This window comes from Akebia trifoliata, chromosome 13 (assembly GCF_017979445.1).
Source record: "Akebia trifoliata isolate Shusen 1 chromosome 13, ASM1797944v1, whole genome shotgun sequence".
Lineage (NCBI taxonomy): Eukaryota > Viridiplantae > Streptophyta > Magnoliopsida > Ranunculales > Lardizabalaceae > Akebia > Akebia trifoliata.
The window spans coordinates 7,769,415-7,913,593 of NC_141387.1; the positions used below are offsets into that span (position 1 = coordinate 7,769,415).

Genomic DNA, 144,179 nt, shown 5'->3' on the forward strand with positions numbered 1-144,179 from the left:
AACATGATTGTTCACATTTTAGTAATTAAAATGAAAAGCGGTTGAAATCATAAACATCTCATTTTTCAACTCACAAAATAGTAATTCACCCTATATTTTTCTTTTGCTTTGGCAAGCCACACATACCAACCACCTTAGCACGTGTTAGCAGTTAAATATAGCCACTTTTTAAGTGGAGGGACCTATAGAGATTCAAAGATGTGATCCAGGACCATACCCAATCGCCTTTACCATCTCTAGATGGTATAATTCACCCTACATGAATAGCTTAGTTAGTTGACAATGAATGTGATACTTAACTAGGTGATAAGGCTTGAGGAGAGTTGATCCCATGACCTAAGGTTCAAATCCCCATTAACCAATAATCCCTTGCTTGCTTAGCATTACATATCAGCCCACTAACATGGATTATGTTAAATATAAGCTCATTTGCTCATGTTAAAAGTCTTTGTATTTGGTTTCTACTAATGACAATCATAGGTTTGAGATTTATTTTATTTTATTTTATTTATCAATTTTGCTTTTTGATTGGTTCAAATTGGAAGATCTTTCAAATGGTAGTTCAAATGTTAATCCCTTGTGGAAATGAATATTAGTTTGTAGTTTTTCAATTTGTTCAAAAATGATGGAGCCAAATGTCAATTTCTTTAAGTTTTAAATTAGATTTTATAAGAAAAATAAGATTTTTCAAAGAAATCATAAATTGCATTTTTTTTTTTTTTAAATAACCAAGCAAGCACAAAATTCTGCATTCGACACAACTAAGCAATCTAATTGTAAAATTCAGTAAACACAAAATTTTGTAACCACAAAATTTTGCGTTTACAGTAGTTTGCAATGCAAATAAGCCTGGCCTAATATAGAAAGATTTTACAATTAAAGATATTAATAGAGAAAATTTTGACAAGTTGAAAAATCTTGGGGAAATTACCAAACCATTAGAGAAAAAATTTACTATTTTATAGTTGAATTTTTTAACTATTTACTAAAATTAAAGGAGAAAAAATATTTAATATTTTACAAAACAGAAAAAAATTTCCCCACTTACATAAAATGTTCTAATTCTAGAAACAGTAATTTTCGAAATTAAGTTTTCGGAGCTTTTCAATTTACATCACATATTTTGGTAAATTAGACTAGAATCTTTCAATATTTGAACATCCTTGTTACAATGCATGTTACAAATAAAATGGATTATAAATGACTAATGTTGGAATGACACAAACGGGGATACAAGAGTGACGTAAATGATGTCGTGGCGCGTACATAACCGTAGATGCTTTTTACTTGTATCTCGCGGAAAAGCATCTATGGTTATGTGCGCGTCACCATGTCATTGTGCCACCCCTGTGTCCCCTTTTGTGTCATCCCAGCACGACTCATTATTAATACATCATTATACAAGTTGTGAAATCTTTCCAAAATATTTTGAAATTAATTTACCATATCTGGATATAAATTCCATGTAAACTTTCCTATATAAACGCCACCCCACCCCTATGATATAGCATGATGAAGCACTTTGATACACTATGCTTATCAATCTCGAGTTCAATCGGTGTTCTTGGCATTTCCGGCAATGTAACATATTGCATCCGTCTAATGCCCTCTAAAGCCAAAGGGGGTGTTTGAAAAAGCCGTGCGAGGACCATGTCCAATCAAACATCAATGAAGGCAGGAGGGGCATTTCCATCAATGAAAGAATCTTATTTTGTATTTTTGCTTAATTGAGTTTCTTCTTTTGTAAAATTTATATTTATTTATTTGTAATTTTATTTTCTAAATTTCTTTCATGTATTTTCTGTAAAATCTAATGATTTGCAGGGTTTTTGAAAGTGAATTTGTTTTGGGTTTGTCTTTTAACTGTTCAATAGTGCTACAGAGGGCTACAGAACCATATCGCACTTGTTGACGTGAAAGTGGATAGGAACCATCAAGGCTTTCTAACTCATATCAAGATGAAAAACATCTATGGTTCTCATACACTTTCACTTCAAGAAGTGCGATATGATGTTCCAGCTGAGGTCACTTCAACATTATTCTTTCAAATTATAACGTAACTACTTTGATCTTGATCTTCTCTTCTAAATTAATTTCTTTTTAAAAATGATCTTAATGCCCTCATCATTGTCATCTCCATCAGATGTTAAAGATGATTAGGTAAGGAAAATTTAGGATTTTGAAGTTAATTTTCATTGGTATAATAGAGAAGACCGAAGTCAGGGAGCATATTACCAGTTTAAAAGATCGAAGGAGGCATCTAAAAATTTGAGACAAACAAAGCCCAAGAAACGGTCAGATGATATTGGGAACAACTGCTCCAAGTTTGGGTGTTAAATGATGCATGGAAGAGAGCCTAGATTACACATAGATACCCAATGAATAATATAACCTGTAAGCTTATATAGTTATAGTTCTTTAGATTTCATTTACAAAGTCAAGTTCTTGGATTATATGTACAATCTGATAAATTATTCGAGACGAGTTAATGTCCAAAGTTCGATTTGAAGAGCCGGTGAAAATGACCAAAGCAACAATGGAAGCATCCTTTTCCAATGCCATCTTCTCCATTAATTTCACCTTCTCTGTTATTGAGAGAAGTGGGAGCTCAGTCCAATCCAACACTGGTAGTAGTTGTGATCAATGTAGGGAGACTCGAGGGCCCATGGGCAGATTCGAGGTATCAGACTTGATTCAAACATGAAAGCCAAGGAATCAGTTATTCTAAATGGTCGTGCATTCTCTCCATTCGCAATTGTGGCCTGTCGACAATAAAGTGAACATTAAGGATCCAAAGTGAAGCAGAGTTAATTACACATTTATTTGATTAGAACAAGTTCTATACCTCAAATGTATTGGTATCGGGACCGTGGGGCGTCATGCAACTGTGAAGGCTTGCCCCTCCTGGGAGAAATCCATCAGTTTTGGCCTACAACGAGGTCAATAAGGTTATCTGTGTGAATACAGAAACTGAACAAAGAAGAATCCCTTAATATTCCCATTTATGGGCTGTTTAAGAACATGCAAGGATTCTAAAAATTGAAAAAAAAAAAATTGTTTCAGAGATATTACTTGTAAAAATATTTAGAAATTTTCATGGTAAAAATATTTGTTTCACATGAAAACCTGTTAGAAAAAGATTTCAAAATAAATTCTGGAAAAACAACTTACAATTGAAAAAATGGTATATTAGTTTCAGTTTTTAGGTCTTTGTCATATAAATTTCCCATGAATTTAGCGTTTATTCAACGATACAAAAACATGGGTTTCTTATGTTTGGAAAATTCACATTTCAAAATGTTAATTTTCCACAAAAATATAACAAGCATATCATTGAATGAAACAATACCCTGTTAGATGATCTTAATCAATGATGTACAGAGTTTTGTTGGAGTCATCATGGTTTTAAATCTCATCCGATAGTGAGACGACTCGTCCAATATGCTCGGTATCATCCATGAACGAGACGGATAGACATGTCAAGCGAATCGGACAAGACTTAAAACCACAGTTCATTTTTTCTCATTCTTGAACGAGATGACTCAAACGTATCGGAAAACTCATCTGAGATGACTGGGTCTCGTTCATGGACTAGACGAGACATGAAAACGAGTTCTAAAACCATGGGAGCCATCACTATATTTTTTTCCTGGCCATTTAAAATGACAACAAAGATTGGATGGCAGGAGCCAATGAGGGATTATATCCATCTTCACAAACTAATGAGTGAGTCATCTTCTTTCATTAAAAACTAGCTTAATAATAAAATTATATACAAAGTCATGAACTGTAGTTTTTTTTTTTTTACCTCGTATCTGCCGTAAATTAGACCCATAAATTCACTCATACAATTGCGATGGTAATATGGAGGGCGAAACGTATGCTCAGCAACCAACCATCGAGGTGGGAAAATGACAAAATCAAGCAATGCAACACCAGGCTTCTCAGATGGTGCCGTCAATACTGCCATTCAGTAAGGAAAAAAAAACAATACAACTTAAACAAGAAGTGTATATGAACACAAATTATTTGCTTTTATGTTGTCTAATAAAAATATGTTAAGTTGGAACACACACCTACCAGTATTTATTGAAGGGTCACCATGATCCATCAGAACAGTATTGAATGGGCAGAACTTACTTAGATCATACTGCAAGGTACATAACCCAAGGTCATTTCAAAATTTCAAAATTTTAGTAACAGTCACTTGTTAACAATTTCATTCAAGAAGAGCCAACAATTCCAAGAAAATTGTATTTATCTCTACAAAATCAGGATGGAGGAATTAATATAAGTTCCCACCTTATATGGCACGTAATTACCATGCCAAGCAACCACATTGAATGGAGAAAAATCTTGCATCGCAGTGAATAGTTCACCACCAAACTTTTGTACAATAGTGTACCCTGGTCGTTGATCCTTCTCAAACCATGCAGTGGGGACAAGAAAATCCCTTGAGGCAGCAAGACCATTAGCTCCTACAAAATATTCAGAGTACATCTTTGTCACGATAGCAACTTAAAGTTCGTTAGATCACATATGTTGTGATAGAACCTCAAAAGCAAGAAAATAATTCAAATCCAGTACCAATTGGGCCAAGATCAGGTAGCTGATAATGGGTACCAAAAACCTCTGCAATATAACCACGTGAGGGACCATCAGGAATGTCCACGGCAAAGCGGAATCCTTGAGGCAGAACAATTATTTCACCAGGAGACACTTGAAACCTCCCACACTCAGTTGTAATCCACAACCCTGTATAAATGAGAGACACGAACAAGAAAAAAAAAAGTGTAGCATTACAATACGGCTTCCAAAGTGAGAGTCAATGAGGCAAACTCACCAGCACACACTTGTAGGGTAAACAATCAGAATTAAGCTTATCCACAAAGAAATGGGAAGTTGGCAGAGGAAAATATGTTGGAAGCTTCAAGTTGGTTAAATGATTTATGGGTTGGTATAGAAAGTCATGAGTCATGTCCCTATAAATGTTTTGGATTATTTTGGTTCTATGCTTGTATTAGCCTTGATAAGAATTTGGTATAAATGGGTTTGTTTTGAATGGTAAAAGAAAAAACTTGAAATATTAAAACCGCGGTTTTTATGCCATAACATAAATTAACTACAGACAAAAGTGAAATTCACCAAAAAGATCCAAACAAGGTGATTTTATAACGGAAGGTGTGTCAGCTTGCTAAGTTGGTAAGGTCTGTAAATGTTGATACGATGACCTGGGTTCAAAACCCGCACGCCTTCAACCCACATTACAAACATGACATTAAAACCAGAAGCCTCGAATGGATTCAGTCAAGAATTGAAAAGGTTTTCCAAAATTTTCTTTTTAACCAGAAAAAGTAGTTTGAAAGACTCAAGTTATCAACTAGATGAGTTCTTTAACAAGTCAATTGAAATTTCACAAACCAGTCGGTAAAAAAAAATGTTTAACTCACCAAAATTTCCTCTGTTTTGCTTAGAGAACTTTGAGTTTCATTCATATGTAACACAGTATACTCCCAACGACTCTTTACTCGCTTTTATGAAATTCTAATTGCCATGCAATACCAAGGTTTATATCAAAAGGCAAAATGTGCTTTCTAGATTAAAACTTGCACAATATTTCAAGCCAAAGAAGATAATGGAACACAAAGCATTCAGAATTCCAGAATCAACTTAGAAAATTTGTAAAGAGTCCCTTACTTCCTTTCTGGGGAACTATCAGGAAGTCGCCATCGGCATTGCAAAAGGCAGAATTTTCCATTGATTTGTTAGCAGTGTACCTACAAGCAAAACAGTATATCCATGTGTGAAAATGAATTGTGCTTTTTATAGTTTCAACTCAACTAATAATCGATTTCTAATTTGCCGATTGTAATAATTATAACTAAGAGCAAAGTATAATGTTATGGCACCTAAGGCAGCTAAATTATCTTCACAAATAATCATTGAGTCAAGGATGTTAGCCCAATTTCTTTGAAGGTTCACTGTATTGAGTCAAGAAATTTGTCCATCTGATTGTCAGATCACCATCAATCTCAAAATGGCCTCATAAACTTCTACGATTGATCTTTGAAATAAATCCACAATACCTTGCCTCTAAGACCTGCTTGACTAACTTGAGGGGATGTCTTGAACATCATGAAGGAAAGCCCAAGAAATATCAAACAATGACATATAGAATTAGGTACTTCAAAGTTGTAGAACATTATTACTTATCAAAAAAAAATATATATTCACTTATATGTAGCTCAAAGTTGCTATTTTGGAATATCTAATGAAAAGAACTAATTATAATAGCACAAACGAGTGATATAAAAGAAGATATATGCAAGCACAAACGTGCATGGTCTATGGGGTTGGTCATTCTATGGAAAGTTAAAATTACTTGCCAAAAGAACCCCATAACTTAATATAAAAAAACGCATTGATAATTCTACTACGTGAGTTGCAATGAAAACAAATTACATGTGAATTGCGTATCCATGTCGAAGGAAAGAGCTTCCAGCCCCACACATAGTGTACAACCCATCAATAAAATCAGTAGGCGAATCAGAATCCTCTGGAGGCTTCCAGCGCAGTTGAGTCGGTGTAGCAGAACTGTTGAATTGGTTAAATTCACTCACAAGCTTCTTATGGGCTGGGACACGAGATTTAAATGGTTCATGTGTAACCGATGGCTTGATACGATACAACCAGCTGCCCAAAAATTAAAAATTAATACATGAAATTATTCACACAAATCTTAGAGCAAAACATATTATGGTACATTTAAAACAGAACATGAATAACATAGATTTTAAAAAAATTATTAATGTATATAAGATTAAAAAATTATGATTACAATATCGAAGAGTGCTTGATCTCAAAGTCGGAAAAGGGTCCTTCGGAACTAATCATTTTTAAAGAAAGTAAAGCATGAACCGGAACATTTTGGGATCCGTTATTGAACTAACAATGGAAATGCACTTGTACAATCATAAAGTCACATGAACCGGAACATTTTGGGATCCGTTATTGAACTAAGAATGGAAAAGCACTTGTACAATCATAAAGTCAAGAGACTTTATGATTGTAAAAGTGCAAAAACATGAAGTGCAACTAGTAGGATAAGATAGAGATTAATTCCTTTCTTTAATCTATATATATATATATATATGGGAAAATTTTGCATGGACCGAGGGACCATGTAGACCGAGAGACACATTTGGCCCACATGGACTGTCATGTTGGTCCAATTGACAACTCAGCCCTCTTGCTTGTGGTCTAGATTAGGTTTGAAAAAAATTTATTTAGCCAGATCTTGACTTTGAAAATGGACGGCCACTGAACTCCTAGATTTAAGATTGAAATCCAACAGTGAAAAGAACTCCTTTTTCAATTCTAGTTTTGGGGGAGTTCATAAAATTTTATGCTCTACATACATGCGGCACCCGGTGGTGTATTTGGGGGCCACGTTGACTCATGGTCTATAGAGATAGATGATCCTTCACTCTATAGACCACATGTCAACGTGGCATCCAAATAGACCAAAGTTTTATCCTCTATGGGCAAAAAGTTTCGTAATGGGCCGGTTTTTTGTGAGGATGATCTCTATTGAAAAATGTTTCTCTCTTTAGGGCCTCCAAAAGCTCCCCTATATATACATATTGTTTTAAGGTTAGGGTGCAACCAAGAACTAGTGGTGTGCAACGAGTCCATCCCAAAATTAAATATTCCTTTTAAATACAATAAATGGAAGTTAAATCCATAATAAATGTCCAAACAAAAGGAAAATACATGGAATCCATCAATTGAAGATGGAACTCATAGAAGCCTTAAGGCTGTGCTTGTCTCTCAAGATAGCGAATCTAAGCGGGCGTGTAAGATATCCTATCCATTAAAATTGTGTTTGTTTCACACATATAGAAAATAAAAAAGGATTAACATAAAAAATTGATAGATTAATGGAACTAAAAAACGGGGAAAGAGGAATCCCATCAAAACAACAGGATTCCTCTTTCCCACGTTTACTAAACTTCTATTTTAACAACAAAGAAAAAGGATTTTATTTTTATTTTCTCATATTTATTCTCTCTCTTCATTAAAAACACGATTTCTAGCCTTTAGTTTTTAGTCTCAACACGTCTGCATGTGTTAAATGGTTGGCAAAAAAAAAATAAGAATCAGACTAGCATAGCTATCTTAGCGAGATTTTAAATCTTACTATAGATCGTGAGCTTACATTGTGGCATCCAAAAACATGATCCAATGCCAAAAGGATGTAGAGCAGAAATTTTCAAGAAGCTTTGAAAAAATTAAAAAAAAAATAGTTTTTTTTCTCCATTGAATAAATTTGAGAGTTGGGTAGCAGTTCATTTCCAACACCTTGGATGAAGGCCAAAACATATTTTTTTATATGAGTTTTTCCATGAAATCTATAAGACTGTTGTGGTGTTGGATTGCCAATGTGGTGATCCATGTTGAATTAGTCACGGAAGTGTTTTTCTTTTTTATATTGAAGTTGCTTTATGTCATTGTATAGAAAATCACTTTCTTAACTAACCTACTAAGATTTCAAATCTTACTAAGGTTCTGTGAGCTCAATAGATTATCCACCTTGGCAATTCAACGCCACAGTCCTCTACGTTTCATGGAAAAATTCTGATTAAAAATATATTCATAAAGTTTTTAAAATGGATTGTTAACTGAATTTAAAATTAAAATTTAACAGTGAAAATAATATTTTTTAAGTATTTTATTTAAAAGTTCATAAAAATTTGTCCTCTACATTTGTGTGGCCTCATTGGATCATGTTTATCGATGCCACATGATGAAATATATTTTTTACTTTTAATTAGAATATAAATTTTTGTTTAAAGATTTTATTTTGTGATACTTATTTTGGAGTTATAATTTCATATCAAATTTGAATTTAAAATATTTATTATATCAGAATAGACTCGCACCAATGTCGAACAAACAATATGCAGAGTAAACCCGAATTAGGATCAATGTCAAACAAACAATACTAAAGCTAATCAGGCTAAACGTTTCCACCACAGGTTCAAGGAAAATCCTATTCAGGATATGTAATTATGTAAAGAATTTTTGTTGCAGCCAAACAGACCCTAAATAAGTAAAAGATAGATTCAGGATCCAAAAAAGGTTTCTATGTAAAAAAGGATAAAATTGGCTATAAAATAAAAAATCACATTTCTTATCTTAGAGTACTACCCATCGAAGAATCCTAGAATTACCCATCAATTCCAACAAAATCCAAATCCCAAATCAACATTTGGATAAATGTTGAGAAATAGACCCAAAACAGGACTTCAAGTTCCAACTCAAAACGATAAGTACGCTAAAATCTGTTTTGAAAAAATCGATTTTTAGGAACTCCATCTCCAAAAGAATTTATACTTACCAACTCCTAAATTCAATCGAAACCCAGAATTCAAATCACTTAAAATATGGGTAGAATCAAACCGAAACAAACCTTCTCTGGTTTAGTTTTCGAGGGGCAGTGAAGGAGGTTCCTGAGATTTGCTCTGCGTAGAGACCGTACGGACAGAGTAAAGGACTGTTCTGTTCTTGTGGCAAAGCTCCTGGAAGCGCTTCTGACGAGAAGTGATTCCCGAAGCCGGACTGGTAATCCAGATTCTCCAAAAAATCAGAACTTTCGATCGTACAGGTGGGTTGTTGTTTCTCCATTGGATGATCAGTTGGTACGCAGATACAGAAACAAATTGGATAAGAACAGAAAAGTTTTTTCGGATTTTCGAGAAGAACGCGAATACTTAGACGAGAAACAAATCTATGTATTATATAACTTGATAGTAACATTTGAACCGCTTATTTCGTAGACCATGAGAGTTTGAATCACAGATAGAGATAATCCTGACCGTTCATATTCATCATTTTATATGAAGTGGGACCCACAATAGCTTTTAATGTAACTATTTTTTCGTGGGACCCAGTTGAATCATTTGTTATGTTGCCTCCATACGGCAAATTTTGTTGATAAGGTCAATACTGACGTGGTTTGACATTTGATGAGTTATCTTTAGGTAAGAAGAGAATTTTTTAGAGAGCTACTATTTTCACACCAACTTTTACTAATACCCCACCTATTCCGATATAAATTACCAAAGAATTGCACACAAGTTGGTGTGGCAATAGCAACTCTCAATTTTTATTGGCATACCAATTTTTTTTTTTTTTTTTCATGTTTAGCGTACATGTCAAAATAAGATTAAAGGGATACCCATTTTCTTTCTAGGATTTCTTGACCTTTATCAACTCTCCCCCACGCATTTACCAACTTAGTTAAATTGATCCTCAAAGACTTCATAATCATTTTCTAGGATTTCTCGGTAAACCTTGTGGAAAGAATTCTAAAGAGAAAGATGAAGAAAACAATAAGAGATGATCAAAATTTTATATATTTCTCATTAGGAGTTTGAGTATAATTTATACATATGTGTGGACATTATTTTTCATACATCCCTCACAATTTGTCTTATGATGGTGAGTTTAGTTTAGTCTCACATCGGATATTCATTACCTTATCTTTCTCCTTATAAGCTCTTGGACATCTCCACTCATTGTCAATTGATTTTGAGTTGGACCCCAAATTTAATCATGATATTAGAATGGGCTTTTCTTTCCTTCACGTCATCTAGTTTATATCTCCACATGTTTTTACCCAGTTAAACCCACAATTGCATAATGGCGTATTAAGTTTAGTCCCACATCGAACACGCATAGCCAATTGATTTTGAGTTGGACCCCCAAACTTATAATGGTATCATAGCGAATTTTTATCTCCTCCACATCACCCAGTTCATATCTCCAAGTGCTTCAGCCTAGTCCAGCCCACACGTGCGGGGGCATGTTGAGTTTAGTTCTACAGTGGACACAAACTGCCTTGTATCTTTCCTTATAAGCTCATGGGCCTCTCCACTCATAGTCAATTGATTTTGAGTTGGACCCATTGATTTATCATAGTATCAGAGCGGGTCGTTCTCTTATCCACGTCACCTAGTTCATATCTCTACGTGTTTTTACCCAATCTAGCCCACATGTACAGGGGCATATTGAGTTTAGTTTAATCCCACATCGGATACTCATAGCCAATTGGTTTTGAGTTGATTCTCAAACTTATCATGTTATCAGAGTGAACATTTCTCTCCTCCACATCACTTAGTTCATATCTCCAAGTGCTTCAGCCTAATCCAGCCCACACATGCGGGGACGTGTTGAGTTTAGTCCCATATCGAACACAAATTGTGTTGTTTCTTTCTTGATAAGCTCATAGGCCTCTCCTCTCATAGCCAATTGATTCGAAGTTGGACCCCCAGATTTATTATGATATCATAGCGAGCTTTTCTCTTATTCATGTCGTCCAGTTCATATCTCCACATATTTTGACCCAGTTTGGCTCATATGTGCAGGGGCATGTTGAGTTTAGTTTAGTCTTACATAAAACAGTCATTGCCTTGTCTCTCTCCTTATAAGCTCTTGGACCTCTCTACTCATTGTCAATTAGTTTTGAGTTGGACCCAGGGGCAGAGCTAGTAAGGAGCTGGTGGGGGTAATTACCCCCACAAAACTTTTAGACACCCTTATATTTTCAATTAATTACATGCCCCATTTGTCACCACTTCCTCACCTCTCTCCCCATTTGCCCCCACATCCTCACCTCCCTCTAATCGTATTTTCCAACACAAATAATTTTCCCCCCATGAAAGTTCTTCAACTATCCAACTAATTATAGTTTGCCCCCACTATAAGAGAAGCTTGACTCTGACCCTGGTTGGACTCCCAAATTTATCAAATAAAAGTATTTATTTCAAGATCAACTCTTACCAGTTTTCTAATTGTTTCATCTCCTGCATTTAATATCGATGTGATGCTTTCCAAAGAATCTCCGACAATGAAATTAATGTAACTATAAAATAACATGTAATCATAGATGAGAATTTTCACAATACATTTTTTCTTGTGTAAGAAAGTATCCTTACTATTATAACAAGAGAAGGTAGAGTAGAAGTGGTTTGACACAAAATAAAGATTTCAACACCCCCACCACATGTAAACTTAACATAATCAGGGATCATTTTAGCCAAAATTCAAGAAAATTGCAATTGCACCGCCACAAGTCCCTAAAATCACGTTAGTTAATTTTGAAAATTATAAAGATATCCTTATTTCTTTGTAATCTTCAAGCCACTCTTTAATTAAAATTAAATTACAATTTGGCCCATATACACTTAAAAAAAAAAAATATTGGTGGGGGTGGCGGTGGGGGTGCGCCCAGTAAATCTGCCCTTGATTGGGATGTTGTACAATTAGGAGTTGTATAACTACTATAGTTCTTTGTTTTGTGTGTCAGGTGGCAGATTAACCATGCTTCTAGAAAATCTCGACCACTAAGGTTGATACTTTGATTGGTCTACTTATTCTATCAGTCGGTACGCAGATACAGAAACAAATTGGATAAGAACGGAAAAGTTTTTTCGGGTCTCTGAGAAGAACACGACGAAAGACTGTATAACTAAGTTACTGTAATACTAGACTTGACACAAGATCTATGTATTAACTTGGTAGTAACATTTGAACCGTTTATTTCGTAGACCATGAGAGTTTGAATCACAGATATAGATAATCATGACCGTTCATATTCATCATTTTACATGAAATGCGACCCACAATATCTTTTCGTGGGACCCAGTTGAGTCATTTAGTATGTTGCTTCCTTACGGCAAATTTTGTGGATAAGGCCAATACTGACGTGGTTTGACGTTTGATGAGTTATCTTTAGGTGCGAAGAGAATTTTTATAAAGTTATTATTGCCGCACCAACTCTTACTAATGCCACACTACACAGTTGGCGTGGCAATAGCAACTCTCAATTTTTATTGGCATACCACACATATATATATATAGGGGACGGTTCGAGGGACGTTTGAAAAGCAGTGTTGGAAACCGATGTTTCCAACTCGTTGGATTTGGCGGTTTGAATGGATGTGATTATCATTTGAAAACAACTGGAAAGCAACATGTTTTAATAAGATTTCATATAATTATAGAAATCTCCCTCCAATTTCTATTAACCCTTTGAGTGGGCATGAGAGAGAAACTTTCTCTCCATTAATGATGTGACTCACGCCACATGTCAAATGGCTGTTGGACTATTGAGAGAAAAAAATCACTCAATACATGGACCTTTTGCTGGAGTTAGTAATCTCTCTCATAAACCTCAGGTTGTGTAACAACAGAAGAAGATTCAGAATCAACATATGGCACCTGTAATCTACAGGTAGTTCAGCCCCTCTATTTAGAACTGTAGAAGATAACACGGTATTTTTTTTTTTAAATTAAAAGTTTTGTAGGGGAAATGCCCCCTTAGTCTTCGTGTACAGATCCGCCTACCCTGTCCTTAAGTAGAACTGTGGAAGATAACACAGTATAAAAGTATATTTTTGAACAATTTTGTGGGGTTACGCCACCCTCATGTTACGCCGCTGATGTCTTTAGAATCTCAGCTTACCCTCGGTGGGTGAAGGTTAAGAAATTGACATCAACCTCTCTTGACACCCTTTACATCGTAAACCCACTATGAAAAAGAGCTTATATATACTAATAATCTCTCAGAACACTTACAAAAGAAGTAGTGAGTAAAGTAAACATGACAATCTGATTTTCTCTGCTTGTGTTTGTAACTGTCTTTTTTTATGCCACCGATCCCGATCCACTTCAAGACTTCAGTGTCGCTGATTTGCAGTCTTGGTATTTAAATTCTTTTGTTACAGCAAAGTTTTTAAATTAATGATAAACTCACGTTAAGGTCAATCGAGAGAGAGAACGAGGTTGACCGATCGATCAAGAGATCGAGAAACGTTTCACCTGTGTTCGGGTTCAAAGAGAGAGAGAGAGAGAGAGAGATTGGATTTAATTTTAATAAATCCCGTAATAAAGGGAGTTTTCTATAATTAATTAGAAACATGTTTCTTTCCAACTGTTTCCAAACGATAATCACAGCCGTTCGAATCGTTAAATCCAACGAGTTGGAAACATCGGTTTCCAACACTGCTTTTCAAACGTCCCTCGAACCGTCCCCATATATATATATATATATATATATAGGGAGTGGTTCGGCAACCCTAAAGTTTGCCAAGTTTTGTGCCAAACATTTTTTGTAAATCACTTTTGATGGGGTTAGAAGTTTTGGAATAGGCTGATTTTTTGTGAGGATGATCTCTACGGTGAAGAGATCACCTTCACCAAAAATCAGCTCATTTTGAAACTTCTAACCCTAGTTTACAAGTTGAAGAATTGTGGACCGTCTAATTTGAGGTTAGAAGTTTTGGAATAGGCTGATATTTGGTGAGGATGATCTCCGCATCATCGAGATCATCCTCACAAAAAAATCAGCTCATTCCAAAGCGTCTAACCCATATTTTGAAAAATGTTTGGCACAAAACTTGGCAAACTTTGGGACTACTGAACCGTGCCCTATATATATATATATATATATATATATATATATATATATATATATATATATATGTTTAGCGTACATGTCAAAATAAGATTAAAGGGACACCCACATTCTTTCTATGATTTCTTGACCTTTATCAACTCTCCCCCACGCATTTACCAACTAAGTTAAATTGATCTTCGAAGACATCATATTCATTTTCTAGGATTTCTTGGTAAAATTTGTGGAAAAGAATTCTAAAGAGAAAAATGAAGGAAACAAGATAAGGAGAAATATAGCGTTGATAAGAGATGATCAAAATTTTATGTATTTCTCATTAGGTGTTTTGAGTATAATTTATACATAGATGTGGACATTATTTTTCATACATCCTTTGCAATTTGTCCTGTTGATGTTGAGTTTAGTTTAGCCCTACATTGGACACTCATTGCCTTGTCTATCATCTTATAAACTCGTGAGTCTCTTCATTCATTGTCAATTGATTTTGAGTTAAACCCCCAAATTTAATCTTGATATCAGAGTGTGTCTTTCTCTCCTCCACATCACTCAGTTCATATCTCCACGTGTTTTGGCTTAATCCGACCCACAATTATAGGGGGTGCGTTGAATTTAATCCCCCATCAGACACTCATAACCAATTGGTTTTGAGTTGGACCCATAAACTTTTATCATGGTATTAGAGCGAACACTTCTCTCCTCCACGTCACCTAGTTCATATCTCCATGTGTTACGGCCTAGCCTGACTCACACGTGCGGGGGCATGTTGTGTTTAGTCCCACATTGAATACAAATTGCTTTGTCTTTTTTCTTATAAGCTTATGGGCCTCTCCATTCATAGTCAATTGATTATGAGTTGGACCCCCAGATTTATCATGGTATTGTAGTGGACTTTTCTCTTATCCATGTCATCCAGTTCATATCTCCACATGCTTTGACCCAGTCTGGCCCACATGTACAAAGGGCATGTTGACTTTAGTTCAGTCCCACATCAGACAATCATTGCCTTATCTCTCTCCTTATAAGCTCCTGGACCTCTTCACTCATTGTCAATTGGTTTTGAATTGGACCCTCAAATTTATCGATGAAAGTATTTATTTCAAGATCAATTCTAACCAATTTTCCAATTGTTTCATCACTTGCATTTAATATCGATGTAATGCTTTCCAAAGAGTCTTCAACAATGAAATTAATATAACTATAAAATAACATGTAACCGTAAATGAGAATTTTCGCAATACATTTTTCTTATGTAAGAAATTATCTTTACTATTACAATGAGAGAAGGTAGTGTAGAAGTGGTTCGACACAAAATTAAGATTTCAAAAACACCCCCACCACATTTAAACTAAGGTTATTTTAGTCAAAATTCAAGAAAATTGTAATTGCACCACTACACATCCCTAAAATCACGTTGATTAGTTTTGAAAATTACAAAGATATCATTCTTTCTTTGTAATCTTCAAACCACTCTTTAATTAATATTAAATTACAATTTGGCAAGATAGACTTTTAAAATTCTTGAGGGGAGTGCCCCTAGTAAATCCTGATGTTGTACAATCTGGAGTTGTATAACTACTATAGTTCATTGTTTTATGTGTCAGGTGGCAGATTAACCATGCATGCTTCTAGAAAATCTCAACCAATAAGCTTTGATACTTTGATTGGTCTACTTATTGTTGAGCCAAACGTGCCATGAGATGTGTTCACAGTATCTAGACTTTGAAAAAATGTTTCAAGCGTGACAAAAGGTTTGTTTCGTTCTTTATATGTAATAATTGAGATATGGTTGATGGATTCCTTGCTTGATAGTTTTGTTATATTAAATAGAAATCTAAAAATAAAATTGAAATCCAAAAGTCAAATTAAACCTAAATTATGGTCCTAATATTGTGTCAAATACATCGAATAAAAAATTGCATAAATAAAGTATGGGTCGGATTCTGTAGGCGACATGCTAGATAACGTGTTTTGTTCTATATGGACAAAAAAATTCGGAATGAGCTGATTTTTTTGTGAGGATGATCTCTATGGTTAGAGGATCATCCTTGACAAATATCAGCTCATTCTAAAATTTCTAATCCTAATTTACAAGTTGAAAAATTGTGAATCGTTCATTTTAACCATTAGTTTGTAACCACTTTTCATAAAGTTCGAAAGTTTAGAATCGACTAATTTTTTGTGGGGATGATCTCCTCACCATAGAGATCATCCTCACAAAAAATAGGAGATCATCCTCACAAAAAATAACGCATTCCAAAACTTTTTTGTCATATATGACAAAACGTTGTCTACGGAAAGCTATCCATAAAATATACCCCACCACGTAAAAACTAGAAAATACGACGTAAAAAATTGACGGGCCAAGGCTCACGGATTTTAGAAACCGAATTTTGACGGTCTAAGACCATCAAAATTCTTGATGTTTCCAGATTTGATGGCTTAAAGCTATTGAATTTCTCATCTTTCATTAATTTGACAGTTTTGGCCCATCAAAAAAAAAAATTTGACAATAAAAAATTGACGCCAATTCAACCTCATGGTCCATCGAATTTTATGAAATTTGACAACCCAAGACCGTCAAATTTGGGCTTTTTTCACATTGTGCCCGAATTGTAGATGTAATCCCCATAGGGGGGTGGTCAAATCTACTGAAATAATAAACATAAGGAAATTAAGAAAAGAGTCGTGCTGGGGTGATATTGGATTTACTGTAATTTTTACATTTCTGATGTGGACGTGTGCACAAAACCGTCGAAGTCGTTACCTCATGATAAGAGTAAAAACATCTACGGTTATGTGTGCATCTCCATGTCAGAAATATAAAAATCGCAATAAAACCAAGGTCACCCCTATGAGTAACACATCTACGGTTATGGTGAGAAATTCTCTCTATTTTTTTTTTCTCATGCCAAGTGAGGTAGAGAAAGGTTCCTTTTCATAGACTTGGGATCCAACAAACACTTAAACATATTGTAGCACATAAATGGAGTCTACGATGTCCAACATGACACACAAATGGAATTAAATAGAATAGATGGAGGGGTTACAGCGCTCACAAGGTCCCCAACAAACGTCTCAATTGATTTTACCAAGAAGCACAATCGAATAAATAGGCCAACTCATTACTAAAAATAGAAGACATTATTAACATATAAAAAATAGAAAAAAGTCGTATTCATGTAGACTGAACCCGTGACCTTTGAGACACTAAATCACTAATCTTGGTTCCACTACATTACTAGAAATCATGCCAACACTGCCTACACAAGTTCAAAACATGTTGCCTCGCACAAAGATTTCATCTAGATGAAACGGACTACATTTATTTGATCAGTGCCTATAGAGCTGAATGTTGAAAAATCAAGAAATATGTTGATAGATTGTGCGTGTAGGAGGGATGATGAAACGGACTACATTTATTTCATGACTCAGGATCCAATCTGGTGTCCCCCTCCTATAAAATAGGTTAGGTGTCTATGTGGCATGCATTAGTTGGTGCTTAAAACAACTTGGGCTCCTAATCAAGCTGTTCATGCATCCCAATGTGTTTGAAGTCCTATAAAATTGTGCCATGTAGACACCTAACGTTGTCATAGAAACGGAATACTGTTCTGATTCGCGACTCTTATTTTTTATCATGAGGTTCATGGACAGAGCCACTAGTGAGTTCCAAGCACATAGAGAAAAATGATCTAATCCAATGGCTATAAATCATCAATCTTGCCAACATTTTTGTGACTAAGCCCACCCATCGATTGGTCATACTTTCATGATATGGGAGAGAGAGAGAAAGAGAGAATGCATATGACATGTGGCATTGTAGGAGACGCCCCACAAGTTGGCTTTCTAATGCAACATACCTAGACGGAAACCCACCAACCGTAACTGAAAAAACAATACTCAACAAGCATAAACCTCATGTTCATTCAAACTTGATTTCAAATTCTTAGTCTATATAATAACGCACACAATTCATCACTCCAATTCATATTGCAACCTAGCCATGGCCACTCTTATCCTTATCCGGGACAATGTATGCTTGGCTCTTCTGATTTTGTCTGTGTTATGGCTACCTTCGAATGCATGCGAACACCACAAGAGTCACGGGCAAGCCAACTGTGGTTTGTCACCCAAGTATGATCCACAACCCATGCTTGATAGGTACCAGCAATGGATGACCAAACACGGACGTAGTTATCCAGATGAAAATGAGTGGTCACTACGGTTTGGAATTTACCAATCTACTGTTCAATTCATCGACTACTTCAATTCTCAAAACAACTCGTTCAAGTTAGTCGATAACAAATTTGCAGACATAACAAACGAGGAGTTTAGAGCGATGTATTTGGGTTACAAGCACAATGAAGAGGGAGAAAACCCCGTATATGGGAGGAATTCGTTGGAGATGGAGTTGCCTGAGAGTGTGGACTGGAGGAAGAAAGGAGCAGTAACTCAAGTTAAGGACCAAGCCCAATGTGGTATGCGACTCTTTTACTCATGTACCTCTGGTACCATTTAACGAGGGAGAGAGCTTCTATTGCCACACCAACTTTTGCTAATGTCACCTCAATATGTGTGCTAATTCTTTAGTGATCCACTTACAAATTGGGGTGTGGTTAGCAAAAGTTGGTGTGGCAATAGAATCTCTCTAAAAAACCACCATCGAGGCTCTAATTGGAAAGTTTGGGATTGGCAGAATGAATTTTGTTCCTCCATTGAATTCTGTCTGGAACCATGTCTTCTATTATAAATAAAAATTTCGATTTGTCTGATAATATCTAATAGAGTTTTATTTTCCATACAGGAAGTTGTTGGGCCTTCTCTGCAGTGGCAGCTATGGAGGGCATTAACAAGATCAAGACAGGGAAGCTGTTATCTTTATCCGAACAAGAGCTCGTGGACTGTGACATGAAAGGTCAAGACGAAGGCTGTAGTGGCGGATTCATGGAAGAAGCCTTCAAATTCATTAAAGCAAATGGTGGCATCGAAACTGAAGCTGCTTATCCTTATATTGGAGTAGAGAACAAGTGTAGAAAGACCGAGTCTAAGAACTTAACAACCATAAGTGGTTACGAAAGAGTGCCAACTGATAGTGAGAATAGCCTTCAAGCTGCAGTTGTGAAACAACCTATATCGGTGGCAATTGATGCTAGTGGTTACGCTTTTCAATTCTATTCCAATGGGATCTTCACTGGTCATTGTGAGACCAATTTGAACCATGGAGTTGCACTAGTTGGCTACGGAGGAGAGGGTGACAAAAAATATTGGATTGTAAAGAATTCATGGGGAAAAGATTGGGGTGAAGACGGCTACATAAAGATGAAACGCGATGTTCGTAGTAAGGCCGGACTCTGTGGTATTGCCATGAAAGCCTCTTACCCACTCAAGGAGAGTACTTGAGAGTCATGGATTGAACTTAGTTTGCTTGGAAGTGGACTTGGGTGTTAAGACTGTTGCACCCTTTCATGATCAAATAAGGTGAAATTAATGAAATAAATACATATAAGAAATATGGTTTCAGTGATTTTAGTAGAAAGACAAACATGATGGGTAAATAATGGTTGTTTTGTGACTTGTGAGAAACATAACGCTTCGCTCTCTAACAACACATAAAGATTAACCAAAATAATTTTGAATCAAAACTCGGATTTTATTATTCATCCATTCTCATGATACATATCATGGAGTTCCCGAAAACAGTACAACTTCATGACCATAGCTTGGGAAATTTTCCTAAATATGCAAGGTAGACATTTCAAGCTCATCAACTAAATGAGACTTAAAAATAAAAATAAAAATAAATAAATAAAGATGAGACTTCACTCAGCTATCCCAATCTGTCTTATTTCATGATCAAATACCGAAAAAACAGTTACAAATCAGTCAGAATTACCAGCATTTCACCAAGTTTTCTGCTAGAGATCCATTGATGCCGAAGAGTTTGAGGTCTGTTGGACAAATCACCCTGTGGGCATCTCCAGTGCCTGTAGTACGTCCTTGAACTCAAATTCACGTGTCTCTTTGTTGAACCGTTCCACCAATTTGTACCTGACATCGTTCAGATAGAAAGATTGGACGGTCTCCAAAAGCCATCGTGCCTCTTCATCACTGAGCTTGCTAGTGAACACAATATCCCCACGAATAAGCACCGTGTCCTTACTTTCCACAAATTCAGGGTAATATGTCACAGTGAAGTAGGGAGACGCTTGAGTTCCTCTTGCCTTGTAATCCTCGAGCCCAGTAAAAATTATGTAGGGCATTTGCACTGCAAGACAGTTCCGAGTCATATACAAATTTTACATAGTAGTTTAAACACTTGATCATTCTGATAGAATTATACACTACAGTTACCATCTACAAATTGCATTGAAAAAAACTTCTCCTTTCAAGTGATCTTCAATGTTAGTTTGTGAAGATTTTTTTCTTCAAAGTATTTAAATTTGTTACATCTATAAGGAATGTTTTTGTTGCTACTTCTAATCTCTTGATGCAAATGATTATATTGTAATACAAACATAAGGAGTACTTTTCAGAGAAGAGATTATGATGGAATTCTATATAGGAAAACAATAAGCCCCTAAACTTAAGACATACAAATTAAAAAATTAAAAAAAGAATTAAACCGGCCTACAGAGTGGATGGCTTGACACCACTATGGTAGACATCCATATAATGGACTGAAACAAGCTCAATATTAACAGAAAATAATTAAATGTCTAACATCAATATTACTTTAATACGCCAAGTATACAACATTTCGTATTAAAAGGTATATGATATCGATAGGCGTCATCTTCAACTATTAGAGGAACATATGTGATGCAGGACGATGAGGGGGGGAGATAAGAAAATATGGGGAAATTTGGTTTAGGATTGGGTAAACCCAACAGGTAAAATGAAAACAATGATTATAAGTATGACACAATCCCAATGAAAATAGTTAAAGGTTTGTAAGGTAAGGAAAGGATTGAGGGTTAAAGATTCAAAAAAGAGATTAATGAAATAAGGGTTAAGGAAAATAGGGAAAGGATTAAGAGTAAGAGGTTTGTATGTTTCAAGAATCAAGAAAATCAAGAATTAGTAATAAGAGAAAATAAAATGAAACAAAATAATAGAAAAGAAAAATAAAGATTAAAAGAAAATAATATATTAGACTCACTCCAAAATGACCTCACACCACACCCATTGTTGAGAAGATAAAGCTCAAGCCTTCTTTTTTATTCATCATATTCATCATTTTTCATTATTTAAAAAAACCTAATACAATCTATATAAAGAAAATAAATCAAGAATCCTAGTCAAACTAAAATACCAAATAAATAACCTTATTTTCGTGACTTTATCTCTCCTAAAACGCTAATTAACCTAACTATAAAACAAATTAAAATTACTAAACCGCCTCTAAATATTATACTAAGACCATGGGACAGTAAAACATCAAAATAAGCCCCAAAATACATGAAAATAAAGCTTGAAAACAGAAATCTAATCAAAAACTAAAATCTACTCTTTAAGATTTGGTGTCCCCATCAATTTTCCTCAACTGGGAAGATTTCGCCACCGGTGATATAAAATTGTAATAATTCTCATCATCAGTTGCGTTCTGCATTAATATGTCTCCTACTAACATGTTTATATCCACCCACAATCCAAAACCCCAATTATGACATCCCTTCTCTCTCACTTCACACCTTGGAAGGCACCGTTCGTTAGTTTAAATTTTTGCACGTCCCTAGAGGTTATGATTATTTGTAAAATCTTTTAGCAACCTAATAGGATAATCGAGGGTGTTTTGATGCTAAGTCATGCTATGCATTTCCAGGATTAGTGCCTCCCTCTTCTTTGAAAGTGGGCATCCCACATCTACGCCTTTTCATGGACACCATTGAGTGGAAACGAGGCCCCTCAATGGAAAATTTGCGAACACCAACGTTTTCCCATCCACTATTCACCAATCAAGACATGCAACTAAGACTACTTTTGATCAGAGTGTCTCCTACATGCTATGCATCAATTATCTGCAGTAGAACCTCAACAACAAAGCTTACCCATAGTAGCAGTATGAATTTGTGGTGGCTGGTTTTTCTCTTCTGACCAAGATGTTTCTCTTACTTCGGAATCTTATTCCCACTCCAAGATCTTTTAAAGACTTCCATCGCCAATAATTGCTTTTCCACCATCAAGGCCACTTTCTTCTGTATTATTTACATATAGTTTGGGTTCTAACAACTGTTATAATATGAGCTAGAGTTTGCCCATGCCATAGGCATGAGCGTTCTCTTTGGGGTTAAAGGGGTAAAAGAGGAAAGATAGTAAAATTGGAGGATACTATTGAAAAAAGGGAGAGGGGAGAGGGGAGAGGAGAGGAAAGACAATAAAGTTGAAGGGTGTGAAAAGGAAAGACAATAAAGTAAGGTAGTGTGGACCCCACTCCACTATAGTTGGAGTGGGACCCACCATTGTGTTTTATTATATAGATTTTTTTTTTTGCTTTCACCTTTTTTTTACATCCACCACTACTTCCCTAATCTGTCTCCCAAATCAGCTCGCATTCATACTCTTATTACGGGAAACTAAGTCCTACCAAATAACAAACTGACAGTTTCATTGAATGAGAAAATGTATAAAAACAGAGGAAAAACTAAAACTAAAAGTGGCAGCACCCTAGTGGTTGCATATTACCAATGGAATAGATATCCAGAATAAGACCGTAACAACAAAACAGTCAAGAATACCACTATTCTCTCAATGTGCCCACTGTATACAAACCAAATTTGACTAATAAATTCCTCCATTAAGGAAATCTCTAACCCAATGTTGCCAAATGCGATCACATATGAATGTACCCACTGTATACAAACCAAATTTGACAAATAAATTCCTCCATTAAGGAAATCTCTAACCCAATGTTGCCAAATGCGGTCACATATTCGCATATGCGATTGCATACCTAAATTATGCTATATGCCAATGTGATGGCATATGTGATGGCATATGCAATGTGTGTCATGGCATATGTGATTTGTGCGATGGCATATTTTCTGCATTTTTTTTCTTGCAGCATATGCGATGTGCGAAATCGCATATGCGAACAGCAAGTGCTGGTCGCACATGGTCACATATGTTGTTTGCATGTTGTTCGCACATGATCGCATATTAACTTAACAACATTGCTCTAACCAGTATTCACTATGTTACATATACAAAGATAATAGAATTTGCAAATTTAAGATCGAACCTTGAACGAACATAGTTGTATAGCCACTCCCTCTCCACAAAGGAATAACAAAATGGCGGCTAAAAATACAATAGAAGTAATAGGTAGTTAGATAAGGAAAGAAAGGAACACATATATAGAATAGAATATACTACAAACCAATAAAATGGTTTACCAAGGCATTGCTCTTTGTTCCAATAGGTGATACAAGTTCGCTTTCATGGAAGCACTAATATGTCCTCTTCCAATGTGATACTGGAATACAAGAAAACAAGGACACCACACTCTACATCAGCTCAACCATCATAGTAGCATGCTAGAACTGATAGTGCTTCAAACATAGAGTAAATCCAATTTTTTTAGCATAAAAGTAAAAAATAAAAAAATACCACAGGAATGACATCCCATTCCAACGTAAAAACATAACAGTTGCAATAAATTTAATAATACTGAACATTGGGGAATACATGAAGTGAAAGAAATGGTCAAAGGTTACAAGACTGAACCTATAGGAGTGGTTCATAGAAGACCTGGTGTGTATCCAAACATCTTCAATAATCCCAATCAATATTATCAGAATAGAATCAAATGGTTATGTTGCACTGAATAGCATTCAATACAGATGAAAAGAAAAATGCAATATGGTTAAATACTATAATAAAATGAAAAGATTCCGTAGAAACACTTACAAACAATGAAAAAAAAATTACTTGACAATCCTTATATTGCAAATGAATTGAAAAGGGGGGGGCATAGATTTTACATATTCGTCACCAAATGGTTAAATCCACAAATGATGTTCAATTATTGAAGGCACTGTAGCAATGTTAGAAAAGGCAAGTATTATGACTTATCACAAGAAGCAAACAAGAAATAGCGAAAGAAAAACTCATTTTTCACTAATAAACTGAGTGTTTTGAGGCAATGAAAATTGAAATAATATCATCACTAAAAATAGTGTTTAAGGTTGATACAAAAAAGATAGACATACAGCCAATAGCTGACACAGAAGTTACTAAAGTCTTGATAAGGCTTGAGAACGTGATATGAAGCCAAGTGAAGTTTGAACAAGATTGTAAGAATTGACCTCTCATATCACCAACTTCCCTTAAAAAACATTTTGGGTGAGATTCTAAAATTGAATGAGCCTTCAACGCACTGAAGAAAGCTAAATACCATGCTAGTGCACGCATCACTTGTCATCTAAAAACCTCTGTTACTAAAACAAATTAATCCAAAATAGTCACAGGTTTTGGTCTCGTAAAGGAAGGATAGCTCTCAACTTCCAGAGATAAGGCCTTGTCAAGATTCGGCATGTCACTACCAACTTGTGGAGATTAGTTTTGGCCAGTGTTACCTATGACACATGGCATGGATGCCAAGTGTCAGGTGTCGACAAGTGTATAGTATGCCAACTTTTGAGAATTCAAATACGGCAACACGTCCTTACAAATATAAAAATGCTTATAATAAAATAAAAAATTAAAATGAATGCAATCCAAAATCTATTGTAGTGATCATGCTCACATGAGCACCTATTACTCCCTTAAAAAGAGAGAAAGCATAATGGAGAAAACAAAACAATACGATGTACAAATAGTTTGATATGCTAGATATGAACCCATGTTATTGGTGAAACAATACTACATGGAAATATTAGAGAAATAATTGGAAAACCTACTTGATGTAAAGATGAAAATTTAAATAATGTTCTTAAGTACCTAACTTAAGTTACTCAATATCATACAAAAATTTTTTACAGATCCAAGCATTTTTATTTATAAGTTGATAATTTTCATGATTTTGCATTGTTTTTTCCTAAAAGGACCCTTTATTTTTTGGTCGAAATAAGACACACTTGGATGATATCATATGATATTTCTTGGATATGTCTAGAAGTGTCATGCCACGCCGAAGAGTGTCCAAGTGCCAGCATGAAAAAAAATTCGAAAAGTAGAAGTACATTGTTAGGCCCAAAAATTCCCAAAAAAAAATGGGCAAACAATGGTTTCCCAAAATTTCTAATTCAATTACACTATTGACCCCCTCTTCAAATCGCCATTCTGTATTTTTCAGACTTCGAAAAGTTTAGCTTAATAAAAATTTCAGTTTCTATTACTAATTCAACATAAAACAACACAATAAAACGACTCAATCAAACAACATACATAATGCACGGATCACAAAACAACGAAATACCCATTTCAGAAAAGCACAGAACAAACTCAATTTCTGGATTTATAATTATAAAAAATAAAAAAATAAAAACTTGTGATAAGGTGGTTGGAAAATTACATCATCCCATACGGAAACGAGATCCTCAGGTGAGCAGTTCTTAGCCCTCTCAATATCAATGATTGAATCCAATGGTTTTGGTTGGAGAGGTTCGTACCCAGTAGCGAATCTCGAGGTTCTACAGAAACCAAGAGAACCCCATTTCAGGAAATCTCCTGGAATCGATTGGTTTTGCAGTCGTTGATGGTGGTGGGGTTGGAGATGTGCTTGCGAAGAGAAGTTAATGTAAGAGTGGTTTTGGGTTGAAAAGGAAGAAACGTGATTGAGAAGAGTTGATGTTGAAGGTTTAATGGACCTTGAGATTCTTGTTAATAAGCGTTGCATCATCACCTTCATTAAAAATTTGCAAAATCAGAAAATAATCTCGAATTCATGCAAGAAATCTTCCTCTAAATAAAACATTCATTTCTGCGAGTGTGCGACTCCTGTACGCTGAGCTACTACAGTCTCGAAAAAAATGGGTCGAAATGGCTTTAATGTCCTTTGACCCGACTTGGATCCATTTTAGATCTAGGTAGGGCTGGCAATGGATCGGTTCTATACCGGTTCAATACCAATCCGCTACCGATCCGAAATCTCAGTACTATAATTCAGATCCGATCTGATCGGACCAAATAATCCTTGAACCAAATTCGATCGGACCATAACTTCTATCAATCCAAAACCGATCCAATCCAATCCAATCTGAGACCAACTGAATAGATGAACTTGTTCAAAGTTTCTCTCCAAAAACCCCCCTCCCAATAGAGATTGAGAGAGAGATTTGATGGTTTTTTTTTTTTTTTTTTTTTGGTTAATTTAAAAAATAAAAAAATAAAAAAAATAAAACCTGTAAAATTGGTGATATTAGGTTTTCTCCCTTGCAAAATGCCAGATTAGGTTTATCCCCTTGACTTGAAATCAAGATTATTTTTTTCTTGATGATTTAACAGTGAAATTTTAATACTTTTCAAATTTTGATTTAGTAAGTTAAGAATTTAAAAAGCATTTTAAAAAGAATAAAAATGTTATCATAAAATCATTAAGAAAATTTAACATTGACTTACGATCAAGGGGAGTAAGACTAATATTGTATGCAAGAGGGTAAACCTAATATCATTTAATTTTACAGGGGATGTTTCTAAATTACCCAATTTCTTTTTCAGATTTTTAAGAAATCAAATTAAGTATGTGTTTGGTAATACTTCTCCACCATTAAAATCCAAACTTTAGAAGATGGAAGAATGCTTGTTTCAGTTCAGACTCCAAAATTCATAACCAAATTTCAGAACATTTGAACTAACGATGGGGAGTCACTGGATGCAACTTTTGAATTCTAATTTAATTTTTTCTTCCTAAAATACCCTCATCAAAAATTTTATTTCCATTACTCATCCCTTCTTTGGTCGAACCCTAAAAACCCTTATTTCTATCTCTTCTACTTCTTCTGCCTCTCCTTTTTCTTCTACCACTCCTTCATCTGTTCTTTTCGTCAAAAATCAAGTCGGGCGTTTCATAGAGTTCAACGAAATAAAGTAAATGGAGTTGTTTTCTCAATTATCTTCACATTTTCAATGTTTAGAGATTTGAATCTAGAGTTTATTTCCATTTTTTAAGGTTGTAGGGTCTATTTTCCATTTTTTAAGGTTTTAGGGTTTAGGGTTTATTTTCAATTTTTGTGAAGAATTATAGCATGTTCATTTATAAACTCCAAATTTATTTTGATTAGTATTTTGAAAATTAAGATGTCAGATAAAGAGAGGAAAAAACCCATAATACATATACACAAGAACAAAGAGACGTCATCGAATTTTTTTGTGAAATTATGGGAATGAGGGAGATATTGCTAAAGTTGGATGTTTGTTTTAGGGTTATGCTTCTATGTTATATAATGGAGTTTATAGAAGAGTTAACAGAAAACTATAACATTGGGGAGTTGCTTTGAAGTCTAGAGTGTTTTATAATCAGTCCAACTTGCTAAGTTGATTAATGATGCAGGATAATTTAGGTGATATCGATTTTGGATTTTTTCTAGATTAGGAAGAATGAGAGAAAGGTTAATTAAGTGGTAACGAAAAAGAAAATAAATGTTATTGTGCTCTCAATAATTAAAGTCGATGAGTGTTGACCCCACAACTTGTTTTCAAAACCCACCTTCACTTATTAATTACTAACCTCTGAACCATTTTTTTAAAAAAGTATGACCAAGACCTTTATTAGATTATAATATATTATCTTTCGTCAAACAAGCACGATATGTATGCTTGATTTTGCATAAATTTTAGTAAAGTTATTGACGGAAACTTGGTAGGTGTACTAATCACTAATACCACATTTTATTGTAAAACCTAGGAATCATTACTAATAAGCTCTCAAATTGTGGTTTATGATAAGGATCATAATATTATAGATGACACATTAGTATGTTAGGTATTTAATATTATGCCAAAACCAAGAAAAAAAATGAAGATTGACCATGCATATTTTGGAATTAAACAAATTTATCAAATTCGTCAAAGTTGGTCATGTTTCGTTGTTATTTATAGGTATGTCTTCCCAGGATAAAGGAAAAGAAATGAGTAACTGAAACTCTCAACAAGAAAAGAGTGTTGATAGGGTAGACGGGCCACTCGAAAAGGTAACTCTTCCTTGATTTGTGCTTGAGAGATGTAAGCAAAAAAAGGTACACACAAGTATCCCTTACCACTGCTTCATGGAAAGGCTAAAATTTAAATTCAATAAGGCGTATGGGATGAACTTTAGTCGTAAAGTTTTCAAAAATCAATATGAGTGCTTGAAGGCTGATTAAAATATATGGTAAAAACTTGTTGGATTACCCAGGTATGGACTTAGTACGGATATCAATTCTATAAATTGGCTTATACAGAAGTGTGATGATATCCTATAAGCAAGTTTTTGACCTTAATTACATATTTTTAACTTAATTAGTTAGCTTTAGTTTAATTACTTTTACATTATTGTTTCAACTAGAGAATCCCCAAAGTTAAAAGATTTAGGAACAAGTCTCTCGTAAATGCTGAAATGATGGTGAATATATTTGATAGCACTCTTTCAAACAAGGATAAAAGCATAGAATCCCTTCTCATTGATTTTGCGTCTCATTGTTAATAGAGATGTGGATGATTCTGAACTTATGAAGTACACAAATTTAAATGATGAAAACACTTACGTTGACCTATTTTTAGGAGAAGGGGATACATACTTTCAAGGTGGTAATATGACAGGGAAGTCATAATACCCAAGAATGTATAGTGACATCGGTGCTATCCCACTTGATGAGAACACATCCCAAGGTTCGATGAAGAAGAAGTGTATAAATTAAAATGGTGGGGACACCATTGAAAAATACTTTGAGAAATTTATTAATGTCACCGAAAAAAAGATTAATGAAGAAAATACTAGTAAGAGACCTTGTTTCAAAGATGTGAATGAAATTATGAAAGATCTGAAGAACATTCTTACCACATTGTTATATTAAAATTTGCGCAACTACCGAAATTAAAACAAGCATTTATGGACTTTGATAGTGAAGCGGAAAAGGTTTAATTTATGGAGTTTATTGTAAATAATTAATTGTTGAACCTAAACATCCCTTTTTTTGTATGAAAACCAAATGATGCATTGATTATTTTGATATTTTGATATTTTTAGGTTGTTAATATAAATGATATTTTAGGGTTGTTATCATTGATGATACTTTGAAAACTTTGATTGTTTAGCTGAAATTATTATTTTATTACTCAATCAAATAAACATGTTATAACTTTTATAATTTTTCATTTTTAAGTTGCATCAATTAATACTAACTTTTATAATTTTTCATTGTATTTTAGTGATAATGACGTTAAAATAATTATTGTTAGTGAGATTGGTAGTATTATTTATTTTGCTTAAACTTAAAAATCATATGAATGTTCAACAAAGATTGCGCACTTCATCACTTTCTAGCAAAGTATATATACGAAAACTTTTGGAAGGATCTTGGACACAAATGTACGAGATCTTTAGGATGAAGAAGAGTGCTTTCATATAATTATGAGAATATTTTTTCATAAAAATTAATTAAGTGATAGTAAATATGTAGATTTTGAAAAGAAAATGACAATGTTCTTGATGACCATATATCATAATTGTCGGCATCTATTTATAAAATATCGATTTCAACATTCTAGAATAACTGTAAATAAGTATTTTCATGAAGTGTTAGATACAATGATACAACTTGCACGAGATATAATAATCCCCTTAGTATTTGATAGGTCAATGAGAGAAATTCGATCTCACGTACATCTGAGATAAAGGTCATTTAAAGGTGCCATCAATACATTGAATGATTTACTAATTGATGCGCACATGAATTTGGGGATGAAACTCTATCTATCTTTATGCTTGAGGATGTTGAATTTGGAAGAGAAATCCTATATTCATGTTTGAGATCTTCTCGAGAACTTTTTTTAAACATAGAATGTTGAGGAAGATGGATTTAAGGTGGAAACCATGGAAGACGAAGGATTTGGATAAGAAACCCAAGGTTTCTTCGTTTGATTCATCTGATCAGATTAGGGTTAATCCGCAATCGATCCAAAAATTTTAACCCCAATCCAATCCAAATTTTTTATCGAATCAATGTATCTCAATCCGAATCCGATCCAAACATCCAAGTTCCCGATCCAAACCCACTTTTTCAGATCGGATCAAATTTCAGATAAACTTCGATTTATTGTCAGCCCTAGCTAGCACTTAAACCCACATTGACCAAAAACCTCCTGGCTCCACCCCTGAAGATCTCTATACTGGTCATGATTTGGCATTCCGTATTCTACGCTCACAGCACATGTTAGAGAACAACATTTCAACTGATACGCACATCAATTTTCTCCAGCCCACAAACATGATCTCTTCCACGCGTAGTTGCTGACCTCACGTTACTGGGAAGAGAAAAGCAAGATTTATAGACATAATTAGAAGCAACTCCTGCATTAATTAAGCTATCCAACATTCTCGATCTCACGGCGTTTTCGTTCACCAATCAAAATCCAACACCACATAACACGCCATCCCCACAACTCACGTACATCGAATTTGGACCGCCGCATTGTATAATATCATCATCTTCCTTGAACATCAAGCATCCATGACCAATCGTGCGGCTTATTTTCTATCTTTTCAATTCTCCTTCCATTTTAATGGTCAAAAGGTGGGCCTACTTGGGCCCCCAAGTCATGGGTTTCCATGATTAAGTGTGACACAACATTTTATTTGGAAACAAATCAGGCTTCCTACACCATTGGATTAGTGGACCATCATTAATAGATGGTGAAATCAAAGATATTGACATGGCCCACTTGCTAAATGGTTTGGATCAATTTGTTATGAGGACCGACTTTGGGAGATCTCTGGAACTCTTCTGATGAACTTTGATCTGATAAGGGCTAAAATCATTGAAGCAGAAATATTTCCTACCTACCGTAGTATCCGATAATTTCCAATTTCCCAATAAGCAATAGTTCAATGATAAAAAAAAAAGGTAAATTACACTCAACCCCATGGTTTTGTATAATTCTATTTGACCCCTCAATGTTTTGACAATTGCACTTACCTCCCCTGAAGTTATCTAACGGGTTTAGCTACCCCCTTTTGTCTACTTGCCGTCAATCAAACAGTTACAAAATGATTTTTCACCTTCATAAAGACAATTTTACCCTTTCTAAAATGTCTTTTCTTTTCCATTGACAAACACATCTTTGTTAAAAAATGAGTTAATGCACCAAGAGTGTTAAGTGTGTATAGATGAGTAGATTTGTTTTTAAAAAGTAAAAAAAATGCAATAAAAAAGATAAAATTAGAGGGTAAAATAGTAAAATAACATCTGAAAAATTAACACCATTTGAAATAGGTTTGGTAAGTGTAACTGTTAAAATGTTAGGTAGTCAACAAAGAATTATGCCAACCAATAAAGGGTCAAAGTGTAATTGTTTGTAAAGAACAGTACGTTTATAGACTTTTTGAACCTCAGTAGTCTCTCCATGAAAACAAGGCCTTTCAAAACTCTTTATGAGAAGTTATCTATAAAGAAATTATTTGCTGCTTTTTCAAACCACACCCTCTTTCCCTATCTTTTCCTAAAGTGCACAAGCCCTTACCCTTGACAATGCAGCAGAACCTTGAACAACAAATAAAAAACTAAAACTACATAATTTTCTTGCAAGCTTTCCATTTTCTTCTTAATGTTCCTTATCTAATTGATCATGAATTGCAGGAAAGGATCACAATAAACTAAACCCAATTCACATAGTTTATTACTAGTTTAAACACCATACATGATTACCACAACCACATAAGTCAAACCAAGAGCCTTAACTAACATACCAATCTCTTTTTTATTGTTGGAATCCTAATATCCTCCATTATTCAAGCAAGTCAATTGTTTAAATCACAAGTTTCTTACTGGGTTCCAGTTCAAGAAATAGGATAAGAAAGACACGACTTGCACCATGAGCTTCTTATATCTCAACGCACCATTTTTTATTCCTCCAGTAAGCGACGACGGGTTGGCATGACTATTGAACTGGAGAACCGTGAAGCACCTGATGCACTACTAGAGAATGTGTGGGCAAACTTCATCGTGGGAACTGCCCCGAACGATGGGGGGACTGATAAGACACCAAATTTGTCGCAAAATTGGGAGGAGTTGCCGAGTCTTGATGAGAGAGACGGGTCGATGGAAATTCTACAGAGACTCCCGAGTCTTGGGAGATGGATGTCTATGGGTGCTGAAAACTGGGACGAATTACTCGATGGAATCATGCCAACAAACAATATTGAACCAGAACATAGTGCGGTCGGTTCAACATCAAAACCAAATGTTGCGAAGAAGGAGAAGGTGAGTACCCGACACTTCAGGGGGGTGAGGAGGCGGCCATGGGGAAAATTTGCGGCAGAGATAAGGGACTCATCGAGGAAAGGTGCCCGACTTTGGCTTGGGACTTTTAAGACAGCCGAAGAAGCTGCCTTGGCTTATGATAAAGCTGCTTTGAGGATGAGAGGGCCTCGAACTTACCTGAATTTTCCACTTGAGATGGTTTCTGAGGCTTTGGGATGTAAATATTTGGAACGTGATTCGAATTGTAACTCTACATCTTCTCAAGCAAGTTATGCTACAGAGGTCAATGGCCCTCTCGGGCAATTTCCCATGGACACATTTTGTACTTCTCGAAAAAGGACAACACGTGAATGGGATTCAAATGACGAGGTGATGATGATGATCGAAATGCCTACATGGAAGCGACAACCTACTATGGAGATGCTTGCGAGTGGAAGTGATGTGGTGGAGTTTCAGGACCTTGGGAGCGAGTACTTGGACAGTTTGCTGTCCTCTTTATAATAACATATAGAACAAGTACACATATATAGGATTGTGATGTGTAATATTCTTGTACTATATATGGACTTCCCAGACAGAATTGGGCAGTTCAGAGTCATTTGTTTACAGTCAAATCTGCCTAGGAAGGTTTTGTTGCTTTTATAATAACCAATAGTCTAAGAGAATTTAGCATCAGAGCATAAGTTTCAAGTAATCCTTCTGTTGTAGTGTTTGAAGCAGAAGTACATTGTTTTCAAGTTTCAGGTGGTTTAATTTCTAACTTCACATTCTTCTTTCTACCACTAAATGCCTGTTTAAGATGATAATAAAAATGAAGAAAATAACATGGACAAGGAGAATACAAATTTATTCATACAAAAAGGATAAACAAAGAAGCATAAATCTTTATTAAGGAAAGGAGCTGCTAATAAGCCAGAAGGTAGTAAAAAGGAAAGCATGATTTTCCCAACAAAAACTTTGACCAAAATTTTTATTACACACTTCATTACTTATCTGATGACATATAATAATTAGAAACAACGACATATTTCATGCAGCAACATCCAGCAGAACAAGAAAATTGGTTTGTAACTATCAACAAAAAAAGAAAAAAAGAAAAAAAGAAAAACGGGTTTGTAACTAGGAGATCCTCAAACCCAGCGTACCTGTGGTACAGAAGAGGCGCATGTGCAGAAGACTGGCATCCACACGTGACATTAAGAACAGTTAGGTAGAGCTCAGATGGCTTCTTTCCAGACTCATTTGCCGAAACAAAAGAACCCCATGTAGGTCTTCGTGCAGCGATGAGAGAATGGTAGTTCTGGAGCTTAGAAGAGATGAAGAGGTAAAAGTACTAATCTTTTAGAAGAGTATTGGTTCTTCGAAAACTTGCTTCATAGATGAGCAAGGTTGCCCCAAGTCTTCTTCTGATCCATATCCTTAAACAAGATTCAAGTGATGGTTGACAAGAATTGAAATGGTGGTCAGTCTTCCATGTCCATGAATCTTCCTAAGGAGGATCATTTTATTCTTCATGATTTGCATCTGATTTCATTGTTGCCACTTTGGATAGAGAGGGAAAAAGTGGTTCGTGAGAAAGAAATCATCACTAGATCAAGTAAATTGATCTGGCAAGCCTCACTTAGCTCTTTGAACTTTGAACTTTCTGCACTCACTACATGTTTCCAAGGGACTATAAGCATCAGAACAAAAAGGTTTTCAGATTCCGAAATCCAATGAGAAGTCCTTGCACATTTGGGTGCATAAGGCATTTTCCATGAACACAACCGACTATGTTCTATAGTTCTCTACTTGTGGGCTTGGATGTGATATTAAACCACTCAAATTTAATTGGACTAAAGACTGACACCAAGTCATGGCTTTCTGAGGCACCAAGCACAAAGGGAATCAAAGGTGGAAAGCATGACTAAGGATAGCAAGAACTTTCTTGTTGAACTACAAACGTAAATTATAGCAGCTTAATTGAGAAAAAGAGATCAAAGAGCCTAAGCTATTCAAATTTGAGAAGTTGAAGGTAACAAGAATTTAGGCTTCATATTTAACATTTCATTTAACACGTGGAGAGGTATGCACAATTTGATATTTAACATTTCCTTAACATTTCATTTAAGGAAAGAATAAAACAAATTGCATTATGTATAACACATGGAGAGGTATGCACAATCCAAGCAAGAAAAGGCACCATGCGAGATATGCTTATGCTGGTTTTCAGATGATCAACCAAAGGAATACTTTTCTTTGAGATAAAATAAATAATATATTTAATTTAAAAACTCAGCATGCAAACATTTTAGTAAGGAGTCTACCTAGAGTCTAGACCTACTCCAAGTTTTTATTATCTATTTTTACTCTGAATCCAACTACTCGTACAAACACATCTATTGTGAAAAAGAGATCTGATGTGACATCATTTTTCAGCCGTTTTTTTTTGTGTGCATCTGGCTTAAGAAAAATGTCTTTGAATGGTTTTATATTGATGAGCAGGTGGGCCATGTCTATGTTTCTCAGTACATTAGATAATTGATATTATTCTCATTGTGACACAACTTAAGCGGTTATAAAAGGACCAATATAGAGTTCTTTTTGGAAGTTAGGTAGTTATAAGGGATTGTTTCAAGAAATGTGGATGAATGAGTCAATGAGAAATAAGAAGCTATGATGTGTAGCTTTGGATTTTATTTTTTTTAATAGGTAGAGTGTTAATGTATGAAAAGGGGGATGAAACCCATCTAATACAAACTATGCGACAAGGGAACCCCACAAATGCTATACAAGAACCATGAGAAAATTACTTTGAACCAGAAATATGAAGATCCCACCTAAAAACAAAGTCATCAAAGAAAAGATCCTCATGATCCTTCACGATTCTAAAGCATTTGAAGAAAGCTTAGATCTTCAGATAATGATCTCAACATCTTCTTTCCCTCTCTTTCTAAATACCCCAACGAACCACTAAAGGAAGAAACTACCTTGGATAAGAAACACATTAGATCTCCAACTGATAATAGAATCCATCATACTACTACGCATCACTACGCTGGTTACTCTTGATGCTCCATTCTAGCATTTCCACCTAACTCAACAAAGGGTGCTCATAGATGGACTCCTTCAACGATATCTTCTTCTTCTAGACCTGATCTGTCGACGGAAGAGAAAGAAAGCCATCACAAAACTGATGAGAACCACCTCCAGGAATACAACTATCTTCAACTCTGAAACCAGAAAACCTCATTTAAATAGTGTGGATGGCATTCAATAGCTCTAAAATCCCCCAAAACAAAAAAGTACCTTGTAATTTCTGAACCAAATCCTCCAAATTAACTCTATATTTATTTGGCAGTGCTTGAACATTGCCCAATGATGTTCTTCTTGAGTTATAAATTACGTTTTTGTTTGAAAGATTCCCATCTTTAAAGCATGTGTTTAGACAACTGATGCTGCCATCATATTCATCACTGCCATCACAGCAATCTACAGGGATACAGATACAAAGAAGCATAGTGAAACCAACTATCAAGGGCATATAAAATATGATGTCTATGATTAAAAAAAATATGAAATAACAAAATATTTGATTGAAAACATATATGTACGGAAAAAACATATTGGACTGGCCCACCAAAAAAGAGAGGAAAAATAATGTGTTACTAAGGGACATAGAGGTTGGTGATGCCTTCACCCAACACCTGAGCAACCAATTAGGACCATTCAATGAATGTAAAAATCCTCTGTTCAGATGGTTAAGATCAACTAAGATTACCCATCCATACATTTAGTAGTCCAAGTTTTAGCTCTAGAAACAATCTGATTTATACAGTTAGTATTATTATTATTATTATTATTATTTTGGGCAGGGGGGCAAGAGGAGGCAATAATTGATAGGTGGTCTACATGTACAATTGAGTTTTAAAGCATCACCAAAGTCTATGATACTCAGCAATCAGCATCACCGAAGGTTGCATGAGAACATACAAAAGAAACCTCGGTGATTAGGTAACCTTTATAAGCAATGTTAACTTGGCACTTCAATTCCCAAGTTAACTTTATAGGTGGTCTACATGTACAGTTGAGTTTAAAGCACCACCAAAGTCTATGATACTCAGCGATCAGCATCACCGAAGGTCGCATGAGAACATACAAAAGAAACCTCGGTGATTAGGTAACCTTTATAAGCAGTGTTAACTTGGCACATCAATTCCCAAGTTGTTGCCCATGCCGGCATGAAGCCTGCCAACATAGCACAGCACTTCATGAAAATTCTAGGCACTTTCCATACATATGATATGACCAGTTATCCATCTCAAAGTTTCCTTCACGTGCAACAAATTTACTAGTTTACCACCTAGAGATTTGGTGTATAACTGGTTAATATACATGTACATAGGTTGTGTTGCCATATTGGAATTTCTTGAGGTTATTGTGTTGGGCAACTTGACACTTAGCACCCATGCCACATGTCAACGTAGTGTTGCGTAAAGAACATTTTTTTTTCCGAACTTACCACAAATATGATCATTTACTCGAGAAGAGAACAATAACTGAGGTTTACTTCCTTCATTTCTACAATAAAATTTTCCCTCTGGACAAGCTGAAGTTCCTGTAATGAATCAAAATATTAAGGCAATGTAACTCACACAAGCACAATATGAAAAAAAATTGGGAAATCCCTGCATTATTATATATATTAGGAAAGACAACTGTAGTGAACAAAGTGAACCCCCTTCTCTGATGGTGGTAAAACCAAAAACAAGGAAAGCCATGAATAAACCAATCCTTTATAGCTAAAAAAATATAGTGAAAATTTCAAACAAGTTCCATGCAATTAGGTTGTCTAAGTCCTTAAGGAGCATCTTTGAGATGGTAAATTAGAGGAGAAGTAGAGAAACCATAATCTTGAGACTCTATGATATCCAAATGAAAATATGGTCCTTTCACCTGCTCAACACTTGCATACAAGATGGGGGAACAATAGAGGCATGTGGTCAACAAAAATATGCCTCCCTAAGAAACAAAAAAGGAAACAGATAATCACCTTGCTACATAATTAAAAAATCGATTACCAAGGTTCATGGTTCAAAATTTTGTGCCGTATCAAAATGTTTCAGCGGAACATTCCAATTTCAATCAAAACCTGCCTGAAACTGGTAAGTCTGGTGTTTGTACTCCAAGAGACAAAATTATTTTATAAAGTAGATAACTAGAAGAAAGTAAGAATGGTCAGAGTATATGAGTTTTGGGACTATATAGAATGAATCTATTTAGAGAGGCAGACTCCCACAGGATTAGTCTCTCCTTAATTGACATGTTCGGAACAGGTGTAACTTATCCCTGATACCCAAAGAATGTGGTAGTTTTTCTTTTTCTTTTTATGTTTTTATTTTATGGGTAAGATGGACTTGAACCCACAATCTCAAATTTGCTTTGCCATGTGTCAAAGCAACTGAGCTATGGGTCTAAGGCCCAAAGAATGTGGTAGTTCATTCTGTAACAGCTAGATAATGGGCAAGAACATGGTCAATCACACACAAATGGATAGGAAAGGATAGAAGTATAAATAAAAGAAGATAAAAAAATAATAAATAAAAAATGGCCAGAAAGATCGGTAATTCTAGTCTACAACCCACAACCCAATTGAGCCCAAGCCCAGTGACTTCTATATGCTTCTCTTGAATTGGTTTACAGTGATCTTACATAATGATGCATAATTCAGTCACAAACTTGTTTCTTATCCAATGTAGGACTACAATTACGCATAAAAATAAATAAAAGAAAGAAAGCATAAATAACGAAAAGAAAAATTGTGTGAAGTGGCCAACTTTGGAACAAGAATTTTCATTGCTAAATATGTTAAAATCCTCAAAATAACAAAAATATCAAGTCCCCATATCCAACTAATGGGACCAACACAGAAATTCACAAAAGACTTTTCTACACCTCTCTTGAATTGATTTACAATGCTACATAACAACAGTTGTACTTCACCCACATAAATAAAAATCCCCATAAAAAATAAAGCACAAATAACTTAAAGAAAGAGAAAATTTGTGAAGTGGGTTAACTCTGAAACAATGTTTTTATTCATAAATCATTAATAAATTTATGTAAATACATAAACATAGAGTGCCCACAAAGAAATTCACACACACACACAAAAAAAGAGGTCCCAAAATTGGATTCCAACAGACCATTAAAAATAAATTAAAAAACCCAGAAAAAAGCTGAAAATTCTTATAAATTATAAAAAGGGTTAGTTTATAAAACCTGGCTCATCAGTACCATCAGGACAGTCACAGAAATTATCGTTGAGAAGGTCTTTGGTGAAGGATTTCGACCCATCTTTGCACTTAATAGGCTCTGACCTGTAATACTTCTCATCTGCAACACCACATAAATTCTGAATTAGAGAGAGAGAGAGAGAGAGAGAGAGAGAGAGAGAGAGAGAGAGAGAGAGAGAGAGAGAAAGTTTTGAGGAGGGGAACATCAACAGGAGGGAGAGAGAGGACCTTGTGGATTGATTCCTAGAAGAGATGAAATTGGCAGAATTGAAGGAGAGGAAGAATCGATGAGAAAACATGCGAAGAAGAGGGAAATGAAGTTCCGCCTGGACTCCATCGTTTCGCCTACAGTCTACAGCGCACGTTAGTTAGACTCTAGCAGGGCAGGGTGACCAACTGAACTCCATTGTTTCGCCCACGGCGCACGTTAGTTTGACTTTAGTCTAGGTGAAGAGTACAAAGACCGCCAAAGTAAATTTCCCAATGGAAAATGCTGGACTCCTTCCCAATATCTAAACTCAAGTACTGATGGTCTTAAACTCTCAATCGAAAGTTGACACTTGGGTGCAAGTGATTGGTTGACTGATGTTAATCTTTCGATTTTGAGTTGTGCTGGGTGACACACGATTTACTTTGATTCTCACAAGTCTGACGTGGACATGCATACATAACCGTAGATGATTTTTACTCATATGATGAGGAAACACATCTATGGTTATGTGCACATCTCACATTAGACTTGTGAGAATCGCAATAAATACTTTTTGTCATTTCAGCATTTTCCTCCGAACATGAATGCTAAGCTGACATTGGCTTTATTATGATTCTCACATTTTTAACATGAAGGTGACACATAACCCTAAATACTTTTACTTGTCTCTCGAGAAAACAATCTACAGTTATGTGCACACCCCAAGTAAAAAATGTGAGAATTGCAATAAATCACAATGTCACCCAGTTGCAGGACTCACTACCTAAAAACTAGAGTTTAGGCACTAACATCCTCTCTCGTTAGGGGGTAGAAGCATAAAAATAAATTTGAATTAAAAGTGTGAAAAAGAAAATATAAAAAAATAATTAGGGTAAAGTGTAAAGAAATAAAGTACATCTCAAAAAATAAGAATTTGATGGAAAAGTTAAAAGAGTAAAAGTGAAAAAAAAAAAAAAAATTAGAAAGAGGAAACATAATAAAATTAAAGATATAAAAGATGAAAAACAATCAAATAAGTTAAAAAAAGTAAAAGAGAAAATATAATAAAATAGAAAGAGTAAAGAGTAAAAGAAATAAATGGACCATCACAAAACTATAACTTGATAGCTTGATTGATTACAGAGGAGTTACAATAAAATTAGATAGAGTAAAAAAGAAAGACAAAAAAATGTAGTATAGATTGATGAGGCATTTGTCAAACCACAAAATTGTAATAAAATGGATATTTATCCCAACTCAAAAAATACAAAACTGTAGCAACTCAATTGTATTTAATTATATAAACTAGAGTTTGTCTATACCTATGACAAAAACATCATTTCTTAAGTTAAAGGGTAAAAAATAAAGTTTAAGAAGTATTATTAAAAAAATTTAAGTCAAAGGAATAAAATATGAAAAATAATAAAGTGGTTTAAAGGGTAAAAGAGAAAATATAGAAAATTGTGTGGGTAAAGTGTAAAAGAAATAAAATGAGTCCCACAAAACTATATATTGATGGTTAAAGGGGTAAAAGTGGAAAAAATAAAGTTTGAAAAATATTATTAAAAAAATTTGAGGTTAAATGAGATAAAAGATGAAATATAACAAAGTAGGCTAAAAAGGGTAAAAGATGACACGTAGTAAAGTTAAGAGTAGAGTAAAAGAAATAAAGTGAGTCCTTCAAAACTATAGCTTGTGGGTCCTACTGTTGTTATTAAAAAAAAATTAAGGTAAATTGGCAAAAAAATAATAGAATTGGTTAAAAAGGAGATATAATAAAGTTATAACAAGTGAAGAAGGAAAACAAAAAAAAATGCGATGTAGGTTGATGTGACATTTGTCCAACAAGAAAATTGTAGTAAAGGGGACATTTATCACAAATTCAAAAACACATAAACCTATAACAACTCAGTTGTATTTCATTATATAGGTATAGACTATTGTAATTGGATGTTTCAAAAACTGTTTGGCTATAAAAATTGATTTTAGAAGTAAAATGATAACATCATTTAGCCAGCTAATTTTTTTGACTATTATGAATAAAAATATTAGTGAAACACTTTCCTTGCTAAGATAGTAAGATTTTGAACTTTACCAAGGATCGTTTTGCTCAAATGAATTACCACATCAACAATCCAACACCACAATCTTCTAAGTTTCATCAAAAAATTAAGATTAAAAAAAAAAAAAAAAGACCAATTCAAAAAATATAACTTTTTTTAGTTTTTTATATTTATTTTGATAAGTGAAAGTTTTTATTGATAAGAGGACAAGAATCCTTAAAGAAAAGTACAACTACAATCTCCCTTATTAATAATATCCTATCTAAACAAAAAATCTTCAAAAATACATCTGTCTAAACTTTTAAATGCTTACACAAAAAAATAACAAACCAAGAATGTTAAAGATTAATTTCTATCTTTAGTTTATTTTTCTTTTGAACTTAATCTAAGGTTTTGAAAATCGGCTACCAAACTTCTACATAACTCTCAAACTTAAAATTGAAGTTCAAAGAAGAAAAATAATTTTTTTTGGATTTTTTTTTGTCAAAGTTGATATAGTTTTGTCCTCTACAACCCTAAGGCATAAATATGTTTTTGGATGAACAATGTGAGCCCAAGGACCCTTAGTAAGGGCGGTGAAATCCTTACTAACTTAGTAAGGCTAGTCGGATTCTAAGTATTACTCATCCATCTACAAAAATATCACCTCATAACCAAAAATGTAAGAAACAAATATAACAGTGAACAAGAATCCGATTCTAGAATCCAAACCAAATTCTAGCATATTCTAACCATATGGAGAGGTATCTAATTGAAGTACTCATAAGAAAATTTTAGTATAAGTATCTAAAAGAGAATACTTGAGCTTTAAAATATAGATTCCATTCCACACAATAAAAAATTGATGATTGCCCCGGGGGGGGGGGGGGGGTTCAAAATAGATCTCTCAACAAGAAATCTTTGTAAAAATTCTTTTTGAAAATGAACAACCAAAAGTTGTGTAAGATAATGCCTCTTAAAGGTTGATCTAAAGTACTGGTTCAAAATTTCCTCAACAAGATCTCAGAAATAAAATAGGAATAACTCTATTTGTTGGGTTATGTTTTCTATTCTTATATATGGAGAGTTGTTGTGGATTCAACCCGGATCTTTTGATGATCTATTAACGACTCGCATGACCCATTTAATTGGTAATGTATGAGGTTTCCCCATCATTATTAAGGCTTCGGGTGCTAAGGCCCCGGACAAAAATATTAGGCCCATTTGGTTTGGTTTTAGATCCGACCTATATAACCTCTTTGTAATCGTAAGTATATAAAGGGTAAGACTTGAAATCCTAAAGGGGTGTAAGAGATATACAAGAGATAAAAAGAAATTGTAACCTTCTTCTTCTTTGGTTAATATGGTGAAATCATCGTTTTCGCCCATGGACGTAGGTCGATGCTTTGACCGAACCACATATATCTTGTGTAGTGTGAGATTCTTGTGCTCTTGTTTAATTTATACTTCGGATTATAGGGTTTTTTCTAACACTAACTCTATAAATAAGAATTTTATGAAAAAAAATTAGAAGAAAATAAAAGGAGAAAGACTATCTCAAGAGCCTATTTAAGATTTTATTTTACTTTGCTTGATGATTTTCTTTGAAAGATCTCTCTTTATGATTTTCTTTGAGAATATGATTTATTAGAAAATCCTAACAACTAAGGATAGAATCCAGATAAAATCAAAGACTTAATCAAACAGAGCAAGTCTTTGTCAGAAATTGGTCATTAGAAGCCAATTTTGAAACAAACCAACAATTCTAAAACTTATGTGTTTGGTCGACCAAACAGGTTTGGATCGATCGAGTGACCACAAATAAGAGAAAATAAAGTTTCAGGATCAGTTGATTGAAAAGTCTTAGTTGCATGAGTGATCAAAATATGGAGGTATAGTGAGTTTCAGGTTCGGTCAACCGATCAAGGACACTCACACACACTCCTACTTTTTTTTTTTTTTTTCAGCTTGTGGTGATCTAGATTGGTCCTCCATTCTTTCCATCCTTCTTTAGCTTGACCTCTAACGAATATGACTTCAATAGTTCTTCAAGCTTTGACTTTTCAAACTCGTCTTCAACATTTTCAATTACATAAGAAATTAAAAATTACAAGAAAATCTATAAATATCATGGATTATGACAAATACTTCTACAAATCCAATAGAGAAAATTGTGCCACCTTCTATTATAATTTTCTCAAGATTTTTGGGTTTAATTTATTTTCCGTCAAGTCTATTCGTGCTATGATGATACTATATATATAATCTAAATGAGCATTCATTGTATTCTGGAAACATTTACTTCACTTCCATTTTGCACTCACTAAATTAATTAAAAAAGGTGAAATTTATTTTTAAGAAATTGCATTTCATTGAGTCCTGAAGCCTACCATCTCATTAATTTCTTGTTGTTATTCAGCATTTATTTTTTTCCTGGGTCTAAACTTAATTTTCCAACAAAAGTTACCAAGAAAAAAAAAATAAAGAAATTACAAATCAGTCTGATGGTCATAGGAGCTATTGGGGTTGTAATCCATACCCAAGACATCGTAGACATGCAAAAAGATAGAGAAAGAGAGGGAAAAAAAAATTCAAAGAATTTGATTTTGAATTAAATTTTATTAAAACGTATATTATTTAATATTTTCTACGGATCCCCCTATGTTAGGCTATAATGATTGGTTATTTTTTAGCTTTGTTAAGCAAAATATTTCATTAAATAAAAAAGACGAGGTCGATTGGACGAGATGACCAACCAAGCCAAACGAAATACAATAGTATTAATCAAATTTAAGCTACAAACCCTTACCTAATTTGCTACCAAATCGTCAAATACCACCCTTCTAAATTCAATAAATGAAGCCTAAGACAGATAATAATTTCTTGAAGATCTAAAGACTCGTCTTCAAAAATGCGTTCTGTTTCTTTCTTTCCAAATATCCCAATAAATCGCAAAGGACGTAATACTCCATAGAATTCTCTTGGTCCTGAGAAAACTAACACTTAGTGTAACCAAGCTCCAAAAAGATCCTGCACGAAACAAGGAAGGTGCCCTGATAAACCAAACAGACTGAAAAAATGACCCCAAATTTGTGAAGCTACTCTATAGTGAAGTAAAAGATGGTCTGCAGACTCACCCCCCCTTAGGCACATCATGCAAACATTCGTCCCGCAAAAATCTCTACACATCAACATGTATGTCGTTAGAATTCTACCTAGAACCGCTATCTAGGTAAAATAAAGCAATCTTCAAAGGCATTTTTGGACCCCAGCGCGTGCTTCAAAGCTCTAGGTCCTGATAGATTCAAGGCATGCTTCTATCAAAAGTCTCGGGACATCTTCAAACATGACTTAATAAAGGTTGTTAAGATTTTCTTTAGAAGTGACTGCATGCGTAAGGTTACACATGCCACAGCTATATTTTTAATTCCTAAAGTTGATATGCCAAACGGATTAACTGATTTTAAACCCATTTCTTGTTATGATGTCATTTATAAGATTATTTATAAAGTCCTTACCAGCAAGATAAGACAAGTCACGCACAAGTTGGTCGGGTTGAACCAATCAACTTTCATCAAAAGCCGTAACTTTGTGGACAACATTCTCGTAGCTCACGAGCTGGTCAGAAGCTATTATAGAAAGAACACAAGCTCAAGGGGAGCAATTAAAGTTGACTTAAAAAAAGCCTAAGATACTGTGGATTGGGAAGTCATAAAAGCTAGTCTGGTCGCCTTCAAGTTTCCTCAGAAGTTTATTGATTAGATTCTTAAATGTATTTCGAGTGTCTCTTACACCATCTCTTTCAATGGATCTTTTGTTGGGTGGTTTGAAGGGAAGAGGGCCTTAAGAATGGGGGACCCTTTGTTCCCTTACCTATTTGTGCTCATCATAGAAACGCTAAACCTTCTATATTTCTAGCAGGAAATAATAGAGGGATGGAAGATGAATTTGCTAAGATTTTAAGGGTAAGGAAAGGGACTCTTATTGTTAGATATTTGGGTATTCCCCTCTTATCCTCAAGGAATTTCCAATCCCTAGTCGAGAAGTTGTCCTAGAAAATCAATTCTTGGAATGGTAGGTTCCTTTATTATGCTGGAAGGTTGGAGTTGGTGAAGTCAATGCTTCTAAGTATCAAAAACTTTCGGTGTAATTACTTTGTTACGTCCCAAGGCTGTGAAGGAGATGGAGAGGGTATTTGCTAGGTTCCTGTGGTCTGGGCCAATAGCGCAGTGTGTTGGAGTGAGATGTGTAAGCCTTTAACAGGGAAGGGGAGATTGGGCCTAGTTAGCAGAGCTAACTGGAATTCTGTTGCCATTGCTCAATATGCCTTGATGATTGCCTATAATCAGGACTCTCTATGGCTTAGATGGGTAAGATTCCACCTCTTAAAGGTAGGAATTTTTGGTCTTTGAAGGTCCCAAATGAGGCCTCCTGGAGTTGGCAGAAGATTCTAAAGGCAAGAAAGATTGCTTTGGCAAACACTACTCACTTGATTGGCAATGGTAGATCAACCAATCTTTGGGATGACCCATGGCATCCTATCGGGACTCTAAAATCAGTCTTCAACGAGGATCTAACTCATGATTCAAGAATTGGCTCAGATGCTAATGTTTCAGCGGTGCTAAGAGATGGACAATGGAGAATATTTGTTGGAAGAGAAGCTCCCTTGCAAGAAATTACTAACTTCTCACTCATGTTCCCATTCACAATGGTGTTAACGATAGAGTGGTTTGGAAAGGCAATGCTAATGGGATATTCTCGGTAAGTTGAGAAGTGAGATCCTCCCTAGTGCACTTTGCATAGCTTCATAGCTTGGCTAACTCTAAAGGGTAGGCTCAAGACCCTGAAGAAGATTAAAGATTGGGGGATAAGGGTTGAGGCAATGTGCAGACTTTGCAAATCTCATGAGGACTAATCACCTCTGCAGTCAACGTCCCTTCGCGAGATCTATCTGGGTTGAAATTTTGAGGTGTTTGGTGAACACGATGCCAGGGAATTGGGAAGAATAGGTAGCTTGGGCTGCCACCAACTTCAAGGGAAACTCGGTCATCCACAGGCTGAAGCAAGTGACATTTTGCCCATTTATATATCCTTTGGAGGGAAAGATGCAATCAAATTTAACAAAATAAATTCAAAAGCCATGCTTTGGTGTTCCGCAACATTTTGGAGGAAATTTGGATCAAGTTTGAGGTTTCCATTGATGACATTGAAGTCTCAGACTTCAACTGGACCTTCTTCATGCATGATGTATATCTATATGATATATTTTATTTAAGTATATAGTTTTATCAAATCAAATCTGATAGGATTACTCATCTGAAAATATAGATTTTTTGAATCAGACCCAGACCAACACATTTAATATCAGATCGGTGTTGGAGCTTGAAATGACAAATCCGATTGGATCCGGATCTGGATCTAATAAATTCATATTGTATCAATACTAATTAAGCATCATTCGATCCAAACCCAATCCATTGACAACCCTAAAGGTAGAACAATAAGCAGAAATACCATTGTTTGTTTCCAACTGACAATAGAATAAGTGATCTAACCTATAAAAAATATGTGGGAAAAGGGAATTAAGTGAAGATGTAAACCACTCTCTTTAAGTCGATTCCTTGTCTCTCGGGGTATAACAACAATGATGCAACAGATTTCGGTCGAATAGATTATCAAGTATAAGTAACACAACACTAAAATTGACTGTATTTCATCTGCTCTCATGATTCCTAGGAGGCTAGGAGCCTAGGACACAACAACCGCATTTTATCATTATTATTCTTGGTTTCTTGAATCCCAGCCAAAGCACCAATAATTCTTTGCTCCCCAACTTTCCCAAGAAAAGAGTGGGATAAGTGTTAGACAAGTATGGTATTGGAACTAATTAACTAAAAGCATTGTCACAAAATTTGGAAAAATTCTTTGAATGAGAGATTGATTGATTAAATTGATGTTGAAGTTGATTGGTTTTGGGGAAGATACCCAGAATTATCATTTATATAATCTCTAAATTTTTCTCATTTTTTTCCCCAAAGGATTTTTCCTAACTAAACTAAACTGACACCACACCAAATAATTGTCAAATCTGAACTGGTTACTATGACTAATAGCTCTCCTCAAATTTTAAGGCCTAATTTACGTTTGAAATATGTTAGGTGAATGTCAAGTTATAAGATTCCAATTAGTTAAAGTTGTCTGGTTTGGTGGGATCATTGTGTAGCAAAGTCAAGACTCGAGAAGATTTGTGAAAAACATGTAGGCCTCACAAACTTTAGCGAGTATATTTTTCTCTTGTGTTTCTTCGTTCATTGTTTGATAATTTGTCGATCTAGGGATGATGTGGGGATGATGGGAGCACTGGTTGATATGGTGCAGTGGGTGAGGAAAACGTCGCCTTTCAGCTTCAGGTTGTCAAAAATACATGGGTGGGGTGGGGGAGGGGTCATGTCATGTCCCACCACTTCCCCATATCATCTAAACTTGTCGAAGACTGATATATTCTTTCCTTGTGCACTACGCAATATAACTTCTACATAGTTATGGCTTCAAGGCACGATCTCTGTCTTTTCGGCCATATTTTCCCTTTACTATACTGTGAAAAAATTAAAATAGTAAAGATAACACAATTGCACAAAATACAAGGATTTACATGGTTCAACAATGTACCTACTACGTACAGGGAACATAACAAGAACAATCACTATTTTCTCATAAGTTTTACAGTTCTAGAGATATCTATTTATATAATTGAGAGTTACCAAAACATGTAAAACTCCTCAAAACAGAAATCCCAAAAATAAAAATCTTTAAGTACATATTACACGATTGTCCTTTTTGTATCCTGTAAAAAAAATTCAACGGGACCCCCGCAGTTCTGTGTAGCGCAACAGAATACAAGACATTTACACTACATGTTAAAAACTTGATTCCTTGATACAAGTCTTGTTATACTAAATCATAATTTTTTTTTTTACAACTTGTACTTTTACAAAAGATCCATTTAAACAGATGGACATGAATGTTTAAGTATGGACCCAAAAGTCTGTTTCTATAGTAGTAGAGTGTAGAAACAAAAGCAATCTATTCTGAATTATTAGATGTTATTTGACCCATCCCAAAGCCCATTGTTTATAGGCTTCAATGCTTCTATATATATAGGATTAAGGGACCCTTTATTGAGTAATTGAGACTTGAGAGTCTCCATTGTTTCTGTTACGATTATCAAAATCCATAACGAATAGAAATGGCCCATCGCCGTGGACCTTATGAGCGCCTATGCACACTAAGCACACTTAATCACAACTTCGTTGCCTAACACCATAGTTTACCATCTATTTCAAAATAACGATAGCTAATAATTACATAAGAGCTTGAAAATACATCTCGATAGCTAATAATTACATAAGAGCTTGAAAATACATCTCCTACGTAATGTGGACCTAACTGTTGAAGGAAAACAGACAAGAGAGTAAAAAGAGGGGGATTTCACACCAAATTTTAGTTAAAAATGTTACTTCAAGCCTTAGTAAAAGTAAACAAAAAGTAAAGTAAGTCACCTATACAAATAACTTTTAATAAAACTACCTTTTTATCCTCTTGTCTCCAATATATTTTTCCAATCCCCAACTTTAAGAATCGATTGATCTGACACCTAGACTCAAAACTTGCCAAATTGGTCGGATTATAATCAAACCTAGTTTAATTTGGTTTAATTGATTTAAGAATTTTAACTGAATTGTGATAATATGACTCGCCAGGTGGCATCTCAATCTACTCCGTGAACTTGTCATGTCAGGGAGTCGATTGAGTATGCCACCTGGCGGGTTATATTATCAGGAATCATTTAAATATATATGTTTAGTACACTTGTGAAACAACAAAAATTTGATCGCACGTAATATTTTTATGATTGTTTCCTTCCATTTCTTGATGTCCACAATCTTTTCAATTGGCTTCCAAGTAGGTCATCTAGTTATGTTTACATGCTTCTCTTTTATTTTTCATGACTTGATCAAAGAAAATTTGTGCTATTAAAATTTGATTATAAAAGAAGAAAACGAAGTACGCTTGGTTTTACAAAACTGTGGTTGTGTTATTGCTTCGATGGTTTCAAGACAAGAGTTAAAGGAAAATTCTATTTCGAGCCAAATATTTTGGCTTTCAAAGAAAGATAACTTATTTGGTTATATATAGTATTTTTGTACTTTGCAAAAATACTATATATAACCTAATAACTTGGTTGAGTTTCTCATCACACTTAATGTATTTTTTATTTGACTTGAACAAATGAAGTCGATGATTTACCAAGTTTTCCAAAGATATTAAGTTTTGACACCAAGTCAATGGAGTCAAATCGGTCCAACAATCCCTAGCAAAAGCAAACCAAGTCACAAGAATCATTAGAAGTGTAGCTTTTGATTCATCCAAAGTCCCGTTTAATATTTATTTATGTTTATAATTTATAATATGCAATTGTAGGTTGGGCTGGGCTCAATTGAGTTTCAGACTGGCTTGGATTTCACGGGCTCATGAATTATGAGTTTGGTGTAACAAACAAAAAAATAAACAACAAAGAAGACAGAAATCGTACAAACACAAGGATTTACATGGTTCAGTAGTCAACGGTAATCACTATTTTCTCTTAAGTTTTACAGTCCTAGAGATTTTCATTTGTAAAATCAGGATTTGTTAAAATGGGTTTGTCTCCCAAAAATAAAAAATCTTTAAGAAAATATTACACAATTACCTTTTTCGTAACCCTCAACCCCTTGCATCCCCACAACTTAGAGTACCGCCAGCAGATTACATGACATTTAAATAACACCTGGGCCTAAATTGTGATTCATCCTGGGTATGTTGGGCCAATGGGCCCAATTGCCACACCTAATTGCTCACCTAAAAAGAAAAAAAAAATTTGCAAGTAAGATCCCTCCCTATTCTTCCTCCAACCATTGGCCTCAGTGAATACTTGTGGGCCCTGAAGAATGACCTAAGCCCAGAAAATAACAGCCCAAATCCAACACAAACTCTCGTCTTAATAATAATAATGGTGACACCCACAAAAGCACTTTCTTATCTTCTTATTACCTTTTCTACTTAATTTCATCATAGTGGTTTGGTTAATTAAGCAACTCATCCTTTCCATCATTCATTATCTCCCTTCTCCAACACTTAACCAACTAACAACCTCACCAAACCAACAACATTTTCTAATTCTTTGGCTCTGGCCTTGCACTTAAAGAAACAAAAAGCTTTATACAATCATTGTAAAGGTGACTGAGGTACAACTAAAGTGGATGAAGAAGCCTAGATGTCAATAAAAACCCACACTCCTCCCCTCCATTTTTATTCAAAATTCAAACACTTCACCTTCCCAAAATCACCCCCTTAGCTTTCTTTCTTTGTTATTTTTTTTTCTTCTAAGTAGCCAAAGTTATAGAAAAACTATTTGAATGAAGAATAGAGGAAGCTTTGCTAAGTGAAAGTTTTAAGGTCAAGAAGGAGAGAAGGAAGAATGACTACTGCCAGATTCATTAAGTGTGTGACCGTCGGTGACGGGGCCGTGGGTAAGACTTGTATGCTCATCTCCTACACAAGTAATACCTTCCCTACGGTACGATATTGCAACCATTTTTATGTCTAGTGGTGATGATGATAATGAGGATGTTAATCATGACATTCGCGTTCTTGATTTTCTTTTACAAAATTAGGATTATGTTCCGACGGTGTTCGACAACTTCAGTGCTAATGTGGTGGTAGATGGGAGCACGGTGAATCTCGGATTATGGGATACTGCAGGTATACATGTATTCTCCAAAAGATGGGTTACAATGAAACCTATAACTTGATCATCCATGCAAACAAACACCACCCTTAGTATGTTCTTTTCACTAGTCCTCCAAGAAGCAAGAAAATTACAGTATGGTTGGCTCTGCTTCTGGAGATGGCTTTTAGCTTCCCATCCCCTAAAAGCACTTTTTTAGTCAAATTATCGTATGGTACACAATGAAGAAGAACAAGTCAGAAAACAAATCTCAAGCTGCTTAGACTGGCTTCATAATTTTTGTTGAAAATCCCATTAATATTTAATATAATGACTAAAAAAATTCTTGCACACTATCACCAAACAATTGATTTGTGCAATTGCCATGTTCATAGAAGTGATTCCATAGAAGCACTACTATTGAAAGCAGAGCTGCACCAAATGAGGCCTTAAGTTTTATGTTGTTTTACAGGGCAAGAAGATTATAATAGGCTAAGGCCTCTAAGTTACAGAGGTGCTGATGTGTTCTTATTGGCCTTCTCACTCATCAGTAAGGCCAGTTATGAAAATATTTCCAAGAAGGTTACTTCCCTCTCCCCCCCCCCCCCCCCCCCAACCTTTTTTTTTCTTGAAAATTTCCCTTTTCTTTTTAAAATTAATTCATATTTACTGATAATTGGTTTCTTCAATGATAGTGGATTCCTGAGCTGAGACATTATGCACCGAACGTGCCAATCGTGCTGGTTGGGACCAAACTTGGTAAGTTCAATCAATCCAATTTTAATGTAATCCATCGTAAATTTTTGAAACATGGGACCACCTTATAGGATGTTATTGAGTTTCAACCTGATTAGAGAATAAATATTGTTTCATTAATGTTTAAAGTTTTAGATTCTAATGTAATTTTCATCTTTTTTCGAGAGTAGATTTACGAGACGAGAAGCAGTTCATGATGGATCACCCTGGTGCAACACCAATTACAACAGCTCAGGCAAGTGATCCATGATAAATTGAGACTAAAATTAAGAAAATACGACAAATTGATTTACTTAAAATTTGTTATTGATCATTTGGACATCGGCACAAATCAATTTGTTCAGGGAGAAGAATTGAAAAAGGCAATAGGTGCTGCTGCTTACATAGAATGCAGCTCCAAGACTCAACAGGTAAGGCATAGGTAGTCTGCCTAACAAGACATTAAAGAGGTTTGTGACATTGATCTTTTTGTGCTTAGATGTTGTACAACAAATTCATGTCTCATGTAAAGTTTTCTCTTGGTTGGGATTTCTTAGAATGTGAAAGCTGTATTTGATGCTGCAATCAAAGTTGTTTTGCTGCCTCCCAAGCCGAGGAGAAGAAGACCCAAGCCAAAGCCATGTGTGTTTCTCTAAACCACATTTTCATGTTATAGTCACTGTTTGTAGTGGTCCTCTGTTACTCTATAAGCTCTACAAATTGATCACTAGAGAGCATCTACATGTATTGATCTGTTCATAAGCTGGGAATGTCTTTTCTTGGCTTTTACAGTATTCTTGTTTGATTATGGTTAATGGGGATTGATTGCCCATACTTTTGTAGTATCTCACTACTTGATGTTTTCACAGAAAGTGTTTTTTTTTCTTGATCAAATAATGTAATAGCGATCAATGTATTTGATTAGTTTGATGTAATTCATGATCATCAAATCAAGGCTTGATAGTTTTGATGTCAATATGAATGGATTTAATTAATTATAGACTCAATTCTTATCTTAATTTTTTCCCCAAAATCACTATGAATAAATCCAACATGCATATGACACTCATCTAGGACATCCCACTAGCATTGAGTCACCAATACTATGGGCCTTTGCACTCCTCTACCCTTAGAAGATCCTTGTCCCCGAGGTTTAAAATGAGACAATTGAACTCGTAACGTTATGCCAGCCATGGTTATCGCCTTGATCTTGGCATTTAGACACAATTTCATTTGGTTCTTGTTGACTTAAAATCTCCTCAAAAGTACCCAACTTTACATTACATTGATGTCTCATGGCATATTTATCATCGCAGTTATAGAATTTACGGAGGAACATCCTTTTGATGAACTCGCTCGGATGTATTGCAACATAGGCTAAAATCACAAAAATGAGATGAGAAGAGAGGAAAAATGAAGAGTCTGTGCTCTTTCTCTTGAATACGAAGAAACAAAATACGAATATACTCCCTAAAGGAGCATACAAAATTATCCTTCAAACCTAAAAGCCTATAAAAACAACTTCAAAACACGATTCTAAATGCTTAGAAGGCCGAACCATTTGACAGTTCAAGCTAAATATGAAATTTGATTCTACTTCAAATGCACATTCTATAACATAAAACGGATTCTCAAACCAGAAATTATGACCAAAAGAAGTTAAAATTTTGGTACAACATCTTATTGGCACCATGAAAGATGGTTACAAAGGTCTTTGAGGCATGACATATAGTGATGGTCTGCGACATCTTCACTCCAACTTGGATTTCATCTTGCAATCCAGAGAAAAAACAACTTGCTAAGAAAAAATTTGGAAATCCCATTTCACGAACTTTTATTTGATAGAAGTTACAAAAAAAAAAAAAAAAATGAAACAATGTAGAACAAAAATGATATCCAATCACACACACAAGGCACAAGCCGTAGAATGATCTACCTAGTTCCCTTAAGATTGAGGTATGTCTATAATTGTATCTGAACTATTTTCATACGATGTTGTTGTCATTTTTTGTCCTTTAAATGATTGTTATTTATATAGAGTGAGGTTTTCTTTCCCAATAACTTTCACTAATCCAAGACTAGAAGGTGGCATGTGCTAATGCACATGTATTAAAAGGGTTTACTTGTAAACTAAAATATTGATTAAAGAATTTTTGAAGATTATAGTCAAAAGATATTTTTGTAATTTTGAAAAACTAAGGTAGTGGTTTATAATTTTATTTTATTTATTTTTATTATCAAAATGACCTTTGATTATCTTAAGTTTAAAAGTAAAGGGAAGGCATTTTTGACCACTCAAAATCTGGTCTCAAATCACTTTTGCTTCACCTGCTCTCATTTGAAGGTGTGGCTTATTTATAATTTAAAATATTAATTAAATGGTGATTTTGAAGATTATAATGTAAAAAAAAAAAAATTATTTTAAAAATTAATCAATATGATTTTTAGAAATGTGGGATGGTAATTTTCTGAATTTTTTACCAAAATTAGCTTTGATTATATTAATTTAAATATTAAGGTGAGGGCATTAATGGCCAGTCAAATTTTGGTGTGGAACCACTTTTACTCCGCGCTTACTCTTCTTATAATAGTAAAGATAAGAAAAAATATATATAATTTTTTTTTTGAAATTTAGTTATCAATTAATGTCAAATGGTTTTGGGTTGACTGTCCAGTTTGGGTTGGATCACTGGGTCAAACCGCGTTTGGCAGGTAACGATTCGGTCCGGAAAACCGTTTTTTTTTTTCTTTTAAAACCTTGCTCTCTCTCTCTCTCTCTCTATATCTCTCTCCCCGAAAGGTCGAGTTTTGATCAAAGCGCGAAATTCGATCTGCAAAAAGTTCGCATTTTTCATCGAGAGAGAGAGAGAATTTTAATGGCGGGCTTTAGAGCTGACGAAGATTACGATTACCTGTTTAAGGTCGTTTTGATAGGAGATTCAGGTGTGGGAAAAACCAATCTTCTCTCCAGATTCACCAAGAACGAGTTCAGTGTCGAATCTAAATCCACCATTGGTGTCGAATTCGCTACAAGAAGCATTCGTGTTGATGATAAGGTCCTCAAAGCTCAAATTTGGGATACAGCCGGTCAAGAGAGGTTCGATCTCGATCTGTTTTTTTTTATTTTTTTTTTTTATTTTTTTATTGTTGTTTTTAATTTGATTTTTGATTTTTTGTTTTGGTATGATTGTTTCATATGGTGTGTGAAAGAGGAGAAATTTTTGTTTTGGTTCTCAAGATTAAGGTCCTTTAAAAAAAATGGAAATTTAGGTTTTGGTTTCGGTTTTTTTTTTATATATATTTTTTTTGTCATGAAATCAATATGAGATTTGTTTTAAATGATTGCTCATTGTTTGGGCCTTTGGGGGTTGTAACGCTAAATGTGGTCCCTCTTTTTGTTTTTTCTTCTATGTTATTGTATGTTAATTTACCTCGTGTACAGCGTACCTCACCTTGTATGCAGTCCATGGTTTCGTATCTTGGTTTCTCATCTCATTCAAGGACGAGACCGAGTTTTCTCGAACGAGATAAACCATTTAACTTGGTTTAAAATTGTGTCTTCAAATATATCGGTCCAGTTTAAGAGCCAATATGTTAGCCAAAGTGTTTTGTCCTATATAGGCTAAAAGTTTTGAATGGGCTGATGTTTTTGTGATGATAATCTATATGGTGAGGAGATCATCATCAAAAAAAAATCAGCCCATTCTGAAACTTCTAAGCCCAATTTATAAGTTGAAGAATCATGGACCTTCAATTTGTAAATCACTTTCATGGGGTTAGAAATTTCGGAATGGGCTGATTTTTTGTAAGGACTATCTCCTCACCATACAGACCATCCTCCCAAAAACTCTGCCCATTCCAAAACTTTTAGCCATATAGGACAAAACTTTGGCTCCCAATTTTAACCGTGGAACGCTACCCATATATATATATATATATGGGGGCGGTTCATGGGACATATGTAAAAATAATGGTTTTTCAAAATATGGGTTAGAGGTTTTGGATTGAGCTGATTTTTTGCGAGGATGGTCACTATGATGAGAAGATCATCCTTACAAAAAATCAGCTTAATCTGAAACTTCTAAATCAATCAAAAGTGATTTACAAATTATTGGCAAAAATTGACAAAAAATCGACGGTCCACATTTTAAATCACTTTTAATGGGGTTAGAAGTTTCAAATTGGACTAATTTTTTTTTTTTTTTTTGGGATGATCTTCCCATCATAGAGATCATCCTCACAAAAAAAACAGCTCAATCCGAAACTTCTAACCCATATTTTGAAATTTTATTAATGTTACATTGTTTTTACATATGTTTTTTCATATGCCCCTTGATCCTTCCTTGTATGTATATGAAAATAATTAATTTTTTTTTTTTTTTAATAAAATAAGGTAAATTAGAAGATTTTTAGTCATAAAATCATATTTTACTTAGATACCATGTATTTAAATTCTAAAAAATTGAATTATTTTAATTAAAATATACAATTATCTTGTGAGATTATGTACAATTGAGATGCGGTGTCTATCCATCTCATTCATGACGAGTCATCTCGGTCTCAAAAGAGAATTGAGACCATGGTATGGTATGTACAAAAGAAAAGATTGGAAGGTGGAGGTGCTACCTTGGTTGAGGGATGTCAATTTTTTTTGGCTTGTTGTGTCAGGGCCTTTGCTTGAGGGTGGTTCCCTTACCTTGCTTGTTTCTACTTTGATTGGTCATGGTGTTTATCAGATGCTCTTAACTAAATTGAAGATTTTTCCACGTGGGCAGGGTTATATTGTGCATTCATAATTTTTTAGCAACTCCAACTGGACCTCAAATCTCTACACTTAGAGATGAAGCCCTCCAAACCAAACTCCAACAGTGTTTCAAAATGAAGATTTGGGCTCGATATCATTGTTCACGTCTACATATAGAGCCCAGAGAGAATTTTTGAAGCCCCTATCTCTATCACTATTCACCTTTTTCAGAACACCTATTTATCCTTCTTTTTTAAGAAGACGCCAATTTGAAGTCTTGGGTTAGAGTTCAAAAGTGGTTTGGAGTCTTCAAAATGAAGATGCCAATATGAAGAAAATATTCAAAGCCTTGGGTTGGAGTTGCTCTTGGGATCACCAAAGATCAAATCGACATCTTTATGAGGGTGAAACTTGGCATGAGCAAACACTATTATATTAGAGAATTTTTGTTTTTGTTTTTCTTTAATGGTTGTTTGTGGAATAGTTATGGTGCTATGATTCTCTGACTGTTTATAGCAGTGTCTAGTTTGATGGATTTTATACTTCTATGAATGCCATTAATCTCTAGGTGAAGGGATACTAGTCTCTAGTGTGTGTCAAAGAAAGACATTTATACCCAATTTTTGAGAAACATAACGTGGTCATGATGTGCTAGTATCTCCAGTCCTACATTTTTAATGGCCTCCCGCCATACTATGCTAATGTCTTAAATAATTTACTTCTAGTAGCAAACTTGCCAATTTGGGCATGTAACGCTCATGAAAAGTCCATGTGTAATAATACCAGACCTGGGATCAAAACCCTGCCTTCACACTCTTTTTTAGCCTATCATACTATTTTAGTGGTCAGTGTGAAGGTTGGTTCAACAAGTTTTTTACCCAAGTTGTGGAAACAACACCAAATTGATATTTTAGTAAGGCTAAAAGATTCATGAAAAGTGAATGTACGATAAATATATTGAGCTTATATATTGGTATAATAGATAATGCTTTAAACACATTCCACGCCGAAAGATAATTTTGAACTTGGCACTCCCACCTTCCCACCAGTATCCATTCTATGCTCTGATCACTAAGGTACTCCATACAACACTCAAAATTCATCAAAATATCAAAGAAAATGATTTAAGTTGGAATCTTGTAGATGTTCAAATTATTGGGATAATGCTATTGATTTCCCCATTTCAAAATAAAAAATCTCATGAGCCTCTTCATTGATTATGTGGGAAATCTGAAAATTTATCTTTGCTTACCTATTATTTATATGTGAAATCTTAAAATTTCGTGGGTACACTTAAAGAGGGAGGAGATAGGTCTGACTGTTTTCTCCAAGTTTCATCTGAGTACAAAGCATTAATGGTATGGATATGTTAGTATTCATATCCAAGGAGATAGGTCTTGAAGTTCTATTGGTTTGTTGAGTTATAATTCATTGCATGCTAACACTGCTCAAGGATAATTTCTCCTCTCATTTAAGTTTCTTTGACGCAGATACCGTGCAATCACGAGTGCATACTATCGAGGAGCCGTTGGTGCATTGCTTGTGTACGATGTAACTCGGCACATTACATTTGAGAATGTGGAGAGATGGTTGAAAGAGCTTCGGAATCACACAGATGCCAATATAGTAATCATGCTTGTAGGAAACAAAGCAGACCTACGTCACCTACGGGCTGTTTCCACCGAAGATGCCAAAGCATTCTGCGAGAGAGAGAACAACTTCTTCATGGAGACATCTGCACTGGAAGCTATGAACGTTGAGAACGCCTTCACGGAAGTGCTCACTCAGATTTACCGTGTTGTCAGCAGGAAGGCTCTTGATATTGGGGATGACCCGGCAGCTTTGCCCAAGGGACAAACCATAAATATGGGAAACAAGGACAATGTATCAACCGTGAAAAAGGTTGGATGCTGCTCTGACTAATCTCAAGAAAAATGAAGGATCGGAGGATGATCTTGAGATGTTCCATGAAATTAATGTTTGTCAAGATGTTGGCATGGCACTGTATGGAATGCTTTCTCTCAAAACGTAACTTGAGGATTTTTAAGCTTGCCTGAGGTTACTCAAAGGTTCAATTTCTAATGAAATGCAACTGTGCTCGACGTTGTGGTTGTTGCATCTGTTGCAGGCTCTTTGTAGTGAGCACAGGGTTCTGTTTTTTCGTTGCTTTGGGTTACTAATGTATTTAGACAGACAATTCTTAATTTATTTTTATTATCTGATAAAATGTTTTATTATTTGCCTTATTTCATACTGAAACCTTGTGTTAGTATACATGCACCTCTTTGAAACAATGAAGAAAATATATGAAGGGGTTTAATCTCTAAATCATCCCATTTAAACCTGGGTTGAAAAGCAGAGGCAGCACCTTCAGTTTTTTTTAAAGGGGATCTGTCACAAGGTTAATTTGGATTGGCTCTGATTTATTTATTAAATGCAGTTTGAGGAACAATATATAATACAAGAGTCGTGTCGAAGGTATGGAAGGCAATCTTAACATGACACGAAATTAGTGGTTTGGGTCATAATAGTGTCAACCCATCTAACACGATTATTAAATGGATTGGGTCCGGGGATCAATCCATTTAACCCGTTTTGACATGTTCAATTATTCTTTCATTAATATGTAATTTTAAATATATCAACAATTATTTATTTATTTTTTTAAATTACCCATTTTTTTGCGATAAAACATAATTTGTGTTGTGATATTTAATTTAAGTTAGTAAATGTTGATTTATGATTGTCACTTTATTTTTAGTATTAGTATTTTAGTTTTGGTGATTGAAATTGAATTTACTTTTTTCAATAAAGATTAAAGTTTTATTAAACAGGTTACATATGGATAAGGTCAAGTATACCTATTTATAATTTATAAATGGGTTGGAATTTGAATTTAAGTTTTTGACACAATCATTAAATGAGTTGGATTTGAGTTTGATAAATTTTTATAATACCTCTACCTCGACCCCACCCATTCCCACCTCTAGCTAAAGGCACTGTGCTGACATGGAAGTGTTAAAATAAATGTTAATAAATGTTGATTAATATTTATTTAAAATTGATTCAAATAAAATTAATTTAGTTTACTTTAAAATGATATTTGAAAGTTACTTTATGGTTGGTGTATTTTTTGTTAAAGAAAAGTAAGTATTTTTTAAAAGAACATTTCTATTGGTTGATAACTTTTCACATGGATTGAAATTTGTAAAAGTTCTTTTGACTCCTTTTTTCAAATTTTTATAAATCCCACATTGCTTTTTAAAATGTTTTGAAAGGATTTTTAAACCTATAAATAAGAACAGATTCTCAACTCTTTCTTCATTCCAAAGACTCTCTCCTTGAGAGTTCCTAATGGCTTCAAGCTATATGAAAATTTAATAATTCTTTTTTATTTTATATATATATATATATATATAATAAAAAAGAAAGAAAGAGAGAGAGAAAAATTAAAAGAATTAAAAACTGTATATTTTCTCAAAATTTACACTATTTTAGAAAATTTGTCACTCAGAATCTCGGATACACGAATGCCTTTTTTTGTAGAATTTTTTTTTTTTTTTTAAATTTGTTATTTTAACAGAATTAATCTCCATAAATATATAACAATTATAAAAATCACACCCATTTGTAAATGATTTTTGAATCTCAATAGATATGAAACCCATTGGAACTACTAGGCACCTATTCGGATCAAGGAATCCGTTAAGCACCCTTAGGCCCCTTCGACACCTTTCGGATCGGCCTTGGTGCCTATCCAAAATTGGACGACCCTATTAAATATTTAATTTTTCTCTCTTTTTCTCTTTATTTCTTATATATATATAAATAAAATAAAAAAGAATTATTAAATTTTCATATAGCTTGAAGCCATTGGGAGCTTTCAAGGAGAGAGTATTTGGAATGAAGAAAGAGTTGAGAATATGTTCTTATTTATAGGTTTAAAAAAAGATTCAACAATATAAACAAAAGAACTTTCATTGATTACATTCAACTTAATCATATTGTTTACAATATACCCTTTACCAATGAAAATATCATCTTTGGTCAAGATCAGTTTTCCAGAATGAAGGATTAACTTGAACCCATTTTTATCTAACATACAAGCAGAAATTAAATTCTTCCTAATTTCTAGAGCATGTAGAACATCCTTCAACAAGAGAATCTTTCCAGAAGTGAGTTTGAGTTCCACAGTACCGGACCTCGCAATCTTGATGGTAGAAGAATTTCCCATGTAAAGTTGTCCTTCATCTTGAACTTTGTATGATTTGAAAGCAGATATATCAAATGACACATGTCGTGTTGCACCTGAGTCGATCCACCAATGTCCTTTCGTTTCAACCATATTTACTTTAGACACAACTGCAACCACTACATCTCCTACCATGTTAAATTCGGTTTTCGATTTTTTACCTTGACATTTTCTACAATCTCTTGCAAAATATCCTTTTTTCCCACACACATAACAGTCGCCTTCATTCTTTTTGAATTGACCATGACCATTGTTTCTGATAAATTTCTTGAATGGTTTTCTATTGGTAAAAGACTTGTTGAAACGAAAGGACATTGGTGGATCGACTCAGGTGCAACACGACATGTGTCAATTGATATATCTGCTTTCAAATCATACAAAGTTCAAGATGAAGGACAACTTTACATGGGAAATTCTTCTACCATCAAGATTGCGGGGTCCGGTACTGTGGAACTCAAACTCACTTCTAAAAAGATTTTCTTGTTGAAGGATGTTCTACATGCTCTAGAAATTAGGAAGAATTTAATTTCTGCTTGTATGTTAAACAAAAATAGGTTCAAGTTAGTCCTTCATTCTAGAAAACTGATATTGACCAAAGATGATATTTTCATTGGCAAAGGGTATGTTGTAAACAATATGATTAAGTTGAATGTAATCAATGAAAGTTCTTTTGCTTATATTGTTGAATCTTTTGATTTGTGGCATGCTAGATTATGACATTTAAATTCTCAAGCTATAAAGAATATGATGAATTTAAACTTAGTACCTAATTTTAATAAAGAAAATGATGATAAATGTCATATATGTATTCAATCTAAAATAGTAAAGAAATCACATCGTAGTGTAGAGAGAACTTCTACTATTTTAGAATTAATACATTTAGATTTATGTGAACTAAATGGGATACTAACTAGAGGTGGTAAAAGATATTTTATCACTTTTATTGATGACTTTAGTAGATACTGTTATATATATTTGTTAAGAAACAAAAATGATGCTTTTGAAGCTTTTAAATTATATAAAGCAGAAGTAGAAAATCAATTAGAAAAGAAAATTAAAATTTTAAGAAGTGATAGAGGAGGAGAATATTTTGATAATGATTTTACTGTTTATTGTGAAAATTTTGGAATTATACATGAAACTTCTGCCCCTAGAACACCTCAACAAAACGGTGTAGCGGAACGCAAAAATAGGACATTAATAGAAATGATAAATTCTATGCTAATAAATTCTAATTTACCTATGAATTTATGGGGTGAAGCTTTGTATTCTGCATGTCACATTTTAAATAGAGTACCATATTATAAAGTGAACAAAACACCATATTAACTGTGGAAAAATAGAAAATCGAATTTAAAATATTTGCGAGTTTAGGGTTGTTTAGCCTATGTTAGAAAACCAGATGATAAGATTAAAAAATTAGGCTTTAGAACATATAAGTGTGCTTTCATATGATATGCTCAAAATAGTAAAGCTTATCGATTTTTAAACCTAGATGATAATGTTATTATCGAATCTGTAGAAGCACAATTTTTTAAAATTTTCAACATAAAGATAATGTTTCTGATTTAAAAAATGAAACCCATTCTGAACAAATGTCAGGAACAAGACAAGAAAATGGAGAACTATAACTTAGGAAAAGTAAGAGACCAAGAAAGGATCCACATTATAATTTTGGTCCAGATTTTTACACCTATGTTTTAGAGGCAGATCCTAAGACTTATAAAGAAGTCGTAACATCTTTAGATAGTGTGTTTTGGAAATAGGCTATGGATGATGAAATAGAATCTATTAAATCTAATAGAACTTGGGATTTAGTATCTTTACCTCCAAGTTGTAAGGCTATAGGACATAAATGGATTTTCAAAAAGAAACTAAAACTAGATGGTAGTATATAAAAATTTAAAGCAAGATTAGTAGCCAAAGGTTTTAGGTAAAAAAAATGAATAGACTATTTTGATACATTTTCTCATGTTGCTCGATTAACCTCTATTAGAGTTCTTTTAGTATTAGCATCTATTCATAACTTATATATACATCAAATGGATGTAAAAACTGCATTTTTAAATGGTGATTTAGATGAAAAAATTTACCTAGAACAACCAGAAGATTATGTAGAATCAAGTAAAAGTAATTTGATTTGTAAATTGAATAAATCTTTATATGGTCTTAAACAATCACCAAAACAGTGGCATGATAAATTTGATAAGAAAATAAAAGAATTTGATTTTAAATCAAATGAATGTGATAGATGTATTTATAGTAAGGTTATAAATCAAAGTTATGTGATTGTGTCATTGTATGTAGATAATATGTTAATTTTTAGTACAGATATTGATATAATTGTAGAAACTAAAAATTATCTTAAATCATCTTTTGATATAAAAGACATTGGAGAGGTAAACTTTATTCTTGGAATAAAAATCATAAAAGAAGATAAAACCATTAGTTTATCTCAAGCACATTATGTTGAAAAAAATATTGAAAACATATAATATGTTTGACTGTTCACCTTCTCCTACTCCTTGTGATCTAAGTAAGAAATTATTTAAGAATATGACTAGAGCGGAATCTCAATTAAAATATTCTAAAATAGTAGGTAGCCTTATGTATTTAATGCAATGTACAAGACCCGATATAACTTTTATAGTGGAGGTATTGAGTAGATTTACAAGTAACCCAGGACATAACATTTGGAAGCAATTAGAAGGGTTCTGAAATATTTAAAAGGTACTCAAAATTATTGTTTACAATATAATAGTAAACCTGAACTAGTAGAAGGGTTCTCAGATGCTACATGGAACTCTGATTCTCATGATTCAAAATCTACGAGTGGTTGGATTTATACTTTAGCAGGAGGTGCGATATCGTGGGGGTCAAAGAAACAAACTTGTATTTCTACTTCAAGTATGGAATCAGAATACATAGCATTATCGGTTGCGGTAAAATAAGCAGAATGGCTTCGAAGTTTTATTAAATTTATTCCATTAACTCCTATTCGAGATTATGCAATTACTATTTATTGTGATAATAAAGCTGTGTTAGCCATTTCAGGAAACATAAAATATAAGGGTAAATCAAGGTATATAGGCCTTAGATATAATATTGTTCGACAGATATTGACAGATGAGGTGATCGTGCTCGAGTACGTACCAACTTCAGAAATACTAGCGGATCTGTTAACAAAAGCACTACCTAGAGAGATAGTTTTGAGAACATCGAGGTGGATGGGCCTAACCTATATCCATAAAGACAGAATAGTGAAACCTCAACTTAGTAGATTTGGAGATCTCATTTTCTAAGTTCAAAGAGATAAGAAGCTACTTTACTATCTTTGTAAGTGCACACAATATTTATATTGACTATCCTTATGATGTTATTCAGTACACATATCTTGTAATGTGAAAAGGATGAGTTAAACTCTTAATGAATTTGTACGCTATTTTAAGCTTGGGTGTTAAAGAAATTACAAGAGCACTCATGATAAATTCACCTATATGAGTATAAAAGTTTAACTACTTTAAATAGAGAATTGGTCATCTCTCTGAAATACTCATGAAAATCAGGATTTAAGCACTTGATTGCAAAACGCTATTCTTTGTCACTAATGAGTTAGATTATAATAAGTGTATATATATAATTCCGGTTTATTACATAGAATTTAAGTTCAAGGCTATAAGCTACTTAAATATCTTATAAACTTTGAATTATATATATAAGTCAAAGGTTCAAACCGTTAGGTACCTATGGTTATACTTATTATGATCATTTTGATACACATCCAGTTTGCCTCTATTAATTAATTATTTTTTGAATCAAGTGGGGGATTGTTAAAATAAATGTTGATTAATATTTATTTAAAATTGATTCAAATAAAATTAATTTAGTTTATTTTAAAATGATATTTGAAAGTTACTTTATGGTTGGTGTACTTTTTATTAAAGAAAAGTAAGTATTTTTTTAAAAGAACATTTCTATTGGTTGATAACTTTTCACATGGATTGAAATTTGTAAAAGTTCTTTTGGCTCCTTTTTTCAAATTTTTATAAATCCCACATTACTTTTTAAAATGTTTTGGAAGGATTTTTAAACCTATAAATAAGAACATATTCTCAATTCTTTCTTCATTCCAAAGACTCTCTCCTTGAGAGCTCTTAACGGCTTCAAGCTATATGGAAATTTAATAATTCTTTTTTATTTTATATATATATATATATATATATATAGGGAGCGGTTCGGCAGCCCTAAAGTTTGCCAAGTTTGGTGCCAAACATTTTTTGTAAATCACTTTTGATGGGGTTAGAAGTTTGAAATAGGCTGATTTTTTGTGAGGATGATCTCTACGGTGAAGAGATCATCCTCACAAAAAATCAGCTCATTTTGAAACTTCTAACCCTAGTTTACAAGTTGAAGAATCGTGGACCGTCCAATTTTTGTAAATCACTTTTGATGGGATTAGAAGTTTTGGAATAGGCTGATTTTTAGTGAGGATGATCTCCTCATCATAGAGATCATCCTCACAAAAAATCAGCTCATTCCAAAGCTTCTAACCCATATTTTGAAAAATGTTTGGCACCAAACTTGGCAAACTTTAGGGCTGCTGAACCGTCCCCATATATATATATATATATATAAAAGAAAGAGAGAGAGAGAGAAATTAAATATTTAATAGGGCCGTCCAATTTTGGATAGGCACCAAGGCCAATCCGAAAGGTGTCGAAGGGGCCTAAGGGTGCTTAACGGATTCCTTGATCTGGATAGGTGCCTAGTAGTTCCAATGGGTTTCATACCTATTGAGATTCAAAAACCATTTACGAATGGGGGTGATTTTTATAATTGTTATATATTTATGGAGATTAATTCTGTTAAAATAACTAATTCAAAAATTTTCTACAAAAAAGAGGCATTCGTGTATCCGAGATTCTGTGTGACAAATTTTCTCAAAATAGTACAAATTTTGAGGAAATATACAGTTGTGTTAGAACTGGGCTCTGTTGTATCCTGAAGACAAGTTCGCTAGCAACCCATCTGCATCTTCGTGTTTAATCAGAGTGGGGGCGTCTGTTGTCTATAAGATAACGTAGATTACTACGTGCCTCAGAGCAATTTTTTCAAGTTCTATTTTTTATAATAGGAAGTGCCCAGGGAATCATAGTCACTCTTAGTCACAAGAGAAAGAATGTGCGACATGAGGTACTATCTTTGAGGTCACTCTTGCATTATTCTTGCCTAACTTTTGAATCGGATTGAATTAAAAGGAAGTGAGAATATTTATTTTATTTTCTGTCCAAAATAAATATTTCTTCTATTCTGTCATCTATATTGTCATTTCTGTTCTTTTTTACACCCTTCAATGTGAATGAATTTGTTTCACATCTTTATTAAGTTGTATTTCCAGATGGATTTATCCATATTATAAAAATTAACTAGGATTTCGGTGGATCTTGATTGAAGTGCTATTTCAAAGTTAAAAACTATAATACAAAAAGTGCTAGATGGATCATCTCAACTGTTCATCTAAAATAAAATAGAAAACCATTCGCCACAACAATATTTTCTTGGAACCGGCAGGTTGCACACCTCTAAGTAGCTGGTTGCACACCAACTTTGTAAAAATAACCCAAACCTCAATTTTAACAATAACGCTAAGATTTATGTTTACACTAATGCTGGGTGACAAGATAAATCCTGCAATTCTCACGTACACAATTAATTCTTACATGGAAGAGGAGGTGCGCACATAACCGTAGATGTGTTTCCTCACAATATGAGTAAAAACCATCTACGGTTATTAGCCCACTACACGTCAGAACTGTTAGAATAGCAGTAAATTCTGTCACTCCAGAATTACAATAATTTTTGTGAGGATGGTTGAAGAAGAATGAAAACCAAAGGAGTGATTTTGAGTGCAATCATTCCAAATGGGCTGCAAAGGGAAATTTTTAAGTGATGGAGTGGTAGTGGGTGGTGTGCAACTAGTTGATCCCTTTTTTCTTATATCACAATAATTTTATGAGTCCAGCTCTCCCACGGTCGTTCGTGGGAGAGAAATATACGAATGAGTGTGGTAGCCATTCGATGTTAGCATGTATCTTGAGTTTTTATGCCACGTCATTATCTTGCCACATCAGGTTTTTTCTCCCCTAAAATCCTTGCAATACCCTAACCATTCCTCTCCCATGTGACTACCGCGTCAATCTTACTAATCAATCTCTCTCTGTTTGTGCATGGGAGAGAGAAATTTATTTTTGCTCCAACTATCATTTTTCATAATTTATTTCCTATCATTCAGATCCAATTTTTGTTGTTATTGATCTTTGTTTGATTTGGTGACAATTTCATATGCTACTGCAATTTCACTTTTTTGAATAACATTGGAGATTGGTGGTTTCAGTCTTCTTTACAAGACAACTAGTCTTGCTGGCAATCCAGAAAGAGAAAATGAAAGAATCAATAAAGGGCCTTCCCTTCTAATAGAGATAATCAGTTGTACTCAACTGCTAGACTTAGTCTTTCAGATCAGATTGTATTATTCAAATATATTTAACTATAATTAGTTGTCATCCATAGATATAGGATTCAGTTTGTAACCTTCCTAGTTTGTAGGATCTTCAACCATTCTTTGTTATCTCTAATGTATTTATATGATTGATAAATCAATAAGTATGAATGAGTTTTACAATCGTATTATGGTATCAGAGCAAAACCAGAGATAACAAATTCAAATATTTTTTTTTCCATTCCCCTTCTCTCTTCAATCTCAAATAGCCATGGCTACCTCTTCCACCTCCATTCTCAACACCAATGAATCCCACAACACCCTTATCAGCATTAATGTTGCTGCCCAAACCCCTCTAAAACTCACCTCCAACAATTACCTCTCATGGAAATTGCAATTTCACACACTCTTCATTGGCTATGACCTCCTAGGCTATGTAGATGGCTCAAAGCCATGTCCCTCAGCCACTCTCACACAAAATGAAACAACCAGATCCAACCCTGCTCACACCCTCTGGATCCGACAGGACCAGTTAATCTTGAATGCAATCATTGGCTCCATCTCCCACACCATCATACCATTCATTGCACAAGCCAAGACCTCCCGTGAAGCATGGACTATCCTAGCAACCACCTACGCCAAGCCTTCTCGTGGCCGCATCAAACAGGTTAAAAGCCAACTCAAGATGATCACCAAAGGCTCTGACAGTGTCACAGCGTTCCTGCAATCCATCAAAGCAAAGGCTGATGAGCTTGCACTACTTGGAGCACCATTAGATGCAGAAGATCTCACCGACAAGATACTTGATGGCCTTGGCGATGAATACAAAGAACTAACACGTGCTGTCCAAGCCAGAGATATGCCTATATCCTTTGAGGAACTACATGAAAAGTTGCTCAATTTTGAAGCTTCGGTGCTCACCACCAAACCAGACCCCCTTCACTTTCCTGCCACTGCTAATCCCACGAGCAGGACTCCAGCACCTTTGCGATCACCTGGACCCTCAAACACTACCAATCATTCATGGTGCTCCTCCAACAACCACCAAACCAAGTATCCTACTACACAAAACAGTGGCCAACTCAAAACATCCAGTTATCGCCCATCTCGGCCATACCTGGGTTATTGCCAAATTTGCAGGATACAAGGGCATACAGCAAAACGATGTCCCTCGTTTCGGCTAGTCCCAGTTAACACATCCAACAGTCCTTCCCCTGCTTCGAACAATCACTCTGCTACCCCATGGCAACCAAAGGCTCATTATGCTTCCAACACTCCCACTAATACATCTTGGCTCCTGGACAGTGGAGCCTCTCACCATGTTACAGCTGATCTAAACAATCTCTCCATGCATGCTCCATACAATGGCTCGGATGACATTATGATCGGTGATGGCTCGGGTCTCTCCATCACTCATACCGGTTCTTCCTCTCTCCACACAACTCATAACACTTTTCAATTGAACAATGTCCTCTGTGTTCCTGCTATGAAAAAGAATCTCATTTCAATTTCTCAATTTTGTATCTCAAATAGTGTCTCCATTGAATTCTTACCAACTGCTTTTCTTGTAAAGGACATTCACACGGGGGCAACACTTCTGAAGGGCAAAACTAAAGATGGCGTTTATGAGTGGCCAGTATCTCCACCCTTGCTTGCATTTTCCAGCATCAAAACAACCTTATCCGAGTGGCATCAAAGATTAGGACACCCAGCTTTCCACATTCTGAAAAAGATTGTTTCCCAGAATAAACTTGATTTCTCTTCTTCATTATCCAATAATTTTTCATGTAATGCTTGTCTAAGTAATAAAAGCCACAAATTGTCATTCTCTCAATCTACAATTATCTCTTCTCAACCCCTTGAAATCATCTTTTCTGATGTTTGGACTTCTCCAATTATATCAATCAATGGATTTAAATATTATCTCATTTTTGTGGATCATTTCACCAGATATATTTGGTTCTATCCTCTTAAACAAAAGTCAGAAGTCAAAGAAATTTTTACAAGATTTAAAGCCATTGTTGAAAAACACTTTGATAAAACCATCAAAACATTATACTCTGACAATGGCGGTGAATATATTGCACTTGCCAATTTTCTTTCAACAAATGGTATTTCTCATCTCACTACACCACCTCACACACCTGAACACAATGGCTTTTCTGAACGTAGACATCTTCATATTGTAGAAACTGGACTAGCATTACTCTCTCATGCCTCTCTTCCTTTAAGTTATTGGACTTATGCCTTAGCCACAGCAGTCTATTTAATAAATCGCATGCCCACAGCCACATTAAACCTTTCCTCTCCATATGAAAAAATTTTTACAACCGCCCCTAATTACTCAAAACTCAAAATTTTTGGTTGTTTATGCTATCCCTGGCTTAGACCATATACAACCAACAAACTAGACACTCGATCCAAACCATGTGTCTTCCTTGGATACTCTTTAACTCAGAGTGCCTACTACTGCCTTGATCCATCCACTTCCAAAATATATGTCTCTAGGCATGTTAGATTTGTTGAGTCTGTTTTTCCCTTTCGTCATCTCTCTACTCCGTCCTCTTGTCCTCAATCAGATTCCATTGCTACTTGGATTCCACCACCTCTTCGAATTCCTACCTTGCCTTTGGTACCACCACTCAATACGTCATCTGAAGTGGACGCCCAACAGCAATCCCCCAGTGAAGCTTCACCACCACCAGACCTGGCCTCCACCTCTATTTCACCACCATCACATGCACCTTCAAGTACAAACAATCCCCAACAACCATCACCACATATAACATCACCCCAGCCTCAGCCACAACCCATCCACACCATGACTACTAGAGCCAAAAATAATATTCGCAAACCCATCACCAAAATGAATCTTCACACCCAATTAACCAAAGGTGATGATCATGAACCAACCACATTGACCCAAGCTCTCAAAGATCATAAGTGGCGTCGAGCCATGTCTGAAGAGTATGATGCTTTAGTTAAGAATGGAACATGGGCTCTAGTCCCACCGGATAGAAGTCAAAATCTGGTTGGATGTAAGTGGATTTTTAGAACTAAACGCAAATCTGATGGTTCTGTTGACAGGTTCAAGGCCCGATTGGTTGCAAAAGGATTCCATCAACGTCCTGGAATAGACTACCAAGACACATTTAGTCCAGTTGTAAAACCGACTACTGTCCGAATTGTGCTCAGTATAGCAATCAGTCGTGGCTGGTCCTTAAGGCAACTTGATGTAAACAATGCCTTTCTTCAAGGACATCTATCAGAGAATGTATACATGTCCCAACCACCTGGATTTGTTGATAAAGACAACCCCTCATATGTCTGCAAACTCAACAAAGCAATATATGGCCTAAAACAAGCCCCACGGGCGTGGTACCATGAGCTCAGAACATTCCTTCTACAGTTTGGTTTTCAGAATTCATATGCTGATACATCCCTTTTCGTCTTTCATGCTGATGGTCACACTATGTATCTCCTTGTTTATGTTGATGATTTACTTCTCACAGGAGACAATGCTACCAAAGTTAATCACTTCATTGCCATTCTTGCTCAGCGATTTTCTATCAAAGACCTCGGCTTACTGACTTACTTTCTGGGTGTAGAAGTTGTACCAAACAAACATGGCATGTTACTCTCACAAAGGCGATATATTATGGATCTCCTCACTCAAACCAAGATGCAAGACGCTAAGACTGTACTTACTCCCATACCAACTAGTCCGACACTCATGTTAACCTCTGGATCTTCCCTATCTGATCCAACTGAGTATCGCCAAGTAGTTGGGAGCCTCCAATATTTACTAATAACTAGACCAGACATCGCCTTTGCTGTCAACAAACTGTCCCAATATATGCACTGCCCCACAACTGAACATTGGTCCTTTGCCAAACGACTACTACGTTATCTTGTTGGTACCATTAATGATGGTTTACAACTCTACAATGACTCAACTCTCAGTTTGCATGCTTTCTCAGACTCTTCTCTCAGTTTACAAGCATTTTCTGACGCAGATTGGGCAGGGGACAAAGACACTTTTTGCTCAACCAGTGCTTATGTTGTTTATCTTGGTAAAAATCCAATCTCTTGGAGTTCTAAAAAGCAACGGACTGTTGCTAGATCTTCCACTGAGGCAGAGTATCGCTCCGTTGCAAATACCGCTGCTGAACTTAATTTCATTTGTTCTCTTTTGACTGATCTTGGTATTTCGCTTCCCTCCTGCCCTGTCATTTATTGTGATAATATTGGAGCAACTCAGCTATGTTCCAATCCAATTTTTCATTCCCGAATGAAGCATGTTGCAATAGATTTTCATTTTATCCGGGATCAAGTTCAAAATGGTGTTCTCCGTGTAGCTCATGTCTCTTCTGAAGATCAGCTTGCTGATGCCCTTACCAAGCCACTTCCACGCCAACGTTTTCTACAACTTAAACACAAGATTGGACTTCTCTCCCGAGCTCCATCTTGAGGGGGCATAATAGAGATAATCAGTTGTACTCAACTGCTAGACTTAGTCTTTCAGATCAGATTGTATTATTCAAATATATTTAACTATAATTAGTTGTCATCCATAGATATAGGATTCAGTTTGTAACCTTCCTAGTTTGTAGGATCTTCAACCATTCTTTGTTATCTCTAATGTATTTATATGATTGATAAATCAATAAGTATGAATGAGTTTTACAATCGTATTACCTTCTTCATTTACTTATTCCATTCATTCTCACAAATCTCCATTGCAACTGACACCATAAACTCGAAACCAAGCCATTGTAGAGATCAAACCTTATTTTCAGAAAATGAGACCTTCGAACTAGGATTTTTCAACCCTAATAATTCTAAGAACTGATACTTGGGAACATAGTACAAGAATCCACCAACTAAATAGTTGTTTGGGAAGCCAACAAAGACAACCTCACTTACAAATTCATCTGGGATGTTAAGGACAGACGATGGAAATCTCGTCCTTCTTGACCAAATTGATAGTGTTATCTGGTCCACAAGTTCATCAGGGGTACAGGCAGATCCAATTGCACAGCTCTTGCAGTCTCGAAAATCATCCATGCTTTCAAACACACTTTAATACTTCTGGTTGATGATGTTCCTTCAAGTATAACGAAAAGGCAATCTTGTGGACCTGAGAGAGAGAGAGAGAGAGAGAGAGAGATTGTCGGTCATCGGAGTTTGATTGTCGATTGAGAGTAAGATTTTTGTTCGTCTCACATGGGAGAGGGACGCTTAGGTCTTAGGCTTGGTGCTGCAAGGAAATTGGGAGGCAAAGAGGTTTTTTATTTATTTTTAGTGTTGAGAAGGAAGCTGATGTGGCATAAAATCTCAAGATACGCACTTAAAATCTAATGGCTACCACACTCATTCCTATACTTGTCTCCCACGAACGACCGTGGGAGAGCCGGCCTCTAATTTTATTGCCTAGTGCCAACCCAAACTCTTATACCAAAGTCTACGATACACAAGACCACCTCTCTCTCTCTATCTCTCTCTCTCTCTCACACGCACACAATGGTAGCTCTCATAAAATGACTAAATTAACTTCTCAAAACGATGTTTCGATTTTGTTGATAAAATCAAGATTCCTGTTAATCTTTTTTGTTTCTATTTAAAGTTCATATAAACAATTAGATTAGTTAAAAAAAAAAAAAAAAAAATTCAGATACTCTCTCTCCTACAATCCTTACATCAATAAATTATCTTCCAACGCCAATTCTGGTTTATGTTCAGATTCAAACTATGGGCAAAAGCATCTGCATCAAATAATTCTACTTGAAAGAGTCATAAATGATGCAAAATCTGAAAATTGACACACAATCAAAGTGCTTGGATCACACAAGTCAAACCCAAAACCCTTTTTTCCCCAAATCGAAGTATCATCGTTGATCTTCATGGGTGGGTGAAGTCGAGGATTGATTATTATGATGATGATGATGAGCAGGATCTTGCCTGGAAGGTAGAGGGTTCGAACCCTTGATGATCCATCCGAGTGCGAAGAAGGAGATCCCAGCGAGGATCGCTGTTCCCCAAGCGTGTGAGTACCATTTGCTATACTGTCTGATTGCGAACCTCCATTGCTCTCTCAGTGTTGCTGGATCCGGGTTCGAAGTTTCTCGTGGGTTCTGGTACTGGATCTTTTGTGCCGAAAACGAATTTCCTTTGCTGCCGTTCTTGATCTCTCCAGAAACCTTTGAATCTCTACTGTTCTTAGGGTTTTGCTGGTCCGTCATGTTTGGTTGGGACTTGGGAACCTAAAGTTCTAAATGTTTCTCGATATCTACTAGTTTATAACGGCTGTGTTTGGGACACGTTATCCTTACAGTGTCAGTGACAGATACGAACGTATCGTGCCTTCTTTTCTTCGTTCTAAATCCAATTTGGCGTGTCAACGTGGTAGAGACACGTCATCGTTTCTGGACCCTCCTACCTTGTTTCAGCACCCTAGGCGTGGACCCACCAATTCACCCATCTAAATTCTGAACCGTTTAATCTCAATCCCTCACTGATTCATCGGTTCGAGTTTGGAAGCATCTTGTGAAAATGCATCAATAGTCGGATGTCGCAATTTATTGTGATTGGTTAATCTGATTTTCTGTAAAATTCAGATATATATATATACATATAGGGGGGGCGTTCAAGGGCCAACTTTTTAGCAAACTTTTTGGCAAAACATTTTTCAAAACATAGGTTAGAGATTTTGGAATGGGCTGATTTTTGGTGAGGGTAATCTCTACAGTGAGGAGATCATCATCACCAAAAATCAGCCCATTCCAAAACTTCTAACCCCATCAAAAACAGTTTATAAAAAATGGACGGTCCACGATTTTTCAACTTGTAAACATGGGTTAGAAGTTTTGGAATGGGCTGATTTTTGGTGAGGATAGAGATCATCATCACCAAAAATCAGCCCATTCCAAAACCTCTAACCTATGTTTTGAAAAATGTTTTGCCAAAAAGTTGGCCCTTGAACGCCACCCATATATATATATAATTCAAGCATTTCCGTTGCAAGCATGATTTTAAAACTCAGTTTCAAATCTCGTTTCATCCAGGCTAGATACTAAGTCGTCACGGATGAATTTTCCAATACCTTCAAGGCATCTCATTTAAAAAATCAAAAATATTAAACATAAAATATTAAATCTTGATAAAAAAAACTGACTTGTGCATTTATATCGTTCAACCCTAATACCAAGTTAACTCGAACAATACATCTCGATCTCAGACGAGTTTTGAAACGACTGTGGTGTTAAAAGTTCTAAAGCTAAAACATTCTTAGATTTGGAAGAAAGATAATTAAGAGTAATAAAAGAATATTTTCTAAAAATAAAATTTGTTGGATCCCTATTTCGTTTGCCCAACTTAATAGCAAAACTAATCAACCCAAAATGATTGGATTTGCAAATTTGTTAGAATGGATTCGCTGTATTCCAAAAACCTGGTACAAATAGTAACCTGATCAATGATCACATACTAGAGAGAATGTTTGGCTGCATAATTCCAGCATTCCCAGATCAACGAAGGTAAAACACCTATTTTCTCTTATATTTGGATTGGAATTTTTTATTATGCTCAATATCTGATGAGACCCAAATATGAAAGCGCACACTGTGCGACCAGCTTTTGTTGCTTGGCAGCAAGAAGTCATACTCAATCCATCCAAGCTGTCACCTTTTGTTCAATTTAGTGTGATGTAATCCACCATAAATAAAGGACTGCTTCCCAACACGCCTTAAAAATCCTCATCCTGCTTTCCTCCTTCGTACTTTAAATTTACTTCAAATTTGATTAAGCTTTCACTTGCCAACAAGCTGCCTATTAGGTGATACTAAACCAAATGAGAGATGGTCCAAATACATTAATAACATGATGACACAACATTAGCCTTCTTTTGTTCTGTCTGATATAAGACAATAAATAGTACCTCATCCCTAAACAAACCAGCTCTCAAAAACACTAATGTTTATAATATATCAAATAATTGAGTAAAAACAGTTCCTACAATTGCCAATGCCAACATAATAACTACTACATAGAAACTTAATTATAATTAAATATCCATTAAGAGGATATATTTCTTGTGCTGAAGGGAGAAGTCACTACTTGATAGAAATTTAGTTTATTAAATATCCATTAAGAGCATATATATTTCTTGTGTTGAAGGGAAGAATAACAAGTTTCACTAAGTCTTTAATAGCACAGCTGAAGTCATTTGCGAGATTCAATCTTCTTCTGTTCTTTGGCTGATAGAGGAATATGTCTAAGATCAGTTTTGAGACAAAATACATGGAAAACTGAGGTAATGCAACTTAGTTGGGATTTGGAGAACATACCAGCCTTCTCTTCTTCTCGTTTCTTAGCAGCATCTGCTCTTTGTTGTCGTATCAGGGATAACCGCTCTGCAAAAGAAATTTAAGTTAGAGAAAAAATATATATATATATTGACGAGTTATTGACACAATGAAAGAAAAGGGGGAAAATGCTAATGAGCATACATCAACCTATACTTTTAATGTCTCAATCTCTCATAACTTGCAACAATGTAGCTTGACAAATTTCCAACATCAGAAGTCCAATAATATGTGTGGCTGACACAGATGGGCTGTATCAGCTCTAATGATACAAAACTAATACCACCATTCACAAGTAGATACAACCTATGGTTATGTATAAGCGGAGGTGGTTCTCATATCTTTATTAGCCTAAGCATCGGTGTTGTCAAATGCGGCACATTCGCATATACTACAGTTGCATACCCCAAATTATGATATCTGCCAATATGTGTTGGCATATGCGATTTGTGTAATGGCGTATTTTTTTCAAATTTTTTTTTTCTTGCAGCATATGCCACCGCATCTCCGATGTGCAAAATCACATATGTGAACAGCATGTGCTGGTTGCACATGGTCACATATGCTATTTAACAGCATTGTTAAGCATAGTTTATGAAATACAGATAAAAGAAAACCACATAACAGACCAGAATGATGAGAAGACTGAAAGACTAAATTTACTATACAAGAGTATTCCATTCCTAGCATTTATTCTCAATAGTTTACCTAAATCTTTTCTTGCTTGTTCTGTTTTTCCTTGTTCCTGAAGCTTCATGTATCGTTCATGAGCTTTCTGTTTCTCTATCTCCTCTCTACAAGCAAAACAATGAAAATATCCTCATCATATACATAACCAGAATAACAATCTCACGTGTATGCATTAGCCACATAACTTACAGAAATTCTTGATGTTTGGAAGATTTTGAGAAGTGAAAACTAATATCTCTCCAGAACGTAAACCAAGAATCACCCATGAACATTGAGTTTCCACAATGGGACAAATATAGCAATTTGAAGGTTCTTTAGTAGTAAAGAAAAACCACAACAAGCATGGGAATATGTTTCAAGCTGCAAAAGCACGAAATATGCTTCGAGCTGACTCAAATGGTGAATCAACTTGATGCAATTAAAGATCAGAGAGAAGACATCAGAGAAAGTTCTTCCAGTGGGGTTTGAAGAGAAGACGGTTGTGTAGATTGCATGGAATCATGATAGATAGCTACAAAACATCTCTGAAAGCTTCAACGGTTTGTGGAATACCAAGTACAGAAGATAATGTCACATTTACAATCGCACCATTTTCATTCAAGGGAGAAAAACCTTGAATTGAGATTTACCACTATTCTTCAACGAATATCCATCCAAATAAATTTCAATTTTGCAGTCTATGTCGGTCATTTTGGAAATTGTGGAAATTATAAAACAGACATGAAAAACACTCATAAATCACCAAAATACAATAAACAACCATATGAATTGTGGGAATAAAGATCAATAACATTCACGACAGTATATATGGTATCTGAAAGTGTGACAGGCAAGAAAAACCAGATTTTACATGAAAACAAGAACATTAATTAATAAACCTTAATATGTAAGCCATATGCCTCAATTAACAGACTACTAAATACTACATTTATGCACTATTATATATTTTTATTTTAAAGATATGTATGAACAAAAAGTATGCATAAAAATATGTGTACGAATAAATTACTAATATATCCAACTATATTAGAACATATGTAAGTGTATGTGTGCATATATGTACATCTTCATATGCTTATAATACAACAAAATAAGATGACATACAAATACCTAACCAATCATAATTTATTTTACTAGTAAAATTTTTTTTTTCCCAAATGGTAAGCCTTTTTTTCAAAAAGTTCAGTAACTCGGTGCTTGCATGATTTGAACCCAGGTTTCTGATATCATCACCAAAAGACTTTACCCACTAAGCTAGCTGGCACTTGCCTAGTAAGAGACTATTATATGTAAACTCACTAGTCATACAAGTAATTTATAACTTTTTCTGTTTTATAAATGGTACCAAGAGAACATTTCTTCAAAAAAGAAAATTCCAATTGAAATTTAATGTTTCTTGAAATATTTCCACAGTAATTTTGCATTTTTATATCTGATTTTTTTTTTTTTAAATATTTCAGCCAAAGTTAATGCTAAGTGAAACAATTTTGCAAAATGAAGAGTAATTTTCAATCAAAATAGACATAAAATAAAGAAAGTGTTGGTTGATTTTCTTGTCGAGCCTTGCGCAAATGGAAATATCTCATTATATTTTAATGGAAGGTTGATATTTAATACAATGTTCACAACGAAGACAATCACAATGTCTTTGATTGGGAATCACTGCCCTTTTTACGAATACCAAAATGAAGATCAATTATTATTTGGTTGATTTTCAATAACAAAATTTTATAGAGATAAAATTGCTTGAGGTAATTGATTGTCATGACCAAAAAGCTTTAAGAAAATAGTAAAACGGTTATCATGAGAAGGTAACATAACTACAGAATTTTACAAACCTCTCGCGTCTTGAGAGTTCAGTTGTTTTCTCGATCTGCAAAATCAGAATAACATTAATAAACCCAAATGCAACCTCCATAAAACAAAAAGAATAAGCATCTATTATTGAGAATGACAAAGCATTGTTTAAGCCAAATTGCCTTTGAAAAGATTTATGGTACATAATGAAAAGAGTCCCCAAGGAAATAAGACATCAAAACATAAAGATTAAGCTGTATGACAATGTGCCAAATTATTCTTGTAAAATGAATTGGTTCTTTTACTTGCATGGTTTCTTATACAAAAAAAATTAAACAATCAATATAAGAGCTTTGTGGAAAGTACAATTATATATAAAGAGCAGAGCTCGAAAGATATACAAGGGACAAAGGATATGAGATAGAGACCCAGTAAAAAATTAAAAAAGTATGTATATAACAGATTCTGTATCTTCTAAAAAGAGCATTCTATTTTTCCCTTGTTTCTGTACCTACTTGCAACAAGTCATGCCTCACTACGTATCAAGTAGTGTATGCAGAAAACTGAAGAATTAAAAGCCTAAACTTAAAATTTAGCACTTTAAGCATCCTAGCTCTAAGACTAGGCTCGTAGAATTACAGCCAGGAATCAAGCTTTCAGTAAATCTGCATTGCAGCGAGCCTATGATCCAAACAGCAGTATGCCTTTGATCAACATGGCCCTCTCATTTATATGAAAGATGGGAGTAGATAAAAGTGAACTATAGCATTAACCAATAATTTTTTTATTTTATTTGGTTAAGATATAGACTTGGATTAGAATAAAAGGAGGTCGACAGACCTGCTACAACCAAGAAACACAAAAGAAAACAAACAAAAGACAAGATCTCAACCAACTGCAAAGGAAAACATCACACAGATCCTCAATACCACACAACAAACTGCTAGCACAAGAAACATTACATGACTACAGCAATACAACTTAATCAAATTAATATCACTCCTAGTAGCATGTATGCGGGCAGGAGTGGAGCCAGGATTTTGCTCATGTGGGGGCAATCGAGAGTAGAATTTTTTTTGTGGGGACAACTAAGAGTGAAAGAAAAAAAAAAAAATAGTTGTGGGAGCAACTAAGAGTAGAAATTTTTTTTTTTTTGTGGAGGCAATAGTGGCAGTTTTTTTTTATCTGCCGCTAAAATCTGTCATAATAGACCATTAATCCGTAGACTTTGAAAATTCTTGTGGGGGCAAGTGCCCCCACTGTAAATCCACCCTGTATGCAGGCACGGTTGACCATAAGAGAGATAGATGAACATATGCAGGCACATAGCCGAATGCTGACAAATAAAATTTGAATTCTTGGGAGGGACAAGATCTAGCAACACTAAATCCTGATCATAAACATGATAAAAGAAAACCTTCTCTTTGAATTTTCATGATTTCATCTGATACAGCATGTTATTGTACTAAGAACCATAGAAAGATCACTGGATTAAAAAGTTTATGTTATGCATTGAGAACAAAGCGCCAGCTCAATGTCACTTACTATAAAAGAATTGAGTAATAAGGGAGCCATTGCCTACTTACATCAACATCTCTAGCTTTCACATTCTTCTGTTTTACCAAATTAGGATTCTGAATCTCAATAATGCCCTCGGTACCTTTCCGTTTCTGCCAACATTCAGTACCAACAACTATTAGAATTTAGAAGCAAGCCAACACAAACTTACAACTCAAGACAATAAAACCGTACATACATATATTTATATGTAGGGGCAGGATCAAGAGCCAACTGTTTGGCCAAAGTGTTTTTTTCCTATATGGATTAGAAGTTTCGGAATGGGATGATTCTTGGTGAGGATGATCTCCACACCATAGAGATCAAGAGCCAACTGTTTGGCCAAAGTGTTTTTTCCTTATATGGGTTCGAAGTTTCGGAATGGGCTGATTCTTGGTGAGGATGATCTCCACACCATAGAGATCATCCTCACTAACTGTCCAAAAATCAGCCCATTCTGAAATTTCTAACCCATATATGACAAAACACGTTGGCCAAATAGTTGGCTCTTGATTCTAATCCTTATATGTATATGTATACGTATATTTATATTTATATAAATTTATATAGGTATATGTATAAGTATGTACACCCCAGATAAAAAAGGAAATAATTATAACAGCAGCTTTTTTTTTTATAAGTAAAACATGATTTATAATTGTAACAGTGGTGACTGACCTCAGACTCTTCTTCAGATCCCTCTTCAGATTCTGTTTCTTCTTCTTCTTCTTCCACCTCTTCTGCTTCTTCCTGAAAGTGACATCATTCTCAAAAACAACCAGAACACTCGACAGAAAACATGGAAGCAACACATTTAGAATTCAACCCACAATTACAAGGATGGATTTAAAATATGTGAAATGTAAGATAAACAACAAGCTAACTTAAATATGTATCCTAATAATCCGTGTGACATGCCAACTCCAAATCTAAGTATTTGAAGATGTCAAAAGTTATCGATAAAAAAAAATTGATGTCAAAAGATGAATTCAGTAGAGTTTGAGAGAACATCAGGTACAAAGTTGGTAAAAGGGTAAAAGTACAATTTTGGGAGGACGATTGGGAATCTGATATTACCCTCAAATATGAAGTTGCGGCTTTGTTTGACCTATCACGTAAGGAAAATTAATTTAGTCGTGAACTTGTTCGATAATCTATTACTCTTTCAGAAGATGAACAAATTTGGATGTGGATCTGGTATGCTGGACTTTATATTGCACCACCATGATTATAATACAAAGTCTCATATGTACTTATCAGTTGAATCAGAAAAGCACAACAGAGAGTTCTTAAACTCTCATGGAATTTATTATTTATTTATTGAGAGAAACATAGTGACTCACCTGTCTAAAAGTGCGAGGGCGGGAAGAGGTACCAGCACCTGCAATTATCCGAAGCACGAAACAAGTTTTGTAAATTCAGCCACTATTTGGTAACAACTATCATAAATGACACAATTTTGTTGAACTTATAATTCAAGATATGTATCAAGAACTCCCAACGTAAAATTCCTGAGGCTGAGATTACAAAACAATATGTAAATTATAACAATCCATAAGATTATATAAAACAAATTGATGATACATAATTTATGTAATTTTGGCTCACCACCATGCACTATGATAAGAACATAATATGCACGCCGACACAAGTGCACAGTTTTGCGATCCCACACAAGTGGGTGATTTGTTTCCAAGTCACAACCAACACATCTGTTTTCTCCACTTCAATTATTAATATTTAATGTTTTTTACAATCAACGGGAGTGTAAATTGGTGTTCCAGTAGAGCAGTTGATCACTAATTTTAAGATAAACTTTTAAAAAGAGTGTAATAATTTTAAACAGGGTAGCTAAATCTGCCCTAAATATAGAATGTTCAACCGTAAACTTGATTTCGGTGTAACTTTAACTTTTTGATAGTTTGTTTTCTATCTTCAACAGAAATCAATAAAAATAACACAGGAGAATTGGAATTAAACTAAACAATTAGTCCTCCCCCCCCCCCCCCCCCCCCGGCCAAAAAATAAAAATAAAACACCAAATACTAGATCTGATGTGAAATAATACTCAAATTACGCAAAAACAGAAACCCTAGATTTCTGAATCAAGCAGAGATTGAAACAAAGAGAGTAGAAATGGGTTTGTATGCTTACGCATCTCTTCGGGTGTTGAGAAATTCCTTCGACCTGTAGGCTTTCCCTTGAACTTTCCCCTTCCCATCTCTCGCTTCAAAGCTGATCGATCGACACGAATAAGAAGAAGAAGAAGAAGCAGAGTCTCTCTCTCTCTCTCTCTCTCAATCTGATATGGAACCCTAACTAGGTACCTTTTATTATTCTGTAATAATAACAATTCTTCCTTCATATAGCCTTCTTTAGAATTATTTACTACTTCCGGTACTATCGTAACATATGATAGTACCTCTTAATTAATAAGAACTATTATTGCCACTCCGACTTTTACTTATTACACTCCAATTTTTAAGATTAAAACATTACAAAATTTTGGTTGAGGTTATTACTTCAACGTTACACAATCAACCATAACGCATTCAAACAACTTTAACAAGTAACCTTTCTATAAAATTAAGATTAGACTCATATAAAAATCTTAAATCTAGCAAATAAAAATATAAAAAAAATAGAGAGAATTTCTATTGACAATCCAACTTTTATTATTTTCCAAATCCCAACTAGTGCCTTGTTTATTTTATAGATGAATCTTCAATTCATGTGCTGAACATGACGAAATCTCGATATTGGTACATTATTCATTTTAGTTTCTAAAATATGCTTTTACAATGAATTCGTCACTTTTATGATCAACTAATTCATTGATAAAGTATCAACGATTTCACGGGTAATTTGTCAACGAATTTATTGAATATAAAAGTGTTGAATTCATGTACAATGTACCGAAATCGAAATTTGGACATAAATTACGCACATTTTTGGGAAAAATCCTTTTTATTTTAATTTATTTTAATTGAAATATAATAAATAAAAGTTGGGGTGCCAATACCAATTCTCTATGTGGACCACACATGGGAAACCATCTTGATCAATATTTGTTTGATCAGATGAGTTTAACACTATGATTTAGTTATATTTTCTCTGATTTTAACGTCACTATATAAGAGTCATATTTAATATTGAATTCTTGAATGAAGGATGGTACAGTGGAACGTTAAGTACACAATAATTCCCCATTCAAGTAAAATAAATGGCATTTTGGTTAAGTAGGAATCATATTTAATATTGGATTCTTGAATGATGGATGGTACAGTGGAACGTTAAGTACACAATAAGTCCCCATTCAAGTAAAATAAATGGCACTTTGGTTAAATAAGGTCTGGTTTTAGAAATCAGTTTTTGGCAGTTATCCAGCAAAATCTGGTCCAATGTCGAGTATCTCTCATAACTGTTGTTCGATGCAAATAGATTTGACATTTACTTATCAACATGGTTTTAAAATTCGGTTTCGCGTCTCGTCTCGTCTAGGCTTGACATTGAGTAATCTCAGATGAATTTTTCGATACATTTGAAAGGTCTCATTCAAAAAATAAAAAAATTGAATATGAAATACTAAATCTCGGTAAGAAAAAGTGACTTCTACATTTGTTTCGTTCAACCCTAATACCAAGTTAACTCGAACGAGTTTTGAAAACGTGCTTATGAATCAAATATATAAATATAGATTTCAAAAATAAATAGATATCAAGATATATTATTGGTTATTCAACAAATTAGGTCGAAAGTATGAAAATTAATTACAAAATTATAATGACGTCCAACTCTACGCACAAAATAACTTTCTTTAAGGTGTGTTTGGTATGTGGTAAAAGATTGCAAAAAGCAAAATTTTATGTTTTCATTTATGGGCTTTTATTATGTTTTATAGTTCATGTGCTTGGTATCACCTCCGAAAAATTAATGTAAAGTTTTATGACTGCTTAGCTGTGAAGGAAAATGCAAAAAGTTTGTAAGGTTTTTTTTTTATTTTTAATAATCTAAACACTTCCTTGAATATATTTTTCTACTGAGTTAATTTTTTTTATATAAAATTTGCAACTTCTTAAACCTTGATCAAAGATCTTTTTTAATTAAAAAAATCATTAAAACCCAAAAATCTTGCTTTAAACATTTTTTTTTTATCTGTAACCCTATTTTTAATGAGTTCATTAAGTTGATGTTGGCGGCATTTAAACTCAGATCTCTGGTATCGTCACCCAAAGCCCATGCCAACTTAGCTAGCCGGCACCAACAACTTGCTTTAAATTTTCTATTATACACTAAAGGTGATTTTGGAACAAGATTTAAACTGAATCTCTTTGCCCGTAGAGATCACAAACTTGCTTGTTTTTATCTGATACTTCAATGTCTCAAAAAAATGTAAATAACAAATTATCAAAATCAAGAACATAAACAAATCAAAGGCCTCAATTTTAGATACAATAAATCAAAATCATCCTAAAGAAAAGCCCGTAAACACGCTCCCACTTGATTGTGAACTCGAGTTAGCAAAAGCATTCTAGCAATGGATCTCCATGATGCAACAAATCCAATATCATGATCATAATTAATTATTTTGCAAAAATGGAGAATCGTCTAGATAACTCAATCCAATCAAGTACCATATTTGTGGTCTTTGCATGCCTTAAAGTAATTATAAGTCAATATATTGATTTATGTGTATGTCCCTTTTAACAGATCTGAATGTAGTAGTGCTCAAGAACATGATGTGTGTGTGAACATGACGACTTCATTGTTTAATACCACAACGTATATCTAACTTTTGATAAGTAGGATTGATGGCATTATTTTCGCCATGTAAACAACTAGGCCAAATTGTTAAACAACCAACTGCTCCAAAAGATTGATCTATTAGAGAGGGGGAGAATTATGAATATAAGAGGGTCATAGGGTTTAATTGGAGTATGACACACCTGAGAATGGAGGAAAAGAAATACTCAACACTCCCCTTCACCCATAAGGGTGGAAAGAATTAAACCCATGACTTATATGAATCTAACGATTGATCTAATACATGTTAACCAACCAATTACTCCAAAAAATCAATTTGTTAGAGGAAGGGAGGACTATGAGTATAAAAAGGTCACAGGTCTTAATCGGGGTATGACACACCCGAGAGTGGATGAAATTATATACTCAACATTTCCTCCTCACCTATAAGGGTGGAAAGAATTGAACTACAAACCTAGTGCTCTGTTACCATGTTAACCAAATTAACTACTCCAAAAGACCAATCTATTGGAAATGGGAAAATTATGAATATAAGATGGTCACGGGATTTAATTGGGTATGGCACATCCGATAGTAAAGGAAAATTTACACTCAACACAAACAAAATTAAACTTAAAAAGTTCCATGAAAAGTAGTGAGATTTTTAGTATTCCTAAGTTGGATTAGGCTAAATCAAGAAAGATGGACTTTGCCATAGACAAAAACTCATGGGTATTTATAAGCATTTTGGGTTTAGTATTTCCTAAGTTCTTTATTGTTTTTTTTTTTTTTTTTTTCACTACTATATGTGATTTCTGGCTAGTGAGAAAGTTGCAGATATTTGAGATCTTGTAATCAATCTTTATCATTAATAGTGGATTGATATCGCTTTCCTCCGTAAATGTGGACAATTCGCCAAACCATGTAAATCCTTGTATTCTTTGTGTTTCTTTTCATTTATTTCTTGCTTATTGTAGACATCCTATTTTTGCATTTACCTAACTCGACAATTCGTCATTCGGTTGCTATGGATTCCTAAAGATGAATGCAGAATATGCGAAAAATCAAAAATTTATGAAAGGTCATCTTTAATTTTGTCTGCTTCTTTTCTTGTGATTTCATTTATCTTACTTAGCACGCTCAACATAGAAATTACACACACTTAAGATTAATACACTCTACACTCAATTTAGCAAGTACGCATACTTAGGTTTGTCATATATTTTTATGACCTAAAAACCTTGCAAAGGTAGAAAAATGTGACCTTGAGACTTAGAAACAATCATATTGAAACTTAAAGAAGTCACTCGCCAAAATACAAAAAAATCGACAAAATGATGAAAATACCCCTTGCGGGGCCCCATATCTTCGAAATGTCTTGAAAATATCATTGTTGTGCTCGGAATGTGATTTTGAGTCTAACAAGATTAAAATTGATAAAAATAAAAAAAAATTACGAAGAATTACAAAAATAATCAAAATACCCATTGATATTCAACTTTTACTTAAAAACCTCGATTGTTAAGAAACATGATTGAAAAATAAACTTTCGACAACATTCGCACACATCGAAAAAATCTAAAAATCCCACGTTCAGAAAAATTGAAAATTTTCATATAAAATAACAATTTCCGTAGCACTAAATGACATCTTTTTTGTAAAAAAATTAATAATAAAAAAATTTCCCCATGTTAAATGACAACTCTCGATCACATGAAGTGATAAAAATTGAACCACGATCAGAAAATGGAAACCTAAAACCTTCATTCGAAATTTAAAATATTGAGATATTAATTCAAAAATAAAAAAACCCTTAAATCAATCAATTTTCCCAATCAATCAAGTCAATCATAACCAATAAAAGCTTAATCAATTTGGAATTTCAGTAAACTAATCAAACAATAAATAAATTTCAATCATTGATCAACAAATTATATATATAGGGGTGTCAATGGGTACCCATTTATCCGGAACCGAACCAGAATCGGAACTGAAAACATAGGTTATGGATCTTATTTTAGTGGAACCGATTAGAATCGGGTCTTTTGAGAATCGAACCATTAGAAACCGAAACTGATGGATATAATCCAACGAGTACCCACAGTTATTCGGTTCGAACCGAATACCATTTATTCCCAAACAATCAACCTCTGAGAGAAGGAAGAAACCTTTCTTCTTCTTCGTTATCTTCTTCAGATGAATTAGAGATTCAATTGGAGTTAGATTGGTCTGCTAGTGATGATGAAGATCAGGTCGCTCTTAGGCTTCAATCTCAGCTGATGGTTGCTCTTCCTCCACCACAAGACTCAGTTGTTGTTAAACTTCATCATAAGGAGGAGGAAGGAGATGAGAATGTAGGCGTTGAGATGAAGGTTGCAAGGCGGAGAGAGCCATTACAAGTTGTTAGGATGTCGAAGACTGTTGGGTCAGGTCAATAGAGTGATGGGATCGAAGTTTTGACTCGGTTGGTTCGATCGAATTTGGCACCATCGGCTGGTCTTGGTGATGGATTATGGGGTTTTGTAGAGCATTGGAAGAGCGTTACTAGGCTCAGTCTCTGACTCTTTGTGGATGCAGCTTGTCTGTGAGTTTAGTTATTTTAATGTGTAATGTGTTAGAAGTCCTAAATAAGTGCTTTGATTGCCAAGAGTTTGAGGGCTTTTTTTATTGCTTCAATCCACAACCTCAACATTACATTACAATATGTCAACCAACTAATCTATGGTTCAAATTCCTTGAACTTGTAATTAGTAACATGGGATTTTAGTTACAGGATGCAATTTTGTTCATTCACCCCTGAATAGTAGCCAAACTAAACTATCCCAATAAATTGATATTGATAGTTAGAAGAAAATTTTGCAAAAATGATTTTTAATTTACTTCTGCATCATGACTACTATTTAGATCTAGATGGATAGTTGGGTTTCCACCATCCTGGATTTCACAAATCCTTCATTGAGGGTTTTAGAATGTTTTTTTTTTCTTTGAAGTCAGCATCTTGTTTTTGGCAAATCTAGACATGGATAAATGAGGCATATGTATGGTTTCTTCTTAGAAGTTGTTAGAGCTTCTGTTTGGTGGTTGTAATATTCAATTAATGGCAAGGCTATGGCTGAGCTACGTGTTCTTAGGCTATTTGCAATCCCCTTAAATTCTTGTTGGTTGGTTAGAAACATGGTTGATTCTCACATAATCTTAATCAATTTCTGTAGGAAAGATGGAGTTTATAATTAGAAAGATTAAAGGGTTTTTGTTTTGCGTGTGTGTGTGTGGTTGATTTGTCCATTGTATGGTGTTGTTCCAATTAGAGTCATGTGAATAGAACTGGAACCGATGGGTAACCGTGGGTTTTATTGGTTCCGGTTCTGGTTACAAATAATTTAAAATCGGAATCGGAACCGATAAAAACTGGAACTGATAAAATAAATTGTTCACGGTTCTAAGTTACTTGGGAACCAAACCGGAATTGACCCATTGACACCCCTATATATACATATATATTCAATCAATCAAAGAAAAAGCAAAACCAATCCAAGAAGATGGTGATGCATGGCATCATCACCCACTTAAGTCACCAAACTTTAAAAACTCATCAGGTGAGGAATTCAAAATAATAATAATAATAATGGAAACCAAAAGAAAATAACAAAATCCTGTCCCACTCCCACCTTTTAATTCAACTAAAATAAGACACAAAATGGAAAGGAATAAAAAAAAGAAAAAAAAGAATAGGAGAATATTTAGGAAGATTTATCTACACGTTTTTCAATATATATATATATATATATTTTAAGTAGATCCTCATGAAATCACGTTTAAAAAAAATCATAAAAATAGAAAAAAAGAAAAAGAAAATAAGTAAGGGAATTATATCAAAATGATCAAATCTTTTTTTTTTTCTTTCTTTTTCACGTTTCTTTTTGGAACGAATTAACAAAAAATCTGGCCTAAGATCATGTTTTTAAGAAAATCGTGCAAGATTAAAAAAAATAAATAAATAACGTTGGCAAATTCGTGAGATTTGGAAGAAAAAAAAAAAAAATCTTTTAATAGAATCCTCATAAGAGAACCGGGAAGGTTGATTGACGTTAAAAGGAATCAAAAAGAAAAGAAAAAAAAGAATCAAAGAAAATCTGTATGAAAATCATGATCTCCTCTATAAATGAGGAGTCATGCAAGGATGGAGCAAGAAAAGAAAAAAAACGTGGGAAGAAAAGAGAAAAAACGCAGAGAAAATTAAAAAAAGAAAAAAAGAGAAGAAGATTTTTTACTTAGATCTCATACATCCCTATTTCTCCCAGCAAGAACTTCTCAATGTTCAAAGAGAAACCAAAAAGAACAAAAAGGAAGAAGAAAAGAAAAGAAAATAAGAGGAAGAACTGTACTTACCTGGACAGCAGCCCCACATCTCCCTCGTCATCTCGTTTTGAATGAATCGGCTTCACTAGCAGCCCATTCATTTTCTTCAACGTCCCACTTCAAGTCTCCATCACCTCCTCACAACCACCACTCTCACACCCACCAATCCCTCTCTCACATTGTCCTCTCACACGCATCTTTGCCTTTTTTTCTTACTATTTTCATTCCTCCCTTTCTATATTTTTCAAAAAAATAAATAAATAAATTCGAAGCCCATCATAATAACATCTCAGTATTCCGACCTCTTGTCATTCAAAGGGGAATTCAAGCCTTCGGATTTTGAAGGAACATCCACGACAGCCACATTAACAAAGGTAGGGATTTTATGTCTTAGTTTGAGACTGATTTTTTATTTTTATTCTTTTGTCTTGACAGATTTAATGGTGACGGATGGTGGTTAGGAGTAATTTTTTGGAGATTTGGACTTGAGAGTTATAGAGACATGGACACTCAGAATTAGAAGATCACACGTGATTGCATGATCATATTATATTTATTTTTCTCTCTTCACTCTTGATGCAGGCTGTGGATGAATGAGTACTTCAATGGAACGAATGCATCCTTTCTTCTATTTTTCTGGTTCATAAAAATACCTAAAAATATCAAATAATCCATACTTTTGATTGAACTTAATTATGAGCTCTAAAGCTTTGGTACATGATGCACCATGCTACTATCTATGTCTCACATACGAAGGAAGATTTATCGAAGTCATCGGTGTCACGGGATCAATCATTTATTTAGGGGAGCGACTCATTATTTGTTTGCGATCAATGGTTCATCTAATTCATTTTTTTTTTCTCTCTCCGATTTTATAAAAAAAATCTCATCAAGCCAACTCATTAAATTTTATAATGTTAAGTTGATATTTGAATCTACTCGTTGACTTCTGAAGTATTTTAAATCGACTTAATTGAATAAAGTTTGTCATAAATTTAACATGAGTTGACTCACTGATTTTGGTACACATGGAGTTTTTATATTAAAATTTATACTCATAAAAATATATGTGAGTTAACTCACTGATTTTTATACATAGAGATTTTAGATATAATTTTATACTCATAAAAAAATAGGTGAATCAACTCACTTATTTTAGTGCAATTGGAAATAATAAAGCCAACTTTTTTTTTTTTTTGTAAAAATATGCATGAGTTGACTCGGTGATTTTTGTGTAGGTAGCACTTAAATGGAATTTCATTTTTCCCTTAATATGGTTAGGAGATTATTTTTGCGCACAAGATATTCAAGTTAATCTCTTTTCCAAAATTTACCATATTAATGCATAATTTGGCTTATTAATGTGGATCACAACAGAATTAATCGGAGATCATGACTTTTTGTAAATTTCCTAATGCAAATTAAGAAATTTTTTCTTTTTTTCTTCTAAAGGATGCTAGTTTAACTTTTTAGTGAGAGAGTTTTTAGTAACTTAAAAACATAATTTTAGGATTATTTAGACATGCCCAACCCAAATGTTTTGCAAAATATTAGAGACAGCTCCCTGTTTTTTTAAACTGATGACAACATGCCTCCCTTGACCTTAAACTTCTAAGTAGACTAATAGAAATGATGAAGTGTTGGATCTTCAACCTCTAACTAAAAAACTTATATTTTCTTTTTCTCAAAATCAATCATCTTCAAGTTCTCCAATTTTTATGGTATATCTATTCAACTTTTTCTTTAATTCATTGTTTCCAACAAAGAATTAATCCTTAAAAAAGAAAAAAAAAATTAGATTTTTCTACCCAGAATCCCATTGTTTTCAATTTCTCCAAAAATCCTATTTATTTATTCAAAACGATGCCAAACCATCCCAAAACTATTGGTTTAATTTGTTCACTTCTCGGTTTGCCCGGATCAAGTTGCACACCTAATAGAAAAAGATAGAAAAAAATAGAACAACAGTTTCTTACTAACTTAGTAAGATTTTAAGCCTTAGTAAGGGTCGTTTTGCTTAAATGAATTACCACATTGACAATCCAACACGTCATCATTTCTAGATTTGATGGAAAAACAAAGATCCAATTTTTTTTTTCCAAAACCAATGATCTTCAAGTTCTACAACCCTGAAGCATGGATCTTGGATTTTGATTTTTGATGCCACAATCTAAGCCCAACGACCCTTAGTAAGGGTGAAAACCTTACTCAGTATGGCTAGCCGGATTCAAAAAAATACAAAAGAGAAATACCAAAACAAGACTAATACGAGATTGAATTGGTGGAATCTTTAAAGAACATCAAAACTAAAATTTAAAAAAAAAAAAAAAAAAAGAGACTAAATTGCATAGAACAAAAAGATATCCTTTGGCGGTAATTACAACGAAAAATACTTCCTTTATTGCGGAAGATTTGAGTCGATTGATGCATTCAGGAAGTTGCTTAGGGGAATTTCTCCCAAAAGAACTTCCAGAGCTGCATCAAGTGATACAAATCGACAGAAAATTTTATTTTTTCCAGTAGTTTTGTTCATATTTTGGGTCTTTATATAGAACAAAAAGAGGCGAAGGGTACGGGATTGTTTTGCCAGATTTCAAAAACCTTCTTGAGATTCAGAATAACTGAAAGATGCTCTTAAAGTTTGTTGAAATTGGTAGCCCACAATTCCACTCAAAACAACAAGGTTTTTTTTTTTGCATGAATTTCTGGTTCGTCTGCAATTTTTGTTTGTTTTATAGTACAGTTTACGGACCTTTTGATTGTGGTACAAGGAAAGAGTAAGGTTAGCCTGACTAACTTAAGAAGATTCAAAATCTCACTAAGGGTCGTGAGCTCACATTGTGGAATCCAAAAAAGATAATCCGATACCACGTGGATATAGAGGAATCTTTTTTGTTTAGAACATTGAAAATAATTTAATTTGTCAACGTTGAATTTCAATTTTAAATTTGAGAATTCGGTAGCCATCCATGTTTCTCTTAAATGAAGCTCAAAACCTTTTTTTTTGTTTTTTGTTTTTTTTTTAATCTAAGAAGGTTCTGGTGCTGGATTGCCAATGTATTTTCTCCTTAAATGAAGCACAAAACTATTTTTTTGTCTTTTTAATCTAAGAAGGGTCTGGTGTTGGATTGCCAATGTGATAATCCTTGTGGGCCAAATGACCCTTTGTAAGATTGATGAATTTAAGGGTCATATCAACCAGGTTTCAATTTAACAAATAAAATAAATAGAAATGTTTTAAGAAAAAAATATTACGTAGTGACCATTACTACCACAATAAATATAAAAATATTACAAATTTAAAAAAATATATAAAAATAAAATCTTGAAATCTTAATTAACAAATGAACAAAACTGATCTAAATTTCTTTTTTTTAGAGAGAAGATACTAACAATAGTAGTCGAACCAAAACTGTAAATCTAACCCCAAAACATTTATTATGTAAAGCAGTCATCCAATATTTTCAAAAACATTTTTTTAAAAGTCAGAACTTCAGTTCAATATGAATTTTATATGGTACTAGCAAAATTACAATGATCCTAGAAGATAAACAAATTTAAATACATAGTAGACTAGGTGGAGTACTAAATGTTTCTACCTATCACATTTATATTTAATCACACCTTATGCATGTTAGGACATAATTTAACTAAGATTTATGTTATACATACAACATATGTGATATAGATGCAATAATCACATTTAACAATCTTGTACGAATAAATTAGGATTGAACATATGATTCACATCCACCAAACCACCATCTATATCTTACCTCAAATATAGGGATCTATCACTAAAGTACTTAATCAAATTTGTTGTTTAACTATGCCTTGATGCAGAAAAACTATCAATTTATGTACATATGGACAATATGCAAAAAGATTTTATGATTCTAATTAAAATTACTTTGAATAAAATCCTCAAGAACATGCAAATACATATTTAAGTTAATCTAAAATGAAGCAAATAACATTAGAGTATTACCTACTTTTGTATCATTACTACAACAATTAAAATCAATTAGATCTACCCTAGAACCTTGAAAATATAGATTCAGAAAAATAAAAATGAAGCAAATCAAATAACATGTATGATTCTACCTTGGTATCTTTGTTCTAATGAATGACAACGAAAAGTGGTAAATGATTGATTATCTTTGTTATCTCAAATTTTTTTATGGGATCCACCATTATTGAAAATAATTTATGGCCAGCGACACCTGATTGTTGTGACTAATGGAACTAATTCATAGTCATCATGCTCAGGTGGATCTTAGAATCATGATATTAGAAAATTTATTGGTCGTTGAATCCCTATGGCATTTTCTATAATAAAAAAATGTTAATTTCTTTCATAAAATATAATAAGATTTTCTCAAGATTTCTGGGAGGAAAGGATCACTCGAATAAAAACTTAGAGATTCAATGATTTTTCTAAGATTTGAATAGGAATTTATCTATCTTTGATGGTTTTGGGGAGTGATATGTGATTAGACCTTGGATGGGGAAGGAGATGGGTATGGGAAGGGAGAGGAGAAGATGATGGGGCTAGGGGTGGGGAAGAAGAATCATGATAAGTCACAGGTAAGGTAAAAACACGTGTAACCTTGCTGATAACAAATATTAACATTACCTTAATTCATTGACTAAGAGGAGGCATGTGATAGAAGTGGTGTTCTGCAATAGAATTTTCCTTCAACTATTAGTAAATTAAAAGATAATTATTTTTTTTATCCTATTATTTGTAAGAATAAATCATGTTGATTAGGATACTATAGGAATTACAGAACATAAAATACTACACAAATGTCAAAATGAGAAATATAAATATTATAAAATAAAAATATTTATCATTCTCTTATGATGGGGATGTCCGAATATGTAGGCCCGACTAGGAGGTGAGGAAATTGGTCTCTTACAGCACCTTATCTAACACAAATCCCTCGGGTACATGTAATACCTCACAAACCACATGTACCAGGCAAGTCGGGAAAGTCCTTGTAATGGCCAATGAGGGGCTTGAATATAAGACCTCTCGCTTTTTGGAGAGAGACCCTGGCCACTGTGTCCAACATCATGATAAATAACCTATGATGTTTGTCATTTGAAATATCTCATGAGAAGTTTTAAATGGGTTAAAAATTTATTGCAAACGGAGTTATGGATGCAAAAGTTAAATGTTCAAAAAATCTTCAAGGATTTTCTTCCTTTCTCTTGTAATGGATGTTAGTCTAAGTTTTTAATGAGTGAGCTTTGAGTAACTTAAAAACATAATTTTTTTGTGTTATTTAGACATGACCTCCCCCTTTCCACCCTGGTTGTGTTAAATATTAGAGACAACACACTATGTTTTGAAACTTATGACAACATGCCTCCCTTGACCATAGTCTTTTAAGTAGACTAACTAAAAAGACTCAAATGCCCTCATCTTCAACCTCTAACTAAAAACCTAGAATTGTTTCCTTAAAACCAGTCACCTTCAAACTTTTCAGTCTCTATGTTATATCTACTCAAATTTTCATTCAATTCATTGTTTCCAACATATAATTAACCATTTCCAAAAAAATCCTCGGTTTTTTTTACCTAAACTTCCATCGTTTTCAATTTTCCCAAAAATCCTATTTGTTTTTTTTTTTTTCTTTTCAAAACCATTCAACTTTAACCTTTATGTTAACTTTAATCTTTTGAATCATATCTCCATCTGTCATTTTCTACCTTGCCTACTTTTAGAGAAAATCCTTTTTTTTTTTTTAATGCAAATCTCATCATTTTTTTATATTGTCTCAAAAATTGTACCATGCTTTGAAACTTGAAGTAGATAAAATCTTAAGATAGGTGATGAGGGTTATAAATTTTTATCCAAACAGGTTGAAGATGACTTGTTTTGAGAAGAAAATTTTGAAAATCAACTAGATGTTGAAGATGAGGGCATTTGACTCTTTTTCCAATAGTTAATTTAGAAGACTATATAGATGCTTCTTCTTATTGAAATGTTTTTTTTATTTATTTTGAATTGATTTTGTGGGTATAAGGGGTATAGGGTGCTATTTTATATCTTTGAGAACTTCAAATATTAGTTTAATTTCAATACTTTGGATGTTATTGATTCCTACGTTTTTGGTATTTTTTTGGTAGTTTATGATTAAAAATTTATAACAATATTAGTCTTTATCGAAAAGCTAAGAAGCAAATGGGGTGGACTCACTAACTAATGTATTGAACACCCAAAATTCGATAAGAATTAGATTTTGATAAGCAATTTGTGTCCGATGTGGGGACTAAATACTATGTGAAAACTGGAAAATTCGATAGAAAAAATTGATGAACCAAAACCCACGAATTTTAGAAACTGAATTTTGACGGTCTAAGATCGTTGAAATTCTTGATGCTCTCAGATTTGATGGCTTAGAGCTATTGAATTTCTCTCATCCTTCATTAATTTGATAGTTTCGGCTCATTGAAAAAAAAAATTTTGACAATGAAAAATTCGACGCCAATTCGACCTCTTGGTCCGTCGAATTTTATGAAATTTGACGGCCCAAAGCCGTCAAATTTGGGCCTTTTTCACATTGTGAAACTCAACATGCTGTAGCACGTGTGAGCCAAAGCACGTGGAGAAGAAAAAGGCCCACTCTGTCATTTTGTTGGTTAATGTGATTTTTCTTTATAGTGGACTACTGTTCTGTCCGATTTTTATTTTGTCTATATTTAGATATTTGTAAAACCCTTTTATCTTAGTTATTATCTTTGAGTTGGATTTCTCCATGGCTTGGTCTCATGTCAGTTGGATGACCGAATAATTTTAAAGTGATTTTCTTCTAAATTGTGTCAAAACAGTTTCTAAATTTTTTTTTCTATCACATTGAAAAGAAAATTCGTTTTATGCAACTTATTGTGTGAGTGGATTAGGGATTTTTTTATTTATTGAATTATAATATTTCGAAGATTTTCTGAAATTAATTTATTTGAAAATTTCTTTAAGAAATTAATTTATGAAAAATCTGGAACATGAGCTGTTGAGTTGTTACTTGCAGAAAGAGTGAACGTGCACTGCTAAAGAAACCTTTTTTCTTATGCTTTCTGTGTTATAAAAAATCATAACATATTTTATTTAGATAGTGAATTAAGTTCCCTTATCCGAGTTGGGGTATTACATCGATATTGGACAAAAATTAATTAAGTTATGAATTTTTGATCGAAGAGGTGTTGGTCTGTCTTATGGGAATGTTTAAAAAATAAAGAACAAGTTAACGATTTCTCTTTAAGCACAATACATTTTTAATGTCCGGCGAGTGTACTAGGTTTATTTTAGGCAGATTTACCAAAACATGCACAACTTTTCATTTATTTCCCAAAACAGTACACTGTAGCAATTAATTCCGAAAACGATAAATTTACCGTTTTCGGAATTAATTTTTTTTACCAAAACGGTAAAAACAGTAAAATGTATTTTTTTATATCAAAAATACCCTTTTTTATTTTTTGACTGAAATTACAAAAATAAAATTAATTTCGGTAAAAAAAAATTATAAATATATATGATTGATGGATTACCGAAAGAGAGTGAATCTTTTTAGTTGGATTTTCATTTTTTTAAGGTTAAAATTGTAAATATATATGTAAAACAAAAAAAGGGTATTTTCGGTATAAAAAAAAATATTTTACTGTTTTTACCGTTTTGGTAAAAAATATTAATTCCGAAAACGGTAAATTTACCGTTTTCGGAATTAATTGCTACAGTGTACCGTTTTCGGAATTAATTTCAAAAACTCTACCGTTTTGGTAAATTATTCTTTATTTTAAATAACCCCTAAGTCATGGATTGTGGGTTGGACCATGGTTTTGGACCAGGTCATGGATCTTGAAAATTGGGGCGTGTCAAACCACAACACTAAAGCTTCATAAACTCTAGATTTAGTGTTCAAAGCTTAATGATGTACAATATCTTAGGGAGAATTTATATGGGGTTGGCACCTTGTGGACTCCCAACCTTCTTGGTTTTGGAAGGTTGAAGGGGTCAGCTTCGTGGGAGACCAAACCTCCTTAAAGTTTGATGGTTGAAGGATTAGCTCCAAGGGAGGCCCAAGCTCCTTGAGGTTTGAAGGTTGAAGGTTGAAGGGTTGGATCCCTTTTGACCGAACTGAAACGGGTATGGTTCGAACCCATGATACTTGGCTAAACAGGTTTGGATCAGGTTGAAATGTCATCTTTTCTAATCCCTAGGATCAAATAATTTTGGTTCCTACATACAAGTGGGGTAAATATCTATAGGAGCTCTTGGTAATGAGATAGGATTTGTGTAAAATTTGTAGATAAATGAAGGTTTCTTTATCTTTAGTACTGGTGTAAAATTCCGAGATGAACCAAAGAGGAATAGGATGGAAATTAAAAAAAAAAAATGTTTTTTAAAATTGGAATGTAATCTATACTAGGTGATGTGTATCTCTGGCCGGTTCCAATGGTAAAATGCGTGTTTATCTTTATTATTATAATGAGAGAAGGGGGAGTAGAAGTTGATTGACACTAAAATTTGGATCCCACAAATGCCCTTACTTTTACATTTAAATGTACTATAACTAGGGTCGTTTTGATAAAAAACTAAGAAAATAACAATACATGACCGAATTAGTTTTTAAAATTACAAAAATATCTATTTTTATTATTTGATCTACAAATAAAACCTTTTGATAGCACATGCCACTTACCAGTTATATTTGGAAAAATAATTACTTTTTCTGTTAGAAGCTGAATTAGTAGATTCTAAAATCTCATTTTATATAAATCTGATCCAAGCCAGTCAACTTGGACAAGTTTTTTTAGAAAACTTACCTGAGTTGAAACCGTCTTTGGAAAAGCCATTGAGATGGTTGATTCGCAATGGAACAATCACTTACACGCTCCGAGTCTGAGATGATTTGCCTAAGTCGAAGCGGACTTATTCGAGTTTTTATAACCATGGTTTCCAACTCATCCATCACTAAACTACCAAGGCCCTTGCATTACATAAAGGGCTTTTTATGAAAACAGATATCAAATTCATTTATATATATCGTACTACACAAGATTACAAAAGGGAGATACATGTATCATTAGACGAAAATGGGTACATGCACGTGGAAACAAGTACTCAGATATCAAATTCATTTATATATATCGTATTACACAACATTACAAAAGGGAGATACATATGTCGTTAGACGAAAATGGGTACATGCGCGTGGAAACAAGTACTCTGATTCTGAAAACTTTATACCCGATAATCCTTCGTAAAATATATGACAATATATTAAGCAAGCTAGGCATTTATCACTTTTCACCAGAATCGCAACAACAAAAATTCTCTGTAATAATAATAATAATATAACCACATGTTCAATGCATAAGAATCAACCCATTACTAACTTAAGTAAGGAAAGATCCGAAAATAAATAGAAAGACACTTTCCTTACAACTTGGAAAGATTTTAATTTTTAAGCCTTACTAAGGGTTATTTTGCTCAAATGGATGGCCACATTAGAAAAAACTCAAATAACAAAAAAAATCAAAAACAATTACTTTAGGGTTTGATGCACGATTTTGAAATTTGGCCATTACCAAACTCCTAAATTTAAAGATTAAAATTAAACAATGAAAAAAGAAAAATTGGAAATATTTTTTTTGCAAACTTTATAGAATTTTTTCCTTTACAATCCTGAATTATCAGATCATGGTTTCGGAGGTCAAAAGTTGAGCCCAAGGGCCCTTAGTAAGGCTAATCGGAAAAATAAAATAAAAAACATAATCAATAAATCAGAAAATTGAATACAACCAAACACAAAACATCCAAACCCGACTTATACGAGTGTGAATTGGTCATCCAATCTTTGAAGAAGAACATCAAAATTTGCAACTAAAAAACCCTTAAATCCAAATAATAATTGAAGAATTAGTCAACAAAACCAAATAATTTATAATATAAAAAAAAAAGAGACTGCTAATCAATATATCCTTTGGACGAAATTACAGCAAAAAATCTTTCTCTTTTCGCAGAAGATTTGAGCAGCTTGATGCATTCAGGAAATTACTAAGAGAAATTTCTCCCAAAACAAATTTCCTGAGCTGCACCAAGCTATTCCAATCAACTGCAAATTTTAATACTATTTTTCTGTATTTTTTTTTTTTTTAATATTTTAGGGATTTATATAGAACTAAAAGAGGCGAAGTGTACGAGTTAGTCTTGACAGATTTCGAAAAATTTCTTGAGATTCAGAGTAACTGAAAGATGCTCATAATGTTTCTTGAAGTTCGTAGCCCACAGGTCCATTCAAAACCACATGGGTCTTTTTGTAAAAAATTCTGGTTATTTGCATTTCATCTGCAATTTTTTGGTTTTTACAAGAAGCTTATGATAAAAGCAAAAGTCAGGCTAGCCTCACTAATTTAGTAAGATTTGAAATCTTACTAAGGGTCGTGAGCTCACGTTGTTGAGTCCAAAATTCCAAATGCATGATCCAATGCAAAGGGATGTAGAGGACAAAACTTTTAAATTTAAAAAATATGTAACTTTTTTAATTGTTGAATCCAAACTTTTTTACTTGTTTTGACCACATCCGTGGCCATCCAATTCGACCCACAAATTGGAAAAAAATAGAGTTAGACCAAGCCAGAGGCAAGCTACACGTGGCAATCTCGAGGAATTGTTGTCAAAAAATCGAACTATGTGGTAACTTAATCGATCACCCGACCTACCACTAAACTGGTCTGCCAAGTCCCGAAGGCATGTAGCTCAGAACAAATCCCACAAAATAAGGAATATATAACTGCCTTCATGAAAATCAAGGCAAATCCCTAAGAGGGTGTAACCACTCAAACGAGAATCATGGAGGAAATCCAAGAAAATCTAAAGGCAAAATGCTTCAACTAATCACATTTATATTTAATAGCACCTTATGCATATTAAGATATAATTTAAATAAATTTATGTAGTACATACAATATATCTGATTTAGATGGAGTAATAATAATCACATTTAAAAATCTTGTATGCAATCCAAAGAAATAAATTAGGATTGAACAAATGATTCACTTGTACCACACCACCATCTATACCTCACCTTGAATTTGGGATTCTTTAAAGTTAATAAATCTATCGACTTACTCTATCTTGATGCAGAAAAATTTACAATTTAGGTAAATATGGACAATAATATGCAAAGAGCTTTTATGATACTAATTAAAATTGCTTTGAATAAAATCCTCAATAACATTTGCACATTTAAAATTAATCTAAGATGAAGCAAATAACATTAGAGTATATTGCTTACTTTGGTATCATCACTATAACAATCAGATTCGATTAGATCTACCCTAAAAACCTTGCAAACATAGATTCAAATAAATAAACATGAAGCGAATTAAGTTACATGTATGATTCTACCTTGGTATCTTTGCTCTAATTATTGGCAGGCAAATATGGTAAATTATTGATTGTGATTATTGTCCCTAATTTAGTTGACAGGATCCACCATTCTTGATAAAAATTAATAGTCGGTGACACTTGATTGTTGCGACTAATAAAACTGGATCAAAGTCATCATGCTCAAGTGGATCTTACTCGCAATGTCCTTCACAATGAAATATTTGTCATAAGGACTTATGGATTGAATAATTTTTTTAAGGATTTGAACAAGATTTTATCTATCTTTGATGGCATTTGGGCATGATATTTGATTAGACCTTGGACAGGTAAAGAGATGGGAAGGGGTAGGGGAAGGGGAAGGGCAAGGGCAAGGGACTGGATCTAAGTAAGGTAGAAATACATGTAACCTTTCTAATAACAAAGGTTAATGTTACTTAATGTTACCTTACATACTTTACTAACACCTTTGAGGCATACGATACAAATTGTGTTCATGTAATAGAATTTTCTTTTAGCTATTGGTAAGTTAAAAACAATATTTTTTTTATCCAATTACTAGTAATAAAATCATGTTGATAAGTGTACAACAGGAACTACACCATAACTTAAAATACTACACAAATGTTAAAATGAGACAGATTAATGTAATTATTATTATTATTATTTTATGACGGAGTTGTTTGGACCTATAGGCCTCTTAACACACCACATCTCACAAAATCCTTAGGTACATGTAATACCCCTACAAACCACACATACCAAGAAAATAGGGAAAAACCTTGTGGGAGACCAACGAGGGAGTTAAACTCAAGATTTCTCTCTTTTTGGAGGGATACTCTGTCTACTGCACCCAACATAATTATTGATAACTAATGATGTTTGTCATTAGACACATCTCAATGATAACTTTTAAATGTGTACAATATTTATAGCAAACCAAATTATGGATACAAAACTTAAAAATTCAAAAAATATTAAAGAATTTTTTTCGTTTTTCTTCTGAAGGATGCTGGTCTAACTTTTTAATGACTGGGTTTTAGTAACTTAATAACATAATTTTAGGTGTTATTTAAACATAACCCCCCCCCCCCCCCCCCCCCCCCAAAAAAAAAGTGTTTTGCAAAATATTAGAGACTTTAAACTGATGATAACATGCCTGCCTTGACCTTAATCTTCTAAGTAGAATAATTGAAAAGACTCAAACACCCTCATCTTCAACCTCTAACTAAAAACAAAAATTTATATCTCAAAACCAATCATCTTCAAGTTCTCCAATCTCTATGATATATCTTATACCATTCAACTTTTTCTTCAGTTCCTTGTTTCCAACAGAGAATTAATCCTTTACACAAAAACCAAAATAAAAAACCGTACATTTTTCTACCCCAAATCCCATTATTTTCAATTTCTTAAAAAATCCTATCAATTTAATTTGTTCAATTCTCGATTTGCGCAGATCCATCCTCAAACTATCAATTTAATTTGTTCAATTCTCGGTTTGCACAGGACCAAGAACAACACTTTCCTTACTAACTTAATAAGATTTTAAGCCCTACTAAGGGTCATTTTGCTCAAATGAATTACCACATTGACAATCCAACACCTCATAATTTCTAGATTTTATGAAAAAACAAAGATCCAATTTTTTTTTTCCAAAGCCAATTTCTTTTGGCCTTGATCCATGGTTTGGGCAGTTATGAACTTCCACCCAACTCCCAAATCTAAAATTAAAATCTTATTGGTGCATTTTTTTTTTTTTCATTAGTTTAGACATTTTTCCTCTACAACCCTGAAGCGTGGATCTTGGATTTTAATTTTTGATGCCACAATTTAAGCCCAAGGACCCTTAGTAAGGGTGAAATCCTTACTAACTTACTATGGCTAGTCAGACTTAAAAAATTACAAAAGAGAAATATCAAAACAAGACTAATACGAGATTGGATTGGTCCTCCAATCTTTGAAGAAGAACATCAAACTCAAATTACGAAAAAAAAAAAAACAGAGACTTAATAGCATACAACAAAAATATATCTTTTAGCCGGAATTACAACAAAAAGTACTTCCTTCCTCGCAGAAGATTTGAGTCAATTGATGCATTCAGGAATTTCTTAGGGAATTTCTCCCAAAAGAACTTTCCGAGCTGCACCAAGTGATTCAAATCGACTGCAAATTTTATTTTTTTCAGTAATTTTGTTCATATTTTGGGGCTTTATATAGAACAAAAAGAGACGAAGGGTACGAGATTGTTGTGCCAGATTTAGAAAACCTTCACCTCATACCCTTCACCTCTTTTTGTTCTATATAAAGACCCAAAATATGAACAAAATTACTGAAAAAAATAAAATTTGCAGTGGATTTGTATCGCTTGATGCAGCTAAGGAAGTTCTTTTGGGAGAATTCCCCTAAGCAATTTCCTGAATGCATCAATCAACTCAAATCTTCTGCGAGAAAAGAAGTATTTTTTGTTGTAATTCTGGCCAAAGGATGTCTTTTTGTTCTATGCTATTCACTCTCTGTTTTTTAGATAATTTCTCGGTTATTGAATCCCCATGGATTTTTGTATAACAACAAAAGTTTAATTTCTGTTGTAAAATCCTATTGGATTTTTCCAAGATTTTTTGGAGGAAATGATAACAGTCATAAAGACTTAGGCATTTGATGATTTTTATAGGATTTGAACAAGATTTTAAATATCTTTGAGGGTTTTTGGGCATGATATGTGATTACACCTTGGATGGGGCGGGAGATGGGAAGCGGGAAGGGGAAGGGAAAGTGGTTAGGGTAGGGGCGGTGGTGAGGAAGACGAAGCATGCACATATATATGATAGGTAAGGTGGATCTTTATAATGAACAAAAAGAAGCGAAGCGAAGGTTACGAAATTGTTTTGCCAGATTTCAAAAACCTTCTTGAGATGCAGAATAACAGAAAGATTCTCTTAAAGTTTGTTGAAGCCCGCCCACAGTTCCGCTCAAAACCACAAGGTTTTTTTGCATGAATTTTTAGTTATTTGCAGTTTGTCTGTGTTAGAGAATAAAATGCACTATACTAAGATGCATGAGATATACTGTATCATTGTTAGTGTATCTCATCAGAAATGGAAGATTGAAGAAATCTGATTTTATTGAGAATTCTTGAATGAATATTACAAAAGTCCCAATAGGGTATTTATAGACATTACATCAACTAAGATATATGAAAACTACCTAATATAAATATTCTAGAATATCCTAATTGATATATTCCAAATATCAATATATATTTTAGAATATCCTTCATCACAACCTTCCATTTGTGATGAGATACACTAATAATGATACAGTGTATATCATGCATCTTATTCTCTAATATCCTCCCGCAATTGCATGGTCCTTTGAAAAATGAATATGCAATTGGTTTTGTTGAATAATTGCTTGTTCTCATTAACTGATATGTTCATTGATTGTCGAAATCTCAATCATGCGTTGGGAGTCACCGTCTATCTATGAAGTCCATCGCTGTCACATATCGCTCTTTTGGAGTCTGTCGGAATCGCTAGCTTATTAGATTAAATCTGTCATGATCCTTCCTACAAGCATAAAAAGGAGGATTGTGCCATTTAAATGAAAAACTCTCGTTGGAGATATTTTAGATAGAAAAAAAAATGAGATCGTGTAACATGAATGTGTGAAATGGGAAAATTTGTAGAGATATAAAAAGAGTTGTGATTTTTTTATTAGAAAAACAAAAAAGTTAAAATAATATCAAGAAGAAAATAAAAGATATTTAGGTCCGGCGATGGTGCAACAATGTCGGTGGCACCATCACCGAAGAAAGACACACCAAGATCGAGCTCTCAAAAGAGCTTAGGCTATGATACCAAGAAGAAATTTTATTTTATTGAGAATTATTGGATGAATATTGCAAAAACCTCAATAGGGTATTTATAGACATTACATCAATCAAGATATATGAAAACTATCTAATATAAATATTCTAGAATATCCTAATTGATATATTCTAAATATCAATATGTATTTTAGAATATCCTCCATCACAACCTTTCATTTGTGATGGGATACACTAACAATGATATAGTGTATCTTATGCATCTTATTCTCTAACAGTCTACAATTTTTATTTTTTTATTTTTTTATTTTATTTTTGTTTTGTTTTATAAGCCAGTTTAGGGACCTTTTGATTATGAGACAAGTAAAGAGTAAGGTTAGCCTGAACAACTTAATAAGATTCAAAATCTCACTAGGTCGTCAGCTCACATTATGGAATCCAAAAATGATGATCCCATGCCACAGGGATATAAAAGAATCTTTTTGTTTAGAACTTTGAAAATAATTTAATATTTTGACGCTGAATTTCAATTTTAAATTTGGGAATTCGGTAGCTGTCCATTTTCAATCCCTTAGATGAAGCTCAAAACTTTTTTTGTTTTTGTTTTTGTTTTTTTAATCTGAGAAGGCTGTGGCACTTGATTGCCAATGTAATAATCCATGTGGGCCTAGCAACCCGTTGTAAGATTGAAGAATTTAAGGGTCGTATCAACCAGGTTGTATTTAACTTGAAAAATAAATAGAAATATTCTAAGAAAAAAAATTACATAGCGTCCCATACTATTACAATAAATATAAAAATATTACAACCTTCAAAAAAAATATAAAAATATAATTTTGAAATCTTAATTAACAAATGAACAAATCTGAACTAAAAATATATATTTAGAGAGATGATACAAGCAATAGTAGTTGATCCAAAACTGTAAATCTAAGCCCAAAATATTTATTATATTAAGCAGTCATCCAATATTTCCAAAAACAATTTTTTTTTTTTTAAGTCAGAACTCTGGTTCAATAAGAATTTTATATGGTACTCGCAAAATTACAATGCCCCAATAAATAAACAAATTTAAGTACATAGTGGACTACTAAATGTTTCTACCTTATGCATGTAAGGACTTAATTTAACTCAGATTTATGTTATACATACAACATATGGATGAAATAATAATCAAATTTAAAAATGTTGTATCAATAAATTAGGATGGAACAGATGATTCACTTCCACCACACCACCATCTATACCTTACCTCAAATACGGGGATCTCTGATGTACTTAATTAAAATTTGTCGTTTAACTCTATCTTGATGCAGAAATAACTATCTATTTCTGTAAATAAGGAGAATATGCAGAGAGATTTTATCATGTTAATTAAAATTACTTTAAATAAAATCCTCAAGAATATGCAAATATATATTTCAGTTAATCTAAGATGAAGCAAATAACATTAGAGCAATACCTACTTTCGTATCATCACTACAATAATCAAAATCAATTAGATCTACTCTAGCGAAGGCCATGACCGTAGCTAAAGACCCTTTAAAAAAAAATTAAAATTACCCTATAACAACGGCTACTATCGGATGTCGCTATAAGTCCAATATTTTCAGTGATGGATTTTTCAACAGTAGGCTATCGGTAATACATTCAGCAATGAAGGCTTTTACGACTGGCACCGACAGCCAGTGTGGCTGTCACTATAGGATTTTGCGACGGTTTTGTTGACTATAGCGAAGGTCACAGCCGTCTCTATAACCCTATTTTACTGTAGTGTTAGTAATAATTAAGATCTTACTAAGTAAAGCGAGTATGTCAATGTGACAATGAAATACAATTTACTTAGCCAAAAAATTAAAAAAAAATTAAAAACACTTTCCCTTAGCAAGGAAAGTAGAAGACTATAGCACCGTACGACACCCATAAACATGATCTGATGCCACTTAATTGTAAAGGACAAAATATTATTTACTTTAAAAAAAATCAAAAGAAAGTTATCTTTTAACATTAAACTTAAGTATGGTTGTGTTACTTTATTTTTAGTAATGGCATTATTTTTTGTCGTGCAAATGTAACTTATTTTTTCCAATAAAGATTATAATTTTATTAAACATGTTATATATGGGTTGGGTCAGATATACTTATTTATAAATGGGTTGGGTTTGGGTTTAAGTTTGACACGATTATTAAATGGATCGGATTTGGGTTTGGTAAATCTTCATAATACATTTACCTCAACACGACACATCCAACCCATTGCCACCCATAATCCTATGTGACCTGCTTCCCTCTCTTCAAATTTGGGTTCATGGTCTGTCACTCTAGAATGAATCCGATTGTAGAGACAGTTCCATAGAAGGCATTTAGGTCATTTACGTTAGCCTCGTAGAAGACCTAGTTCAAGGGAAATGTCATCAATTTGAAAACACATAGGTATATATAAAAAAGGGTATAACCAAAAGTATAGTGTGTTGTTATTTACCACAAAACCAGACGAAACTGGCACTAGCTTCTAAAGGTGCAATTCGGTTTAATTTGTGGCTAAGTTGGAAACAAACCAACATAGGTCAATTCCACTAAATAAGAACCATAACTGAACTGCAATGCCAATAGAACTGAACCAACCAAAGCCAAACTAGGTCGGTTGCATTCAGTTTAGTTCCATGGGCTACTAATATCCTATAAACTTAGTTGGAAACAACAAATTTTTAATAAAACATAATAATAATTAATATAAAATTTCGTATAATAAATCATTAATCTATAAATACCCTAACTCCTAAAATAATTCATAATAAACGAATATATTTATTGATTTATTATATAAGGTTCGACTCTCGATTTGGTAAGGCTTGGATATAACCAAACCTTGGTTCTATCCAAGCCTTGAACCAAGAATCGAACCAAATTGATTGATTCTCCATTTCCTAAACCCAGAATTAAACCGCAACTTGTTCCAAACCAAACCCAACCAGCCCAAAGCTATTGGTTTGGATCAAGTCTCAATTTGAACCGGACCAAGTTGTACCCCTACTATCTTTGAACCTCATTACATTCCAAAAATAACATAAATAATTCTTTCCAATCTACTTTATTTACATCTCTTTCTTCTTTAAATTAATATTAGTAGGTGATCAATGTCTCAAAACACTGATTTATCTCTACTTTTTCCAAATGCTCTTCCCGGTTTAGGCCCTAGTTTTATGGTTATTAGAAAATAATCATATTATCGCATTACATGTTTTATCATGCTAATTAGGCAGAATTGCATGAAATTCTACATTTGTTGGAAATCTGATTACGCATGTGTTCATTGTATAAGTCAAAGAATCAAAAAGTCAAAAGTGAATACAAAAACAATAAAGTGACTTTGTTGTACAAATAAGACGAAGATATAAGGACACCATCCAAAGATCAGGCATTTCTTAGCAAGCTTTATCGTGACCCAATAATCTCTGCCCGCGACGCTGTAAAAGGAGATTTAGTTGCCTTAATTTTACACGGCGCGATCTCGCACGTGAAAGATGATTGATTGATGGCGGCATCTCAAAAATGGTTCTTCCAGAACCTAGTGTCTTATATAAATGGGGCCCTTGCCCATAGATGAAAGGGCATCTCTCTTTAATCTCTTGGTCTTGAGCTAATTCTCTTGTATTTTCCATTTTAGGTTTCTAGTTTTTGTAAATAGTGAGGGTAAGAGAATGAATGAAGAAGGTGTAATTCTTTATTTTCATGAATACAAATATTGTTCCCTTTTATTTTCTTGTTCTTGCCATGACCATAGACTAGACTCCCTCCATTAGTAAGAGGAGAAGTCTAAAAGAAAGTTTACCGTTGCTACAATCATGATTTAACTCCTCTTTGTTCTTTAAGTTCTTTATTGGGTTCACTTCAAGGCCTTGTCCAACTTCATTAGATCAAAATTATAGTTGATCCCTTGCACCTTTTTGTGCTAGAATTTTATGATTCATGCTTAGATTAGATCAAGATGATTCATGCTTAAATTAAATAATTGGTGATAGGGGTTTCACACTCTAATAAGTGAAGGAGCCTTAATCTTAATACTTTACATCAGATTTTCATGCTTATCTTCCACCCAAGATGCGACACCAAGCTTCTTGGATTGAGTGAAGAAAATGATATGGTCTAGATTATACTTAGGTAAATGGCTTTAGGTGGATTCCCCTCTCCCGTGGTTCTTCTTTCCATAATTTCAACTTTAATTTTAGTTAATTGATTCTATGTTTTTGTGACTTACTTTCAACTCAAACTGTTTTGAATTTGGGTTTGATCAATTTTTCCTTTAATTTGAATCAACCCCTTTTTCCCTATGGTTAGACCATTCGTTTGCTCACCAAGTTAAGGTATATTTAAATTATGAATTCATCATAATCAGCATTTCTGAAAGAAAAACAACGACTTCCATTAGTAGATGGCATGCGCAACCCCAAAGGGTTGGCCTAGTGGCAAGCCAAGCCTTGATAAGATCCTCAAGAAAGGTAGATCAAATGTTTGAAACACCATGAAGCTATGAATTCCTTGGGGCCATCCTCTAGGGTCCGTTTGACCTTTGACTCAACCAGTTGCACGCAGGACTTTCCAAGGGGGCAGTGTATGCAACCGTGGGATTAGTCCTACCCGAAGGGTGGGGATACCCACGATAAGCAGACAAATAAAAAAAGGTGGCATGTGCAAAGGAACTTGTTCCAAAAGTCAGAATATATGCATGAGTTAAATTTTTTTATAATTCTCTTAAAAGTTATTTTTAAAATTTATCTCATTACTAGAGTTTGGTCATACATACATGCACATAATCCTTTTTGGGGTTAAGGGGGTAAGAAAGGAAAGGCAATAAATTTGGAGGGCTATTAATGTAAAAATGATTGTACAAGAAAGGTAATTAAGTTGGATGGGATATTCTAGGGAAGAGGTAGAAGTGGGGAGGCAATAAAGTTGGAAGGGTATTCTTGAAAAGTAATAGGAAAGAAAAGACAATGAGAGTCTATTTGATAGCGTATGGAAAATCATCTTCCATGGATTTTGAAATCCATGAAAAAATGGAAGTAGAAAATGTGTAGGGGTGGAAAACCAAAGTCTTCTTGTGTTGATTGCTTTTAGCTTGTAAAAAATAGAGGGGTGGAAGAAGAAAAAGAAAAAGAGGAAGAAAGGAGATATTTATATATGGGAGAGGTGGAGATGGTGGCGGAGAGAGGGGGGTAGAGTAAAGGAGGGGACTAACGGAGGAGGAGAAGAAGAAGAAGAAGAAGAGAGAAAGAGAAAGAGGACTACCCATCGTGGTGACTACGATTGTGGCTGTTGTTAATGATAAATATGGTGCAGGTGATAGTGGGGAACAAGAAGGAGATGATAGAGATTTGGATTCTAATTTGGTGATGGATTTCATTTTCTCGTGGGCGTAGATGAGAAAATGAAATCCAAGAGAGTCCAACTTTGAAGTGGGCAGCCCACTTCAAAATGTGAAGGAACCATCTTCGTTGCAAAACATGTAGCGTTTTGAATTTATTTCATGCCTATACATTTTTGCCAAATTTTGAAGTACATCCTTGGAAATGCCACGTGTGAACCAATGGAGTGGGTTCCTTCAAAATTTTGAAGCGAGCTGGCCGCTTCAAAGTTTTTTCCGTAGACTAGGTGGAGTATAAAATGCTTTCTAATCAAATTTTTATTTATTAATACCTTATGCACTTTAGGATTTAATTTAATTAAGATTTATATTGTACATACAACATATACATGTGATTTAGATGGAATAATAATGACATTTAAAAAACTTGTATGCGATCCAAAAAAATAAATTAGGATGGAACAGAGGTTTCACTTCCACCATACCACCATAAATATGGGGATCTCTAACACTACGTGAAAATTATAAAATTTGACAAAAAAATTTGACAGGCCAAGACCAACGAATTTTAAAATTTGAATTTTGCTAGACCGTCGAAATTCTTGATATTCCCAGATTTGACGGTTTAGAGTTGTTGAATTTTTCCTATCTTTCATTAATTTGACAGTTTCAACCTATCGAAAAAAAAAATTTGACAATAAAAATTTTGATGCCAATTTGACCTCTTGGTTCATCGAATTTTATGAAATTTGATGACCCAAGGCCATCAAATTTGGGCTTTTTTCATATTGTGTAAGGTTAATAAATTTGTCGATTAAATCTACCTTGATGCAAAACCTAACAATATATGTAACTATGGACAATACGTAAAGAAATTTTATGATGCTAATTAAAACTGTTTTGAATAAAATCCTCAATAACATGCAAATAAATATTTAAATTAATCTAAGATGAAGCAAATTACATAGAGTATTACATACTTTGGTATCATCACTGCAACAATCAAAATCAATTAGATCTACCCTAAAAACCTTGTAAACATGGATTCAAATAAAAAAATTAAGCGATTTAAATTTCATATATGATTCTATCTTGGAATCTTTGCTCCAATGATTAGTAGTCAAAAATGGTAAATGATTGATTACGAATGTTGTCTCTAATTTAATTGATAGGATCCACCATTCTTGAAAGAAATTTATGACTGGCGACGCCTGATTGTTGTGACTAATTGAACTGGGTCAAGGTCACCGTGCTCATGTGAATCTTACAAGTAGTATCCACTGCAGGGAAAATTTTGTGTGGAAATGATCAGACCTTGGGTATGGGAAGGGAAAGGGTAAGGCACTGGTGTGGGGTGGGGAAGAAGAAGCATTTGTAGTTAGATGACAAGTAAGGTAAAAACACATGTAGCCTTTCTAATAACAAAGGTTAATGTTCCTTAATGTTGCCTTACATACTTTACTGACACCTTTGAGGCATACGATACAAATTGTGTTCATGTAATAGAATTTTCCTTTTGCTATTGGTAAGTTAAAAACAATATTTTTTTATCCAATTACTAGTAATAAAATCATGTTGATAAGTGTACAATAGGAACTACACCATAACTTAAAATACTATACAAATGTTAAAATGAGACAGATAAATGTTATTATTATTATTATTGTTCGGACCTATTGGCCTCTTAACACCCCCACATCTCACAAAATCCCTTACGTACATGCAATACCCTCACAAACCACACATACCAAGCAAATAGGGAAAAACCTTGTGGGGGAGTTAAACTCAAGACTCTCTCTTTTTGGAGGGATACTCTGTCTACCACACCCAACATAATTATTGATAATTAATGATGTTTGTCATTAGACACATCTCAATGATAACTTTTAAATGTGTACAATATTTATAGTAAACCAAAAAATATTAAGGAATTTTTTCTTTTTTCTTCTAAAGGATGCTAGTCTAACTTTTTAATGAGTGAGTTAATAACATAATTTTAATGTTTTACAAAATATTTTTAACTGATGACAACATGCCTACCTTGACCTTAATCTTCTAAGTAGACTAATTGAAAGGACTCAAACACCCTCAACTTCAACCTCTAATTAAAAACAAAAATTTATATCTCAAAACCAATCATCTTCAAGTTCTCCAATCTCTATGGTATATCTTATACCATTCAACTTTTTCTTCAATTCCTTGTTCCCAACAGAGAATTAATCTTTTACACACAACCAAAAAAAAAAAAAACCCTACATTTTTCTACCCCAAATCCCATTGTTTTCAACTTCTTCAAAAATCCTATCAATTTATTTTGTTCAATTCTTGATTTGCACAGAACCATCCTCAAACTATCAATTTAATTTGTTCAATTCTCAGTTTGCACAGGACCAAGAACAACACTTTCCTTACTAACTCAATAAGATTTTAAACCCTACTAAGGGTCATTTTGCTCAAATGAATTACCACATTGACAATCCAACACCTCATCGTTTCTAGATTTTATGAAAAAACAAAGATCCAATTTTTTTTTCCAAAGCCAATTTCTTTTGGCCTTGATCCATGGTTTGGGCGGTTATGAACTTCCACCCAACTCCCAAATCTAAAATTAAAATCTTATCGGTGCATTTTTTTTTTCATAATTTAGACATTTTTCCTCTACAACCCTGAAGCGTGGATCTTGGATTTTGATTTTTGATGCCACAATTTAAGCCCAAGGACCCTTAGTAAGGGTGAAATCCTTACTAACTTACTATGGCTAGTCAGACTTAAAAAATTACAAAAGAGAAATATCAAAACAAGACTAATACGAGATTGGATTGGTCCTCCAATCTTTGAAGAAGAACATCAAACTCAAATTACGAAAAAAAAAACAGAGACTTAATAGCATACAACGAAAATATATCCTTTGGCCGGAATTACAAAAAAAAGTACTTCCATCCTCGCAGAAGATTTGAGTCAATTGATGCATTCAGGAATTTCTTAGGGGAATTTCTCCCAAAAGAACTTTCCGAGCTACACCAAGCGATTCAAATCGACTGCAAATTTTGTTTTTTTTTCAGTAATTTTGTTCATATTTTGGGGCTTTATATAGAACAAAAAGAGACGAAGGGTACGAGATTGTTGTGTCAGATTTAGAAAACCTTCACCTCATACCCTTCACCTCTTTTTGTTCTATATAAAGACCCAAAATATGAACAAATTATTGAAAAAATAAAATTTGCAGTGGATTTGTATCGCTTGATGCAGCTAAGGAAGTTCTTTTGGGAGAAATTCCCCTAAGCAATTTCCTAAATGCATCAATCAACTCAAATCTTCTGCAAGAAAGGAAGTATTTTTTGTTGTAATTCTGGCCAAAGGATGTCTTTCGTTCTATGCTATTAACTCTCTATTTTTTAGATAATTTCTCGGTTAACTGTCACGGCCCTATTCTTTCGAAGCGGGGTCGTGCGGTGCAAGGGGGTCAAATCCACTTGCAAGCCTGTAAAATGATCGTACACCACACACACGTAGCTAGCAAACAAGTAAACGAGGCAACACAAGGTAAAGCCCGGAGGCAACTTTGTTGATATAATATTAAATTACACGGTGCAACGCGTTTCAAAAGTAATAGATGCGTTACAAGCAAGTGATGATCCTATGACACGCGGGACTTCCATGGAGCTGGGCTTCAAGGGCTTCAACAACGTGGGTGTAGGCCAGGGATTGGGATAGCACTGACACCCTTCCTACAAAGAGTATGCTAAGTCTTTACTAGATTTCCAGAAGGGAACATCAAAAGTAGAGGCCGGTCATACTCCCTTATTACTAAAATGCCACTAAGCTAACAAGGATGCCTTGGCACAGGGCTGACATGTACCCTAAGCTAACAGATATGCCCTGGTACGGGGGCTGACATGGCTTCATAACGAGCCTTACATAGTATTACATGGGTGCTCTCGGGTGACTCCGGGGCGAGACACACCTAAACTCTAGGTGTCAGAGTACATGGCCGTTACAGTATTGAATCCCCATGGATTTTTGGATAACAACAAAAGTTTAATTTCTGTTGTAAAATCCTATCGGATTTTTCCAAGATTTTTCGGAGGAACTAATAACAATCATAAAAACTTAGGCGTTTGATGATTTTTATAGGATTTGAACAAGATTTTAAATATCTTTGATGCTTTTTGGGCATGATATGTGATTACACCTTGGATGGGGCGGGAGATGGGAAGTGGGAAGGGGAAGGGAAAGTGATTAGGGTAAGGGTGGTGGTGAGGAAGATGAAGCATGCACATATATATGATAGGTAAGGTGGGTCTTTATAAATAACAAAAAGAGGCGAAGCGAAGGTTACGAGATTGTTTTGCCAAATTTCAAAAACCTTCTTGAGATTCAGAATAATAGAAAGATGCTCTTAACGTTTGTTAAAGTTGGTAGCCCACAATTCCGCTCAAAACCACAAGGTTTTTTTGCATGAATTTTTAGTTATTTGCAGTTTGTCTGTGTTAGAGAATAAAATGCACTGTACTAAGATGCATGAGATATACTGTATCATTGTTAGTGTATCTCATCAGAAATGGAAGGTTGAAGAAATCTGATTTTATTGAGAATTCTTGGATAAATATTACAAAAGCCCCAATAGGGTATTTATAGACATTACATCAACCAAGATATATGAAAACTACCTAATATAAATATTCTAGAATATCATAATTGATATATTATAAATATCAATATATATTTTAGAATATCCTTCATCACAACCTTCCATTTGTGATGAGATACACTAATAATGATACAGTGTATATCATGCATCTTATTCTCTAACATCCTCCCGCAATTGCATGGTCCTTTGAAAAATGAATATGCGATTGATTTTGTTGAATAATTGCTTGATCTCATTAACTGATATGTTCATTGATTGTCGAAATCTCAATCATGCGCTGGGAATCACCGTCTATCTATGAAGTCCATCACTGTCACATCTTGCTTTTTTGGAGTCTATCAAAACCGGTGGCTTATTAGATTAAATCTGTCATGATCTCTCCTACAAGCATAAAAAGGAGGATTGTGTCATTTAAATGAAAAATTCTCTTTGTAGAGATTTTAGATAGAAAAAAAAAATGAGATCGTGTAACATGAATGTGTGAAATGAGAAAATTTGTAGAGATATAGAAGGAGTTGTGATTTTTTTATTAGAAAAACAAAAAACCTAAAATAATATCAAGAAGAAAATAAAAGATATTTAGGTCCGGCGATGGTGCAACAATGTCGGTGGCACCATCACCGAAGAAAGACACACCAAGATCGAGCTCTCAAAAGAGCTTAGGCTATGATACCATGAAGAAATTTTATTTTATTAAGAATTATTGGATGAATATTGCAAAAGCCTCAATAGGAGATTTATAGACATTACATCAACCAAGATATATGAAAACTACCTAATATAAATATTCTAGAATATCCTAATCGATATATTCTAAATATCAATATATATTTTAAAATATCGTCTATCACAACCTTCCATTTGTGATGAGATACACTAACAATGATACAGTGTATCTCATGCATCTTATTCTCTAATAGTCTACAATTTTTATTTTTTTATTTCTTTATTTTATTTTATTTTTTTTGTTTTATAAGCCAGTTTAGGGACCTTTTGATTATGAGACAAGTAAAGAGTAAGGTTAGCCTGACCAACTTAATAAGATTTAAAATCTCACTAGGGGTTGTCAGCTCACATTATGGAATCCAAAAATGATGATCCCGTGCCACAGGGATATAAAGGAATCTTTTTGTTTAGAACTTTAAAAATAATTCAATATTTTGACATTGAATTTCAATTTTAAATTTGGGAATTCGGTAACTGTCCATTTTCAATCCCTTAGATGAAGCTTGAAACTTTTTTTTTTTTGTTTTTTGTTTTTTTAATCTGAGAAGGCTGTGGCACTGGATTGCCAATGTAATAATCCATGTGGGCCTAGCAACCCATTGTAAGATTGAAGAATTTAAGGGTCGTATCAACCAGGTTGTATTTAACTAGAAAAATAAATAGAAATATTCTAAGAAAAAAAATTACATAGCGTCCCATACTATTACAATAAATATAAAAATATTACAACCTTCAAAAAAAAATATAAAAATATAATTTTGAAGTCTTAATTAACAAATGAACAAATCTGAACTAAAAATATTTATTTAGAGAGATGATACAAGCAATAGTAGTTGATCCAAAACTGTAAATCTAAGCCCAAAATATTTATTATATTAAGCAGTCATCCGATATTTCCAAAAACATTTTTTTTTTTTAAGTCAGAACTCTGGTTCAATAAGAATTTTATATAGTACTCGCAAAATTACAATGCCCCAATAAAATAAACAAATTTAAGTACATAGTGGACTACTAAATGTTTCTACCTTATGCATGTAAGGACTTAATTTAACTCAGATTTATGTTATACATACAACATATGTGATTTAGATGAAATAATAATCAAATTTAAAAAAGTTGTATCAATAAATTAGGATGGAACAGATGATTCACTTCCACCAGACCACCATCTATACCTTACCTCAAATACATGGATCTCTGATGTACTTAATTAAAATTTGTCGTTTAACTCTATCTTGATGCAGAAATAACTATCTATTTCTGTAAATAAGGAGAATATGTAGAGAAATTTTATGATGTCAATTAAAATTACTTTAAATAAAATCCTCAAGAATATGCAAATACATATTTAAGTTAATCTAAGATGAAGCAAATAACATTAGAGTAATACCTACTTTTGTATCATCACTACAATAATCAAAATCCATTAGATCTACTCTAGAAACATTGAAAATATAGATTCAAAAAATTAAAAATGAAGAGAATTAAATTACATCTATGATTCTACATTGGTATCTTTGCTCTAACGATTGGCAGCCAAAAATGGTAAATGATTAATTATGTTTGCTGTCTCAAATTTTGTTGATGGGATTCACCATTCTTGAAAGAAATTCATGACCAACGACACTTGATTGTTGCTACTAATGGAACTAGTTCAGGGTCATCATGCTTAGGTAGATCTTACTCGTAAAATTTCAAGAACTGGAGAAACATGATATTAGAAAATTTCTTGATCAACGAATCCATATGGCTTTTTCTATAATAATAAAAGGTTAATTTATCTTATAAAATCTTATTAGATTTTCTCAAGCTTTTTGGGAGGAAAAGATCATATACAATAATGAAAACGTAAGGATTCAATGATTTTTCTAGGATTTGAACAAGAATTTATCTATTTTTGATGATTTTGAGGTGCGATATGTGATTAGACCTTGGATGGGGAAGGAGACGGATATGGAAGGGGAAGATGATGGGGCTGGGGGTGGGGAAGAAGAATCATGTGCACTTAGATGACAGATAAGGTAGAAACACATGTAACATTGCTAACAACAAACATTAACATTACTTTACTGACTACGAGGAGGCATGCAATACAAGTGGTGTTGATGCAATAGAATTTTCCTATAACCATTAGTAACTTAAAAATAATAATAATAAATGTATCCTATTTCTAGTAATAATAAATCATGTTGATAAGGGTACAATAGGAATTAGGTACAATAACATAAAATACTACACAAATGTTAAAATGAGAAATATAAATCTTAAAAAAAATTTACTGTTACTTTGTGATGGGATGTCCAAATATGTAGACCCAACTAGGAGGCTAGGATATTGGTTTATTAGAGTACTATATCTAAACCAAATCCCTCATACATGCAATACCCTACAAACCACATATACCAGGCAATTCGGGAAAATCCTTGTGGGTGCCCTACAAGGGGGTTGAACTCAAGACCTCTTACTTTTTAAAGGGAGGCCATGGTCACTTCGTACAACATCATTATAAATAATTAATGATGTTTGTCATTTGAAATATCTCATGAGAACTTTTAAATAAGTAAAATATTTATAAAAACTGAATTAGGGATACAAAAGTTAAATGTTCAGAAAATCTTAAGGAATTTTTTCCTTTTTCTTTTAAAGGATGCTAGTCTAACTTTTTAATAAGTGAGTCTTTAGTAACTTAATAACATAATTTTTTAGGATGATTTATACATGAACTACACTACGGAAAAAATGGACGGCTGTGAACTGCACTACAGGAAAAATGATCTATAACAACAGTCAGCTAAAATCTGTCGCTATAGACCATTTAGCTACAGCCAAATCTTAAGCCCTTGCTGAAATTTTTTATTTATTTAAATAAAATACTCTCTCACTTTGACTCTCCCTTTCTCTCCGAAACTCACTCTCCTCACGGGTCAGCAAACCCATTTAGCTATTTCCTTGCACTTTGACATAGTTCTTGGGTAGTACTAATCTCACAACACAATCACTAAGTGTATGAAGCGTGGCTAAACACTTGTACTAGTTGTTTTGATGTCTCTCGAATTAACAAAAGACATAGCTTTAGATGGAATTCAATGGAGGAACATGATTCATTATGTGGACTAGAGAGTTTTGTAATAGTGATTTAGTGATGTTGATAGTTAACTTTGTGGAATTGATATGTTTCAGTTGGAATAACAAAACCTCCTCATGCATGGAGAGATTCCTTGGATTACAGTATTCTATGATAATACAGTTTATGATTCTTTTTTTAGTTATGTTTTTATGTTTGGTGTTCATCTTAAAAATTGGAGATTTGGTGACCCATTTTGGTGGCCATACCATCTTCGTTATGCTTCACACACACAAACAAGATTAATTGTGTCAACTATCCAAATTTGGTATGTGGTAGCATTAGAATTTTTTTGGAGAGAAACAAATCGGGCAGCAGATTATTTAGCAAAATTGGGTACTTATTCAAATGATTTTTTTTGTTATTGAAGAGTTATGTAATGTGCCTCAAGAACATGTGAGAATTGTTGAGGAAGATTTAATATGTACCTACACTCGTTAGTAGTGTTTCAGGGTGGGGTCCCTTTAACCCCAGCTTATCAATCAAAAAAAAAAAAAAAAGATTTAAGATCTTACTAAGTAAATCTAGTATGTCTATATGACAATGAAATAAAATTTACTTAGCCAAAAATAAAAATAAAAATAATTAAAAACACTTTCCTTGCTAAGTTAGTAAGGAAAGTAGAAGACTACAACACCCTACGACACCCAAAAACATTATCTGATGCCACATGATTGTAAAGGACAAAATTATATTTACTTTTAAAAAAAATCAAAAGAAAGTTATCTTTTATCATTGAACTTAAGTATGGTTGTGTGACTTTATTTTTAGTAATGGCATTATTTTTTGTGGTGCAAATGTAACTTATTTTTTCCAATAAAGATTAGAATTTTATTAAACATGTTATGTATGGGTTGGGTCAGATATACTTATTTATAAATGAGTTGGGTTTGGGTTTAAGTTTGACACGATTATTAAATGGATCGGATTTGGGTTTGGTAAATTTTCATAATACACTTACCTCAACACGACCCAACCTGACCCATTGCCACCCATAATCCTATGTGACCTGTTTCCCTCTCTTCAAATTTGGGTTCATGGTCTGTCACTCTAGAATGAATCTGATTGTAGAGACAGTTCCATAGAAGGCATTTAAGTCATTTACGTTAGTCTCGTAGATGACCTAGTTCAAGGGAAATGTCATCAATTTGAAAACACATAGGTATATATAATATTGATCAAAATCCAAAATAGGGTATCACCAAAAGTATAGCGTGTTGTTATTTACCACGAAACCAGAAGAAACTAGTACTAGCTTTTAAGGGTGCAACTCGGTTCAATTTGTGGCTAAGTTGGAAATGAACCAACATAGATCGGTTCCACTAAATAAGAACCATAACCGAACTGAAATGCCAATAGAACTGAACCAACCAAAGCCAAACTAGGTCGGTTGGATTCAGTTCAGTTCCATGGGCTACTAATATCCTATAAACTTAGTTGGAAACAACATATTTTTATAAAAAATAATAATAATTAACCTAAAATTTCGTATAATAAATCATTAATCTATTCATATAAAAAAATCATTAATTTATTCATAAAGAAGTCATTAATCTATAAATGCCCTAACTCCTAAAATAACTCATAATAAATGAATATATTTATTGATTTATTATATAAGGTTCGACTCTCGGTTTGGTAAGGCTTGGATATAACCAAACCTTAGTTTTATCCAAGCCTTGAACCAAGAATCGAACCAAATTGATCGATTCTCCATTTCCTAAACCCAGAATTAAACCGCAACTTGTTCCAAACCAAACCCAACTAGCCCAAAGCTATTGGTTTGGATCAAGTCTCAATTTGAACAGGACCAAGTTGTACCCCTACTAGCTTTGAACCTCATTACATTCCAAAAATAACATAAAGAATTCTTTCCAATCTACTTTATTTACATCTCTTTCTTCTTTAAATTAATATTAGTAGGTGATCAATGTCTCAAAACACTGATTTATTTGTACTTTTCCAAATGATCTTCCCGCTTTTAGGCCCTAGTTTTATGGTTATTAGAAAATAATCATATTATCGTATTACATGTTTTATCATGCTAATTAGGCAGAATTGCATGAAATTCTACATTTGTTGGAAATCTGATTACGCATGTGTTCATTGTATAAGTCAAAGAATCAAAAAGTCAAAAGTGAATACAAAAACAATAAAATGACTTTGTTGTACATATAAGAGGAAGATATAAGGACACCATCCAAAGATCAGGCATTTCTTAGCAAGCTTTATCGTGACTCAGTAATCTCTGCCCGTGACGCTGTAAAAGGAGATTTAGTCACCCTAATTTTACACGGCGCGATCTCGCACATGAAAGATGATTGATTGATGGCGGCATCTCAAAAATGATTCCTCCAAAACCTAGTGTCTTATATAAATGGGGCCCTTGCCCATTGATGAAATGGCATCTCTCCTTTAATCTCTTGGCCTTGAGCTAATTCTCTTGTATTTTCCATTTTAGGTTTCTAGTTTCTGTAAATAGTGAGAGTAAGAGAATGAATGAAGAAGGTGTAATTCTTTATTTTCATGAATACAAATATTGTTTCCTTATATTTTCTTGTTCTTGCCATGACCATAGACTAGACTCCCTCCATTAGTGAGAGGAGAAGTCTACAAGAAAGTTTTACCGTTGCTACAATCTAGATTTAACTCCTCTTTGCTCTTTAAGTTCTTTATTGGTTTCACTTCAAGGCCTTGTCCAACTTCATTAAATCAAAATTATAGTTGATCCCTTACACCTTTTTATGCTAGAATTTGATGATTCATGCTTAGATTAGATCAAGATGATTCATGCTTAAATTAGATAATTTGTGATAGGGGTTTCACACTCTAGTAAGTGAAGGAGCCTTAATCTTAATACTTTACATCAGATTTTCATGCTTATCTTCCAACCCAAGATGCAACACCAAGCTTCTTGAATTGAGTGAAGAAAATGATATAGTCTAGATTATACTTAGGTAAATGGCTTTAGGTGGATTCCTCTCTCCAGTGGTTTTTCTTTCCATAATTTCAACTCTAATTTTAGTTAATTGATTCTATGTTTTTGTGACTTACTTTCAACTCAAACTGTTTTAAATTTAGGTTTGATCAATTTTTCCTTTCCTTTGATTCAACCCCTTTTTCCCTATGGTTCGACCATTCACTTGCTCACCAAGTTAAGGTATATTTAAATTATGAATTCATAATCAATATTTCTGAAAGGAAAACAACGACTTCCATCAGTAGATGGCATGCGCAACCCCAAAGGGTTGGCCTAGTGGCAAGTCAAGCCTTGATAAGATCCTCAAGAAGAGTAGATCAAATGTTCCTTGGGGCCATCCTCCAGGGTCCGTTTGACCTTTGACTCAACCAGTTGCACGTAAGACTTTCCAAGGGGGCAGTGCGTGCGGCCGTGGGATTAATCTCACTCGAAGGGTGGGGATACCCACGATAAGCAGAAAAATAAAAAAGTTGGGATGTGCAAAGGAACTTGTTCTAAAAGTCAGAATTTATGCATGATTTTTTTATTTATTTATAATTCTCTTAAAAGTTATTTTTACAATTTATCTCATACTAGAGTTTGCTCATACATACATGCACATAATCCTTTTTGGGGTTAAGGGGGTAAGAAAGGAAAGGCAATAAATTTGGAGGGCTATTAATGTAAAAATGATAATACAAGAAAGGTAATAAAGTTGGATGGGATATTCTAGGGAAGAGGTAAAAAGTAGGAAGGCAATAAAGTTGAAAAGGTATTCTTAGAAAGTAATAGAAAAGAAAAGACAATGAGAGTCTATTTGATATAGCATGGAAAATCATTTTCCATGGATTTTGAAATCCATGAAAAAATGGAAGTAGAAAATGTGTAGGGGTGGAAAACCAAAGTCCTCCTGTTTGATTGCTTTTAGCTTGGAAAATATAGAGGGGTGGAAGAAGAAAAAGAAAAAGAGGAAGAAAGGAGATATTTATATATGGTAGAGGTGGAGATGATGGCGGAGAGAGGGGGGTAGATTAAAGGAGGGGACTAAGGGAGGAGGAGAAGAAGAAGAAGAAGAGAGAAAGAGAAAGAGGAGGACTACCCATGGTGGTGACTACGATTGTGGCGGTTGTTAACGATAAATATGGTGCAGGTGATAGTGGGGAACAAGAAGGAGATGATAGAGATTTGGGTTTTAATTTGGTAATGGATTTCATTTTCTCATAGGCGTAGATGAGAAAATCCGATGAGAAAATGAAATCCAACTTTGTTGAACTCTATTGATCGTGTATCATAAAATGATTTATTTTCTTATTTTATGTATCTCGAGATAGATCATGAAATTTACTATCAACAATACCAATGTGTTTCGAAACTTATGGCATGCATCCATTGACCTCAGTCTTCTAAATAGACTAATCAAAAAAGGCTAAAATGCCTTCATCTTCAACATCTAGTCGAAAACCCAAAATTTTCTTTTCAAAACCTATCTTTAACCTCTTTTGATAAAAAGTTTAACCTTCATCATCTATCTTAAGATTTTATCTATTTCAAGTCTCAAAGAAAGATACAATTTTTGTGAAAAATATAAAATAATGATATTGTGGTAGACAAATTTAGGATTTTCTCGAAAAAGAGAGTTCTCCAAAAGGAGGCATTGTAGAAAACCATGGTTGAAGATAAAATTCAAAAGTTTAAAGTTAACATAGAGGTTGAAGTTTACTAGTTTTGAGTAGAGAAAAACAAATAGGATATTTGGGGAAATTGAAAAAAATGGGATTTTGCGTAGAAAAATCTATGGTTTTATGTAAAAGGTTAATTCTAGGTTGGAAAAAATGAATTGAAGAAAAAGTTGAGTAGATATACTATAGAGATTGAAGAGCTTGAAGATGCTTAGTTTTGAGGAGAAAATCTAAGTTTTTAGCTAGAAGTTGAAAATGAGGGTGTTTGAGTCTTTTTCATTAGTGTACGTAGAAAACTAATGTCAAGTGACGTATGCTAGCATCAGTTTCAAAACACAGGGGGTGTCTCTAATATTTATCAAAACATGGGAGTGGGGCACGTCTAAATCACCCTAAAAATTAGGTTATTAAGTTACTAAAAGTTCCCTCATTAAAAGGTTAGTGTATGTTTGGTAGCACTTGAAGTCTGAATGGAAGTGGTCCATCTTTAAAATTCAGACTTTAGAAGTTTTATTTTCATTTGTTTCATTTCAAATTTCAGACTTCATAATTGAAATTCATAAATTTTGAACCAATGATGAGGGGATACTGTGTGAAACTTCTGAAATCTGGTTTCTAGTTTCTAGACTTCAAACTTGAGTAGTGTTACCAAACATAGCCTTAAGACTATATCATCCTTTAAAAGAAAAAAAGAAGGAAATTCTTTAAATATTTTGAACGTTTAGTTTCTACAACCATAATTCGATTTTGCTATAAATATTGTACCCATTTAAAAGTTCTCATTGACATATTTTCAATGACAAACATCATTAGTTATTAATAATAATTATAAGATTTACATTTGTCATTTTAACATTTAAGTAGTATTTTATGTTGTTGTGTAATTCAAATCCTATTGTACCATTATCAACATGATTTATTATTACTAATAATATGATAAAGATGTAAAGTAACATTAAATTTTGTTGTCAGCAAAGCTACACAAGTTTCTACCTTACCCATCATCTAAATGCACATGCTTATTCTTCCTTGCCCCCTTCCTCATGCCCATCTCCCTCCCTGCCTACAATGTAGTCACACATCGTGCCCAAAAATCATTAAAGATGGATAAAATTTTGTTCAAATCCTAGAAAAATCGAATCCCTGAATGTTTATGATTGTGGTCATATCCTCCCAAACATCTTGAGAAAATCCATTAGGATTTATAAGAAAAATTAATTTTTTGTTACAATAGAAGAATCATAAGGGATTCAATGATAGAGAAATTTGCTATACGATGCTTCTTTTGATCTTAAAATTTTCACTATGTTGCCGACCATGAATTTCTTTCGAGAATGGTGAGTCTCATTAACTAAATTAGAAGCAACAATCAGAATCCATCATTTACCATTTTTGATTGTCAATCGTTGGAACAAAGATACGAAGGTAGAATTATACATGTAATTTAATTTGATTCATGTTTATTTATTTGAATCAATGTGTGCAAGGTTTTTAAGATGGATATTTTGATTGTTGTTGCTAGCGATGATATCAAGGTAGGTAATACTCTAAATGTTATTTGCTTAACTTAAATTAATTTAAATATGTATTTGTATGTTATTGAGGATTGTATTCAAAATCATTTTAATTAGCATCACAAAATCTCTCACATATCGTCCATATTAACATAAATCAATAGTTTTATTTTCTACGTCAATATAGAGTTAAACAACAAATTTTGATTGACTTTAAAGATCACCATATTTGAGGTATGGTATAGACGGTGGTGTGGTGGAAGTGAATTTTCCATCCTAATTTATTTTTTTGGGTTGGGTTGCTTAGAAGAAGAATTTTTTTTTATGACAAGGGTGTCCAAACTTACGTCCGACTAGGGGAGTTGAAAGAGCTGTAGGGTCGGAGCCAAGGCATATTGGTCCCTCCCCGGGCACGCGGGTGTCATTCCCGCACATCACAAGCACCAGGTAAGTGAGGTTGTGCCCTCGTGGGTGGTCCCAAGGAAATATTGCTCATACTGGATATCGAACTCGCAACCTACGGACTCCCACCACTTATTGGATCCGAAATTGCCATTAAGACATCCCCTCGAGGTTGTAGATACATTAGTTCTTACAGCCAAATTATTTGTTCTCCCATATAAAGACATGCCACCTAGACATCATATTTTCATATAGAAATGGGAGACTGTTCCGGATCGTGACTCTTATCATAAATTTTATGATGAGAGAAAGTTGTGTCTGTTGAGGTCAACATTTGAAAGGTAAAAAGTACCCCACTTCTACACTTAACCTTATTATTATTAAGGGCATTTTCATAAAAATGCATAGAATTCTAATAACAACATTGGCCAGTTTTTTCAAAAATATCTTTCCACCTCTGTTGTATCTCTTGTACTACTTTTTTAATTTATTAAGAATCGAGATCCCATACGGTGTCCTATTTCTATAGATAGGATCAGTGTCTACATGGCGTAATTTGATTAAGAAACAAATACATTGGGCTGTGACTTGATTAAAGTCCGAGGTGTTTAAATACCAACTAAAGTGTACCACGTAGGCATCTATCCTATTTTATAGCTCGGGACATCATATTGGACCTTGAGTCTTTTAGTAATAGTCCTCCAAATTTATTGGCTTTCCTTTCTATCTCTTTTAACCTCGATAGGATGCCCATGCCAGTTATGCATGATCAAATTTTAAATTATGTATTTAAAATTTTAAAACATATTTTAAAGTAATTATAAAAATATAAAATCTTACCTAAAATGAAAAAAAATTAATAAATACACGTGCTTTTTACACATGCCACCTACTAGTTTTAATTAAAAGAAGCAAACGAGGTTAATAAAGTATGTTTGGAAATTAAAGGGTTCTTTAATTCATTTCTTGAATAAGGTTCAAAGCTATTACCAGGTTCGCTCCAACTGAGCCGAACCACAAACTAGAACAAAATAAACCAATTGGCAGATAGATTTGTCCTGGTTTCTTGGAAAACAACAAACTCACCATACTTTGATCAATATTAGAGATACCCGTGCTTTGAGTTTTTGATCAATATTAGAGATATCTATGTATTTTTAAACTGATGACATGTCATCTAATTGGTCTTCGATGAGATTAACATAAATGACCTAAATGCCCTCGGTGAAACTATCTCTATGAATCAGGTTCGTTCTGATCCAAAATCGAACAGAGGGAACCATGCCACATAAGATAAAAGAAGGACCAGCACCCAAACAGTCAGATTTAAGTTCTTGTTTGACTTGATAGACTATTCTTAAGGTCTATGGTTGTTTAGGCCTCCAAATTATTAATAAGGTAAAAACCCCAAAATGTCCATTGTTTCAACATGCCCATCTTTTATTTATCAAAGAATCTTTATAATCCAATCAAATAGGAGTCGATACCAAGATCAAAAACAGTAATGGGGTCAACTCCCAACTTCCTCCCCCTTCTCCTCCTTCTCTTCCTTTCTTTTCTTCACCATTTTCATGCAGATTCCACTCCTTTCTTCCCTAAAGAAGCCCTCCCAACAAAATCAGGTTACCTTCCAATCAATTCCACCTCAAATTCAGCTATTTTCTTCACTTTCTATGAAGCTCAACAACCCATTTCTCCTCTACCACAAACACCCCTCCTCTTCTGGCTCCAAGGCGGCCCTGGCTGCTCTTCCATGCTCGGTAACTTCTTCGAACTTGGCCCATGGCGCGTTAATTCCGATTACGAAGATGGTCAAAATCCAATTCTCAAACCAAATCCCGGTGCTTGGAATCATTTATTTGGCCTAGTTTTCATAGATAACCCAATTGGGACTGGATTTAGTATTGCTTCGTCGCCGGAAGAGATTCCGAAAGACCAAGAAACAGTTGCCAAACACCTTCTCATCGCTCTTCGCGCATTTATCTCATCAAACCCTTTGTTCAAATCTCGACCAATTTACATCACTGGTGAGAGCTATGCTGGAAAATATGTTCCTGCAATTGGGTACTACATTTTACAACAGAATTCTCACCTACCTGTTTCTCGACAAGTGAATTTAAGGGGAGTTGCAATTGGTAACGGGTTGACGGACCCTATTACTCAGGTAGCTACACATGCCATAACCGCGTACTACTCAGGCCTCGTCAATGAGAAACAGATGACCCAACTTGAAGTAATTCAAGACGAAACCGTAAGATTGATCGAAGAAGGTAAATGGAGTGAGGCCACCAATGTGCGTGGAAGGGTATTGCGACGATTGCAAAACATGACAGGATTGGCTACTCTCTATGATCTTAGAAGAAAGAAGCCTTATGAAACTGACTTGGTCACTGAATTTCTACAGAGGGAAGAGGTGAAGAAGGCTTTGGGTGTCGAGAAATCAATGGTGTGGGAGGAATGCAGCGAAGTTGTGGCGAGTGCTTTGCACAACGATGTGATGAAGAGTGTGAAGTTCATGGTAGAGGAATTGGTGAATAAGAGTAAGGTTTTGTTGTATCAAGGGCAGTTCGATTTGAGAGATGGAGTGGTTTCGACCGAGGCGTGGATAAAGAAAATGAAATGGGAGGGACTTGAGGAGTTTTTAATGGAAGAGAGGAAGGTGTGGAAAGTGAATGGAGAGGTTGCTGGGTATGTGCAAAGACGGGGAAGCTTGAGCGAAGTCGTGGTTTCGGGAGCTGGACACCTTGTTCCTGCCGATCAGACATTGAGTTCTCAAGCAATGATACAAGATTGGGTTTTGGAGAGAGGATTGTTTGGTGATGAAAAGAGGGGTTTGTCCTCAAATTTCAATGGTTCTCTTTGAATGATGTTACCGTCTTTGTAGAAGAGAACTAAGGAATTATGTTGTTTGATTAGGGAGAAAAGGCTGGGATGGATCTGTTGATTATGTAACTCATGTCAAAGAAATTTAAGTGATCTTGTTTCTTCCATAAATAAATTAACAATTCTATTGGCAACCTCTCTTAGATAAAGGATTTCTTTTATGAGTGTTGGACAATGTCGATGCAAGTATGCAACTTAGCTCTGTGAACTATCAACCAGCATAGAATTAATGCATGTAAATGATGGGCTAAAGTTGCAATATTTACAATATGGGAAAATATAAAACCCGGGTGAGACAGATTTGTGATCCGAACGACATTGACAAGGATTGATTTTGATGGAAGCTCTTGCAGAGAAGGTATTTGTGGCAAGAGAATAATTCAGATTTGTTGTACAAAAAATTATTAAAAATTTGACACAATAATAGGTCAAGATATTATGGCACAACAAATTCGATGCGCCAGAGTATGGAGATGAGTCAAGAAAGACCTTAAGTTCTATGAAGATGATTTCCTTACCACGGAAGCCATTCCCATTCAAAACTAACCTCTGAAGTTCTAATAAAACTTTCAAAACAGAAGTTCAAATGAATGGTAAAAAAAAGGATGGTGCAGAATTCTTATTCAATAAGTAATGAAATGAGCTGTTTTTTGTGACAATGATCTCCATGATGTCAAATTTGGCATCATAATATCCTGAGCGAAAAATAATATAAAATGTAAATTATTATTATTATTATTATTTTGATGATTTCGATAATGAAAGCACCTGCCTTTCCATATGAAGGTAATTTGAATAAATTTTTTGATAAATAAAAGGAATATATTAAAATAAAGGAAAAGGAAAGCAAAATACAAGAGACAAGAGGCGCACAGCCAAAACAGACCGAAGCAATCACCCCACAGATATGTTACAGACCCTCTCCCGGTGAAACAGAAAATCCTCAAAAAAGAACCCTCGAGCACCACAAAAGCCTTACTCCAATAAAATAAAAACTCCAGGATCGACGGGATCAATTGGCCAACATCAAGATCTTTTCCTTCAAAGATTCTTCTATTACATCCCTTCCAAATTCCCCAAGAAATAGCAAACGAAGTTAACGACCACAAAAATCTCTTGGGCCTGTTGAATGGCACTCCCAACTGTCCCCAAGCCACGTAGACATCTCTCACAGAAAAGCCAGGAACCTTGCACACCAAACAATAAAAGGAAGTGAGACCAAATCTCCCTAGCCACCCCACAATGTAGAATAAGGAATTGAATGAATTTCATAACTCATCATTCTGACTAATCAGAAGAGAACCATAAGATAGATTGTAAGTTGAAACTGAGACAACAACAAAAATGCTAAGAATATAAAGAGAACTTATCAGAGAATCAAACAAGATGAAAAGGTAATTTAACTATACCTTGGAATAGACCCATCAACTGGTTCTGGTCAAGATCAATGATTTGATGAAGTTTTGCCTAGTCCACTATTCAACAAAAATTCCTGTTAACTGGCTTAGAAAGAGAAACAAAAAAAGAAAAGAAAAGGAGATGGGTAGTTCATCATTTTCTCATAAGCGTCAAAATCGATATAAACTCCCTCATCTGAAACACCTCTCCTGATATGTCTTCAAGATGGCCCCGGCTGCTACTCCATGCTTGGTAACTTCTATGAGCTTGGTTCATGGCTTATAAACTCCAATTACAAAGATGGCAAAACCCAAATTCTCAAACAGAATCCTAGGTCTTGGAATAATCTATTCACCATTGTTTTCCTCAATAACCCAATTAGGTGGGTTCAGGGTATTTCTTTGAACACTACTCTTTTGAGATATGAAGAATCAAATCCTAGATGGATTTGGTTGTTGTTGAATTTTCAACACTGTTGATGTTGTTATCTGATTCTGAAATAGTTACCAGATAGGCCTTTCAGAATGTCGAGTAATTGAGTCTTCTTTGTAGCCGAAAGAGGCTAATAATATCCAACTGATTGATGGTTTAGTTAGTTTCTATGGTTCTTGTTCAATGCCTCTCATATCTATATACAAGCCTTGATTAATTAGACATGGCTTTAGAGAATCTGGAGCTTCGAATCTCTATTTATCTGATTCTGAAATATAATCATGGTTAGGCCTGTCGAAAATTCCTTGAAGGGAACAGCACAGATGATCTTGACAGTTTTCTTCTTGAATCCACAAAAATAAGAATGTTTTACATTGTAGAATGTATGTAGCAGAGTGTCGACCCTCATTGGATCCCCTCAATGGATCAATGACTACGACCCTAGCACGATTCCCACTCTTTTCCAGCTCTCGACTCTCACCAGTAATCCCCACAAGAACATGAACCACAACTGAAATGGTGGAAACGGTTAGAATCCCTTAAAATTATCAACCTTCCCATGAGCTTAGATATATATTTTATCGCAGTATGGCAATCTTCACACACCCGTAAGTTCTTAATCACCCGGATTGGTCGCCCTGGAGGAACCATTAAGATCCCAAATGCCACAGCTAGTTTTTCACTATGATACTTGAGCATATGCTCCTTCTCCTCCTCTTCAACATCGTGCAAAACCATCTTTGTTGCTGAAACATAACCTTCCCTCTTCATATAGAGATCCAACTCCTCTAAGAAAGCATAGATTTTGTCCTTATCAGGGTGCACCGAATCACCAACCGAGAATGTGTGAACCTTGTTCTTCACCTCAAGCCAACTAAACCCGGGAACCTTCTTCACACCTCTATCTCTCATGATCACTCTCAATTTTCCAACATCACTCCATCTACCTGAAGATGCATATAAGTTTGAGAGGAGAACGTACATGCCCGAATTATCTGGCTCCATCTCAAAAATCTTCTCGGCTGCCTCTTCACCTAATTTAGTATTGCCGTGAATCCGACTTGCTCCGAGAAGAGCACCCCATGTTGCCGCATCTGGCTCGAATGGCATGTTTCTCATGAGAGCTTCGGCATCTTCCAAGCATCCCGCCCTGCCTAGAAGATCGATCATGCAAGTGTAGTGTTGTGCCTTTACTATCATATTGTAATCTCGAGACATTGAATGGAAATATTCTTTTCCTTTATGTACTAAGCCAGCATGACTACAAGCAGATAGAACACCAACCTGAATACATGTGAAACCATACAAAGCAAAGCATCATACATAATGAATGGAGTGTGTTTCCAAGATTTTGTTTTTAATTGGGATAACATTTGTAACAATTAGCTACCCGCTGGGCATGTATTTTTTATTTCTTTCTTTTTTCCCTTGTTGTTTCTCTTGTTTGTTATTTGGGGGCTACCTCAGCCTCCCTATCTTCTTTTTCATTTATATGATTTATACTTATCAAAAAAAATCATACATAATGAATGGATAAAATAAAATGAATGGAAATGAAAAGTTAAATACAATTTTGCTTCTTGTTTTCATCTCACTAAATAAATTTTCTTTCTAGTTTATAGGTTGGCTTATTAAATTGCACTCATCTTACATAAAACAACAAATTTGAGAACTTTAGAAAATTCTACAGCCATAAACAATAATTAGAGAGGAGTTCACTATGAAAACTAAGCAAGGAAATATTTTCATTATGCAGCATTAACCATTGATTATCTGTCAAGCTTTCTGAGAGTGGAAACCCAGTTCACAGGTAAAAGGAACAGAAAGAACCCATTAAAATTCTTTTTCATGGGTGCTTTGTTTATAAAGAAGGTAGGAATGTAACTCCATTTTCTATGTATAAAATCTGGGTATCAGAAAAAAAAAATTCCAATTCAAACCAATAATTGCTTCACTATCAAATATGAAAATATAGAACAAGGTTAAAAAACTCAAAACAATGGGAATATAAAAAATAATGCCCATCATGTTAAATGGAATGAAATTTTTACATACAATGCATCTAATGAGTATCCTTAGTAACAGAACAAAAGAACAAATTACCATAGTGACGTCATCCGGTTTGATACCCTCCATCTTCATCGACTCAAAAATTTTCAGAGCCTCCTTACCAAACCCATGTCTAGCATAACCCGTGATCATTGTATTCCAAGTGACCAAATCCTTCTCCACCATCCCCTCAAACACATCATAAGCTTCTTCTATACTCCCACACTTACAATACATCGCAAGAAGTGCATTCCCCACATAGCAACCCATCTCATATCCAGCCTTAACAAGCCTACCGTGCACTTCCTTCCCGAACTCCAAAGCCGCAATATCAGCACATGTGCTCAAAGCACATGTAAATGTCGACCTATTCATCCTCTCCCCATCTCTCTTCATCTCTATAAAAAGACGCAAAGCCTCTTCACTATAGCCACACTGAGCAAATCCAGCAATAATAGCTGCCCAAGAGATGGAATCACGTCGAGGCATCTCAATGAACAAGCTTTGAGCTCGATCAATCTCCCCATTTTGAGCATAACCCGTAATCATAGTATTCCAAGTACTAATGTTCCGACACGGCATTGCCTCAAACAATTCCCAAGCCAAGTCCATCCTCTTACATTGTGAGTACCCCGCAATCATTGCGTTCCATGAAACAGAATTCTTTTCGGGCATTTCATTAAAGATTCTTTGGGCTTCCATCAACATCCCATTCTGCACGTACCCCGACACCATAGCCGTCCACGTGAACACATCCCGAATTGGAGACTCTTCGAACAATTTCTGTGCTTCCAACAATTCCCCATTTTGGGCATAACCCGAAATCATAGTATTCCACGAAACTTCATCTCTCCTTGGCATTCCATCAAAAAGCCGACGAGCATCAACCAATCTCTTCCTCCTCACATATCCCGCCATCATCGAATTCCACGAAACTGTCTCCCAATCTGATTTCGATTCGAAAAGCTGATGGGCAAGCTCAATTCGCCCATTCTGTATATACCCGGCAAGTATACCATTCCATGATATAGAATTCTTATTCGGCATCCGATCAAATATCTCTCTAGCTTCATCTATATACCCATTCTGCGCATAACCCGATAACATAGTATTCCAAGAAACGACATCTCGTTCAGGCATTTTATCGAACAGTAATCGAGCCGAACTAAGATTACGATTCCGAACATACCCATTGATCATTATATTCCAAGAAACAAGATCTCTTTCTGGCATTGTATCAAAGAATTGGCGAGCAAGATCAAATTTGTCATTCATCAAGTAACCTGAGATCACAGCGTTCCACGAGACGGATGTTCGACGTGGCATTGTTTCAAATATATTGAGAGCTGATTCTACTTGACCGTTACGCATGTGTTCACTGATTGACATGTTCCATTTCACGATCTCTGCTGCGTCAGTGACTGTTTTGGAAGATTGGGCATTCTTCGAATTCTTGGATTTTCTTCTAATGGGAAATTGATTTGGTTTTCTTTCGAGTTTGGGAAGTTCAAGTGGATGGTTTTGTTGTAAGAGTTCGGAGCTTGTGTGTAAGAATCTGAGGAACCGGTTTGCGTAGCAGCATGAGCATCCATGCATTTTTATTTTATTTTTTATTTTTTAACATTTAAGTCCAGTTTAAGACTATTGTTCTCCAACTTGATGACTATAAATTGATGCCAGTCCGGAGTCCTAAGTTTTTGGTCGGATTGTTTGAGTGCCCTCGTGAAACTAGACCAAAAACTTAAAAAGGGTCGGATTTTATTCAAAATTCAAGTGATCCAAATACAAATTTCGCCGATTTAGTTTCTTCAATAATAAATTTATGTTTCTTGATTTGTTGAATTTAATGATAATTTTTTAATCAAAATAGTTGGACTTATAAATTAGTTAGTATTTTTTTTTTATCATTCGAAGAATGAGTTGGTTTATTTCATATCGATTTATAATTCAATCTTAGTAGGAACAAATCTTACTATAAAATTAGATTATTTATTTAAAAATTTTTTCTTGACATGAGATGTGTAATTAATATATGTACAAATTTAGGTTGTAATTATATTTATGTTTTTTTAGTGTCATATATTTATTATGATATGATGGTTGGAATGTAGTGAATATATAAATTTTGATTATACAAGTAGATTTTTATAAGTGAAATTTTTTTATAAGTCTAATTTTTAGGTGAAGTTCTATCGAAATTATTTGAAAAAATATATATATTATATTTAAACTTTGAAGATCTTAATTTTGATTTTTTTTTTTCTTTTCAATTCACCCTCAATTTGAGAAAATCTAGATCCTTAAACAGGGGCGCAACAATCAAGAAATCAGTAAATCAAGTGATAATTTATTTTTAAAAAATCAATTTGATCAATGTCATTAACCATGTGAAATGATGAATGATCCGCCTGCTTCATAAAAATTTTCTAAAGTAAATTATTTTCATTCACTCCCAAAGCAGTGAGTTAACTTATTGAGTGTTTTTGCAAAATAAAATCGATTTCGAAAAGTCACGTTCCATTAAAAATCAGCGAGTTAACTTGTCATTTTATCAAAAAAAATCAATGCATGTGATCCAAAACAAATCGAGTTAACTCATTGGTTTTTTCAATTTGAAAATTTTTCCAATTATATCCAATATACATACAAGAAAATAATGAATTAACTCGATTCATTTACATCACAAATCTGAAAAAAAAAAAAAAAAACAAATGTTAATTGAGTGCACTCAATTCATTTCAAAGAAAAATCCCCACGATTATCCAAATAATAATCCATGATGATTGGGACAATTTATGACCCTTGATATTTATAAAAAAAAATGCACTTCAATAAAGCGCAATCACGTTCAACCTTAACCTTGCTTCGATCCATGACTTATCAATCTCTTCCAATCAATTAAATTTTACTCATACACACGACGAATATTATATAAGGCTTGCAATATCAAATCATTATTTTTTGGTCTCCATTAAAGAAGAGATCAGCCAATCATTGGATTGAAAAATACATGAAATCATCATTAGATTTCAGCCATTCCATGATAATCATACTACCCCTTGAATATAAAATGAGATAGTTTTTTATGAACAAAAATATTAAAAAGTAAACTAAACCTACCCTTAATCGAATATTTTCTTGTTTTTAGAGACCTTTAGAATGGTTGTTAGCCAAAGTCGATGGAGAGAAAAAGAGGTGTTTGAGAGAAGATTTGACAAAAGAGGATGAAACGTGTGAGAGAGGGCTGAAATATGGAAGAGAAAACGTATGGGAGAGAGAGAGGTCTGCGATGAAAATTGGATTTAATTCTTTTTTCTTTCTTTTTCAATGGGACAGTCTTTTTTGACATTTGGGAAGCTTTTCAATCCTAGAATTTTTCTTCAAGATTTCTATTTTGGGTTTTTTTTTTTTTTTTTTTTAATTAATAGTGTGGGATCCACCCAACACAAAGGAATGAATGAGAGAAGGCCAAATGTTTCTTTGTGGATTTTATTGCCTTCTTATGTAGGATTTATTTGTTTCTTTAATTTTCACTTGACTTGTGCAATATAAAAGCAACTTGGTTCCTTGTAAAGTTGTCATTTTAAATTTCTCTTTTTACATGATTTTTTATTATTTTATTTTTGCAAGTTTCTTTTAGATAGCCTTGTATTTGGATCTTGCGTGAGTGGGGTATTTGAAGATATGGGGTATTGATCATATGCATCTCACTAATTTCGATACACCCACCTCTCTAATAGTGATTGGCCAAAGTTTTTCATTTAAGGTTTAATTTTTTGTTGATTGATCAATTATTAATTGGTTCGATGATGTTAATTGGTCGACGTTTGGTTAGAATTCATGATTAATTTGAAAAAATTAATGATTTGCAATTGATTAATGATCGAAAATTGCGTTTATGAATAAAAAATTAATCGAAGGAGGGAATTATTGATTAGATTGGTCTAAATCTCAATTTTTTAATTCTTTAGATCAACTTGATTGGTCGATTGGGATTATTTTGTTGGATCGACAAATTTTATTGGTTTATTTTGTGTGATTGGTTCGATTAACATGATCGATTGAGTTAATTGTTTTAACAAAAGATTTAATTTGATTTGTTTCACTTTATTTGATCTTTAAGTTTTAGATTAATTTTTGAATTTCCATTTTTGATTTCCAACTAAGGTTTCGATTTTCTGATCAAGGCTTTAATTTCGTCATTTCCTGTGATCGAGGGTTGTTATTTCACGTAGTGAAAATCATCATATCATATGACAATAGGTTTCATTCCTAGGAATCAAGATTTTCAGATAAATGTTGAACGTCAATTAATATTTTGGTCATTTTTGTAATTCTTAATAAATTTCTTCGTTTTCACCAATTTTAGTCTTGTTAGACTTGAAATAACATTCCGAGAGTAATAAATGTAATTTCGAGATATTTTGGAGGTGTGGAGTCCATGATGGGTATTTTCGTTATTTTGTCAATTTTCATAAATTTCAATGAGCGGCTTCTTTGTATCCCAATGTAATTATTTAAGTCTCAGGGTCCTATTTTATTAGCGTGACAAGATCTTTAGATTATTGAAATACGTGGTGAACCTAAGCGTATATACTTACTAAATCGAGTGTAAAATGTAATGATCCTAAGCATATGTAATTTCTACCTCAAACGTGTCAAAATAGGGAAGAATAGAATCACGAGGCCTGGGAAGGGGTTGGAGAAAATCGAAAAAAAATCTATCACAAACTTTCGACTATTTGCATATTTTGCACTCATTATTAAGAATTCACAATAACCGGGTCACGAATTGTCGGATCAAACAAATGCAAAAATGGAGTGTCTACAAATACCCCTTTTGGGTAAAAAATGTAAGCAAACTAGATAGCAAATCTACTTTTGTAGATAGTGCAACATCTAAATATCAAAGTCAATGATAATTTATTTTATAGTTTGATTCAACAATTCGTTGGAATGTCCAAATTTTTTAGGGTAAAATTCTTCCAAACTAAGAGATATCATATCCTTGAATGGAAGCTCTCATTGACAAATGCAAATGCAATGAATGTACATGTGTGTACAATAGTATAATGATGAAAATATGTTTTTGAAAAAGACATGTCTCCATTCTACGCATTTATGATGAGAGGACGAAGATTTAAAAACAAAATGGAAACTAAGTAAAATAACTAGGTAAAAATGTAAGTAAAATATATGTAAATCTTGAGAAAAATCTAAATAAAACTAACTAAAATTTGAGTAAAATTGAGCAAAATCTAAGTAAGGATCTGAACATAATTTAAGTAAAATCTGAATATAATCGGAGTAAGGTTTGAGCATAATTTGGGAGTCCTACTCTACTCGTTTTGGGCGAAAAAAGTAAGGAAATAAAACTGATAGAATGTTACTCTATTTACTCTAGATAAAAGAGTAAGGAGCTAAAATTGAAAGAGTCATATTATACATGTTCTAGGCTAAAGAATAAGGAGCTAAAACTTAGAGAGTCTTATTCTACCTACTCTAGGCTAAATAATAAGGAGCTAACTGAAAGAGTCCTATTCTACCTGCTTTGGAAAGAAGAATAAGGAGCTAAAAATGATAAAGTCTTATTCTACCTGTTTTGGATAAAAGAATAAGAAGATAAAACTGATAGAGTCATATTCTACCTATTCTAGACAGATGAATAAGGAGCTAAAATTATCATCCGATTTGAGACCCTCCATCTTCATCGACCCAAAAACTTTCAGAGCCTCCTTACCAAATCCATGTCTAGAATTACTCGTGATCATTGTATTCCAAGTGACCAAATCCTTTTCTACCATCCCCTCAAACACATCATAAGCTTCTTTTATACTCTCACACTTATAATACATTACAAGAAGTACATTCCCCACATAGCAACCCATCTCATAGAGAGCATGATTTTGAATTTAAATTTTGAATTTTGAATCTTGAATCTTGTTGACTGAGAGCGGGATTTTGAAATTTGAATCTTGAATCTTATTGGTTGAGATCAGGATTTGAAATTATATTTCAATGTTGAATTTTAGCAGAATTTTGAATTTGAAATTTAAATTTTTGGATTAAGAGCGAGGATTTGAAATTTTACTTCAATTTTGAATTTTAACAAGAGAGATTTTGAAATTTGCCGATTGAGGGCGGAATTTAAAATTTTAGTTCAATTTGAATTTTGGTGAGAAGGATTTTGAAATTTGTTGATTGTGAGTGGAATTTAAAATTTTATTTCAATTTTGAATTTTGGCGAAAGGAATTTTGAGAGCAGGAATTGAATTTTGAAGAACAAAATTTTCAATTTTATGATTTTATGCCTATTTGTGTTGGAGTGAAGTTCCTTTGAATAGGCAAATGAACTCTCGATAATAAAATGCCTAGCTGATTTGCCTATTTGTGTTGGAGTTGCTCTTAGATGTTTGAACCTATCTAATCTAATCTGATAAAATAAAAAATTGAAAAATTGGATTTTTAGATCGAATCTTCCCCAATCTGATCCGAACATATTTCAAAAAAAAAAAATTATATTCTTAATTTCATATAAATAAAACGTTTTAGTATTTTTGATTTTCCTCTATATTTGTAGTAGGAAAGTAGATTTTTTTTAAATTTTGATCATTGCTAATTTGAAAGTAAGACATGTGTTCGGATCGGATCGGAGTGGCACTAATCCGATACGGAACCGATCTATTGTCAGCCCTACTCTTTCCCTCCTTGAAATTGTCCAAGGCTTACCTTCACTTTCTTTTATTTCACATAAACTCTCTTACTCCTTGAAACTGTCCAAGTTGACTCACCCCTTCTATTTTATCTATTAGAGTTCACCCAGAAAACATGAAAATACTAAATAACCTGTTACAGATGGGGCCTAAATGGTAAATAATCAATATTTCGTGCATGTTTTGATAAATTTGCATTAAATATATATTTTTCTTTTAAATACATATGCAACGCAACAAGTGTGAATCTTTTCAAAATTCAATAATCGTGAACGTTAGTCATTTCCTTAGTATGATGACTTATCTAATTATTCTTCAAGATAATTACATGAAACGGATCCACCCAAGGAATATTTTACCTCTTTCACACCAAATTTGACTAAGTAATGCAATGAAATGAAGTATGATAAGAAATAATGACAAAATTTCTCAAAAACAATTCAAATACTTTTGGAAAAAAATAATTCAATTTGTCGATTATATGGACTAAGTTATAATGACCCAACTCATCTAAGAAAATGCCACATGGCATACATTTTAGGGCCTACTAGCCTCGTGAACTTTTGACCCATCTTTCTTCGGCCAACTCACGAAATAAAGCTTTATTGATATTTTTTAGTTATTAGATTTTAGTATTTTCATCCCTTATCAAACTTATGTGTAAAATCATATTTTGACTTGGTGATTGAAAATAATCAAATCCAACGACTAAAATTAGCCACTATGTCACACCACCTAATTTGTAGGTGTAACAATGGACCCAAAAGAGGTTGAGTAAATTCAATGTGGACTGAGGTGGCAATGTGAGATTTTGGGAGAATGAGTGGTCTGGGGATATGTTCATATACTCTACCTTGGTGAAAAAGCATTGAATGATTGAAAGCATTCTATCTTAAAGTGGTGGGGATGATGCATAGGACTTGGGCAAAAGTTCTTGGTCTCAAAAGCTTTGTGAAGAAATTTGAATGATTGTGAATTAGAAGATATTGCATCTCTAATTGAGATCCCATTGGACTACCACTTAGCCCCTCCTGAGGAGAATAAATGTTGGAAAAAGTCTTGAGATAATAAGATTTTATTTGTTAGTTTGATTTCATCCTAACCCCTTAAAGTACTTTTCAAAGTTTTGGGCCTTGTATTTAGTAGCCTTGTATTCTTTCTAAAGTTTCTTTTAGGGACGATAACTGTGAGGGACTCTTTATTGAGAATATGTACAAATGGTCCACTAGTAAAGAGTACAAACCATTAATTTAAGTACCCGGATATTTAATAAAGAGTTGTGATAATATGACTCCCCAATGTGGTATACTCAACCAACTCGTTGACGTGGGGTGTGCAAGTCCCCCTATGGGGATGTGTGGTTGTGTATCCCAAGGCATAAAGTCTCTGGTTCTGGCACACCCCATGTCAGGGGAGTCGATTGAGTATGCCACATGGGAAAGTCATATTATCACCACTCTTTAATAAAATATTATTCTATTAAGGATCTTTTGAAGATTTTTAAAAAAACTATCTTAATACCCTCTTAACATCTTTACAAAGTGATTTGATCTAAACTATACCAAGTCAAATAAAAAATTGACTAATTTATTTGGATATTAATGTTTCTAAAAAAAATATATATGTTTTATTTATTAAAAAATATTCATAAATTCAATAAAATTTTATTTGACTCATTTGAGTTGACTTGCTAATTTTTAAGTTGACTCATATGACGTGGCACACCCCACGTCAGGGGAGTCGATTGAGTATGCCACGTGAGGGAGTCATATTATCACCACTCTTTAATAAAATATTATTCTATTAAAGATCTTTTGAAGATTTTTAAGAAAAATACCTTAATACCCTTTTAACATCTTTACAAAGTGATTTAATCTAAAACTATACCTAGTCAAATAAAAAAATTGACTAATTTATTTGGATATTAATGTTTCTCTAGAAGAAAAAAAAAATATTTATTAAAAAATATTCATAAATTCAATATAATTTTATTTGACTCATATGAGTTGACTTGCTAATTTTTAAGTTGAATCAATTTGATGAACATTCAAATTGAGTTTTAAAATTATTTATATATCTTAATAAATATAATATACATCAATCAAATCAATTTGATGATGATGATGATGACAACACTCATCTCCATCATCATCATCATCATCATCATCATCTATGTGAGTTAAAAATTACAAGTTTTGAAAAGAGAAAACAAGGATTTTATTATTTTTTTTTTCATTTAGATATTTTTTTTTTCTGACCGCAGTTAAGAGGCATATCGTTAATCTTAAAGCAAGGAGTACCTCAAATATTTTCAAATAAATATGTTTCTTCAAATCTCAAAACTTGTTAAACGGGCAATTACAACATTTTTTTACTTAAAAAATCATCTTTAGACTAACATAATTGATAGAGCGAGTTAAAGAGTCCATAATTTTTTTAGAAGTTACTTTGTGATATATAATTTCAAAAATTAGGTCTTTGTGGTCATTGTCCTTTTCTACTATGTAGTTGGCATCATTTGAAAATGTTTTTAACATTCTGGGGTTATTATTTTACGTGTGAGGATAGCAAGGAGAGAGTCGAGAGTCAATTATTCGTTAATTCATGCGGTGGTCCAACGTTAGAGAGGTATGGTCCTTCATTTTTTTGTTTTTTTTCAATTATTTTCAGTTGCTCTTGGAGATTGCCTTAGTCAGTATATTTGTTGGATGCTTATGTTTGCAGTTTGTTGGATGAACTAAAAATAGAGGAATCCAAAAACTTTTGAATATAAGCAGATTTCTATTCAGGATATAATTTTGAAGGTTGAAAACCTCTTGTTTCTTTGGTCAATGACTCATCGTTCAATTAAAAGATCAAATGGTCGAACATTCGACTCATTAGGTAGGTATTTGTTTTTTGGTAGATTTACCAAAACATGCACAACATTTCGAATATTTATCAAAACGGTACACTGTAGCAATTAATTCCGAAAATGGTAAATTTATTGTTTTCGGAATTAATTTTTTTTACCAAAACGGTAAAAACAGTAAAATGTATTTTTTTTATACCGAAAATGCCCTTTTTTATTTTTTGACTGAAATTACGAAAATAAAATTGATTTCGGTATAAAAAAAAATTATAAATACATATAATTGTTTGATTACCGAAAGAGAGTGAATCTTTTTAGTTGGTTTTTCATTTTTTTAAGGTTAAAATTGTAAATATATATGTAAAACAAAAAAAGGGTATTTTCGGTAAAAAATATATATATTTGACTGTTTTTACCATTTTGGTAAAAAATATTAATTCCGAAAATGGTAAATTTACCATTTTCGGAATTAATTGCTACAGTGTACCATTTTCAGAATTAATTTCGAAAACTCTACCGTTTTGATAAATTATTCTTGTTTTTTTTGCATTTCTTTTAATTCAGGAATAATAATTGATAATATTTTTCAAGTTTACGGGTCTCCTTTAAAAATAAAAATAAAAATATAGAAGGTTAAGGTTGGAAGATGCATCTTGAAGTTAAATACAAGAGTAAACATTTTTACACCTAGGTTTAAAATATTGAGCTTTTGGAAAATAATCAAAACCTCTTTACTTCTTGTCATTTAATATATGAAATTTTGATTAATATTAAACTGAATTAAAAAAAAAAAAGTAAAACATAAAAAATAAATACACTCAACTTACCTAGAATGTGTATAGGAGCATATCTATTTTATTGGGTATCTCGAGGAAAATATATGATTTTGTACTCATGCCACGTAAATTGAGTGAATTTGAATATTATTTTGAATCTTGTTGGAGTGACATTAAAATTGACATCGTTTCACACATTACGTGGAGGTCTGTATAAAATCATATAGATTCTTTTCACTCATATTGTGATGAAAACACCTATGATTCCGTACAACAATGCGTTAAGTGATGTCATTTTAGTGTCGTCATTACAGCATTTTCCTCTTTTATTTACAAGTCAGATTAGAACATTCTTAAGATTTGTCAGGTTAGCACTTAGCACGGCTCTTAATATTTTTTGATGGGATCACGAGATCGAATTGGGGTACATTAATAATTTGAAAAAGTAGAGGTATCTCAAATATTCATCAAAAACTAGGAGGGATGTATAAAAAATTACCCAAATAATCTGCTCAAGCACTGCCATGCCCGTGTGTTTGGAATACTTACAGTATCGACGTACCATCCACGCAACTCGAGATCGAGAAAACCGATGAGTTTTTGAAAAACTGGTACGAGTCAGAGGCCATCATTTTTTATTTATTTTTAAGTGAAATCCTTTTCTTACTGACACAGTAACATTTTGAATTTTACTAAAGGTTGTTTTGCTCAAATGGATTACCACAGCAGAAATCCATCATCACAGCCCTTTAAATTTCATCGAAAAACTAAAATTCAAAAAAAAAAAAATAATTTCATCCAAAATTCATAGAATTTCATCGTATACAACCTTAAAGCATCAGATCATGTTTTTAGATGTCCAAAGGAGTGAAATCCTTAATAACTTAGTAAGGATAAGGGTAAGGGTAAGGGGGCTCTCTTTTACAATGGATTTGATTGGTTATCCACCTCAAATGTGATTGCTTTTACTCTAAGAAAATAAAAGAATATAATTTAGTAAACTTCTATTGCCACACAAACTTTTGCTAACACCACTTTAAAATGTGTACTAATTCTTTTCTGATTTACTTATGAATTAGGGTGGTGTTACCAAAAGTTGGTTTGATAATAGAGTTTCTCATTTTTATATTTTTTATATTACTCTAAGAAAATGAATATGGCCCGACTAATTTACAAAATTTTAGTTCAATTATTGATTCAATTTTAAAAACATTGGAGAAAATCGGATATACATATTCGTTCCTTGAGTTGAAAAAGATTTCAAATTCGAGGCTAATGAAAGGATTAGAAATCTTATGCCTATTTTGAAAATAAATTTAATCAATCTTATGGACTAACATGTTGGAGTTGCCCTTGGTTCACCAATTAAGATGACATATTTATTGTGTGAACGCGAAAGAATGACACTCTTTCCTTACTTCCCCATTACTTTGCAAAAGTTAGCTTTCTAATAATTGATTATCACTAATTATCATTAATATTAATGGTAATCATTCATCAAATATTTTTTTTATGGGTAAGTTGGACTTGAATTCACGACTTCAAAGTTGTTTTGCAATGTGTCAAATCATTTGAGCCATAGGTAGGCATCTCTACCCTAATTTTTATTACTTCTCTTTTTCTTTTTCCTACGTATCTCTTTGTTATGTTTTTCCTTTTTAATTATTATTAATAAGTAATAAAATTGATTCTTATAGAAACATAAGTGATACTTTAGGTTTATTGAAGTGAAGACATTTATTTACTATGTATTCTTTGTGGTGAAATAGATAAAATGCATTATTTGTCTTCTTTTTTTTTTTTTTTTCTTTTTAATTAATTAATTTATTAACTTGGGATATCATCTAATTTGAGTTGATCAAACAAGTCTTGAATGTGTTCCCACTATGGACCGTTTTTATTGATGGTATATAACTTTTTTCTTCCAAAAAATAGAAAATTGTTGGTGAGCTATCATCTTATTAGACCATGGAAATCAATGACAGATTTATTGTGGGGGCACTCGCCCCACAAGAATTTTCAAAATGGATTGGTGAGCTATTGCGACAGATTTTAATGATGGGTAAAAAAAATCTATTATTATTGTCCCCACAAAAAAAATTTCACTCTTAGTTACCCCGACAACTATATTTTTTTTTCACTCTTAATTTTTCCCACAAAAAGTTTCTACTCTTAGTTGTCCCCACACGAGGTAACAAGTGTATACATATATACACACACACACACAGGGGCGGAGCCAGGATTTTGTTTTCGTGGGGGCAAATTACAAATAGAAAAATTTTCTGATTTTCTATGGGGGAAGCAGTAGAATGTTAAAATTTTTTGTGGGGGCAAATTACAAATAAAAAAATTTTCAAAACTTCTGTGGGGGCAAAGCAGTAGAATGTTAAATTATTTTTAAAAATTATTAATACCTCCCTATTGATTTTAGAAATTCTTGTGGGGGCAATTGCCCCCACTGTAAATCCGCCCCTGCACACACACACGCTCGAGTGAACCAACTTGTTCTTCAGTCGTTTGAGATCAATCTCGGATCCATCACAA

General features: G+C 33.8%; 11 protein-coding genes across 12 annotated transcripts; 5 read left to right on the plus strand and 6 right to left on the minus strand.

Annotated features, from left to right (window-relative positions):
* Nucleotides 1-2,379: 2,379 nt before the first annotated feature.
* On the minus strand, nt 2,380-9,776 carry LOC147387662 (homogentisate 1,2-dioxygenase-like). The gene is made up of 9 exons (XM_086420857.1): nt 9,473-9,776; nt 6,463-6,693; nt 5,698-5,777; nt 4,588-4,755; nt 4,303-4,478; nt 4,081-4,150; nt 3,809-3,963; nt 2,846-2,929; nt 2,380-2,762 (listed from the first exon to the last, which is right to left on the minus strand). The coding sequence occupies exons 1-9, from the start codon at nt 9,685-9,687 to the stop codon at nt 2,589-2,591; spliced, it is 1,353 nt and encodes a 450-aa protein (XP_086276983.1). The 5' UTR covers nt 9,688-9,776; the 3' UTR covers nt 2,380-2,588.
* Nucleotides 9,777-18,450: 8,674 nt separating this feature from the next.
* On the plus strand, nt 18,451-19,956 carry LOC147387663 (senescence-specific cysteine protease SAG39-like). The gene is made up of 2 exons (XM_086421476.1): nt 18,451-18,957; nt 19,284-19,956. The coding sequence occupies exons 1-2, from the start codon at nt 18,483-18,485 to the stop codon at nt 19,877-19,879; spliced, it is 1,071 nt and encodes a 356-aa protein (XP_086277602.1). The 5' UTR covers nt 18,451-18,482; the 3' UTR covers nt 19,880-19,956.
* A 152-nt stretch (nt 19,957-20,108) lies between these two features.
* LOC147387664 (ATP synthase F1 complex assembly factor) lies at nt 20,109-26,443 on the minus strand. Its single transcript, XM_086421478.1, has 4 exons — nt 25,992-26,443; nt 23,872-23,951; nt 23,718-23,776; nt 20,109-20,744 (listed from the first exon to the last, which is right to left on the minus strand). Exons 1-4 carry the CDS (start codon nt 26,325-26,327, stop codon nt 20,440-20,442), a joined length of 780 nt encoding a protein of 259 aa, XP_086277604.1. The 5' UTR covers nt 26,328-26,443; the 3' UTR covers nt 20,109-20,439.
* Nucleotides 26,444-32,532: 6,089 nt separating this feature from the next.
* On the plus strand, nt 32,533-33,388 carry LOC147387665 (ethylene-response factor C3-like). The gene has a single exon (XM_086421199.1). It carries the CDS (start codon nt 32,548-32,550, stop codon nt 33,373-33,375), a length of 828 nt encoding a protein of 275 aa, XP_086277325.1. The 5' UTR covers nt 32,533-32,547; the 3' UTR covers nt 33,376-33,388.
* Nucleotides 33,389-35,513: 2,125 nt separating this feature from the next.
* Nucleotides 35,514-39,644, minus strand: LOC147387666 (kinase C substrate, heavy chain-like protein). Its single transcript, XM_086421200.1, has 5 exons — nt 39,378-39,644; nt 39,136-39,249; nt 37,376-37,471; nt 36,163-36,345; nt 35,514-36,086 (listed from the first exon to the last, which is right to left on the minus strand). Exons 1-5 carry the CDS (start codon nt 39,484-39,486, stop codon nt 35,983-35,985), a joined length of 606 nt encoding a protein of 201 aa, XP_086277326.1. The 5' UTR covers nt 39,487-39,644; the 3' UTR covers nt 35,514-35,982.
* Nucleotides 39,645-50,679: 11,035 nt separating this feature from the next.
* On the plus strand, nt 50,680-52,875 carry LOC147387667 (rac-like GTP-binding protein RAC2). Its single transcript, XM_086420760.1, has 7 exons — nt 50,680-50,997; nt 51,095-51,182; nt 51,620-51,729; nt 51,843-51,906; nt 52,074-52,138; nt 52,248-52,313; nt 52,440-52,875. Exons 1-7 carry the CDS (start codon nt 50,899-50,901, stop codon nt 52,536-52,538), a joined length of 591 nt encoding a protein of 196 aa, XP_086276886.1. The 5' UTR covers nt 50,680-50,898; the 3' UTR covers nt 52,539-52,875.
* A 1,660-nt stretch (nt 52,876-54,535) lies between these two features.
* On the plus strand, nt 54,536-58,870 carry LOC147387668 (ras-related protein RABA1f-like). The gene is made up of 2 exons (XM_086420759.1): nt 54,536-54,979; nt 58,117-58,870. Exons 1-2 carry the CDS (start codon nt 54,759-54,761, stop codon nt 58,547-58,549), a joined length of 654 nt encoding a protein of 217 aa, XP_086276885.1. The 5' UTR covers nt 54,536-54,758; the 3' UTR covers nt 58,550-58,870.
* A 14,259-nt stretch (nt 58,871-73,129) lies between these two features.
* Nucleotides 73,130-73,977, minus strand: LOC147387669 (uncharacterized). The gene has a single exon (XM_086421436.1). The coding sequence runs from the start codon at nt 73,617-73,619 to the stop codon at nt 73,266-73,268; it is 354 nt and encodes a 117-aa protein (XP_086277562.1). The 5' UTR covers nt 73,620-73,977; the 3' UTR covers nt 73,130-73,265.
* An 817-nt stretch (nt 73,978-74,794) lies between these two features.
* LOC147387670 (uncharacterized) lies at nt 74,795-82,120 on the minus strand. Of its 2 annotated transcripts, none has more exons than XM_086421065.1 (8): nt 81,939-82,120; nt 81,128-81,165; nt 80,463-80,534; nt 79,814-79,897; nt 78,269-78,303; nt 76,449-76,534; nt 75,723-75,788; nt 74,795-75,204 (listed from the first exon to the last, which is right to left on the minus strand). In XM_086421065.1, the coding sequence occupies exons 1-8, from the start codon at nt 82,003-82,005 to the stop codon at nt 75,122-75,124; spliced, it is 531 nt and encodes a 176-aa protein (XP_086277191.1). In that variant the 5' UTR covers nt 82,006-82,120; the 3' UTR covers nt 74,795-75,121. The 2 variants fall into 2 exon arrangements, with proteins under 2 accessions (XP_086277191.1, XP_086277192.1); XM_086421066.1 differs by lacking the exon at nt 74,795-75,204 and adding an exon at nt 75,335-75,632 and having other exon boundaries at nt 81,939-82,116.
* Nucleotides 82,121-125,995: 43,875 nt separating this feature from the next.
* LOC147387671 (serine carboxypeptidase-like 50) lies at nt 125,996-127,550 on the plus strand. The gene has a single exon (XM_086420438.1). The coding sequence runs from the start codon at nt 126,038-126,040 to the stop codon at nt 127,394-127,396; it is 1,359 nt and encodes a 452-aa protein (XP_086276564.1). The 5' UTR covers nt 125,996-126,037; the 3' UTR covers nt 127,397-127,550.
* A 1,692-nt stretch (nt 127,551-129,242) lies between these two features.
* On the minus strand, nt 129,243-133,030 carry LOC147387672 (Tetratricopeptide repeat (TPR)-like superfamily protein). Its single transcript, XM_086420437.1, has 2 exons — nt 131,350-133,030; nt 129,243-130,530 (listed from the first exon to the last, which is right to left on the minus strand). The coding sequence occupies exons 1-2, from the start codon at nt 132,889-132,891 to the stop codon at nt 129,724-129,726; spliced, it is 2,349 nt and encodes a 782-aa protein (XP_086276563.1). The 5' UTR covers nt 132,892-133,030; the 3' UTR covers nt 129,243-129,723.
* Nucleotides 133,031-144,179: the final 11,149 nt, after the last annotated feature.

Bases quoted from the DNA above. Each gene is read 5' to 3' on its own strand.
- LOC147387662 (XM_086420857.1), bottom strand. From the start codon at position 9,687: ATGGAGAAACAACAACCCACCTGTACGATCGAAAGTTCTGATTTTTTG. The intron at 5,778-6,462 runs GTAATTTGTTTT...TTTTGCTTGTAG, and splicing joins CATGGATACGCAATTCACAT to GTACACTGCTAACAAATCAA. The intron at 2,930-3,808 runs GTAAAAAAAAAA...ACCTCGTTGTAG, and splicing joins TAATTTACGGCAGATACGAG to GCCAAAACTGATGGATTTCT.
- LOC147387663 (XM_086421476.1), top strand. From the start codon at position 18,483: ATGGCCACTCTTATCCTTATCCGGGACAATGTATGCTTGGCTCTTCTG. The intron at 18,958-19,283 runs GTATGCGACTCT...TTTTCCATACAG, and splicing joins TAAGGACCAAGCCCAATGTG to GAAGTTGTTGGGCCTTCTCT.
- LOC147387664 (XM_086421478.1), bottom strand. From the start codon at position 26,327: ATGAAGGTGATGATGCAACGCTTATTAACAAGAATCTCAAGGTCCATT. The intron at 23,952-25,991 runs GTAATTTTCCAA...CTTGTATTCCAG, and splicing joins TCGTTTCCGTATGGGATGAT to TATCACATTGGAAGAGGACA. The intron at 23,777-23,871 runs GTAAACCATTTT...TTGTATTTTTAG, and splicing joins GAACAAAGAGCAATGCCTTG to CCGCCATTTTGTTATTCCTT.
- LOC147387665 (XM_086421199.1), top strand. From the start codon at position 32,548: ATGACTATTGAACTGGAGAACCGTGAAGCACCTGATGCACTACTAGAG.
- LOC147387666 (XM_086421200.1), bottom strand. From the start codon at position 39,486: ATGGAGTCCAGGCGGAACTTCATTTCCCTCTTCTTCGCATGTTTTCTC. The intron at 37,472-39,135 runs GTTTTATAAACT...GATTCATTACAG, and splicing joins TGATGGTACTGATGAGCCAG to GAACTTCAGCTTGTCCAGAG. The intron at 36,087-36,162 runs GTACTTTTTTGT...TTCTGGTTTCAG, and splicing joins TTTGGTTCAGAAATTACAAG to AGTTGAAGATAGTTGTATTC.
- LOC147387667 (XM_086420760.1), top strand. From the start codon at position 50,899: ATGACTACTGCCAGATTCATTAAGTGTGTGACCGTCGGTGACGGGGCC. The intron at 51,907-52,073 runs GTAAGTTCAATC...TTTCGAGAGTAG, and splicing joins GCTGGTTGGGACCAAACTTG to ATTTACGAGACGAGAAGCAG. The intron at 52,139-52,247 runs GCAAGTGATCCA...CAATTTGTTCAG, and splicing joins CACCAATTACAACAGCTCAG to GGAGAAGAATTGAAAAAGGC.
- LOC147387668 (XM_086420759.1), top strand. From the start codon at position 54,759: ATGGCGGGCTTTAGAGCTGACGAAGATTACGATTACCTGTTTAAGGTC. The intron at 54,980-58,116 runs GTTCGATCTCGA...TCTTTGACGCAG, and splicing joins GATACAGCCGGTCAAGAGAG to ATACCGTGCAATCACGAGTG.
- LOC147387669 (XM_086421436.1), bottom strand. From the start codon at position 73,619: ATGACGGACCAGCAAAACCCTAAGAACAGTAGAGATTCAAAGGTTTCT.
- LOC147387670 (XM_086421065.1), bottom strand. From the start codon at position 82,005: ATGGGAAGGGGAAAGTTCAAGGGAAAGCCTACAGGTCGAAGGAATTTC. The intron at 76,535-78,268 runs GTTTGTAAAATT...TTTTGCTTGTAG, and splicing joins GAACTCTCAAGACGCGAGAG to AGAGGAGATAGAGAAACAGA. The intron at 75,205-75,722 runs GTATGTTCTCCA...ATCACCTAATAG, and splicing joins ACGAGAAGAAGAGAAGGCTG to GCAGCTTGTTGGCAAGTGAA.
- LOC147387671 (XM_086420438.1), top strand. From the start codon at position 126,038: ATGGGGTCAACTCCCAACTTCCTCCCCCTTCTCCTCCTTCTCTTCCTT.
- LOC147387672 (XM_086420437.1), bottom strand. From the start codon at position 132,891: ATGCATGGATGCTCATGCTGCTACGCAAACCGGTTCCTCAGATTCTTA. The intron at 130,531-131,349 runs GTAATTTGTTCT...ACATGTATTCAG, and splicing joins AACCGGATGACGTCACTATG to GTTGGTGTTCTATCTGCTTG.